At 44.1% G+C, this 134,295-nt stretch overlaps 3 protein-coding genes and 1 non-coding gene across 8 annotated transcripts; 1 reads left to right on the top strand and 3 right to left on the bottom strand.

Annotated features, from left to right (window-relative positions):
- Positions 1-50,427: 50,427 nt before the first annotated feature.
- Positions 50,428-78,440, bottom strand: CHAF1B (chromatin assembly factor 1 subunit B). 4 transcript variants are annotated; one of them, XM_019964018.2, is made up of 14 exons: positions 78,320-78,440; positions 77,481-77,695; positions 76,419-76,551; positions 75,594-75,711; positions 74,485-74,588; positions 70,182-70,278; positions 68,290-68,374; positions 66,894-66,987; positions 59,145-59,214; positions 58,919-59,043; positions 55,369-55,516; positions 54,183-54,614; positions 53,502-53,596; positions 50,428-52,624 (listed from the first exon to the last, which is right to left on the bottom strand). In XM_019964018.2, the coding sequence occupies exons 2-14, from the start codon at positions 77,604-77,606 to the stop codon at positions 52,524-52,526; spliced, it is 1,728 nt and encodes a 575-aa protein (XP_019819577.1). In that variant the 5' UTR covers positions 77,607-77,695; positions 78,320-78,440; the 3' UTR covers positions 50,428-52,523. The 4 variants fall into 4 exon arrangements, with proteins under 4 accessions (XP_019819577.1, XP_019819584.1, XP_070652835.1 ...); XM_019964025.2 differs by having other exon boundaries at positions 58,952-59,043; XM_070796734.1 differs by lacking the exon at positions 78,320-78,440 and adding an exon at positions 77,780-78,255.
- Positions 78,441-86,889: 8,449 nt separating this feature from the next.
- MORC3 (MORC family CW-type zinc finger 3) lies at positions 86,890-131,158 on the bottom strand. 2 transcript variants are annotated; one of them, XR_011568660.1, is made up of 18 exons: positions 131,034-131,158; positions 118,080-118,152; positions 115,405-115,537; positions 114,250-114,462; positions 113,567-113,716; positions 111,968-112,115; positions 109,783-109,911; positions 109,438-109,560; positions 106,243-106,340; positions 104,783-104,887; positions 103,061-103,183; positions 102,879-102,953; positions 101,966-102,011; positions 100,630-100,796; positions 96,338-97,226; positions 92,951-93,108; positions 92,170-92,234; positions 89,925-90,062 (listed from the first exon to the last, which is right to left on the bottom strand). XR_011568660.1 is itself a non-coding variant. In XM_070796712.1 (17 exons), the coding sequence occupies exons 1-17, from the start codon at positions 131,070-131,072 to the stop codon at positions 89,909-89,911; spliced, it is 2,823 nt and encodes a 940-aa protein (XP_070652813.1). In that variant the 5' UTR covers positions 131,073-131,158; the 3' UTR covers positions 86,890-89,908. The 2 variants fall into 2 exon arrangements, 1 of the variants encoding a protein (XP_070652813.1); XM_070796712.1 differs by lacking the exon at positions 92,170-92,234 and having other exon boundaries at positions 86,890-90,062.
- Positions 121,427-121,497, bottom strand: TRNAC-GCA (transfer RNA cysteine (anticodon GCA)). Its single transcript has one exon. It is a non-coding gene; the product is annotated as a tRNA-Cys (tRNA).
- Positions 130,302-133,030, top strand: LOC109564735 (basic salivary proline-rich protein 3-like). The gene is made up of 3 exons (XM_070796754.1): positions 130,302-131,227; positions 131,407-131,585; positions 132,599-133,030. Exon 1 carries the CDS (start codon positions 130,508-130,510, stop codon positions 131,039-131,041), a length of 534 nt encoding a protein of 177 aa, XP_070652855.1. The 5' UTR covers positions 130,302-130,507; the 3' UTR covers positions 131,042-131,227; positions 131,407-131,585; positions 132,599-133,030.
- The last annotated feature ends 1,265 nt before the right edge of the window (positions 133,031-134,295 follow it).

Here is a 134,295-nt window from a genome sequence, read left to right as displayed (position 1 = left end):
GCTCAAGCTCTTCCAGCTGGAAAGAACCGCTGGAAGGGCCAGGTGAAGGCTGACTGCCTTAAGGACCCTGACGCTGCTTTCTGGCTGTGATCTAAACCACACACACACACACACACACGCGCGCGCGCGCGCACACACACACACACCTGCTGTTACCCCATTAGCCAGGGAGCTTGTGTCTGTTGACACGCCCCGAAGGCACCCTGCTCCAGCCTCTATTTCAGCCTCAAGCTGTGATTCGGAAGAAAGCACCTTGTCCCGGGGAAGGGCTATTGTTGTTGAGTCACTCAGTTGTGTCCAGCTCTTCACGACCCCGTGGAGCAGCTGAGTCTGAGGGTTGTCCCATGAAGCCCCTCTGTTCTCAAGGGGTCTTGGAAGAGGGTCACCAGGGCTCCAGCTGTCACTGTCTGCAGGGAAGAGAGCCACAGAGGGTCAGCATGAGCACGGAGCCCGGTGGCCAGGCTTGCTGGCCTGGCCTGGTGAGTTCCTGGCCTGGGGACCAGGAGGGTGGAAGGGGAGGCCCAGCCCTGCCGCTCTGGATCCAGCAAGGCTGGAGGTTGCCCGGTGCTCCCCTAACTGCACACTTCCTCCTGACCAGGTTGTCGGGGTCACCGAGAGGATCACAAGAAGCTTAGCTGCCATGTGCTTCCCTGAAGGCAGAGGCTCCCACCAGGAAAGTGTGTGCACCCAGCTACGCTCTGCTGATTCCTTTAAGCCTCACCAGCTACACCTAATAAGCTGCACCATTGATGAGATCTAACAACAGGAAAACCTTCAAGCAACATGAAAAATCGGGGTATAAAGGACAGTCCAACACAGACACATTTCTTTTCTATTTTGTGCTGACCTCTAGACCCCAGGCAACAGGAGCCTCTTCTGTTAGGAAGGAGAGGGTACCATACATTTTAGCCTCCATCTAATCCTGGAGATGCAGGAGACACAGGAGACTTGGGCTCGATTCCATGTGGGGAAGTTCCTCTGGAGGAGGAAATGATGACCCACTCCAGTATTCTAGCCTGGAGAATCTCATGGATGGAGGAACCTGGTGGGCTACAGTCCATGGGATCGCGAAGAGTCAGATGTGACTGAGCATGCATGCCAGCAATCCTAGAGAAGCTAAAAGGGTCTGGGATATGCTATCCTATTTAGGTCAGGGATTTAGATCAGAAAGATCATCACTTATTTATGATAAAACAAGCAATTTCTACTCTTCAAATTGTATCTGAATCAATAAAGAAGAGAAACAAAATCTCCTTAAAATAAAGTGATATTCTACAGTCCTTACTTGGTGATCGCAATCTAGAATGTGTTTAGTGAAGTTGTTCTAGTTAATAGATCGATTACAAATTTAAAGATAAAAATAGCTTTTTAAAATTTGAAGTATAGTTTATTTATAATATTGTGTTAACTTCAGGTGTACAGCAAAGTGATTATTATATATTTTTTCAGAATATTTTCCATTAAAAGTTATTATAAGATATTGAGTATACTTCCCTGTGCTATACAGTAAATTTCTCTATTTTATATATAATAATTTGTATCTGTTAATCCCGTACTCTTAATCTGTCCCTTTCCAGCCTTTGGTAACCATAAATTTGTTTTCTATGTCTGTGAGTGTGTTTCTGTTTTGTATATAGATTTGGTTGTATCATTTTTTAGATTCCACGTGTAAGTGAGAGCATATCTGTCTTTGTCTGACTTTCTTTGTCTGACTTACTTTGTCTGAAGTAAGTATGGAAATCTCTAGGTCCATCCCCTGTTGCCCCAAATGGCAATATTCCGTTCTAAAATAGCTTTTACCAAACTCTTTCTCTGATTTCTGTCATTCCTCAAGTAAAATATGTTTCTCTCTTCTTATCAGGTGAAAGACTAATAATAATCAGGATTACAATTTATTAAGCACTTACTATGTTCCAGGCAGACCTTTTATTTACTAATTTGATCTAAAGAGATACATGAGAACCCAATGAATAAAGACTATTTTAACCGCATTTTACAAAAGAGCACATCAGAGTTCATAGAGATTAAATTATTTGCCCAGGGTCACAGAGCTAGTGAGCAAAAGACCCAGGATTCGAACCCAGACAGGTAAGCAGGAAGCACACACACTAATTCAAGTAGAAACGTGTGTGTGTGTGTGTGTGTGTGTGTGTGTGTGTGCTCAGTCATGTCCAGCTCTTTACAACCCCATGGACTGTAGCCTGCCAGGCTATGGAAGCCTCCCTGGAGCTCCTCTGTCCATGGAATTTTCCAGGCAAGAATACTAGAGTGGGTTACCATTTCTTACTCCAGGAATCTTCCTGACCCAGGTTTCAAACCCAGTTCTCTTGCCTCTCCTGCACTGGCGGGCAGTTTCTTTACCACCGCGCCACCTGGGAAGCTCACAGGCATGACCCGTAGCCTAATTACTTTCATTCAGACTATTTCCAAACAGGTGAATCGTTTCATGACCATATCTAGTTCTTTCCAGAACCATCACTCCACAAAGCTTCTGTTAACTGGGTTCTGCTGGATTAGATGAAATGTTGTAGAGGACCCATGGGTCCAAGCCTGAATCCTCATAGAAGGCAGGAAGTGACACACACCTGACTCTGGCCTTCAGCGGGCCCACCAGCGAAGACCTCATTCCCTCCTTCACATAAGTGGGTAAGAACGCTGCTCCCGGTTTCCTCTTGCTCTCTTGCTCTCGTTCACACCCAAGACACGACCTCAGATCCTGCGATTCCCCTTTCTTGTCACGTGACAACCACCGGGGCCATCCTGCAAATGCCTGTTTCTGCCCATAACCAAGGCTGTGTTGACTGAGGTATGGTCTCCTTTCGAGGTACAACGCATAGTCCCAAATTTCAGAATGAAAAGGAAACATGAGCCAGACTCTGATGTGTTCCAGGAAACCGTTGTTATGAATGTAAATTACCCTATGACCCTCCTGGGACAGGGAATGCTATATGTCTTTGCTTCCCTAAATCAAATCAAATTTGGCTCCAATCCAGAGAGGTCTAAACCCTGCCATGTCTCACTCTTCCCTCCCCTGCCTTTGGGAGGCTCAGGGCCCCAGCTCTCCTGGAGGCCCTGGACTTGGAGGAGGGGTGAGGCTCAGCCTTTAGTCCTTGGGGTTGCCCTGGTTACCTGCTGACTGCCAGGTGCTGAAACCTTCACAACCCAGGGCCGCCAATGCTGCTCCTAGGTCATAGCCCATCCGTCCTCAGCCACTACCCAGCCCCTCCCTGGCCCTTCTGTGTGAAGGGGCGCTGGAATCTTCTCCCCCAGGGAACACTAGACCCAGGCCCAGTCTCCAGGAATCCACTTCCTGAAATAGATCCATGCCCCTCCTATACTCAAAGCACCAAGATGTCCTCCTTCTTGGATAAGACACCCTAATTGTTTAAGCCTTCTGAAATCAGCAGTGTTATGCCTTCCTCCAGGGATCTCACTGACCCAGGGATTGAACCCACATCTCATGTCTCCTGCATTGGCGGGTAGGTTCTCTACCACTTTGGCCACCTGGGAAGCTCAAGCCTTCTGAAATAAAAAAAATTAAAAAAAAAAAAACCACAAAAACCTCTGAAATCCCCAGAGAATCCTACATTCATATCAGCCACTGTTGTCCTGAATAGAAATAATTTGTGAATATGGTACGTTCACGATGTGTATAACTGTCCATTACTTGACAGTAATACAATAACTCCCCTACATACGAACCTTCAAGTTTCAAACTTTTAAAGATGCAAATATGCATTCACATGTCGTCACCTAAGGTAGCTCACGTGTCTGTTGTACGTGACCACATGTGTGTGCTCCCATTACGAGTGCTTGTCTTTCGTGTGATTCCCTGCACAGGACTGTATAGAGTACAGCGGTACAGTGTCTTTAGTTCGAGTCCAGGCTGCATAAAAGCAGCACCGCTGTGACCGGCACTGCCAGGAGGTCTCAGCTGGTGTGCTGCACTGCTGTGCTTTCAAAGTACTGTACTGGAAGGTTAAAATGTTTGCTTTAGTCTTTGTGTTTGTTCTTTACGTATTATTGGTATGAAAAGTATATAGACCTATTACAGTACAGTCCCAGATGGCCATTTGTGTTTTGGGTACCTAGGCTAATTTTGTTGGAGTTGTGAACAAATTGGACTTATGATCTAGTTCTCAGGATAGAACTCATTTGTATGCAGAGGACTTACTGTGTACCAAAGATGAAACCGGGGTCTGCACCCTAAATGGCCACAAAGCCCCGTGACATCCTGCTTCTCCTGCCTTGGACCCTCTGTGCTTCCTCACTCCCGGGTGGCAGGAACGTCACCTGTGATGACTCTGTTCAGTGCGGTTCAGTTCAGTCGCTTAGTCGTGTCCAACTCTCTGCGACCCCATGGACTGCAGAATCCCAGGCCTCCCTGTCCATTGCAACTCCCAGAGGTTACTCAGACTCACGCCCTTTGAGTCAGTGATGCCATCCAGCCATCTCATCCTCTGTCATCCCCTTCTCCCCCGCCTTCAGACCCAGCATCAGGGTCTTTTCCAGTGGATGGTGACAATCCGGGCATGAGATGGAGGCCTGGACTAGGCAGCAGCCATGGAGAGGGGAAGAGATTGGGATGTGCCTGAAGGTGCACAGAGGTGATCACATTTGCTGATGGCTTGGTTGTGGGGTGTGAAAAAAAAGAGGCTTAAAAAAAAAAAGGCTTAAAGGGTGGTGCCAAGATTTGGGACTGAATTAAGTGGAAGAATAGGATCCCCATTTTCTGAAAGGAGACTCTGGAAAGAAAGAGAGAAAGGAAGGAGGGGAGGGGAGGGGAGGGGAGGGAGGGAGAGAAAGAGGGAAGAAAGAAAGGAAGAGAAAGAAAGGGTTCTGGTGAGGTAGATTTGTTTGGCGTGTGTTTGATCTGAGCTGCCTCGAGTGGAGAAAGCAACTGGGGCCTCACACGTGTGAACTTGGAGCTGAGGGACAGCCCCACGTGGGGCCTCAGCCTGGGATGCAATTAGCTGCACAGCTAGAAAGGGTCCCGTGGGACGCGAACACAGATGAGCCACCAGAGAGGCTGAGGGTTGCACTTTTGGGTCTGGGAGGGCGAGGGGGGTCTGGCAAGGTGACCAGATGAGAAACACCCCGTGAGCTAGGAGCGCCAAAGAGGGGAGGCTCTGGAAGCCAGGAGAAGGGAGCCATCCGCAGTGTTCAGCCACAAGGAACCTAGCCACCGTGATCGCTGCATTTCCCAGATGAGGAAATGGGGCTTTGGAAAGAAAGGCACTGGCAGACTTTCCTGGTGGCCCAGAGGTTGGAAGTCTGCCTGCCAGTGCAGGGGACGTGGGTTCTGTCCCTGGTCCGGGAGGAGTCCACGTACCATGGGGCAACGGAGCCCATATGTGCCACAACCACTGAGCCCTCGTGCCCCAGAGCCGGGCTCCGCAACAAGGGAAGTCACTGCAGTGAGAAGCTCTTGCGCCACAGCTAGAGAGCTCAGCAGTGAAGATCCAGCGCAGCCAAAAGGAAAGCTAAACAAATGCATAACGTCATTAACATATAAGTCCACAAGGACCATGTTTCCAGGACCTCTTAGTCATGGATTTCATGTAATATATATATATATATATATATATATATATATATATATATTTGAAAGAAAGGGATTTGCTGAGGACTGCTCCATGGAAAGAGTAAGCTGCCTGGGAGAGAAACATACACACAAGATTAGAAAATTCTCATTTACAGTTGCAATAACCCTTAAGGAAAAGATGCGTGTTCCTGCTCTTTCTGCAGAAACATTAAGACAGGCCTAGTTACAGACTCTTTTCCAGGTAATAGAACTGAGTCCTCTCACCGAGGTTTATACTGTGCACCCTAGAAAGGTTTGGTGATTATGGACTCACCTCAGATTAATATTTTCAACATAAAGGGAAAAACAAGGTAAATATGTAAGATTTCAAGAGGAAACCATTATACTGAAATATGTTATCAGGATATTTTTAAAATATGGCAATAGTAATATTTGGACTCCTTTATTCATGCACGAAATGACATTATCCAGAAAGTAAAGTCTAATAAACACTGCAATTTCAAAGCAATAATGAGTATAAAGGATATTTTAAGAAATTTGCAACAATTGCAATCTGATATGAAAATATTTGCAATTTTCAAAGTCTCAAGGGTTGGAATACCAAAAAAAAAGTGTAAAGCAACTTGCTCAGGGGACTTGAAGACACTTAAAGCTCCTTAAGCGTGAGAAGACATTCATGCAACAGGAAATCCAAATTTCCTTCTGCACATAAGTGATTGTTCATTAAATGCTGCCTGGGGGCCCTGGGGTGGGGGCAGCAGGACCGCAGGGGAAAGCTGAGCACCGTTCCTGAAGACGGCAGAAGGCTGGATCCTCCATTAATGATACCAGGCGGGGGCTGGGGGGCACAGGGGCACAGAGCCTTCCTGTGTCCCTCATCTCCTTGATTACAGGAAACAGCCGACTCATTGGAAAAGACCCTACTGCTGGGAAAGAGCGAAGGCGAGAGGAGAAGGGGACGACAGAGGGTGAGATTGTTGGAGGGCATCACCGACTCTATGGACATGAGTTTGAGTAAACTCTGGGAGTTGGTGATGGACAGGAGGCCTGGTGTGCTGGGGTCGCAAAGAGTCGGACACGACTGAGCGACTGAACTGAACAAGAGATGGTGCAGGACAGGGAAGCCTGGCATGCTGCAGTCCGTGGGGTTGCAAAGAGTCAGACACAACTGAGCAACAGTAACACACAGGAGGAATGGAGAGACGCTTGCTAAACCAAATCGGGCTTCCGGGCAAGCAAGCCCATCGCACATCTTTTCTGCAGAAAACATCCATTTTAGACAAATGAAATCAGAATTGGCAGAGCTCTGAAACTGAACAGCCACTGAAGGCAGAGAGAGGAACAAGCAGAGAAAACCCAGGCCGGGGGGTGTGGGGTGGGAAGGGATGACAAGTGAGTGAAACAGATTTAACTAAGACTTGGAAGATTAAAAAAAAAAAAAAAAGCCTCTGCACTTCTCCTCTACAGTATCCTCACTCTTTCCTACCCAAGAGACACAGGAGTGTATGTGTGTGTGTCTGTGTGTCTGTGTCTGTCTGTGTGTGAAAGAGAGAGAGAAGGAAAGAGAGAGTGAAATCTGAGGTCCTGTAATACTTGAAGCCATTTCTTGAATCACAAGCACAGAGCCATTTGCTGGGCAAATATCCAAAGGAAAACACAGAAATTTCATTCTAGTAAATTATTTTAAAACACCAACTGGCTTTTGCAGGTGCCTGTGGGCAGGGGCAAGGCATTAGCAAACAGCCCATTTCCTGCCAGAGAAAGGCCGGTGGAGGTCACCCCGTAAATGCAAGAGGGCCCAGCCCCCCCGGGGCGTGTAACCTGCACCCTATCCTCCCCTCCCACTCGGCCGGTTCTGCCCCAGGAAAGCTCAGCACCAGGCACACCTTAATTCTTCTCTCCTGAAGCATTTCTATTTACGAAGCTCAATAAATGTCAATAAATGATTGACAGCCTGGAGCTTTCCAGCACACTGGAGCCCCTGCAGGGAGCATCACTGGCCTCCAGCTCTAGGGAGGTCTGGTTTTTTTTTTTTAGTCATCCCAGGCATTCTTCCAAAATAAAGCATTTGCATAGGATTCCTATCCAGCATAATAAATAGCAAGAAGGCAGGACTTAACAGCCAGGAAAACACTGGAGCTTTTTGGTTGAGTGGCTTCAACAGGTGTCTGGGGAAGCTGATACCTGCCATGGGTAGGAGCTCACTGTGACCTTGCTGATCAGAGGATGGAGTCAAGGGGCTCCCAGGACAGAGAAGAGGTTGTGGGAAGGGGGAGACCCAGTGTGCCCTTGGGAGTCCTTGACCCCAGCGCTCCGCTCAGACAACCCTCTCAGCAGGAGGGGTAGTCTCCTTTCCATCCGTAGCTCCATAGATATTTCTGCTATGACGTTCGTCATTCACCGTTGTAGGGTTTATGAATTGCTCCATAATACCCGAGCATAAGAGGAGAGCATGGCAACCCACTCCAGTGTTCTAGCCTTGAGAATCCCATGGACAGAGGAGCCTGGCAGGCTACAATCCAAAGGACACAACTGAAGCAACTTAGCACGCACGCAACCGCCAAGCGTAAGAATATCACCTGCGTTTGTTTTCTTTTTTAATTAAAACTTGTTGTTCTGTTTAAAACCATAATGAGATACCACTACATGCCCATCAGTTCAGTTCAGTTCAGTCGCTCAGTCGTGTCTGACTCTTTGCGACCCCATGAATCGCAGCACGCCAGGCCTCCCTGTCCATCACCAACTCCCGGAGTTCACTCAGACTCACGTCCATCAAGTCGGTGATGCCATCCAGCCATCTCATCCTCTGTCGTACCCTTCTCCTCCTGCCCCCAATCCCTCCCAGCATTAGAGTCTTTTCCAATGAATCAACTCATCACATGAGGTGGCCAAAGTACTGGAGTTTCAGCTTCAGCATCATTCCCTCCAAAGAAATTCCAGGACTGATCTCCATTAGAATAGACTGGTTGGATCTCCTTGCAGTCCAAGGGACTCTCAAGAGTCTTCTCCAACACCACAGTTCAAAAGCATCAATTCTTTGGCGCTCAGCTTTCTTCACAGTCCAACTCTTACATCCATACATGACCACAGGAAAAACCATAGCCTTGACTAGATGGACCTTTGTTGGCAAAGTAATGTCTCTGCTTTTCAATATGCTATCTAGGTTGGTCATAACCTTGCTTCCAAGGAGTAAGCGTCTTTTAATTTCATGGCTGCAGTCACCATCTGCAGTGATTTTGGAGCCCCCAAAAATAAAGTCTGACACTGTTCCCACTGCCTCCCCATCTATTTCCCATGAAGTGATGGGACTAGATGCCATGATCTTCATTTTCTGAATGTTGAGCTTTAAGCCAACTTTTTCACTCTCCTCTTTCACTTTCATCAAGAGGCTTTTGAGTTCCTCTTCACTTTCTGCCATAAGGGTGGTGTCATCTGCATATCTGAGGTTATTGATATTTCTCCTGGCAATCTTGATTCCAGCTTGTGCTTCTTCCAGCCCAGCGTTTCTCATGATGTACTCTGCATAGAAGTTAAATAAGCAGGGTGACAATATAAAGCCTTGACGTACTCCTTTTCCTATTTGGAACCAGTCTGTTGTTCCATGTCCAGTTCTAACTATTGCTTCCTGACCTGCATACAAATTTCTCAAGAAGGCAGGTCAAGTGGTCTGGTATTTCCATCTCTTTCAGAATTTTCCACAGTTTATTGTGATCTACACAGTCAAAGGCTTTGGCATAGTCAATAAAGCAGAAATAGATGTTTTTCTGGAACTCTCTTGCTTTTTCGATGATCCAGCGGATGTTGGCAATTTGATCTCTGGTTCCTCTGCCTTTTCTAAAAGCTTACCAGCTTGAACATCTGGAAGTTCATGGTTCATGTATTGTTGAAGCCTGGCTTGGAGAATTTTGAGCGTTACTTTACTAGCGTGTGAGATGAGTGCAACTGTGCGGTAGTTTGAGCATTCTTTGGCATTGTCTTTCTTTGGGATTGGAATGAAAACTGATCTTTTCCAGTCCTGTGGCCACTGCTGAAAATTTAAAGGATTAACAACATCAAATGTTGACAAGGAAGTGAAGCAACTGCAACTTACATTCTTGGGAAGTAGACTGTAAATTTGAACCACTGCTTTGATAATTCCGAGGGGGCACTTGGGGGTGCTTCTGGGTGTTGGTAATGTCCTCTCGACCTGGGAGGTAGCTACACAGCTGTACTCATTCTGGAATCATGTATCCAGATGGACACTAACAATTGAGGGACTCTGTTTCAATGTTTGTTCTCTTTACAACTCATGCTATGTTTGTCTCCTTTCCCCACTAGATTGTTCTAGTCATTTTTTTACTCCTGTACCCTTGTACGGGAGTGAGGAATCATAGTTCCTCAACAAGTGACTTGTGGTTGAAGGCATGGCTTTGGGCTTTACAAAAGAATGCCACTATTGAATCCCTTTAGATATGCCACTCATATATTTTACCTATGACATTATTTTATTTGAGGCTTCCCTGATGGCTCAGTCAATAAAGAATCTGCCTGCAATGCAGAAGATCCAGGTTCAATTCCTGGGTCAGGAAGACCCCCCCTAGAGAAGGAAATGGTTACCCACTCCAGTATTCTTGACTGGGAAATAAATCCCATGGACAGAGGAGCCTGGCAGGCTAAGGTCCATGGGGTCACAAAGGGTCAGACACAACTTAGCGACTAAACCACACCACACAGCATTTTATTTAAAAAATCCATTTGCACAGAACTTCTCGGGACCACACTGTGTGGAACACAAGGCCTCCTAGAACCATGGGCCACTCTGCTAATGGAAACTCCACCACAGGGCAAAGGACTTCACTCACACTGAAAGGGAGGAGCAAGTGCCGGCTGACGGACTTTATACGGTGCCCGAGAACCCATCCCTTTTCCCAAGTGGTGGTTGACCCTCATTTCACCAGGAGAGCCAGCGGTAGACTGCAGAAATAGACACATGCTCCTTCCATGCCCAAATGCGGCCAGGGTTATGGTTAAACCGGTGTCTTTGAAGAGAAGCTCTGAAGTATGATTCTGGTGCTCGAAAATACCTGCACACAGATGCCTTTACACAAAATTCTTTTCATGAAAGCAAAGGCTTTCCATTCATACGTAAAGAAAAGGCTTTAAGCTTCCCCCATTTGATCACCTCCAAATCTTCGACCTTATTTACGGCTACTCCCATCTCCTGCTTCCTTTGTGTTCCTCTCTCCTCCTCTCAAAAACCGTCTTCACACGAACTGGGGTCCCCAGCCCTCCAGGTTTCTCTAGATCTGCCTCCTTGACTATCTCTCTCTGTCCTGTGGTATTCAATTCTTCCATATCTTTCCTGGTTTTCTATTTGTTCTATCAGTTATTGAGATGCGGCTTCCTGGGTGGCTCAGATGGTAGAGTCCACCTGCCAATGCAGGGCACTCAGGTTCGATCCCTGGGTCAGGAAGATCCCCTCGAGAAGGGCATGGCAACCCACTCCACTATTCTTGCCTGGAGAATTCCATGGACAGAGGAGCCTGGTGAGCTACAGTCCAGGGGTCATGTAAAGTTGAGGTAGGAATATTGAAATCTCTGACTGTAAATTGAGGATCTGTCTATTTCTCCTTACAGTTCTTAAGTTTTTACTTCATGTATTTTGAAGCTCTGTTATCAGCTGCATAAACTAAGAATTATGTCCTATTGATCTAAACTTAACCATATCAATAGTCACCTTAAATGTAAATGGTCCAAATATTTCAATTAAAAAACAGAGGTTGTCAAAGTGGATAAAAAAGCAAGACCCAACTATAAGATGCCTAATGTAGAAATCCACTTTAAAAATAAAGACAAGTCCATTCCTATGTCTGTGTCTCTAGAAGAGGGTAGAATAAATTGAGAGAGAAAGTAGCATTGAAATATACGCCTTACAACGTGTAAAACAGATAGCTAGTGGGAAGTTGCTATATAACACAGGGAGCTCTGTGATGACCTAGAGAGGTGGGACGAGGGGACGGGAGGGAGGTTCAAGAGGGAGTGCATGTGTGTATACTGATGGCTTGTTCATGCTGCTTTACAGCAGAAACCAATGTAACATTGTAAAGCAATTGTCCTCCAATTAAAAATAAAATTTTTTCAAAAGACAAAGTAAGTTAAAGGCAAAATAAAGGGAAGATACACATTGTTAACACTAATTTTTAAAAGAAAGATAGAGTGGCTATATTAATATCAGACAAAATAGGTTTTAGACCAGAGAAAATTAACATGGATGTTAAAAGGTTAAAATAATGGTGAAGAAGTCATAACAATTCTGAACTCTTTTGGATATGAATTATTCACTCTTCCAGCTCCTTCTCATAAGACAGCGAAAGTAATATTTTTAAATTGGGAGCTGCCAGTAGATGGTGATTGCAGCCATGAAAGTAAAAGGCACTTACTCCTTGGAAGGAAAGGTCATACTCCTTATGACCAACCTAGACAGCGTATTAAAAAGCAGAAACTTTACTTTGTCAATGAAGGTCCATCTAGTCAAGGCTATGGTTTTCCCAGTAGTCATGTATGGATGTGAGAATTGGACTATAAAGAAAGCTTAGCACTGAAGAATTGATGCTTTTGAACTGTGGTGTTGGAGAAGACTCTTGAGAGTCCCTTGGACTTCAAGGAGATCCAACCAGTCCATCCTAAAGGAGATCAGTCCTGAATACTCATTGGTTGGACTGATGCTGAAGCTGAAACTCCAATACTTTGGCCACCTGATGCAAAGAGCTGACTCATTTGAAAAGACCCTGATGCTGGGAAAGACTGAGGGTAGGAGGAGAAGGGGACGACAGAGGATGAGATGGTTGGATGGCATCACCGACTCAATGGACATGAGTTTGGGTAAACTCCAGGAGTTGGTGATGGATGGGGGGCCTGGCGTGCTGCAGTTCATGGGGTCGCAAAGAGTCGAACATGACTGAGTGATTGAACTGAACTGAGTTCAGGACAGCAGACTAAATTCATGTGTTTAAGTGCCTAGCCCTCCCAAGACCCCATTAAAATAGGAATTAAAAAAAAGGACAAAATATAACAACAAAGAGAATGGGAGAAGGGACATCAGGGTTTTTTTAATTCATGAAGATAGAAAGCTAATATGAAAAATATAATTATTGAATCAGGATGGTGAGAGACACAGCTGAGAGTACCAGTGAAAAGTCTGCAGTTAAGAAGAGGGACTCAATCTATGGCAGGCCCTAGGGATATTCAAAATGAAGGCTTGCAGAAGAGGAGAGAGGAGGTGAGAATGCAAAATGTCAGGGGATTCCTTGTTTATTGCCTCCCCCCAGCCCCACCACACACACAGAACATGAAAGCAAGTGGACAAACTGGGGAGAGAATCATTACCTGGGAGAGGGAGGTAGTGTAGGTGCTTCTACTTTGGGCATTTGAGAAGTCATTGGGGGTAAAACCAGCTTCCTGCTCCCTCTGGCGTAAGGGAAGACTTCCTTTTGCCAAGCCCTGCTTCTGTAAATAACACTGCTTGCCAGCTTCTGAATTGCTTTACATTTCAAAGAAGCATCAGACATTTGAGGAAAGCCTGCAACATGAAAGAGAAAGAAAAGAGAAAAAACTGACACCAGAGGAAACAGATAGTTCAGAGAAGAGAAGGTTTTAAAATCTCTATTCTATATTGTCAGAGAAATTCAAGATCTTATTCCATCCGTAACAACAGAATGCCATGAAAAAGGTAAGAAAACGGAAAAGGCTCTTAAGCAAAAGCTTTTCTAATAGAATACATTTTTAACAGTTAAATAGAGGGAATGGAACATAAAGTAGAGAAAATGTTCCAGAGCATAACAAAGATTAAAGTACAAATAAAATGGAACCAGAAACTAGAAAACATCATATAAAACATACGAAAGACACAAAGCATCATTTTAAGAGATGAAAAATCTGACAACTTAGGAGTTCCTGAAAGCAATAAAGGAAAAGGACCAGTGGAAAAAACGGTGAAAAAAATTTTCCAAAACAGAAGGGAGACCTGAATTTTCCAAATTGGAAAGGGTTTAGCATGTGTGAAATGGAATGAATGATCAAAAATTTACACTAATAAGATACATCCCCATGAAATTTCAGAACATCAGAGTAAAAGAAGAAAAGACTTTAAAAAAAACCCCAGAGAGAAAAAAAAATCTCCAGATCATATAGAAAGAATAACTGGCTTTTTCTCATTCAAAACAGTCCTACATTCTAGCTAGTCTCTATCTTAGCATACTGTCCACTCCCCTATAGGCCTTCTTAGACTGTGTGACTGTTTTTATTAATTCACACATATGGTTTTTTTTCTGTCTCCTCCATTAGATTCCAGGTCCTTCAAGGCAGAAATTTTGTCCATCTTATTCAGTATTGTAGGTGTGAGGCCTGGCAAAGGCCTAGGCTGAAAATAAGTCCGTGTTTGAACTGGAGGGAAGCAGAGAAGGCAGGAGGCATGAGCCTCTCCCTGGAAAGTTAGCAGACCAGCACTGACTCATACTATGGTGTAAATGACTGCTACTTCAGCAAGTTCAAGTGCCTGAGGGTGGAGGGAAAGGGGCACCAAGATTTACTTGGGTCCTTACACCACGTGGCAGCCTATCCAACGAAAGAACATTTTTGGAAGAGGTCTCAGCCCAAAAGCTGCCTTTGGAGCTTGAGTTAAATTCAGTCCCTTGCCTGCCTTTTCCACACTGGCCAGGCCACGTTGGCATAGAAATCCTCCCTTTTGAAGCACTCCTTCCATTTCAGCCACCTGCTTTTTTCCACTCCTGAAACACCAAACTGCAAAGCCCAAGCAGTGTATGAGGGCCTAGGTCTTACAGGATTAAGAAACTCTACCAGCACACACCATGGGTTCCACGGGAACATTTCAAGTAGGTGAGACTGGAGGATTGAGAAATTGAGAAAGTGTTAAATGATGGATGGTAATACTATAGGAAGCCATAGAAAATTGCAAGCAACACATTTTGAAAAGAGAATCCTTTTAATTAAAATGTAATAATGACCCAGTAATTTCACCCCTAGGCAAATACCCAAACTAATTGTAAAAAGCTTAAAAGAAAAGAAAAGAAAACAGATATTTAAACAAACCCTTGTACATGAATGTTCATAGCAGCATCACTCACATTTTCCAAAATGTGGAAAAAATCAAAACGTCCATTAACAGGTGGATAATTAACAAAATATGGTATTGGGTTGGCCAAAAGTTTGTTCAGGTTTAAAACCCTAGCCAACTTTTTCTCCCACCCAGTATATCCACACAGTGGAGTATTACCCAGCCACAAAAAGGAAGAAGGTACAAATGCATGCCTTAATGTGCACGCGTGTGTGCATGCTCGGTTGTTGTAGTCGTGTCTGACTCTTGGCGACCCTACAGACTAGCCCGCCAGGCTCCTCTGTCCATGGGATTTTCCGGGCAAGAATACTGGAGTGGGTTGCCATTTCCTCCTCCAGAGGATCTTCCCGACCCAGGGATAGAACCCGCGTCTCTGCGTTTCCAGCATTGCAGGCAGATTCTTGAACACTAGCGCCACCTGGGGAGCTTTAATGTTAATGAACCTCAAAGAAAACATGCTAAGTAAAAGGGACCAAACACCAGGGTCACCTACTGTATGATTGCAATTATATGAACTTGAATGATGTCCCCAGGATTTATCCACATGGGCATGTACCATAACTTCATTCTTTTTTAAGGCTGAATAATATTCCACTGTATATCTAGACTAGACATGCTGGGTATGTTCCCTGCTGGACCAGCCCAACCAGATCAGAGGTTCCCAGGGTTTGTGGGGGAGAAGAACAAGGAGGGAACTGCTGGGAGCAGTTCCTCCACTGCAGCTGCATCAGGGCTTAGGGAAAAGACTCTCAGCTAACTCAGCATCAAGCTTTCTCACAGCTCAGGAACTCTTTATCTGTTGTTTCTTCTACCTGGAATGCTCTCTCCCCTAAATCGTCAAATGGCTTATTACTTTCCTTCACTCACGCTCCTTCTCAAATGTCAACTCCTCAAAGATGCCCTCCTTTCCTCTCTAGGAAGATCTGGAAGCTGCTGACCAGTGGCAACTGATGGCTAAAATAAGTGCTAATAGAAGAAAAATCTTGCAAACCAGGCTGCTCCAGCTCAACCTCTCCAACTCAACCGATGCAGAGGAATAAACTGAAATCCAAGGGTAACCCCCTCATGCACAGAACAACCTAAGACATCAACCCAGTTTCCAGTGGAGTCAACAAGTTCAGAATGAAAACACAGGGTGAGAGTTTCCAGAACACTGCTGTCCATAGCCTTGCTCCCCCTTCCAAACCCCCAAACAATTGAAGATCTAAACAGAGAATAGGAACTATCAGCATGCCACATGCCAGAATAAATACTAAAGGGATGGCACAAATAGTGCTCAGGAACACAAAAAGACAAATTCCTTGAATATTACTTTCGAACAACCCAGATAACAAACATGTCCAAAAGTATCATCATGCCTCTTTGCAGTCTATCCATCTCTCCACCTTCACCCACAGGTTACTATATGGTGCTCTTTATAGAAAACTCCAGACAGATCTTAGTGTTCTCATCACACCCAGAAAGATAATTAAGTGATATGATGAAGGTATGAGCTAAAGCTAGACAGTAAGCATATTGCAACATATAAATGTATCAAATCAACATGCTGCACACCTTAAATGTATACAATGTTATACATGAATTATATCTCAACTTTGAAAAAGAAACTCTAAAAGACAGGAACAGGGATAATTACACTTTGTCATTTCTTATCATTATGACTTTTATGTCCTTTTTTTTTTTTTTTTGCCTTACTGCAATATTTGTAACCTCCAGAACAATGTTGAATAGAAGTGTTGAAAGTGAGAATCCTTGCCTTACTCCCAATCTCAGAGAAAACAACTGTCTTTCACCATTGGATACAATATGAGTTTGGGCTTCCCTGGTGGCTCAGATAGTAAAGAATCTGTCTACAATGCAGAAGACCCATGCACGATCCCTGGGTCGGGAAGATCCCCTGGAGAAGTAAATGGCTACCCACTCCAGTATTCTTGCCTGGAGAATTCTATGGACAGAGGAGCCTGGTGGGCTACAGTCCAAGGGGTCACAAAGAGTTGGACATGATGGAGCAACTAACACACTAGCTTCGATCAAGTATATTTTAGAGAAGACTATATGAATGTGTAAGGCCTCCCCAGACAGCCATTTTGCTCTTTTACATTTCTTTTCCATGGGGATGGTCTTGATCCCTGTCTCCTGTACAATCTCACGAACCTCCATCCATAGTTCATCAGGCACTCTATCTATCAGATCTAGGCCCTTAAACCTATTTATCACTTCCACTGTATAATCATAAGGGATTTGGTTTAGGTCATACCTGAATGGTCTAGTGGTTTTCCCTACTTTCTTCAAGTTCAGTCTGAATTTGGCAATCAGGAGTTCATGATCTGAGCCACAGTCAGCTCCTGGTCTTGTTTTTGCTGACTGTATAGAGCGTCTCCATCTTCGGCTGCAAAGAATATAATCAATCTGATTTTGGTGATGTCCATGTGTAGAGTCTTGTGTTGTTGGAAGAGGGTGTTTGTTATGACCAGTGCATTTTCTTGGCAAAACTCTATTAGTCTTTGCCCTGCTTCATTCCATATTCCAAGGCCAAATTTGCCTGTTAACTCCAGGTGTTTCTTGACTTCCTACTTTTGCATTCCAGTCCCCTATAATGAAAAGGACATCTTTTTTGGGTGTTCATTCTAAAAGGTCTTGTAGGTCTTCATAGAACCGTTCAACTTCAGCTTCTTCAGTGTTACTGGTTGGGACATAGGCTTGGATTACTGTGATATTGAATGGTTTGCCTTGGAAATGAACAGAGATCATTCTTTCATTTTTGAGATTGCATCCAAGTACTGCATTTCGGACTCTTTTGTTGACCATGTTGGCTACTCCATTTCTTCTAAGGGATTCCTGCCTGCAGTAGTAGATACGATGGTCATCTGAGTTAAATTCACCCATTCCAGTCCATTTGAGTTCGCTGATTCCTAGAATGTTGACATTCACTCTTGCCATCTCCTGTTTGACCACTTCGAATTTGCCTTGATTTATGGACCTGACATTCCAGGTTCCTATGCAATATTGCTCTTTACAGCATCGGACCTTGCTTCTATCACCAGTCACATCCACAAATGGGTGCTGTTTTTGCCTTGGCTCCATCCCTTCCTTCTTTCTGGAGTTATTTCTCCTCTGATCTCCAGTAGCATATTGGGCACCTACTGACCTGGGGAGTTCCTCTTTCAGTATCCTATCATTTTGCCTTTTCATACTGTTCATAGGGTTCTCAAGGCCTGATATGAATGAATCAGTTCAGTTCAGTTCAGTTCAGTCGCTCAGTCGTGTCCGACTCTTTGTGACCCCATGGACTGCAGCACGCCAGGCCTCTGTTGTCCATCACCAGCTCCTGGAGCTTACTCAAACTCATGTCCATTGAGTCGGTGATGCCATCCAAGCATCTCATCCTCTGTCGTCCCTTCTCCTCCCACCTTAGAGTTCATGAATTCATGACTGTTTGATAACATATTTCTGTCGCCTTGTCATAGGAATGATTACTTGAGTGGGTATGGAAAATTGGGTCATACAGAACTCCTCAAACAAAACCCTCATTAGACACTGTTCCATTTTCTTTCTTTCTTTTAAAACTGCTAAGGATAAATCTGAAATCAGATCATTTTCTTTTAGTATATAACTATTTTTGCTATATGCCCTTTAACCTCACCCTTTCAGTAATTTCACTCAGACTTTATAGTTCTTTATTATTTTTGTCCTAAATAATGAAGGACTCAATGTACAAATGTGTGTGTGTTTTCCTCCATTTCAGGAAATTCTGCTTTTTATTATACCTTTTAGTTTTTTTTTTCTACTCAGCTTGTTCTATTATATTTTTTAGGTCTACAAAATTAACTGTACGTTGGATATTTGGGTTGTCAGTCCTCCACATTGAGCCCTGCTTTTTTCAGATGGAAAGGGCTGTTATCATGATCACAGTGACAGCTTCACAGAAGTGTGTGTTTGTGTACATAGATGGATCAAATGGCATGCTTTGTACACGTGCAGTTTGGTATACTTTAATTATACCTCAATAAAATTGAAAAAAGATTACTTAAAATGTAAGCTGTTTGAGAGTTAAAATAAATATAAGTAACTAGAAATGAGGAAGTCATAGGATGAAATATCAGCTTTGAGTCTTTAATCTGTTAAATATAAATTACCTCTAAATAAGGCAGACATTCTAATTGCAAGAATATAATTGTTTTAATTCCTGGAAAAGAAGAAACTGTTTTTAATTGACAATAGTATAAAGTAGGGCAAAAACTTCAGAACAAGCAAATAAAATTGGGGAAGAGGAGGACAGATGCTCTGTTTTTCATCTTTCATAAGAGAAAATAAAAAAGAGATAACTGTGTTATTGAAACTGATATATTGTGAGAAAATAGGCTTAAGTATATTGTTTAAATTATAAAGGTTAATTTGGAATCCAAACAGACTATGTGCCTTATAAATTCAAAGGAGAAAAAAAGTTAACATAGCAACTGATTAGAAATAGAAAAAACAGAAAGGCAATATTAAGTACACACACACAAATATGTTTTCAGTTAGATGTGATCATTTAAAAAATAATCAGGTAAACTTACTAAAAGGTAAGAATTTTCATACTGGATTTTTAAAAATCTAAGTATATGCCCATATATTAATATTAAAACAAAATAACTTAGACAAGCTGAAAGCAAAATTACAAGCAAAATGATAGACAAATGGTGAGTATAATCATGGCAAATAAAAATAAAGCAAGGGAAGACATATAATATTAAAACTAAAGAAACTTGAATTTTTTGAAGGAAAACTAGGTTATACATAAGGGTCACTTCATCATGGTCAATTTTATAATCCATAATGAAAAAGTCTCTCTCATGAACTGGAAAAAACTGGCAGAAACACATTCGTAGCAAAACATTTTAAGTCACTATTATCAAGTAAGGCCAAATAAAACAAAGTGGAAAAAAAACAAAACCCTCAGATAAAAATGACCTGAATAATAGGATGAAGAAGTTTGATCTTATGCATATATGTCTAATTCTGCATCCTGAAAAGAAAGAGAAAATACAGTACTCTGTCTTTTCAAAAACAATGGCAGTCTTATAAAATTTTACAATATATTAGATCACAAAGAAAACCTCAATAATTTCCAAGAAGTGAAATAGAAACCACATTCTAAAGCTATAATAAAACTAAAAATAATAAAGTTGAAGCAAAAAAAATATTAATACCCAAGCTATCGGAAATGTTGAAAAAAAAGTCTGTTTTTCCTTGTTTCAAAAAGGAAATCAAACTATAACTGCAGCCTATCTAGGAAATTACAATAATGAGGGTATTAAATACCAAACCCCAGGGGATAGGGTCAAAGTTGAAGGCAAAGTAATAATCATATCCTTAAACACTTCTTGCAAAAATGAACCACGAACTTGGGTGGGTGGGGGGGACTAGAAAAATTAATACAAAACTTAATGAAAACATAGAGAAAAAAAAACACAGAAGAATTGATAATGAATTCAAGATTTAGGGTTTTGCAAAACAAAGTACAAAGACCACAAACCAGCTTGATCACTTTTGGAAAAAAAAAAAAGATAAAGATGAGAGAACACAAATACATAAAATTGAAATTAAGCAGGGGAAGCAATTATTAAACAATACTTTTGGCAACTCTTGCCAGTTAATGGTCTTCTGAGAAAGTGCATTTTACATAAACCTGGACTGAAGAAAAGATGGGAAAGCTAAATCAGTAATTTGGGTAAAAATAGTAAAGGCTGGCAGTGAACTGTTCCCCCACAAAAGCCTCATGCTCAGATAGGCTGATGGCAAGTCTTTCAAACTTTGAAAAAACAAGCACTTTCCAGGCTGTTTAAACTTTTCAATGGATGGTGGTTCCTTCCACTCAAGACGGTTGTAAGTGTGGAGGATAAAGGGAGGCAGAGTTCCCGCTGAAACTTATCAGCACGTTTGAATTTGGAACGGCCTTCCCCATCACAGGTTCCGATCGCAGAAGAACCGTATAATCAGCCAGTGACACAGCCTGGGGAATGTGAGCTCACAAGTGGTAGCTGATGCCTTAGGTAGGTGATCTACTAGCTCACCCCTGAGAAACTCACAGGAGGAAAAGGCAAGAGGGGGTTCTTCTCTGGCGGCACAGTGGATAAGAATCTACCTACCGATGCAGGAGACATGGGTTCCATCCCTGATCTGGGATGATTCCCACTTGCCTCTGAGCCACAAAGCCAGGAGCCACAGCTGTTGAGCCTGGGCTCGAGAGCCCAAATTAGCTGCAATTCCCGAGCCCATGTGCCGCAACTTTCGAAGCCCTCCCTCCCAGAGCATGTGCTTGGCAATAAGAGAAGCTGCCGTGATGAGAGGTCCGAGCACTGCAACTGGAGAGTGAGCCCATCACCACCACCACCACCAGAGAACAGCCCGCAAAGCAACAAAGACCCAGCATAGCTCAAAATAAAATAAATAAAATCATTTTTCAAAAAAAGGAAGAGAAACATCAACACAGAAGGATGGATGGAAGAAAAACAGCCCAAGAAAGAAATCTAGGAGGACTAAGCAGAAATTTAGATCCAGTGTGGCTTGACGCTCAAGTCACTGAAACACAGACCCAGGAGAAGTGACCAAGGGCATGAACCTGATGCGGGCCATTCAGTAGGGAGGTTGGGGTGATGGTAAGAACACAGTCAACAAGTCCCACATGGAAAGCGTGCCTTTCACAGTTACCGAGCACCTGAGGGAGACCAGGCATAGAAAAAAAAAGGTGTAAATTTTATGTCCCTTAACATGAGTAAAGAAAAACAGTTTATTCATCAATTAAAAAAAAAATTATTGAAGGGCCGGGGAAAGAGGGAAAGCCCCTGGATTCTTTGTTCTGGGCTCAGTGTCCAACTCTTGGTGACCCCGTGGACTGTAGGCCTCCAGGCTCCTCTGTCCATGGAATTCTCCAGGCCAAGAACACTGGAGTGGGTTGCCATGCCCTCCTCCAGGGGATCTTCCCAACCCAAGGATCAAATCGAACCCAGGTCTCCCCCATTGCAGGTGGATTCTTTACCGTCTGAGCCACCAGGGGAGCCCATTTCTCAAGTCTAAAGCACCCTTCTGTGCTCAGCTAGACCCAAGGGCTGGGACCCCTTTGCCATTCAGACTCCAGCAGGAGGTGCCAGAGGGAGCCAGGCCAGTAACCGCCCCTGGTTCTGACTCTGGGACCCTTGGCTTGCCTTGGACAAGCTTCGCTGCACCTCTTCAGAGTGACATGGCAGCCAAGTAGATTCTCCTCAGACCTAAGCTGTGACTCAGAGCAGGCCCAACCTGTGCCCTCTCATTTCTCCTGCTCCAAGGGCCAAAGCTGGGGCTTCCCTGGTGGCTCAGGGGTAAAGAATCTGCCTGCAGTGCAGGAGATTCGGGTTCGATCCCTGGCTTGGGAAGATCCCCTGGAGAAGGAAATGTCAACCCGCTCCAGTATTCTTGCCTGGAGAATCCCATGGACAGAGGAGCCTGGCGGGCTACAGTTCATGGGGTCACAAAGAATCAGACAGGACTGAGTGACTGACCACACCTGCAGGATAGCAAAGACAGCAAAATATATAATATACACACACACTAGGCCAAGTATCTCAGTTATAAACACTGATACAGTTCTTTTGTAAAATATTAGCAAACAGATTACATAAATTTACACTGTAAATGAAATGATTTATTCTAAATAGATCTCAGAGGTCTCAGTAGGTCAAAAAAGAAAAAAAGTAAGACCACCACAAGGATCATTAAGACAGATAGACTTTCAGTTCAGTTGAGTTCAGTCGCTCAGTCGTGTCCAACTCTTTGCAACCCCATGGACTGCAGCACTCCAGGCCTCACTGTCCATCACCAACTCCCAGAGTTTACTCAAACTCATGTCCATTGAGTCAGTGATGCCATCCAGCCATCTCATCCTCTGTCGTCCCCTTCTCCTCCTGCCCTCAATCTTTCCCAGTCAGGGTCTTTTCAAATGAGTCAGCTCTTTGCATCAGGTGGCCAAAGTATTGGAGTTTCAGCTTCAACATCAGTCATTCCAGTGAACACCCAGGGCTGATCTCCTTTAGGATGGACTGGTTGGATCACCTTGAAGTCCAAGGGACTCTCAAGAGTCTTCTCCAACACCACAGTTCAAAAGCATCAATTCTTTAGTGCTCAGCTTTCTTTATAGTCCAACTCTCCCATCCATACATGACTACTGAAAAACCATAGCTTTGACTAGATGGACCTTTGTTGGCAAAGTAATGTCTCTGCTTTTTAATATGCTATCTAGGTTGGTCATAACTTTCCTTCCAAGGAGTAAGCGTCTTTTAATTTCATGGCTGCAGTCACCATCTGCAGTGATTTTGGAGCCCAGAAAAATAAAGTCAGCCACTGTTTCCACTGTTTCCCCATCTATTTGCCATGAAGTGATGGGACCGGATGCCATGATCTTAGTTTTCTGAATGTTGAGCTTTAAGCCAGCTTTTTCACTCTCCTCTTTCACTTTCATGAAGAGGCTCTTCAGTTCCTCTTTGCTTTCTGCCATAACTGTGGTGTCATCTGCATATCTGAGGTTATTGAGGTCTTGATTCCAGCTTGTGCTTCATCCAGCCCCAAATGATTCATATATATATGTATATATATATCCTCTTTTTCAGATTCTTTTCCATTAAATATAATATTGAATATAGTTTCCTGTGTTGTACAATAGGACATTGCTATTTATTTTATATGTAGTAGTATCTGTTAATCCCAAATCCCTAATTTATCCCTCCCTCTCCCTTTCCACTGCCTTTTCTAGTTACAGAAAGAAGCAGAAAACAAAGTCAGGAAAAAAAGCACTTCTTTAGATATGAAAAGAGGGGACTTGCTTCATGGTTGAACATTATTATGAAAGTGTTGAACTAGACCATTGAACAATAGAATCAAGAAGAGAAATAAATCACTGAAAATCAGAGGGAAAGTTATACTTATTTCCTGATAATATGGTTGAAAGCCTAGAAAATCTAGTTCAATAAGATGGTTGGTTAAAAACAAACAGACTTCCCAGGTGATCCAGGGTTAAGACTCTGCACTCCCAGTGCAGGGGGCCTGGGTTTGATTCCGAGGACACTAGAACCCACACGCCGCAACAAAGATCCCACATACTGCAACTGAGACCTGGTGAAGTCACATAAATATATAAAAAACAAATAAATAGATAGATGATAGGGAGATAGAGAGAGATGTAAAACTTTTATATAACAAGCAATAGGCATTGCATTCAGATCAAGGCAGGATCTGTTTAAGGATACAGAAACTGCAGCAGTTGTTGTAAGAGAGAGTAGTTAACATGAGGAATTAGTTAAACAGGTATTGGAGGATGGAGAAAAGGAGAAGGTGATTGTAGTAGGCAGAATAATGTCCCCCCAAAGATGTCCACATCGTAACACCCAGAACCTGTAAACATGGAGGGTGACAAGGCAAGAGCAACTGAGGTTACAGGTGGAGTTAAGGTGTTAATCAGGGGACTCTAAAAGACCCTGATGCTGGGAGGGATTGGGGGCAGGAGGAGAAGGGATGACAGAGGATGAGATGGCTGGATGGCATCACTGACTCGATGGACATGAGTTTGGGTGGACTCCGGGAGTTGGTGATAGACAGGGAGGCCTGGTGTGCTGCGATTCATGGGGTCGCAAAGAGTCGGACACAACTCAGCAACTGAACTGAACTGAACTGAATAGGGAGAGTGGCCTGGATTCTTCAGGTGGGCCCAGTTTACTCTCAAGGGTCTTTATAGGGGGACGGGGTGGGGAGGGGATGTAGGGAGGAGGCACCAGCGGAGAGCTGGCAGCCTGAGAAGGACTTAGCCCAGCGTTGCTGCTGGCTTTGAAGGTGGACAAGGGGAATGAGCCCAGAAATGAGGCATCTGGAAAAGGCAAGGATTCTCCTCAAGAGCCTCGGGAGGGACCAGCTCTACCAACACCTTGATTTCAGCCCAGGGAGAGCAGCACTGGACGCCTAACCCCCACAACCGTAAAATGATAACTTGGCATTTTGTTTTATGTTTTGGCCGTGCCCTGCAGCACGTGGGATCTTAGGTCCCTGTTGATGTCATTCAATCACCGAGTCACGTCCGACTCTTTGTGACCCCACGGACTGTAACATTCCAGGCTCCTCTGTCCTCCATTGTCTTTCAGAGCTTGCTCAAACTCATGTCCACTGAGTCAGTGATGCCATCTGTCGTCCCCTTCTCCTCCTGCCCTCAATCTTTCCCAGCATCAGTGTTTTTTCCAATGAGTCGGCTCTTTGCATTAGGTGGTCAAAGTATTGGAGCGTCAGCATCAGTCTTTCCAATGAGTATTCAGGATTGATTTCTTTTAGGATTGACTGGTTTGATCTCTTTGCTGTCCATGGGAGTCTCAGGAGTCTTCTCCAGCACCATGGTTTGAAAGCATCAGTTCTTTGGTGCTCAACCTTCATTATGGTCCAACTCTCAGATCCATACGTGACTACTGAAAGAACCATAGCTTTGACTAGACAGACCTTTGTCAGCAAAATGATGACTCTGCTCTTTATATGCTGTCTAGGTGTGTCACAGCTTTCCTTTCAATTTCATGGCTGCAGTCACCATCTGCAGTGATTTTAGAGCCCAAGAAAATAAAATCCGGTCACCATTTCTGTTTTTCCCCCATCTATTTGCCATGAAGTGATGGGACCGAATGCCATGATCTTAGTTTTCTGAATGTTGAGCTTTAAGCCAACTTTTTCACTCTCCCCTTTCACCCTCATCAAGAGGCTCTGTAATTCCTCTTCACTTTCTGCCATTAAAGTGGTATCATCTGCGTATCTGAGGTTGTTGATATTTCTCCCTGCAATCTTGATTCCAGTTTGTGATTCATTCAGCCCAGCATTTCTCATAATGTACTCTGTATATAAGTTAATTAAGCTGGGTGACAATGTACTGCCTTGATGTCCTCCTTTCTCTGACCAAGGATCAAACCTGTACCCCCTGCACTGAAAGCATGGAACCTTAACCACTGGACTCCCTGGGAAGGCCCTATTTTGCATTGTTTTAAGCCACTAAGTGTGTGACCATTTGTTGCCGGAGTCACAGGAAACCAGCGTGGGGACAGTGAATTAATACAAAGAAAGAAACATCAGGAAGCAGCTGAGCTCTGCAGTGTTGGAAGCAGGGGAAGAGCTGAGAGGTCTGGAAGCTCAAAGCACAGGTCTGCAGAGCTAGGACCACAGAAGGTTGTGGGGGGCTGGCTCAGGGGGTGCAGACTGGCACCAACACCAGGGCCCTTGAGGGTCCTGCAAGGTGATACCAACAAGATGGCAAGCAAAGGAAGATGTGAGCTCACCTTCTCTAGCCTTGTGGTCTCCCTCTGAGCCGCTGCTAACAGAAATGAAAGCACAGTCAGCTTCCAAGGGAGAAATGTCATGGGAATCCCCTGGCGGTCCAGTGGTTAGGACTTGGCACACTCCCTGTGGGGGGGTGGGAAGAGGAAGCCCAAGTTTGATCCCTGGTGGAGGAACTAAGATCCCACAAGCCTTGTGGTGCGGCCAAAACAAACACAAAAAAGGTGAAATGCAGGTACGAGCATCCCTGTCTCGTTCCTAATCGTAGAGGTAAAGCTTTCCGTTTTTCTCCACTGAGTATAATGTTCCTTGTGGATTTGTTGTATGTAGCCTTTATTATGATAACGTTACGTTGCTTCTGTAGCCAGTCTATTGAAGGTTTATATATGAAGAGAGGTATTTTGTCAAATGCTTTTTCTGCATCTGCTGAGATAGTTGTGTGATTTTTATCTTTCATTTTCTTAGTGTGAGGTGTTATGCTTATTGATTTGCATCCATGGCACCCCAGGGATGAAACCCCTTGGGTCATGGTATATAATCTTTTCTATGTGTTCCTGAATTTGGTTTGCTAATATTTTGTTGAGAATTTTTGTATCTACATCCATCATGAATATTGGTCTATAGTTTTTCTCTTGGGATGTCCTTATCTGGTTTATCAGGGCAGTGCTGGCCTTGTGGAAAAAGTTTGGAGGTACTCCCTCCTCGATTTTTTGGAAGTGTTTAAGAAGGACCTGCGTTAATTCTTCTTTGATGTTTGATAGAATTCGTCTGTGAAACCATCTGGGCCTGAGGTTCTCTGTGTTGGGAGATTTTTGGTTTCTGGTTTAATCTCTGCTCATTTGGTCTCAACACTCTCACTTGACACAGTGTTGGAAGGCCTACCCAGAGCAGTGAGACAAGGCCAAAAAAATCAGGAAGAAATAAAATTGTGGTTTGCAGATGATCAGATTCTGTATACAGAAAATCCCAAGAGTCAGCCAAAAAAAAAAAAAAACCCATTGAAAGTAATCAATGATTTTAGTAAAGTTGCAGGATACAAAATCAATGTGCAAAAATCAGTTTGAGATGGATCTTTCCATCACTGGCAACAGAAACACACCCTAACTGATACATAAAGCTGCAGTTATTTAAAACAGTATCAGTAGACATATCCCTAGGTAGATTTATGGGACAAAAAAGAATAGAGAAAGAGATTTATGGACATAAGGAAATGTATGAAATAAAAAAAAGGTGACTTCAAACTAATTGGGCAAAGATAAATTACTCGAGGAAAGGTGTTGAAGTGCCTGGCCAACTTTGGAAAATAAAGCTTAACTTTCAACTTCACTTCTGACACTGCCATAAAATCAATCTCATAGAGATCAAAGATTCACTCTTAAAAATAAATGATAAACCAGAAGAGAAAGAGTGAACATTTTTATAGTCTTGGGGTGACAAAGGCCTTTCTAAGCAGAAAGAGAAAAAACAAACTTAACTATATACAATGTAGAATTTAAAGCTAGCAAAAATTACACATAAAAAATCAAGACAAACTAGGGAAAAAATAATAATACATATATAAAGGCACTCTGATAAACTGATAAGAAAAAAAGCTAAAAAAGAAAAATGGAGGAAAGATGGGCATAAAAACGGCAAATTAAAAAAAAATTAATGGGTGACTTCCCTCGTGGTCTAGTGGTCAAGACTTTGCCTTCCAAGCAGAGGGTGCCGGTTTGATCCCTGGTCAGGGAGCTAAAATCCCACATGCCTCATGGCTAAAAAACCAAAACATAAAACAGAAACAATATTGTAACAAATTTAATAAAGTCTTTAAAAATGGTCATCATCAAAAAAAAACAAAAACTTTTAAAAACTTAATGGAAATTCCAAATGAAAGCAAAAGCGACTGATCTGATCTGATCTGATACCAAAGATTTCGGGATGCGGGGTAGCTCCTCTCAGCCGCACTTAGTGTGCCGGTCGTCGCAGCTGCAACCCCACCTCCAAGGAGCCGTGGCTGCGCGGGCGCAAGGGGACCTAGAGGAGCTATCCCACGTGGAAGGTCAGGAAGGGCGGCGGTGAGGAGATACCCCTCGTCCAAGGTAAGGAGCAGCGGCTGCGCTTTGCTGGAATAGCCATGAAGAGATACCCCACGCCCAAGGTAAGAGAAACCCAAGTAAGACGATAGGTGTTGCAAGAGGGCATCAGAGGGCAGACACACTGAAACTATACTCACAGAAAACTAGTCAATCTAATCACACTAGGACCACAGCCTTGTCTAACTCAATGAAACTAAGCCATGCCCGTGGGGCAACCCAAGACGGGCGGGTCATGGTGGAGAGATCTGACAGAATGTGGTCCACTGGAGAAGGGAATGGCAAACCACTTCAGTATTCTTGCCTTGAGAACCCCATGAACAGTATGAAAAGGCAAAATGATAGGATACTGAAAGAGGAACTCCCCAGGTCAGTAGGTGCCCAATATGCTACTGGAGATCAGTGGAGAAATAACTCCAGAAAGAAGGAAGGGATGGAGCCAAAGCAAAAAGAATACCCAGCTGTGGATGTGACTGGTTATAGAAGCAAGGTCTGATGCTGTAAAGAGCAATATTGCATAGGAACCTGGAATGTCAGGTCCATGAATCAAGGAAAATTGGAAGTGGTCAAACAAGAGATGGCAAGAGTGAATGTCGACATTCTAGGAATCAGCGAACTGAAATGGACTGGAATGGGTGAGTTTAACTCAGATGACCATTGTATCTACTACTGCAGGCAGGAATCCCTCGGAAGAAATGGAGTAGCCATCATGGTCAACAAAAGAGTCTGAAATGCAGTACTTGGATGCAATCTTAAAAACGACAGAATGATCTCTGTTTGTTTCCAAGGCAAGCCATTCAATATCACAGTGATCCAAGTCTATGCCCCAACCAGTAACGCTGAAGAAGCTGAAGTTGAACGGTTCTAGACCTACAAGACCTACAAGACCTTTTAGAATGAACACCCAAAAAAGATGTCCTTTTCATTATAGGGGACTGGAATGCAAAAGTAGAAAGTCAAGAAACACCTGGAGTAACAGGCAAATTTGGCCTTGGAATACGGAATGAAGCAAGGCAAAGACTAATAGAGTTTTGCCAAGAAAATGCACTGGTCATAACAAACACCCTTTTCCAACAACACAAGAGAAGACTCTACACATGGACATCACCAGATGGTCAACACCAAAATCAGATTGATTATATTCTTTGCAGCCAAAGATGGAGAAGCTCTATACAGTCAGCAAAAACAAGACCAGGATCTGACTGGGGCTCAGACCATGAACTCCTTATTGCCAAATTCAGACTTAAATTGAAGAAAGTAGGGAAAACCACTAGACCATACAGGTATGACCTAAATAAAATCCCTTATGATTATACAGTGGAAGTGAGAAATAGATTTAAGGGCCTAGATCTGATAGATAGAGTGCCTGATGAACTATGGAATGAGGTTCATGAGACTGTACAGGAGACAGGGATCAAAACCATCCCCATGGAAAAGAAATGCAAAAAAGCAAAATGGCTATCTGGGAGGCCTTACAAATAGCTGTGAAAAGAAGAGAAGCGAAAAGCAAAGGAGAAAAGGAAAGATATAAGCATCTGAATGCAGAGTTCCAAAGAATAGCAAGAAGAGATACGAAAGCCTTCCTCAGTGATCAATGCAAAGAAATAGAGGAAAACAACAGAGTGGGAAAGACTAGAGATCTCTTCAAGAAAATTAGAGATACCAAGGGAACATTTCATGCAAAGATGGGCTCAATAAAGGACAGAAATGGTATGGACCTAACAGAAGCAGAAGATATTAAGAAGAGGTGGCAAGAATATACAGAAGAACTGTACAAAAAAGATCTTCACGACTCAGATAATCACGATGGTGTGATCACTCACCTAGACATCCTGGAATGTGAAGTCAAATGGGCCTTAGAAAGCATCACTACGAACAAAGCTAGTGGAGGTGATGGAATTCCAGTTGAGCTATTTCAAATCCTGAAAGATGATGCTGTGAAAGTGCTGTGCTCAATATGCCAGCAAATTTGGAAAACTCAGCAGTGGCCACAGGACTGGAAAAGGTCAGTTTTCATTCCAATCCCAAAGAAAGGCAATGCCAAAGAATGCTCAAACTACCACACAATTGCACTCATCTCACACACTAGTAAAGTAATGCTCAAAATTCTCCAAGCCAGGCTTCAGCAATATGTGAACCATGAACTTCCTGATGTTCAAGCTGGTTTTAGAAAAGGCAGAGGAACCAGAGATCAAATTGCCAACATCCGCTGGATCATCGAAAAAGCAAGAGAGTTCCAGAAAAACATCTATTTCTGCTTTATTGACTATGCCAAAGCCTTTGACTGTGTGGATCACAATAAACTGTGGAAAATTCTGAAAGAGATGGGAATACCAGACCACCTGATCTGCCTCTTGAGAAATTTGTATGCAGGTCAGGAAGCAACAGTTAGAACTGGACATGAAACAACAGACTGGTTCCAAATAGGAAAAGGAGTATGTCAAGGCTTTATATTGTCACCCTGCTTATTTAACTTCTATGCAGAGTACATCATGAGAAATGCTGGACTGGAAGAAACACAAGCTAGAATCAAGATTTCCGGGAGAAATATCAATAACCTCAGATATGCAGATGACACCACCCTTATGGCAGAAAGTGAAGAGGAACTAAAGAGCCTCTTGATGAAAGTGAAACAGGAGAGTGAAAAAGTGGGCTTAAAGCTCAACGTTCAGAAAACGAAGATCATGGCATCTGGTCCCATCACTTCATGGCAAATAGATGGGGAAACAGTGGGAACAGTGTCAGACTTTATTTTAGGGGGCTCCAAAATCATTGCAGATGGTGACTGCAGCCATGAAATTAAAAGATGCTTACTCCTTGGAAGGAAAGTAATAACCAACCTAGACAGCATATTCAAAAGCAGAGACATTACTTTGCCAACAAAGGTCCGTCTAGTCAAGGCTATGGTTTTTCCTGTGGTCATGTATGGATGTGAGAGTTGGACTGTGAAGAAGGCTGAGTGCCGAAGAATTGATGCTTTGGAACTGTGGTGTTGGAGAAGACTCTTGAGAGTCCCTTGGACTGCAAGGAGATCCAACCAGTCCATTCTGAAGGAGATCAGCCCTGGGATTTCTTTGGAAGGACTGATGCTAAAGCTGAAACTCCAGTACTTTGGCCACCTCATGCGATGAGTTGACTCATTGGAAAAGACTCCAATGCTGGGAAAGATTGGGGGCAGGAGGAGAAGGGGACGACAGAGGATGAGATGGCTGGATGGCATCACTGACTCGATGGATGTGAGTTTGAGTGAACTCCGGGAGTTGGTGCTGGACAGGGAGGCCTGGCGTGCTGTGATTTATGGGGTCGCAAAGAGTCAGACACGACTGAGCGACTGAACTGAACTACCAAAGATTTCACTGTGTGTTAAACTGACACACACATGGTTGGTGGGAATGTGGACCACTTTGACCGCTTCGTAGGCATTTGAAAATACAGATCACCCTTTGGCAGATGCGTTATCTTTTGACTTGGTGGTTTCTAGGCCTTATCCAGAAGGAATCCTTTCACATGGAAGCAAAAGTAGCTGCCCAAGATATCCCTTGTGGCATGTGTCTTCACTCGTGTGTGTTTGTTTGCTCAGTCGTGTCTGACTCTGTGACCCAATGGACTGTACCCAGCAGGCTCCAATGTCTGTGGAATTTTGCAGGCAAGAATGGCTGGAGTGGGTTGCCATTTCCTACTCCAGAGGATTGACCCAGGGATCGAACGCATGTCTCTTGCATTGGCAGGCAAATTCTTTTACCTCTGAGCCATCTGGGAAGCTCTTGTCGTCTTCACTACCAAAAAAGAAAAGGAAAAAAGTGAAAAGATGACTCAGGGGCACCTAATGGGGGAAATGATTAAGGAAACCATGCTAAGACCACTAAGCACCTATTAAAAACTCTTCCCAGGCTTCCCTGGTGGCTCAGTGGTCAAGAATCCACCTGCCAACGCAGGGGACATGGGTTCAATCCCACATGTTGCAGAGCAGCTAAGCCTGTGCACCACAAGTGTTGAGCCTGTGCTCTATGGGCCAGGCGTTGCAACGACTGAGTCCACATGTTGCAGATACTGAAGGCCACGCACCCTAGAGCTGGTTCTCCATAATAAGAGACGCCTGAGCACCCCAACTCAAGAGTAGCCCCTGCTCGCCATAGCTGGGGAGAGCCCGTGCCCAGCAATGAGGACCCCATAGACTGTAGCCCGCGAGGCTCCTCCGTCCATGGGATTCTCCAGGCAAGAATACTGGAGTGGGTTGCCATTTCCTTCTCCAGGGGATCTTCCCGACGCAGGGATTGAATCCAGGTCTCCCGCATTGCTGACAGACTCCTTAACCTCTGAGCCACAAAGAAGACCCAGCATAGCCAAAAATAAATAAAAAACCAAACTGTCCCCAAGGTCACAAATGGCCTTTACTTTCCAAAAACCACTGGCCAGTGTTCCTGTCCTTAACCTTGCTCATTATGGTCGCATGGGAACCACCCCATCCTTTCCGTAAGTCTCTTCCTTAGACCCGAGGACACGTGGTCGCCAGGCCCTCCTCCCGCTTGCCGCCTGCTCTACTGCAGTCTCTTTGCTCTTCTTCCCCTCCAGACCCAGATCTCCGTCCTTGGCATTTTTCTGTTCCTTGACTGGTGAGTTTGTTCAGCCCCTGATTTTAAAATTTCATTCACATGCTGCTCTTCCAGAGTGCCAGGTCTGACCACTCCACAGCCTCCTCCATTTCCGTACTCACAAGTCTCCTAGCATCTCCAGCAACGCGGCTGAAAGAAACCAGGCTTTCTTCTCAGACCGAAAGGTTCCCCCATCTCGATCCATGGTGTCATTGGGCTCTTAGTCCTGAACCCAGCATCGTCTGTGCTTTCATCTTGCAACAATTGGGCAGTGAGACGCTGGAGAGATGCTGCTAGTTGAGCGCCTGTCACCCTTTCTTCCATTTCTTCGTACCAACAGGATTCCAGTTTTGTTTGGAGGTAGCCCTGGGCTTCCCTGGTGGCCCAGAAGGTAAAGAATCCACCTGCAATGCTGGAAACCCAGGTTCAGTCCCTGGGTTGGGGAGATCCCCTGGAGAAGGAAATGGCAACCCACTCCAGTATTCTTGCCTGGAGAATCGCATGGACAGAGGAGCCTGGCGGCCTATGGTCCATGGGGTCACAAAGAGTTGGACACGACTGAGTGACTAATGCGACAACGAGCAATGTACCCAGAAAAACACATTTATATTTCCAAACCTCTTATATCTAGACCTGGGCCAATTAAATATAAGTGGAAGTTGCTAAGGCTTCTGGAAAGCCATCTTTAGCATCTTTTTTATCAACCCCTGGAACACAGATGTGACACTGGTGGCATGCAGCCACTTTACGGCCACAAAGCAACACACACGACGTAGTTGTTTTTTGTGTTTAAATCTTTCGACCATCCGATACCAAGTATATACAGTAAGGTGCCTTTTTAAAAGTGACAATTTAAGTTTAATTGATTAGCTACCGTTTGTCCAGAAAATTGATATTAGCCATCCTTGTGTTTTTGCATTCCAGGTCCAGCTTCTCTGTCCTCCTACATTGGAAATTGGGGAATTTCCTGGCAGTTCAGTGGTTAGCACTCAGCACTTGTACTGCAGGGGGCCCAGGTTTGATCCTTGGTCAGGGAACTAAGGTCCCACAGGCTGTCTGGTGCAGCCAAAAAAAAAGGAAATTAGCTACAAACAGACTAATCAATGTCCTCAAGACTCAGTAAACCATAGGATCCCCTCCTGTTCCCTTCATCTTGAATGCTGGTCTGCTGCAGTGTGATTTTTAAAGGAAAAAAGGAAAACTAATAAATCTGAGAGCTCTCTGAGTATCCAGAAGTTGACACCTTCTCTGATCCTCAGCCTGGAAAATGGGGAGCCAGTAACCAACGTACACAGAAGAAATCCCAACTGTAACTGGTTATGAAGCTCATAAATATGCACCTCCAGGCACCCCGGGAGGTTGCCACAGTGTTTCGTGTTTCAGAATGTCATTGCAAATGGGGCCCACTTGTAAAAACACTTTTTCCACTGAGCATTAGCACCACCGAGAGGGGGATCAATCCGCTGGACTCCTTACAAGGGAACAAAAAAAGAAGAACCTTTCAGCCAGGCGTTTTATTGACTTTTTAACACACGCTGGTCACCGCCTTTTGGTTTTTGCATTTCCACAGTAATTTCCTCTCTTTACTCCACTTTTTATCTCCAAAGGTACATTTTCTTTTTTCTAAATGGACTAAATAAATAAGTCTGTGAAAGGTTGACTTCGTAGCAGGATATGGGAGACATGTTGAGCTCTCCGAGCAGGAAATGTACTTGCCAGGGAGTCGATAAAGCATCTCTCTTTGGAGGTGTGTTTTGGAATCCGGGAAACAGCCTGAGTCTGTCTGGCAAGAGGAATAGCATTCAGCAGCCCCGGGCTCGGCAGGACGCTCAGACGCGGACGCAGGTCTCAGCAGAACAGCCTAGAAGGTGTTAGTGATACGCTGAGAGCCCGCGGGGAGGGGAGTGCCCGGTTATATATGACTCCTGATGATGGGGGCTTGTGGGGCCTCCCACCACCTGCCTAATTCTTGGAAACCTCTCTCTCCTGAACCAAGGCTTTGGCTTCTGTTTGATCTGGATGCTTCCAGAAGGGACTATCTTAGGGATAAGGTATGGCCGTGCAAGTTAAAACCCCAGCTGGCATCCATGTGATTTATTTAACAGATGCTGTCCTCCTGGTGTTAAAGCTACAGAAAAATAATAATAATATTAAGTCTGTTTGCTCCCAGCTTCAGGACACATTGGCAAGTGCTGTCTCTGGCTTGGATGTCGCATCAAGCAAAGGGAAGCCCCCACAGAGCTTGTGCTTTTGCCTGGCAGGGCCCCCGCCCCAAGTTTCAGGCTGGATGCTGGTAACAGCAGCTCCCTGCTCAGGAGACCTTGAGATGCTCAGGCCCAAGTTTCCTCCTCTGTAACCGAGGGCACCAACAGAGCAGCCCTGAAGTCCCAGCCCACTCTGTGTTCTCTGGCTGCCAACATTTTCTGCATTCTCAGGAGGAAGGGGGAAAAGGGAGAGCGGTGGGTGTGCAGGGAGCCCCTCCAAGGGCCCCTAAGACTCGTGGCATCTCTCCCTCTAGTGGGAGAAGGGCAAGCATGAAATCACTGGGTCCAGACAGACTCGCAGGCTGACCTTCAGAATACCCAAACCGGTTGCTATCTGTATCCCCAACTGGTGCGGTCTGGGGGGAAACCCCAGGAGTCAACTCATGGGTTTGTTCTTTTTTCTAACTGGAGGATAATTGCTTTACTGACTCATTAGAAAAGACCCTGATTCTAGGAAAGATGGAAGCGGGGAGGAGAAGGGGACAACAAAGGATGAGATGGTTGGATGGCATCACCGACTCAATGGACATGAATTTGAGCAAACTCTGGGAGTTGGTGATGGACAGGGAGGCCCGGCATGCTGCAGCCCACGGGGTCTCAAAGAGTTGGACACGACTGAGCAACTGAATGGAACTAATGGAATTCCTTTACAACGCTGTGTTGGTTTCTACTGTGCAACAGGGCGAATCTCTCATAATCATATATGCCTTCCCTCTTGAGCCTCCACCCCTGTCCCCCCAGCCCAAGTCATCACAGAGACACAGGCTGGGCTCCGCATGTGATACAGCAGCTCCCCACTAGCTGTCTATTTCACACGTGCTCATCTATATGTGTCAACATAACTTTCTCAGTCCCTCCGACCCTCTCCTTCCCCTTCTCTGTCCACAAGTCCCTTCTCTACGTCTGCATCTCCATTGCTTCCCTGTAAATAGGTTCATCAGTATTATTTTTCTAGATTCCACGCACATGCGTTAATATACGATTTTTTTATTTTTGGCCGTGTTGAGTCTTAGCTATTGCATGTGGCATCTTCCCTTGTAAAGTGTGGGCTCTTCACTGTGGTGCACAGTTTCCTCCAGTTGTAGCTCAAGAGCTTCTCTCTAGTTGTGGTATGTGGGCTTAGCTGCTCCGTGGCTTGCAGGATCTTGTTCCCTGACCGGGGATCGAACCCATGTCCCCTGCATTGGAAGGCGGATTCTAAACCACTGAACCTCCAGGGAAGTCCCTCTCTTCATTGTTTTGAATGCAGGTAATCTTCATCTTCAGATGACTCGAATGGGCACCAGGCTAAGCAAACTACTGTTCGTGCTGGAGTGATTTCAGAGCCAACAGGACTACATGTCCAAGCCCAAGTAACAGGGACAGGGACCTGGGTAGGTTGGTAGGAAGGGAACAGGTGATGGAAGGTGAGAGGGAGATGAAAGGGACGGGGGGGTATGGTTGTATGGCAGGGAAATGGTTCACGGATGGATGGATGGATGTTGATTGGAATGAGGCTGGGTCATGGCAGGTGGATAGGTGGATGGGTGAGTGTGTGTCTACAGAAAAGAGACCGTTTTCATACTAGCTTTTTTTGGCCACGTTGGGAGCAGCATGCAGAATCTTAAGCTCCCTGACCAGGGATAGAACTCCTCCCCCTGCAGTGGAAATGCAGAGCCTTAACCACTGGACCGCCAGGGAAGTCGCTTCGTAATAGCTGTTAGAGAGAAATGATCAGTGTTCACAATGATTCCAGAAAATCCTCTGGCTAAACAGCAGGTTAAGAGACAAATGTTCCTCACTGGTTTAATGTTTTCCACCTTGTGAGTTCGCTCTTCACAGAACTTGTCTCTTTCAGCAAAGTTTTTATTATTTCCCAGCTGTCCTTTGTAGAGTCACACGACAGAGCCTTTCGTACCTTAATGGCTCATTCATTCAACAGCGGGAGGAGGCAATGGCACCCCACTCCAATACTCATGCCTGGAAAATCCCATGGACGGAGGAGCCTGGTAGGCTACAATCCATGGGTTCTCAAAGAGTCCAACAGCACTGAGCAACTTCACTTTCACTTTTCACTTTCATGCATTGGAGAAGGCAATGGCAACCCACTCCAGTGTTCTTGCCTGGAGAATCCCAGGGACGGGGGAGCCTGGTGGGCTGCCATCTATGGGGTCGCACAGAGTCGGACATGACTGAAGCGACTTAGCAGCAGCAGCAGCAGCCTTCAACAGCTATTTATTCATTGTCTCGCTTTTGACAGGCACCATGCAATATGTTTGTTCTATTTTTTTCCTCTCCAAATAAAAGGGAAATCCTGACAGTCTAGGCAGACAAAAAGCATACAAGTAAATTAATTTATAATCATACACTGTGATCAGTGCCATGAAGTCATGAGAGAATGACAGGTGGGTCTCATCCGGGAAGAGGTTAGTGAGGACCACTTGAAAAGAAGAGGTTGAAGCCAAGACCTGAGGGTCAGCAAAGAGCCAGGTGGGAGTACAGCAGCGAAGGGGCCTCCAGGCAGAAGGTGTGGCATACGCAAGGCCCTGTGCAGGCAGAGCGCTCGGTGTTCAGGTCAGACGGACGGCCAGGACGGCCCCAGTGTGCTGTCCGGGCTGACCTCATATACGGCGTGTTGGTACCATCCCAGCTTCATCAGGTATCTTAATGTATCTACCCAAAGTGCCCTGGGGCAATCTATTTCAGGGTCACCCTGAGGATAAGAGGCAAGTGATAAATACATCAGAGGGGAGTTTGGGAGCCAAGCGCGCTGGCTGCATGAGGAATTCTGTCTCGGCATACTGAGAAACCACTGGATAGGGCTCCTGTAACTTCCTCAGGTACCTCGTACACGTAAAGGCAGCTGGGAGATTCAAGACCAGGAATTTCACCATGATCCGTCCATAAGTTAAAATCTCTTTCCTGAGCGTGTCAGACACTGTGCTATGCACTGGGGATTTTAAAAATGAAAAAGAGAAAAAAAAATTTTTTTTAAATGAAAAAGAGAAGATAAACAAATGGCTAATAAGCACACAAAAAGATGCTCAGCATCCTGTCATCAGTGAAATGTGAATCAAGACCACAATGGTAATTACCATATGTACTGGTTTAAGATTTTTTTTTTGATGTGGACCATTTTTGAAGTCTTTTCTGAAAAAAAAAAAAATAAAGTCTTTTCTGAATTTGTTACAATATTGCTCCTGTTTTATGTCTTGGTGGGGGGTTTTGTTTGTTTTTTGGCCACGAGGCACGTGGGATCTAAGCTCCCCGACCAGGAATCGAACTCACTGATTGACCCGGTGCACTGGAAGGGGGAGTCTTAACCACCGGACCACAGGGGAAGTTCCTATATTCATTTCAGGCTGCTGTAACAAAGAACCACGAGCTGGGCAGCTTAGACGACAGAAAGGTCTGGTCTCCCAGTTCTGAGGCTGGAAGTCAAAGACCATGGGTGTGGGCAGGGTTGGTTCCCTCTGCGGCTGTGCGGGCCCCTGAGGCCTTTCTCGCGGGCTTCTCCGTGGTCCTCTTCTCCCTGGGTCTTCATGTTGTCTGCCCTTTGTGCATCTCCACCCCTGTGTCCAGATTTCCCTTTCTCATAAGAACACAGGCGTGTTGGATAAAGGCCCACACTGACCTCGTTTTAACTCGATTGTCTCTGTAAAGATCCTATTTCTAAATAAAGATCCTATCTCTAAATAAAATTACATTCTGAGCTGCTGGGCTTAGGATTCCAATGTATCTTTTTGGGGGACACAATTCAACCTGTTGTGCTATTCTTGTTGTTCAGTCGCTCAGTCGTGTTCAGCTGTTTGCAACCCCATGGACTGCAGCACGCCAGGCTTCCTTGTCCTTCACTGTCTCCCGGAGTTTGCTCAAATTCATGTCCGTTGAGTCAGTGATGCCATCCAACCATCTCATCCTCTGTCGTCCCATTCTCCTCTGGCCTTCAATCTTTTCCAGTATCAGGGTCTTTTCCAATGAGTCGACTCTTCACATCAGGCAGCCAAAGTATTAGAGTTTCAGCGTCAGTCCTTCCAGTGAATATTCAAGGTTGATTTCCTTTAGGATTGACTGATTTGATATCCTTGCTGCCCAAGTGACTCTCAAGAGTCTTTTCTAGCACAATTCAAAAGCATCAATTCTTCAGCGCTCAGCCTTCTTATGGTCCAACTCTCACCTCTGTACATAACTACTGGAAAAACCATAGTTGACTATAAGGACATTTGTCCTCAAAGTGATGTCTCTGCTTTTTAATATGCTGTCTAGGTTTCTCGTAGCTTTTCTTTCATGGAGCAACCATCTTTTAATTTTGTGTCTGCAGTCACCATCCACAGTGATTTTGGAGCCCAAGAAAAGAGAACTGATGACAGACTCAGATGGATACTTGTATACTAGGGTTCATAGCAACATCATTCATACTAGCCCCAAAGTGGAGACAATCCAAGTGTTCATAAGCAAATGAATGAATAAACACAATGTGTTATACCTATACACTGGAATATTATTTGGTCATAAGAAGAAGTTAAGTTCTAGTACATACTGCAACATGGATGAACCTCAAAAATATTATGCTAAGTGAGGTAAGCCAGTCACAGAAGGACAGATAGTGATGATTCCAGTTATACAAAACACACAGAATAGGCAAATTCATACAGACAAAGTAGAACAGAGGTTGCCAGAGGCTGTGGGGTGAGAGGAATGGGGAGTTGCTGTTGAATGAGTACAGAGCTTCTGTTTGGGGTGATGGAAAAGATCTGGAGATGGTGGTGGTGGTAACAATATAATGAATGTAATTAATGCCACTGAGTTGTATACTTTAACACATTGTTGATCAGGGGGATTTTTGCAGAAATTAATGTCTGTGGTGATTCGTTACGTAAGTGACTATTGAAGCATCTCTGGTGAATAAAGTTCTGGTAACAAAAAACATTGATACATCTTTGACAATAATAAATTAAAATGGCTAAAATGACAAATCTTATGTTTTATATATGTTATGATAACTTCAGGCTTCCCTGATAGCTCAGTTGGTAAAGAATCTGCCTGAAATGCAGGAAACCCCGCTTCGACTCCTGGGTTGGGAAGATCCCCTGGAGAAGGGAAAGGCTACCCACTCCAGTATTCCAGCCTGGAGAATTCCATGGACTACATAGGCCATGGGGTTGCAGAGTCAGACACAACTGAGCAACTTTCACTTTCACTTTCTTTCATAACTTTAAAAGAGAAGATCCAGTCCCTGCTTTCTATGGGCTCTCAGATGGGTGGTGGGGTGGGAGTGGCATAGAGATGGAGCTGGAGAGAGAGCTGGTTCTGCTCCAGAAATCCCCCTTGGGAGCGGACTTGGGGCAGCATCACCCTGGACAAGGGCCGGAAGGAGTGGCTCCCAGGCACTCTGGAGGTTCAGGTGGTGATGGGTGGGAACCCCAGGCCGTGCAAGGGCTTGTCCAAGAGAGATCAAGGTGACTTCTTGTCAATGGTTTTCAAATCTAAAAGCAAAACACTGTTAAAGGAAAAACATCAATCAATTTAAGAAAGAAATGGGCTTCCCTGGTAGCTCAGAAGATAAAGAATCTGCCTGTAATGCAGGAGAGCTGGGTTCAACCCCTGGGTCAGGAAGACCCCCTGGAGAAGGGAATGGCAACCCACTCCAATATCCTTGCCTGGAAATCCCATGGATAGAAGAGCCTGGCTGGCTACCATCCATGGGGGTCACAAAGAGTCAGACACGACTGAGCTACTAAGTAGTCAGACACTACTGGCCCTAGTGGTAAAGAACCTGCCTGTCGACACAGGAGACTTAAAAGACTCTAATTCGATCTCTGGGTTAGGAAGATCCCCTGGAGGAGGGCATGGCAACCCACTCCAGTATTCTTACCAGAATCCCATGGACAGAGGACCCTGGTGGGCTACAGTCGATGGGGTCGCAAAGAGTCAGACAGAATTGAAGCAACTTAGCAAGATAGGCACCCACTCCAGTGTTCTTGCCTGGAGAATCCCAGGGACGGGGGAGCCTGGCTGGCTGCCGTCTATGGGTTCGCACAGAGTCGGACATGACTGAAGCAACTTAGCAGCAGCAAGATAGGCATGGAAAATTTTATTTGCACCAACCTGAGGGTTACAACCTGGGAGACAATCTTCCAGAAAGCTCTGAGGATCGTTCTGCCTGTTACAGCACAGTTATATACATTTTTAAGACAAAGCATTATACATCATTATACACATTGACAGTTCATACAATCTAGAGCTACATGTACAAAGCAAGTAGTGGGTTATGGCTCACTGTGGTCCCTTAACAATTAAAAAGGAAGGTTATCTCCTAAGGAGTTGTGACCCTTTATGAAATTAAGCAGGAAGTTAAGGAAGTCTGGTTAATGCAGCATAAGACACACGGAAGGGGAGGGAGGAGGCCCAAAGGAGCCAAGAAAACGTTACGTCTAAACTTTCTTGTCTTGCCAAAAATATGAATTTTATTTCACCATTCCTGATGCTCAGTGAGCGTCTACTATGCAGAAGGCCCTTCACCATCTCATTTCCTTCTCAGAGAACCAAGGAGATGAGAGCGGTCGGCACCCTGGCCTTCCCCAGGGAACCCGAGGTGCAGCGAGGCCACGTGACTTGCCCACGGCCACAAGCATTAATCGGTGGGGACGGGCCTCCAGGCCAGTTCTCTGGGCCCAGGGCTGCCCCCTTTCTGCCAAGGAGAGCCCAGCAGATCCATCCTAGCTGCCAGGAAGGGGTCCCGGGCCAGGCCAGGCAGGCGGCCACAAGCTCAGTCTCCCCTTTGGGGTCCCCCTGAGTGTGTTGGCAGCCCCAGGCCCTCCACTGCATATTCTGCCAGCACTCAGGGCTCAAGCGGGCACATCTAGGAACAGAAAAAAAGACCGCAGGACAACGGACCAGCCCTGATTCCTCCAGCATCTCAGCTGAGCCTTGAATGGCTCGTGCCCAGAGAAACCAACTTCCCTCCCCAAGGTGGCTGGTAGGTGTGCGTCCCCACCGAGGCCCTCTTTCTTGCTTTCTTTTTAAATATTAGTATTTGTTTACTTGGCTGCCCTGGGTCGTAGCTGCCGCATGCAGGATCTTCATTGTGTTTGTGGCACGTGCCATCTAGTTCCCTGACCAGGAATCGAACCTGGACCCCCCGCTCCACCGCATTGGGAGTGCAGAGTCTTTGCCACTGGATCACCCCACGAAGTCCCAAGGCCCTTCTTTCAACTCTCTCGTTTAGTGAAGCACAGCATGGCACCCCCATGTCACACAGAAGAGAGCTCTGGTTGCACAATTCGCTGCGCTGCTGAGCAGATAAGCGCAAGAAGCCAACCCAAAGCTGCAGGTGAAGGCCAGGCCGTCAGGGTAACAGACCTGGTGTCCGCCCACCTCGCCGGCCGCGACCCCCCAAACACCCTGCGGGTCTCACACCTTTTGCGGAGGCCTCTGGAGAAGGCAATGGCACCCCACTCCAGCACTCTTGCCTGGAAAATCCCATGGACGAATGAGCCTGGTAGGATGAAGTCCATGGGGTCGCTAAGAGTCAGACACAACTGAGCGACTTCACTTTCACTTTTCACTTTCATGCATTGGAGAAGGAAATGGCAACCCACTCCAGTGTTCTTGCCGGGAGAATCCCAGGGACAGGGGAGCCTGGTGGACTGCCATATATGGGGTCACACACAGTTGGACACGACTGAAGCGACTTAGCAGCAGTAGCAGCTGGATGGCCAGATGGTGTCTCCTCCGTCTTCTGCATCAGCCAGGAGACAGGAGACCCCTGATGAAGCTGAAGGTCTGGCCTTAGAAGTAAAAATGGCCAGTGACTCACAGCCGAGCGGGGACCGGACAGACCCGGGTTTGTTTTCAGGCCAGGCTGCCCCTCGACGCTGTCATTTCTGCTGCTGCTGCCGCCGGCGTGGTTTCCACCACCGGGGCGGGCCAGCAGTTTGGCAGCTGTATGTTCGGAGACCCTGCTCTTCCTGGAGCATGTTTAGCCTGGAAAAGAGAGCACCCTGAATGAGGCGGTGGAATTCCCTGACACATTGGAACAAGGGTGTGCGCTGCTCTGTGTGGACATAAGCAGACCTGGGTTTGATTCCATAGGTGGGAGATGCGTCCACCTAGGCTGAGCAGGGATGGAGCACAGGGTGGTGAGCTCCCCATCACTGGGAGGGTCCAGGTTGAGGCTGGGTGAGATGAAGCCTCAACACACAGCAACCACACTTGGGAGCAGGGGGAATTACCTGAGCAGGACTGCTGGTGGTGGTCAAGGGCCTGGCCCTGGGGCTCTGTTTTCCTGGAAGACAGTTCGGCCTCTGCCCCTCATACAGCCCAGCGTGGGCATCTACCCCTCCTGGGCCTCGGACCCTCCTCTTCCTGTAAGAAGGGCAATTGGCCAAACATGCGCGAATCCCACCACGCTGATGGCTTCCAGCTCTGTAACTCCAATCTCTAAGGCCCTCCTGGTGTGCAGTCTTGGAATTTCATGTCACGAGTGAATAATCACAGTCATCAGAGTCAGAGTAGCTACAGGGACTGTCACCTTGATTTCCAGAATGCTCCTCAATTGTGGGCACCCCCCATTCCCACACCAGGCCAACATTCTGGCCCAGGCCCATCACCACTGCTCGGACCATTGCAGTCGCCTCCTGAGGGGTTCTTTGCACCATTCTCAGTGTGCATGCAGAGGGCTCTTTCTAAAACACAGCGGGGAGTGGGTGCCTATGAGGGGTTCCCCTTTGTACTTTGAATATATTCAGGCTCCTCTCCATGCTTAACTGCCCCCATCTCTGAACTCATCACACACCATTTACTGGCTGGTTCACAAAGCTCCATCCACATGAATATCAGTCTATCTGTCTATTCCTGAAAGGTCAGGCCTTCCCACCTTGGGATCTTTCTGGCTGTTTCTTCTACCCATACCTCCTCATATTTCAAGCCTTGGCTTAAATATCTTCAAGTCAGTCCTTGCCCTGCTGCTAAGTCTGCTAAGTCGCTTCAGTCATGTCTGACTCTGTGTGACCCCATAGACGGCAGCCCACCAGGCTCCCCCGTCCCTGGGATTCTCCCGGCAAGAACACTGGAGTGGGTTGCCATTGCCTTCTCCAATGCATGAAAGTGAAAAGTGAAAGTGAAGTCGCTCAGTCGTGTCCAACTCTTAGTGACTCCATGGACTGCAGCCCACCAGGCTCCTCCGTCCATGAGATTTTCCAGGCAAGAGTATTGGAGTGGGGTGCCATTGCCTTATCCAAGTCCTTGCCCTACCCCATCCTAAAGCCCTGTAGCATGCACCCATGAGGAGGCGTCACGCTCAGTGGTGGAGGCGATGGAGGTGTTACTGGAGCAGGAATGGCTGATGTGTTTGAGGCTCGGCGGGTGGGGGGCACCTACTCCATGCTTCTCACTGAATCGGCATTGCAAGTCCGTGAGGAAGGGGCACTCTGTCATCTCATGTTACAGGTGAGCAAGACAGGCAAGGCTCAGCAAGGCTGAGCAACAAACCCTTGGCCACACAGCAAGTGGCAGAGTTAGGGTTCAAGCCCAGACAGGCTGGCTGGCCCCAGAGCCCATGACCTTCAAACCCTGCGATTGCTGAGAACCTGGGTTCTGCTGGGTCCAGCTGCCACAGGTTAACTCACAGGTGCTTCCGCTTATACCTCTCATAGTAAACCAGCTCCATGCTATTTTAATAGCTCCTGAATTGCTCTTCGAGGAGCTGTCAGAATATCGTGTAGTCTCATAGATTAGTTATTTGGGTGGAGAGAAGGCATTCTACCTAAATATCTAAGATATATTGAACTAACCATGAATTAGGGACCCAGATCTCCTCCTCTCCAGAGTCCAGTCTGCTGGTCTGCTCGCCAGACCATGAGCATTCTCAATTTCCAAGGTTAGCCAAAACTGGTGGTTGTGGTGGTGAATATTTTTTATGCGAATTTTTTAGGGAAGTGGAGTTGACTTGTAATGTTGTGTTGGCTTCAGATCTACAGAGAGTTGATTCAGTTGTCATTTTTTTTTCAGATTCTTTTCATTATATGGAGCTTCCCCTGTGGCTCAGATAAGAATCTGCCTGCAGTGCAGGAGACCCAGGTTTGATCCCTAATATATAGATATCAAATATAGTTCCCTGAGCTATACAGTAGGCCCTTGTCATTTACGTGATGGCTAATTTTAAGTGTGCGTTTAGAGAGTGTTTTGGGGTGAGAGTAACATTTAAATTTGTGAACTCTGAGTAAGTGGATTGTTCTCCCTAACTTGGGGGTGGGGCTCGTCCAATCAGTTGAAGAGTTGAGTAGAACAAAAAGTCCAGCCTCACTAAGCAAGAGGGAGCTCTCCCGGGTTTCCACTTTGCCAGCCTTTGGACTGGAACTTCAGCATCAGCTTTCCTGGGTCTCTAGGCGGCTGGCCCACACTGCAGATTCGGTACTTGCCAGCCTCCATAATCATGTGAGCCAATTCTTACAGTGAATCTCTCTCCCTCTCACTTGTGTATTTATACGTATGTATAAATTCACATATTTGTATATTTATATACACATACGTGTGTATAGTTATATACATACATGTGTGTATACTTGTGTACATATATATGTGTGCATATTTACGTGAATGCATGCTCAGTCAACTAAGTCATTTCCAACTCTTTGCGACCCCATGGACTGTATCGCACCAGGATCCTCTGTCCATAGCATTTTTCAGGCAAGAATACTAGAGTGGGTTGCCATTTCCTTCTCCAGGAGATCTTCCCGACCCGGGAATTGAACCTGCATCTACTGAGTCTCCTGCATTGGTAGGTGGATTCTTTAGCACCAGTGCCACCCGGGAAGCGTGTGTATATTTATATGTACATATATAGAGATATGTGCATATTTATGTATACACACATATCCTATCGTGTACTTGTCCGGAGAACCCTAGTATAGTGATTAAATATGTCCCCAGGGATCACAAAATTTCTCCCCTGAGAAAATGCAAGTCTCAGTTTAAGAGGAAAGTACATGTCCCACTCAATCCTTTCAACCACCATATGAGGCAAAGGCTGGATTCCTGTTTTACAGATGGGAAAACTGAGGCCTAGGGAGATGACGTAAAACACGCCAAGTCATACAGCAGTTTAGCAGTTGAGCCTGAACGGAAACCCTACCCTTTCTAGACCCAAAGTCCATGCCTGGTCATGCTCCCCTGGACCCTCTTCACACCGCCTCATACACTTGGCAGCCCCATTTGTGGTGAGAACCCCACAGTCACTTGGCGTGCTGGCCTAAGCTCCCCCGCCACCATCTAGGACCACGCCCTTGCCAGCAAGTGGAACGAGGGCTAAAATTGTTAGGTGCTGGCTTGAAGTCTAAAGCCGGAAGGGTTCATGTTGATGTACGGCAGAAACCAACACGGTAATGTAAAGCAATTATCCCCCAATTAAAAATAAATAAATTTAAATTAAAAAGGGGCTTCCCTGGTGACTCAGAAGGTAAAGAACGTGCCTGCAATGCAGGAGACCCGGGTTTGATCCCTGGATTGGGAAGATCTCCTGGAGCAGAAAATGGTAACCCACTCCAGTATTCTTGCCTGGAGAATCCCGTGGACAGAGGAGCCTGGAAAAATTTAAAAAATAAAACTGGAAGGGTCTCGAGTGTCCTAAGCAGAAGCTACCCTCTCACTCGGCTCCCGAGGAAAAGGTTCAGAGCCAAACGCTCCTCCGATCCCAGCACGGTGCCTGCTTACCCCTGAGCCTTTCGGGTCAGTCCCGTCAGCTTGCAGGGAATGTGATAAATAGAATCTCATCTTTGTTTCTGCACTTGTCATATTATTGAACAGGGGATTTTTGCAGAAACTAAAGACTGTGGCCAATGATTTATTATGTAGGTGAATACCGAAGCATCTCTGGTCAGTAACGTTTGGGTAACAAAAAGCACATTACTATGGTCAGTATTAACATTTTTCCACAGCAGCAACAAGGTCCAGCTAACAGCTGCATCACATATAGCTACACTGTGCCTTAATCTCCTTTTGGCAGACACTTTGTTTCCATTTCCAAACATTGTGACGAATCTTTGTGCATGTCTTTGTACAGTTGGGAGGTGTAGTGGATATTACCTTTGCTGCTAATGTAGAGAAATGTCATTATTAAGGCTGTATTTTTTGGTTTAAAAATTTTAAAACCCTTCTGAAGTTAGTGTCTTCAAGCTCATTATACTTTTGGTACGCTGACTCTAAGTGCCTTTTCAACCTAACTTACATGTATGTGAAGTTCTCCTGGTGTGCTCTGAGTCAGCATGTGACTTGGATTTATAGAGCTCTTTGAGAAGACAAAATAGCATTTAATTATCTAGAAAGTAATAAACGTGAAAACTAATAGATAATATACTACTTCCATAACAACGGGATTAGAAACCCTTTCAGTGAATATTTGAAATGAGTTAATAAATTTGACAGTGGAGCTAAGACCTGGCAATATCGCCCCCTAGTGGCTTGTTGGAGCGCTCGTCCCACCCGTAACCGAGAGTTGGTTCTCTCTTTGGGGGCGGCTCCAACAGCACAGCATTAACTCATTCCTGTAACTTCTGGGTTAGAAGCAGAGTGACACTGGGGCGCGGGGGAAGAGCAAAGTTTTCTTCAGGATTCGGCTTCTTCTTGAGTAGTTGAATATGGAGGTTATGAAATCAGTGAGTCCAAAGAATTTTAATGCCAATCATTGGCATATCATCCGGATTTCACAACGCCTACCCATTCCCTTGGACCACAGGGATATCCAACCAGTCCATCCTAAAGGAGATCAGTCCTGAGTGTTCATTGAAAGGACTGATGTTGAAGCTGAAACTCCAATACTTTGGCCACCTGATGCGAAGGGCTGACTCATTTGAAGACCCTGATGCTGGGAAAGACTGAAGGTGGGAGAAGGGGACAACAGAGGATGAGATGGCTGGATGGCATCACTGACTCAATGGACATGCGTCTGAGTAAACTCCGGGAGTTGGTGATGGACAGAGAGGCCTGGCGTGCTGCAGTCCATGGGGTCGCAAAGAGTCAGACACGACTGAGCGACTGAACTGAACCGAACTGATCCCATTCTCAATGCCAAGTGAGCTTGAGGCGCCAAGGGAGGCCGAGTTGGTGGTGGGCTCCTCACTGGCAGGGGACTGCATCTGTCCTCACCCCCATCACTCAGAAGCAGCCTGAGCCCAGGGGATGCCCACTGGATGCATCAGAGATGAGCTGAGAAGGGTGTCTTGCTCTTGGGAATGCCTAGAAAGCCTGATCTGCCTCCTTCCTTCCTCGCCCCCTCCTTTATTGTTTTTCCCGCCTTCCCGAGAGGCCTTCCCCACTGAAAGCTGCAACCCACCCTCCACTCAGCTCCCATAACACCCCTCACCTTTCTCTTTTTTCCCTAAGTCATCTTTTTGTATGCACTAGCTTTATGGTTGGTCTCCCGCAGGCAGAACGTAAGCTGCGGGAGGGAGGGCAGAGCTTTGTCTGTTTTGTGCTCGTGTATCCACTGGTGTCTGCATGCTGTGCTGTGCTTAGTTGCTCAGTCGTGTCCAACTCTTTGTGACCCCATAGACTGTAGCCTACCAGGCTCCTCTGTCCACAGGGATTCTCCAGGCAAGAATACTGGAGTGGGTTGCCATGCCCTTCTCCAGGGGATCTTCCCAACCCGGGGCTCGAACCCACATCTCCCACATGGCAGGCGGATTCTTCACCAGCTGAGCTATCAGGGTATCTAGGTATCCAATGAATAGATGAACCAAGTGAGCAGATGAGGACACATGGATTACTTCCATAATCCTCTCCCTTCTCCATCTGTTGCTCTGTCTGGCCAGCAGGGGCTGAAGTTGGCATCCAAGGACACTCATGTCAAGCCTGACAGGAACGTGGACCCCTCCGGGAGAGATGGAACTAAGTAGGCAGCAGAGACTCCGAGCCAGGCAGTACCAGACTCCAGTACCAGCCCAGACTCTAGTACCAGGCCGGGTCAGGGCAGAGAGCACCCTCTAGTGCGCATGAGAGTTCATACTTAGGTGACACCAGGTGTCTATTATTGAAAGTCACTCAGTCATGCAGACTCTTTGCAACCCCATGGACTGTCCATGGGATTCTCCAGGCCAGAATACTGGAGTGGGCAGCCTTTCCCTTCTCCAGGGGATCTTCCCAATCCAGGGACTGAACCCAGGTCTCCCACATTGCAGGCGGATTCTTTACCAGCTGAGCCACCAGGGAAGCCCTTGTGCCTATGCTACTGCTACTGCTAAGTCACTTCAGTCGTGTCCGATTCTGTGCGACCCCACAGACGGCAGCCCACCAGGCTCCCCCGTCCCTGGGATTCTCCAGGCAAGAACACTGGAGTAGGTTGCCATTTCCTTCTCCAATGCATGAAAGTGAAAAGTGAAATTGAAGTCGCTCATTCCTGTCTGACTCTTAGCGACCCCATGGACTGCAGTACCAGGCCCCTCTGTCCATGGGATTTTCCAGGCAAGAGTACTGGAGTGGGGTGCCATTGCCTTCTGCACTTGTGCCTATGACCCCCATAAAAAAGGAGGAGACTGGATCTGGTTTACCCTCAGCCCTTTAATTCTGTTTCTCCTTTCTGCCCTCCTGCCTTTTCTCTGACCCTTCTCCCCTACCAAAGGACGCATAGTCTTTAGAACTGTGAAGAAACTCCCTCAGATGAAGCGGCTTATCCGAGGTCCTGCCTCTCCCACACAGACTGACAGACACACACACATCAGGGGAGAGGGAGCTGAGACTGCAATACAGCAAAAATAACCCAAAAGGGGAGATGCAGGAGTGCTGGGAGAGTCTAGCTGGGACGGGGGGCCAGACCCGTTCATCCTGCACCCCTCACTCACCCCCAGGACTCAAGACCTTCGTTACTTAAATGGACACTGACAAATCATTTTGGTAAGAAAGGCCCATAGCATCATGATCATGCAGACAGGGGTGCTTTCAGCAAGGACGACAGTGGCTGGCAGGGGGCAGAAATGAGTCAGAGGACTAGACATTGACTCACCCTCCTGCTCCCTTCCTGCCTCTTCCCCACGGGGGGCCCTGGCCCTGGTGGGCGCCCTGACAGGCCTGGTCACCCAGGCCTGGTGTGATGAAGCCATCACCTCTGCTGCCGGCTTCCCCGAAGGCCTACAGGCCACTCCTCCCCAGACTCCAGGAAACTTGTTATCAAGTTCTCCCAGGCCTCTCTCCACCCAGCAGGCAGCCGGGATTCAGACACAAAACCCACCTGCCTACAGATCAGAATGGCGAGCAGGTTGCTGCACTCAGCAGGGATACAGCAGCAGCTCCCCCACCACCACCTGGGTGGAAGCAGGAGGCTTTGGATCAGGATGTGGGGGTGCTGCTGCTGGGGCTCTTATTGCCGAGTGTGTAATTTATAGTCAGGGTGGCAAACGGGTAATAACTGTGCCTATAAACAAGCACCCTGCCTCCTCCCCATTCCTGCTGTCGCCCCTCTGCTGCGGGTGGTCAGAGAAGCAGACCTGCTCACCGAGGCACGCAGGACCCACAGTGACTCCTGTTTGCATGGGACCAATCCCTACAAAAGATACGTCGCTCCAGCTGCAGGATATTTTTATTTTTTGGCTGAGCTGCCTATCACATGTGATCTTAGTTCCCCAAATAGAGGTTGAACCCGTGCCCTGCCCCTGCATTGGAAGCACGCCGGAGTCTTAGCCATCAGACCACCAAGGAAGTCCCTAGCTGCAGGAAATTTAAGGTCATTTTTCCTCTGAAGAGCTGATGGCATCTCCCACACATTGTTATCCTTTCGGTTTGGATAGAAGCGCTGCTGTCCCTCAGTGATGGACCAGAGAAACAAGAGAAAGCTTTCCGTGCAGATGCATTTAACCAGCAGAGACTGCCTCCAGGGGAAGCTTCCCTCTCTTGACTTCTCAATCCTGGCTGCGCCTCAGATCGCCAGAGGGGCCTTCAAGAATCCTGAGGTTCAGCTGGCACCCCAGACCAAGAAGGCCAGACTTGGGCCGCAGGACCCGGCCATCGACGTCTGACAGCTCTTTGGGGGACCTCAAGGTGGAACCCTGGTCAAAACAGCTGCTCTTCGACCTCTCAAAACATCTTCGTATTGGATGTGACCCACACTCGTATTACTATAACTCTTCGTCGATTCACCTGCAAGCTCTCCACGTTGTAAATCACCCCCTTTGCCTCTTTCCCGTGGAGAGGGAGGCGGGCTCTTTTTCCTGATAACTGGGTTGTGGACGGAGGTTCCCAGGTGACTCAGCGGTGAAGAATCTGCCTGACGATGCAGGAGAGGCGGGTTCGGGAAGATCCCCTGGAGCAGGACACACAACCCACTCCAGTATTCTTGCCTGGAGCATCCCATGGCCTGAGGAGGCTGTCGGGGCTACAGTCCATGGGGTCGCAGAGAGTCGGACACAACTGAGCGCACACACGTGCACAGGCTGTGGATGAGGCAACAAAGAACCAAATTCTTTCCAACTCTCTTGCTTGCTGCTGGCCTGAGCTGAGGAGGGTCGTTCTCCCACCCTCAGGGGCTCCCCGCCAGAGGTGGGATGTGCGGGTCCTGAACTCGCCCTCTGGTCTGGCTCAGACAGGGCAGGGGGCGCTGGTGCAGCCCCACCCGGGGGCTTCATGCAGGGTACCGGCCTCAGGCGTCGTGGAAGCAGCTGTTAGCTCCGCTCAGCGTGAGGCAGCCGCACCGGCGCCTGGGGCTGTGCCCGTCGCCACCTCTCAGTCACGTAGCCAGCGTCTCTTGTGCTAAGAGGAGCCTCCAAATGTGTGACGCCCGCTGCAGGGACGGCACATCACACATCTCAGCCCGCAAGGCCCATTTACCCACAGGAGGAAAAGGACCACACCAGCAGCCCAGGTGCTGAGTGAGCAGAAGCACAGGCCACCAAGGATAGGTACTTCTTTTGCTTTGAAAAATCAAGAAGGTAACCTATGTGTTAACCAAACTGCATATACAGTAAAATTGCAACCCTTCCTCTTCCCAAAAATAACAGAAAAAAAAAGATTTTAAAAAGGAAATATGCTGAAACAGTAGCAAGGGTTTCCTTCAGGTGGTGAGATGGATGATTTCCACCTCCAACCCCGTTTTTTTCCCCTAATTCACTCTAGTTTACTATCTTTCTAAAAAGAGCATTATTACCTTTAAAATCTGAAAGCAAACATAACAAACTTCCAAAAGTTAATCAACTATTTAGAAGCTAAGTTGATCAAATAATCCAACACACTAAAACCCAATGGAATAAACCTCAAAGTACTGTCTCCTCTAATTCCGGCTGGAGGAGAGTCCACCGTCAACTGTCTGCGTTTTCATACAAATATTCCAAGGCAGGAGTCACTCATTTTCACATCAGGTAACACTGAAAGTGAAAGGCGCTCAGTCGTATCCAAGTCTTTGCGACCCCACAGATGATACAGGGCTCCCATCTCAGAAACTCAAGAAAAAGAGAATATAATCTATTAAGATGTTCACATCTCCGAGGGAAAAATGTATCCTAAATACAAGAGGCGACATATCTCTGGAGAAGACCAGTCCACGTGTATCTTCCGTTACAGAAATCCATTTCCGACGGACGGTGCTGCTCTCAGCTGCCTTCAGGCCCGCCCCTCCCTGGCACCCGGGTGCCCCAGAGCTAGCCGCCTTCAGGCACAGGACAGGTATCATTGAGGGTCCATGACTCGGGGTCCTTCTCCATGCTCACCGAGTCGGGGCCGCTTCAGCTCCAGGGGGCTGACCTGAGGGTCTGCAGGCGTCTCTGAGGCTTAAACACACACAAGGTTGGCAGGTGAGTGAAGACGTCTCTAAGTTAAGAGCTGAAGTTTACGAGATAAATTTCGTGTCCAGACAAAGGAACTGGACTGCCTGGCCTGGTCCTTCGTGGATCTGAGGGGGAGATCTGACCCAGCGGTTTGCAGCCAGGGGTGGCTGTGCCCCTCGAGGGACAGTGGGCAGAGTCTGGTGACACTGCAGAATGTCACCAGCAGGGGGAAGGGATGAGAGTGCCCAGGGGTGCTGCTACGCCACCTGCATCCACAGGACAGCCCCACAGCGAGGACTGACACCCACAGCGCCAACAGGGCTGAACTGAGAACCAGCTCTACACCATCTCCCCACCTCAGGTTTAAACGACAAGCCTGGTAAGATGCATCCTTTTTTAAAGCCAGGTTTTATTTATTTTTATTTATATGGCTGTGTGGGGTCTCAGTGGAGACACACAGGATCTAGTTCCCCAACCAGGGACTGAACCCAGACCCCATGCACTGGGAGAGTGGAGTCTTAGCCACTGGACCACCAGGAAGTCCCAAGATGCATCCTTCTTTCTCAGAAGTGACTTAAAGTCACGCAGTGTTCATTTCCAAAAGAGACAATATTCTCGTTAATTATATTAGACCAGTAACAGTGTCACTTGAAAGTGAAAGTGTTAAGTCACTCAGTCGTGTCTGACTCTTTGTGACCCCATGGACTGCAGCCCACCAGGCTCCTCTGTCCACGGGATTTTCCAGGCAACAATACTGGAGTAGGTGGCCATTCCCTTCTCCAGGGGATCTTCCCGACCCAGGGATTGAACCCAGGTCTCCCGCATTGCAGGCAGATTCTTTACCAGCTGAGCCACCAGGGAAGCCCACAGTGTCACTTACCTGATTGAATTTCCTCTGTGGAAGGGCTGGAAGTTATAGGGGTTGATATGGAGTTCAGTGGAGAATCTGTCTTTAAGGGTATTAAGTTTATTCTCCTGGATTAAAAAGAGAAGTAAAAGGTCGTGAGCATCACAGAGGTTGACCGTATATGGTACCAAGTTTCCGAGGAAACAAGGAAACCAAGGCCTCCTTACTCAGTAAATAAGGATCATGTACTCAGTTAAATCGTCACATAAATAATAGTCAACCAGTCATCTAAAAGCTTCAAAATCCATGCTTTGTTAACTTCCAATGACACACTAACCACCCTGCTAGGTGCTTCATATAAAGCCTATCGGATGTGGCTTCCAGTATGAAAGCTCTAAGACACGGATGGTTCTTTTTAAAAAAATCCACAGTCTCAATTCTCAACAGTTACTTTTTAAAAATTCTAACTGCAAGAAGCTCACAGGAAATTAAGGGGGGACTTTAATATCAAAAAGACTTCAAACACCGTCCCACTCCCCTCCACCACCAGAAGTGAGGTGGACGGAGGTCTGAGCAAGGACAGGGCCCCTCGGACGTCAGGAAACGTTTCTCTGGCCGCCGTGTGGGAGCTCACACAGTACAAGGCGGGGGGCTTTCAGCTCTTGCTGTTTTTCCAACCGCAAGGACGCGTTCTTTCTGCGTCTGCGTGCTTACCGGGGTGTGGGCTTGCTCCAGGCCTGCAGGGTGTTCAGGGTGACCCTCCGGGACGGCTGGGCCTTGGCGTTCTGACCGCTGGGCTGCAGGGGCTTCTCCTTGGGAGGCCCTGCTGGGGAGCCTCTGGCACCAAGAGCGGCCATGGGGGTGTCCTTGGCCGCCGGGGGGGCCTGAGACTGTTTCGCCTGTGGAGGGGTGGTGGAAGGGCTGCTGGGGTCCTGGACTCTGCCGGTGGGGGTCCCTTCCCCAAGCCTGGGTCCTGGCGAAGATCCAGAGGGGGTCTGACCCTTGGTTTTCTTCGCTGTATCGGGAGTTCGCAGGCTCAGAACCGGCTTCTCTTTCAGGGGGATTCCAAGCTCATCTTTCTCGAACGTCACGAAGGAGCAATAACCGTCTGTGGAAGAGATGGCCAGGAAGGCCCCATCGCTGGACCTTCGTTCCCAAAAAGAAGCAGAAGGGAGGAAGTTTACCGAACGCTGTTGGCCACTCTGGGCGCGCTCATCACCAGGCAGGAAAATGGAAGTGCGAGCACCGTCCCCAGCTTTGTTTGAAGACAAGAGTCGTTGTGGGGAGGGGGCCCGGCTGAGAAAGGGCTAGTGTGACCCCTTCCCCACCCCCCGCTCCACCCGCCTCGAGCTTCTCAGGGCCCCAGCATCTCTGCCTCGTCATGAACTTCACCAGGGAATCTAGGTGAGACGGCCTCCTCTCGCCCACCAAGATCAGAAGAGGACTAAAAGAAGATCAAGAGTTACAAAGAGCAAGAACCGGGTGTGGGGCGGCCAGGCCCAGGCTGGGCCCCAGCGGGCGGGGAGACGGAGGAAGGCGCCCGGGGTGCTGAGAACCCCAAGCAGGAAGGCCAGGGCGGCGACCCCCCAGGACAGGCCCACTTCTAGGGCCCTCTCTGTGTCTGGGGTTCCTTCCTCCCGGGGGCCTGGCAAGTCCCTGGACGACCAGGGAGCCCAGGCGTCTTCCCTTCGGTTTATGAGAATGAGAAGAATCCACAGGGCGATCCGTGTGGCATCAACACCCACTGAGATGACCACCAGAAGCAGTATTGTAGCAAGTGAGACACAGCTTTCCTTGTTAATACTTTTTTTCAAAAAAAAAAAAGCTGGTAAATAAGAGCCAACCAAGCCAACTGCAGGGCTACCCCAGGGGAGGGTACGTGTCCTCACTGTCCACTCACCAGGAAATATCACTCAGGGTGTGGTAATGGATGTTGGACACGTAACCGAACGGGAACAGCTGCTGGGTGTCGTACAGAAGCACCGAGTCCTCGGAAGCGACGGCGAACACCAGGCGGTACGGCAGGCTGACCAGCTCCATGCCTGGTTCTGGTGACGGGCGAACACAGGGGCAGAGAAGGTCAAACAAGCCAAGCTCTCAGATCAAACACATCTCCACCCCTCCCCCACAAAGCCCCGCCCCTGGGGACATAAGTGACATAATTTCATAAAAGACTAGTTTGCTGTATGCCTTACAGAATTCACTTTTGTCTTATTTTATATATGAATATCAGAATCCAGGGCTTCCCAGGTGGCTCAGATAGTAAAGAATCTGCCTGCAGTGTGGGAGACCAGGCTTTGATCTCTGGGTTGGGAAGATCCCCTGGAGAAGGAAATGGCAACCTACTCCAGTATTCTTGCCTGGAGAATCCCAGGGACAGGGGAGCCTGGTGGGCTGCCATCTATGGGGTCACAGAGTCGGACACGACTGAAGCGACTTAGCAGCAGCAGCAGACTAAGATAACAACATCTGGAGAGGACAATGGCACCCCACTCCAGCACTCTTGCCTGGAGAATCCCATGGACAGTGGAGCCCGGTGGGCTACAGTCCATGGGGTCACAAAGAGTTGGGTGTGACTGAGTGACTAACACACATGTAAGAATCAAGGAGAACCATGCATGAACCAATGAGGACACCATGTTCTGATCTGAGATTCATGGGCACCTGAGACCTGAAAAGAAGGGAAGGAAGGTGTGTGGATGAGGCAAGTCACCCTGTGGTCAGCACCTGACGAGGAAAAATCAGGGTCACATAGAAACGCCTTATCAAGGGATGTTTTCATGCTGTCTGCGCTATGCTAAGTTGCTCAGTCATGGGCGACTTTTTGCGACCCCATGGACTGTAGCCCACCAGACTGCTCTGTCCGTGGGGATTCTCCAGGCAAGAATACTGGAGTGAGTTCCCATTTCCTATTCCAGGGGATCTTCCCAACCCAGGGATTGAACTCAGGTCTCCCGCATTGCAGGCGGATTCTTTACCAGCTGAGCCACCAGGGAAGCCCAGGAGTACTGGAGTGGGTGGCCTATCCCTTCTCCAGAAGATCTTTCCGACCCAGGAATCAAACCGAGATATCCTGCATTGCAAGCGGATTCTTTTACCAGCTGAGCTAGCAGGAAAGTCATTCATGTAAAGGTTTAGAAAGTTGAAAATAGCTTCTGCATCTAGCCTTGGAGTAACAGGGACCAACTGACCCTTCCCCTGAAAGAATTAAAACACCTGGCAGAACACTGAAACCAGGGTCCGGGGGACACTGTCCACGAGCCCATGAAGGACAGCAATCTCACAGAGATGGGAAGCAAGAGACCCGAGCCCCGCCACTGCCCCCGCTTTCTGCCTGTAGGTTCCAGGCCCCGCAAAGGTGGAGGAGACCCAGGCGGCGCCCAGCAGACGCCCCGAGCTGGGAGCCAAGAGGCCTGGTGGAGCATGCGGTGGCGGGGTAGAGAGAGAACTGCGGGGGCCTCCAGAGTCTTCAGCCGACGCTGGCAGTAAACACACGTGAGAAAACTATGGGAAAGAAAGAGCCATCCCTAAGGAGGCCAGCAATCAGACAGACAATCAGGAAGTATCTGCAACTGATGCTACGGACAAGGGCTTGATTTCCCAAATACACAAACAGCTCATGCAACTCAACAACAACAACAAAACAACCCTATCAGAAACGGCCAGGAGACCTGAATAGGCATTTCTGCAAAGAAGACATCCAGATGGCCCAGATGAAAAGCTGCTCAACGTCGCTAATTAATAGAGAAATGCAAATCTAAACTACCACCTCACACTGGTCAGAGCGGCAACTGTTAAAAGGCTACAGACAACAAATGCTGAAGCCAGGGAGCACAGCCAAAATTTAGAAAGAAAAAAAAAAGAATGAAAATACACCTGTATCCACTAAGGTAAAATCCCCACAATGTCTAATAAAAAATTATCAGGCACGCCAAGAAGCAGAAAAATATCCATAATGAGGAGAAAAAAAGTCAATCGAAACCAACCCTTTGTACACAAAGCCATTAAAAGAGTTGTTTTAAAAACTGTAGTCCAAAAAAAAAACAAAAAACACTGTAGTCCACGTGTTCTAGAAGCAAAAGGAAAGCAGATATGCATAAGGAAGAACCAACTTGAACTCTGGAGATGAAAACCACACTGTCACAGGAATACACTGGATGGCACCAAGGGCAGGTGACAGAGAAGAAAAGGTGCGTGAACTCAAAACACGGCTGTAGAAACTATCCAAAATAAAACGCTGGCAGGCAGGGGGCGGAGGTGGGGGAGTCCAGTAACAGAGCATCAGTGAGCCGTGGGTGGCTTCAAGCAGCGGGATACATGTGTGGCTGGAGTCCCTGAAGAAGAGGGGAGAGAGGATGATAGCAGAAAGTCTCTGAAGAAGTAACTGGCGAAGTTCCCCACATCCGGGACTTTCCTGGAGGTCTAGTGCCTAAGATTCTGTGTTCCCAACACCGGGGGCCTGGGATTCAATCCCTGGTCAGGGAACTAGTTCCCTCGTGCCGCAACTAAAGATCCCGTGCCCACAGCTAAGACTGGGTGAAGTTGCTCAGTCGTGTCTGACTCTTTGCAACCCCATGGACAGTAGCCTACCAGGCTCCTCCGTCCATGGGATTCTCCAGGCAAGAACACTGGAGTGGGTTGCCATTTCCTTCCCCAGGGGATCTTCCCGACCCAGGGATCAAACCCAGGTCTCCTGCACTGCAGTCACCAGGGAAGCCGCTGATCAGGTACAACCAAATAAATAAATATATTCTTTTTAGAAGCTCCTCTAATTTGATGGAAACTATAAACTTGTAGATCTAAGCCAGTCAATGAACCCCAAGCACAGGAAACACAAAGAAAACTGCGGCAGGCACACTGGGATAGGACTACTTACAGCCACCAACAAACAGAAAAATCTTAAAAGCAGCCAGTGGAGGGAAAACAGTTACACAGAAATCCAGTTCATGTATCAGTTTTCCTGCACAGGGAACTGATGATGAATGACAGTCAGCCAAGCAGCAGAGAGACAAAGCTCCTACTTTCATTCCTTTACAGATGCTAGTAGCAAAAGAAAAAGAGTGTATTCTAGACAATGCGTAGGCTGACACGTATTTTGATAACGTCAATCTTTGCTCCTGCTGCTGCTGCTGCTGCTGCTGCTAAGTCGCTTCAGTTGTGTCCGACTCTGTGCGACCCCATAGATGGCAGCCCACCAGGCCCCCCTGTCCCTGGGATTCTCCAGGCAAGAACACTGGAGTGGGTTGCCATTTCCTTCTCCAATGCATGAAAGTGAAAAGTCAAAGTGAAGTCGCTCACTTGTGTCCGACTCTTAGCGACCTCACGGACTGCAGCCTATGAGGCTCCTCCGTCCATGGGATTTTCCAGGCAAGAGTACTGGAGTGGGGTGCCACTGCCTTCTCCATCTTTGCTCCTAAGATTGGTCAAATGGAACTAACCCCCATACTCACCTCTTCCCTCCCTGCCCTGGTCACTTAACACACCTGCTTCTGCCACCGGCCTGAGCTCAAAGTAGACGGGGCAGCAGCGGACAGCGAGCGTCGCCTTCGCAGGACACGGAAGGTGGGCGATGGGCCTGGAAGATGAATTGCGGTTTTGCAAAAAGGCACTGTCACTTAACAAAAGCAAAAAAAAAAAGAATGGGTAAACGTTTCATATATTTCTTTAACTGCCTACCTTTTAAGATTTTTCCTGGAGAAAACGTAAGTCGTGTTTGTCACATTTTCACCGGATTCCACGCACCCAGCTGAAGAAGCAGGAGAGGAAGGTGAGGCCTGTGTTATTATCAGACTGTTCACCAGCAGAGACGCAAGAGCATCAGTTCTGGTTTATATAAGATTCCCCAGAAAGATTATTTCCTGTACAATGTTTGATGTCTGAGGATAAATGCAAACATCTTGTCCCTGTCTGGGCTCAGCCCTTACTGCGGTTCTAGCCACCTGTCACCCCCCTGAGTGTCACCTCCCAAGGGGCTCAGCCACCTGGGAGCCCCTACCAGGCCTGGGCAGGAAGAACAGAAAGCAGGGACCCTGGCCTCAGCGGACCTCTGCCTGGGAATCCAGCTAATCCCTGTGGTGAAGCGCTGTGATCAGACGCTCGGCTTGCTGTCCCCCTCGATTCTGACCCCAGCTGCCACGCAAAGCCTGAGATGCTGGGAGCCGGCATATCGCATATTGAGTGCATATTGCATATTGCATATTGAGTGCAGCACTTTCCACAGCATCATCTTTCAGGATCTGGAATAGCTCAACTGGAATTCTATCATTGCCGGGAGCCAGTGTGAGGAACTCCGCCCATGACAAAGGTCATGAGGAAGGAGGCTCGGCATACGCAAAGGCGGGATCGAGCTTCAGGAGTCCCCCTGGAAATTCTCGAGCATATATCCTCAAAACCAGAATCTGCCTACTTTCTGCTTTGTGCCTTCACCTACACCTCTGACTTTACGAGGGGCTGTGCCCCACTACCTCTCTGAAAAAAAGACTTAGCTTACAGCTCCAGTTAATAATTCCTGGGTGTGACAGTGTTTAACCTACAAACTCCTTTGGAAATCCTCTAGCCTGCCTGAATAGGTTTTTCCGGCCACATGTGATTGTTCAGAGCCTCCCAACTGTGAGAGGCATGAGATGTTCTAAACTGTCTAAATACAGATTCCTTTGAGTAGTTAAAAGATTGATTAGAAATTGTATTGGTGAAGGGATTTTCACTTGTTGGGCCAATGTTTGCTGCTAAGTTTCCATATCCCTTACCTGCTGTGTCCCTGGCAGTGTAGTGATTAATATAATTGGTGTAAGTAGTAGCTTTAATGTTTTAACCTAGGACCCTTGAGTTAATTCTTTTTCATGTTATAGCCCACCACACCTTTGCTCTGTAGGAATGCAACTTTATCTAATGCTTTTGGAGGGTGGCTCCTGACCAATCACCTTTAGAGAAAAATAAGTTTTCTGAAGAAAGGGTCTTAAAATGTTAACAGGCCTCCGGGCCAGAAGATGATGCAAATCACCTAAGCTTTTGCATATGATAAATCTGCAGGAAGAAAGCCTGGCTTGCTGCATGACTCTACCCCTTCCCCCATTATCCTCTATGCATAACTTAAGGTATAAAAACTACTTTGGAAAATAAAGTGCGGGCCTTGTTCACCGAAACTTGGTCTCACCATGTCGTTCTTTCTCTTACCTTCTGGCTGAATTATTCAGCCTCTTTTCTCCACTGAATTTCCTCACTGAGCTATCCTTATTTCAGCCTCTTTTCTCCACTGAATTTCCTCACTGAGCTATCCTCATTTTATTACTCTTTATATCCTTAATTAACGTTTAATTAAGCAATTGTTTCCTGATCTTCGCCTATGCCGTCTCTCCTTTGAATACCCTGGATCAGCCGGGGCTGGTCCCCGGCACTGAGACTTGGGTTTCTTCAATCTGCCTGATGGCGCCCTGAGGCTGCCAGGAGACCAGCCCTCTGCTGACATCTCCAGCCCCCGCAGAAGCTGCATTTGCCCTGGGGAGCAGTCCACATCTGAGAGCTCACCTCAAGCTATACTCAAAACCAGGTCAGACCTTGTTGGAGAATGCCAGTCACACACAGCTACTCTTGGGAACATCTCCCTGTTTTATACTAACATTTCCACACACCTATACAACCACACAGTCTTCCACATGACCATTCCATACCCCCAGGGGAGGGCAGCAGACAGACCCAGTGTCTCCCTACCCTCTCCCGCTCACCCATCCTTCCATCCCTAAATAATCCATCTTAACAAACCATTGGGTCACTGCTAATTTCCTCCATGCTCACATAATCATCACAACCAGTTATAACTCAACTGCAGGTATATTATACAGTGGCTTTTTAAAATCTGTTTTACAAAATGAGATGTTATTCACACTTGTGCTCATTACCTGCATGGCACCAATGGATCCTTTCGTTAGTAGCTGCCTGCTGTGCACTGGTATGAAAATACCGTAATTCATCCTCTCTAAGTGAGTACTGCTTTTTGTTTTTTTTTTTAACTACAAACCATGTTTGCAATAAACACACTTGGACATATACCCTATGAACTGTTTTCATTTCTTAACGAAGTGAATCTCAGACGACTCAGCAAAGCAGATGCACTGAACGGTTATTAGACTGCTTTCCAGAAAGGCTCTGATAATCCACACTCCCTCCAGCAATAGCCACACCCACACCCTTCAGCCATAGGTATTTTCACTGTTTTTCAGTGTGACATGAATAGAGCCATACCTAACTTATATCAAGGTAACCGGCACTGCCTTGACTGTTGCTGGGTTTCTGAACATTCTCCTGTGTGTGCTGATATCACATGAAGATCTGCTTTTCTACAAACTGCCTTTTGTATCTGGCTCTCATTTCTCTCTTCCAGATTTTTTCCCTTTGTTTTTCTGTTCTTCTTGCCAATTGGAAGAGCGCTCACATACGGTATCATTTAGCACTTTCTTTCCTGTTCCATGAACATTATTTTCCAGCTCCATCATGACTACTGATATTGTCTACTGCATCTCTTGCCTATAGGCAAGATCTACATTCTACAGCCAAGTAGGTCTGTCATTTAAGAGCTTCTGGGTCTCCAGTCTTTTGCTTGGTCCTTCCCAGTCCTAGAAAGGCCTTCTAGATTTTCTTCTAAGAGTTTTACATTTTCACTTTTTATATTTAAGTACGGAGTTCACCTGAGATTTATTTTTATACATAAGCTAGGAATCCAATTTCATTTTCTTCCATACATCTAGACATTCCAGCATTCTTCACTCACTAACCCATTCTTCCCACTGAAATACCCTCAGGTTACCTACTAAATTTCCTTTTGTCCCAAGATCTATTTCTGGATTCTGCTCTGGTCCACTAATCTATACGCTTATTCCTATACCAATACGGGTACAGAGGAGCCTGGTGAGCTAGTCCATAGGGTGGCAGAGTCGGACATGACTGAAGTGACTGAGCACCCATACCAATACCATACTGATTTGATAACAGTTATTGTTGTTCAGTCACTCAGTTCTGTCCAACTCTTTGTGACCCCACGGACAGCAGCACACCAGAATTCGCTGTTGTTCTTCAATATCTCCCTGAGTTTGCTCAAACTCATGTCCATTGAGTTGGTGATGCCACCCAACCATCTCATTCTCTATCATCCCCTTCTCCTCCTGCCTTCAATCTTTCCCAAGATCAGGGTCTCTTCCAATGAGTCGACTCTGCATCAGGTGGCCAAAGTATTGGAACTTCAGCATCAGTCCTTCCAATGAATATCCAGGATTGATTTCCTTTAGGATTGACTGGTTTGATCTCCTTGCAGTCCAAGGGACTCTCAAGAGTCTTCTCCAACACCACAGTTCAAAAGCATCAATTCTTAAGCATTCAGCTTTCTTTATGGTCCAACTCTCACATCCATGTGACTACTGGAAAAAACCATAGCTTTGACTAGACAGATCTTTGCCAGCAAAATAATCTCTCTGCTTTTTAACGTGCTGTCTAGGTTGGTCATAGCTTTTCATCCAAGGAGTAAGTGTCTTTTAATTTCCTAGCTGCAGTGATCATTCACAGTGATTTTGGAGCCCAGAAAAATGAAGTCTGTCACTGTTTCCATTATTTCCCCAACTATTTGCCATGAAGTGATGGAATCGGATGCCATGATCTTCATTTTTTAAATGTTGAGTTTTAAGCCAGCTTTCTCATTCTTGTCTTTCACCTTCATCAAGAGGCTCTTTAGTTTCTCTTGGCTTTCTGCCATAAGGGTGGTGTGATCTGCGTATCTGAGGTTATTGATATTTCTCCTCGCAATCTTGATTCCAGCTTGAACTTCATCCAGCCCGGCATTTCACATGATGTACTCTGCATATAAGTGAAATAAGCAAGGTGACAATATACAGCCTTGACGTACTCCTTTCCCAATTTGGAAACCAGTCCATTGTTCTCTGTCTGGTTCTAACTGTTGCTTCTTGACCTGCATAACAGGTTTCGTAGGAGGCAGGTAAGGTGGTCTGGTATTCCCATCTCTTTAAGAATATTCCAGTTTGTTGTGATCCATACAGTCAAAGGCTTTGGCGTAGTCAGTGAAGCAGATGTTTTTCTGGAATCCTTTTGCCTTTTCTATGATCCAATGGATGTTGGCAATTTGATCTCTGGTTCCTCTGCCTTTTCTAAATCCAACTTGAACATCTGGAATTTCTTGTTTCACGTATTGTTGAAGCCTAGCTTGGATAATTTTGAGCATTACTTTACTAGCGTGTGAGATGAGTGCAACTGTATGGCAGTCTGAATATTCTTTGGCATTATCTTCCTTTGGGATTGGAATGAAAACTGACCTTTTCCAGTCCTGTGGCCACTGCTGAGTTTTCCAAATTTGCTGGCATATTGAATGCAGCACTTTCACAGCATCATCTTTTAGGATTTGAAACAGCTCAACTGGAATTCCATCACCTCCACTAGCTTTGTTTGTAGGGATGCTTCCTAAGGCCCACTTGACTTCACATTCCAGGATGTCTGGCTCTAGGTGAGTGATCACATCATTGTGGTTATCTGGGTCGTGAAGATCTTTTTTGTATGGTTCTTCTGTGTATTCTTGCCACTTCTTCTTAATATCTTCTGCTTCTGTTACGTCCATATCATTTCTGTCTATTGTACCCTTGTTTGTGTGAAATGCTTCCTTGGTATCTCTAATTTTCTTGAAAAGATCTCTAGTTTTCCCCATTCTATTGTTTTCTCTAATTCTTTGCATTGTTCACTGAGGAAGGCTTTCTTATCTCTCCTTGCTATTCTTTGGAACTCTTCAGATGCGTATATCTTTCAGCATTCAAATAGATATATCTTTCCTTTTCTCCTTTGCCTTTCGCTTCTCTTCTTTTCTCAACTACTTGTAAGTCCTCCTCAGACAACCATTTTGCCTTTTTGCATTTCTTTTTCTTGGGGATGGTTTTGATCACCACCTCTTGTACAATGTTACGAACCTCCATCCATAGTTCTTCAGGCACTCTATCATATCTAATCCCTTGAATCTATTTCTTACTTCCACTGTATAATTGTAAGGGCTGGGATTTAGGTCATACCTGAATGGCCCAGTGGTTTTCCCTACTTTTTTCATTTTAAGTCTGACTTTGGCAATAAGGAGTTCGTGATCTGAGCGACAGTCAGCTCCTGGTCTTGTTTTTGCTGACTGTATAGAGCGTCTCCATCTTCAGCTGCAAAGAATATAATCAATCTGATTTCAGTATTAACCATCTGGTGATGCACGTTTATAGTCTTTTCTTGTGTTGCTGGAAAGAGAGTGTTTGCTATGACCAGTGTGTTCTCTTGGCAAAAGTCCGTTAGCCTTTGTCCTGCTTCATTTGGTATCCCAAGATCAAACTTGCCTGTCCCCAGGTGTCTCTTGACTTCCTACTTCTGCATTCTAGTCCCCTATGATGAAAAGCACATCTTTTTTTGCACTATAAAATCTCCGACATTCAGACAAGGAGATGCTGCTCAAGTGTTATTCTTCTTTCATATGTGCTACATTCTCAGTCGCTCAGTCATGTTTGACTCTTTGTGACCCCATAGACTGTAACCTGCCAGGCTCCTCTGTGCATGGAATTTTCCAGGCAAGAATACTGGAGTGGGTTACCATTTCCTTCTCCAGGGGATCTTCCGGACTCCCTGGATGAGGACTCCCAGGATTGAACCTGCATCTCCTGCATTGCAGGTGGATTCTTTACCACTGAGCCACATGGGAAGCTGGTTGCATTATTCTTTGCATTTACTCAACTAAACAAATCTGAGATGTCATCCAATTAAAACAGAAAACCAAAAGAAACAACCAAAAAAACCTTAAATGGGATCCTAAATGGAAAACAATGAGTATGTTAATTTTTAGAACACGAAATATCTATTTGTTCAGAACTTGTTTTATAACCATCAATAAGACTTTCTAGTCTTCTTCATCAAGGCTCTGTGCCTTATTAAATTTTTTCCTATGTAGTCCCATGTCTTCTGGACTTTGCACTATTATGAATGGAACAACTATCCTTTTCACATTTCTAAGTACTTATTCTAGTGTAGCAGATACAGAATTTATGTATTTTTACAATATTTAGCCACTTTATCAAATTCTTTTTTTTATCCCAATAGTATTTTTTTAATCTCTTGGATTTTCTAGAAACATAATCCTATCACAACATTTTCTCTCTTCTTTTCCAATCTCTGTCATTGCATTTCCTGCATTTATTAACACCACTGAGAATCGTTAACAGTGACAGTAGAAACCCATCTGGTATCCGATTTGAACTGAAAATGTCTTTAGAGCTGCCCTTTAGAAAAAGGATTTGATACTGAGTTTAGTAAGTAACTTTTAATATACTTAAGCAACTATTTACTCTTGGTCCTGGGACCACCCCCAAGCCAATGTCATTCCCACATGTTCTCTGTTGTCCTTTTACAGTCTGATCCACACGTCTGTGTGATTCACACACTCCTGGGGCCCCCACCCAGCCTGGCTGGAACACGTAATGGCAAATCTGACCCACGCCTTCCCGTTTGGCTGAGCCCGGGGTTCACATCACTGAATCACACACAGGATGGTACCTGAGCAGTGGAGCACAGGGGTTGGTCTCTGAGACCACGCTGGCCATAGCACTGTCCTGGCTGATTCTGCTAGGCTTACCCTCTTGCCCTCCTGCAGGCAACGAGCCTGACATGTCCTCACTGATTCTGCTGACCTGTCAGACTTGACCACTACACTGCCACAAGTTATTCCGACCTGACATGTCTGTGTCTAGACCCTGTCACAATAGGATGCTTCATTACTCAGAATAAACACGATAAGGGCACTTTCTCATTAGTTTTAGAACTATGACCTCGGTATACATGTCTAGGGAAAAGGAATTTGTTAAAAAAATTTTTTTAATTGAATTTATCTAAGAGAATGCATTTATCACTCTAGTCTAGTGGCTCCCAAATTGTCTGTGTGTTAATACCACTGGGGATCTTTTTGAAATTCCAAAACCCAGATCACACCCTCCAAACCAGTTAAAATACAATCTCTAGCGGGGTGGGACCCAAGTACCAGGACTTTTGGAAGCTCCCTGGAGGTTTTGGAAGGGCTTCCCAGGTGGCGCTAGTGGTAAAGAACCCATCTGCCAATGGAGGAGACCTAAGAGACGTGGGTTCAATCCCTGGGTCGGGAAGACCCCTTGGAGGGCATGGCAACCCACTCCAGTATTCTTTTCTGGAGAATCCTGTGGACAGAGGGGTCTGGCGGGCTACATGGGGTTGCAAAGAGTCAGATACAACTGAAGCGACTTAACAGAGTTCAGTGTGTGGACAAGTTGGGATCAGTGCTTTCATCAGAATTCCCTGAGCTGCAAAAAGCAGCCCAGAATGAGGAGCACAGACCCCAGCACTGCTGCCCTCCTGCCCTCAAATCCAAAGCTTCGTGAAACACACCTGGCGTGAGGAGCAAAGATCCATCAGGAGTGAAACTCAGTCTTCGGAAGAACGACTTCATGCTGTCGTCGTGGAACATCCGGTAACTTCTCGCCTGCAGCACATGAAGTTTACATGTTATCCCGAATCTTCACATTCACAATAAAGGCTTACCAATTCCTATCTCTTCACTACATATTGTCATCTATTACTGACATAATAATAAGTATGAAATTGAAACACATTACAACTCAAATAATCACACAGGACTGCAAAGGCCATCAGTCTTGAACTCATCTCCCACTGTTGGTAAGGAAAGCCGTGTGCGTGTGTGTGTGTATCTACGTGTTTGAAAGTGAAAGTGTAAATTTGTTCAGTTGTGTCTGACTCTGCGACCTGCCGGGCTCTTCTGTCCCTGGGATTCCCCAGGCAAGAATACCGAAGTGGGTCTACGTGTTTGTGTGGTTTAACAATTATTAAATGATATACCTCTGTAAGAACACACCACGCTGTGAACAGTGCTTTGCCTGGGAAATGAGACTGGGAAAAGGCAGGAAGGTAACTAGGAGCCCTTTTGTTTGTTATCTGTGTGTATATATTTAGAATCTCCCACTGAATGAACCCTTTTTAAAAAGAAAACAGGAACCCCATCATCTTCCCAGACAACACTGCTTGAACACCTATGTGGAACAGTTTTTGCTGCCATGCACCTAACACTTTACAAACACTAAGCTTTTAACCCTCCAGACCCAGCCCAGCCCGCAGCTCACTCTGCCTTATTAACCTGCTGCCCAGGACTGCTTTGCAGTTATCCCTCCTCTGCTCCAGTAACCAGCTCGCTCCCTTTCAGCTCCTTGTCTGCCTTAGTACTCCGTCATCTGACATCTCAAGGACCAGGGTGCTACCTTTATTTGCCGCTTCTTCCCAAAGATCAGAACACTTCCCATTCCTGGGTACCAGCCCAGTGGCCCGCGTTGCCCCTCTACCTGCCTGGAAGGTGCTGGACCCACCTGCCTTCCTGTTGCCTAGGGCTGGGATGCTCCTGGTCAGTGGTTCCTGGCCCTCACTGCACCTCAGACCTGGGGCCCTGGCTGCCTCCAGCCACGTGAAACGCATCTCTGGGGGTGAGGCCCAGGCACCTGTACTTTTACATGCTGCCCAGGTGACTCCATAGCTCATGCAGGACTGGAAACCACTGAGCTTCACCACCTACTCTTCCCCTGGCCCCCAGAGGTCCCCACTCCCACTCAGGTCAGCCCAGCACCCCCACACTGAGACTCGGCAGTCTGAGAGGAAGTCACACTGCAGTTCAGGTGTGGGGGCCTGGCCGCCAGGGGCTTAGCCGCAGGATACAGAGGTGCTCACGGCTTCCTGGGTCCCAACTTAAGCACAGGTGGGATGAATGTCAATCCTGTACCTCTCCTTCGGCCCCCACTCCAGACAGCATCTTTGAGACGTTAAAAGCCACACGTTTCTTCTGCGTGCTGTACACCCTCAGGATCCTAAACAAAGAAGACAAGTCTGACCTATCTCTTCTAGTAAGTGAATTACGTTTCCCATAGAAACAATCTAGTACCAGAACTAAAGACTGCTTCAACAACTTGCGGCCTGCAAAACCACTGACCAAAGACTTTCACACTTAACTGAATGACTCGGGCAAATATTAACAATTGAAAGGCTACTGCTAATGAAGGGGGGAAATACGCTGTAATTTCACTTTTTTATGGAATGTTTCAACTTGTCAAGGGAGATGAACTTCAGGTCTTGGACGTGTGGCCCAATGGCCATCTGCACGACTGTTGTGAAGTTGATTTTGTGTGGAAGGGTCTTGGCCTCAGGGATTTGCAAGAGTAAGGAAAACACTAGCAGGTAAACTGGTTGTTGGTAATATATTATTCCCCAAGCCAATCAGACTGTTTCACTCCTGAGTGTTGAATAAAACACATACACCAGGGGATTACCCTGGCAGTCCAGTGGTTGTAACTCAGCCCTTCCACTGCAGAGGGCATGGGTTCAATCCCCGGTTGGGGAACTAAGATCCCACACGTCACTGGGGCAAAGCCAAAGAATTCCCCCACATATACCAGAAAATAAATGACATCTGAAATGTTACAGGAGATTCTTCAAAAGATAAACACTAATTCTTCCTTAGTGTTTTCATTCCAGGGTTATCTGAAATCCAGTTTGTTATACTTAAAATTAGCTGTATGTGCTTAGTCACTCAGTTGTGTCTGATTCTGAGACCCCATGGACTGTAGCCCACCAGGCTCCTTTGTCCATGGAATTCTGCAGGCAAGAACATTGGAGTGGGTTGCCATTTCCTACCCCAGGGGATCTTCCCAACCCAGAGATTGAACCTGGGTTTCCTGTACTGCAGGCAGATTCTTAACCATTGGAGTCACCAGGGGAGGCACTTCTCAATTATGGCAGTAATAAACCTAACAAAAGACTTTAGTATAATTTGGCTCTATATGCTCTATATTAAAAATGTCATTATGTACTTTTTTTCTGGTGATAATTTTCAATCTAAAACAAATCTGCAAATGGCTAGAGCAGGACCATTATAAATCTGAGAAGCAAAGCTGAAGAGACGTGAAAAAGGACTGTTATGACTGGTGAGCAATGACTGGTGCCTCTGTTGTTGTTGTTGTTTTTAATTTGGCCACACCAGGCCTTGTTGCAGCTGTAGGATCTAGTTCCCTGACCAGGAATTGAACCCAGGTCCCCTGCAGTGGGAGCACAGAGTCTTAACTACTGGACCACCAGGGAAATCCTCCTGGCTTTTTAAAAATTCTTTGTTCCAAGAACACAATTAAATTACTGTATTTAATTACACCAGTAAATACAGCAACAGGACCTCTTTGAAACAAGGAGGAAAACAAGACAAAATATCTTCTTTTCAAATTAATTTAAACGGAGTTGTTAAAATCACTGTAGCAGTAAACACTAATCAAAAAAATGAAATAAATATCCAACCTTACCACTAGGTATCTCTTCTTTCCTAAGTCATATTTATAAAAGACTTTTTCTTTAAAAAAGTTCAGATTTAACTCAGAGCCATTTCTGCATTCACTCACCCATTCAATAAAGACTTAAGTACTAACTTTGTGTAAGGCTTTTGTCCTAATCAGTTTCCAATTTCTTACTCTGTTTTAAGAATAACAGTAAAATAAAACGCTTTCTATGAAATCAGGAACAAAAGAATCAAAGCTAGATTGTGGTTTATATTGGTTAAGCTGTAATAAAAATACCTCTGAAGAAAATTTAAAGCTAACAGAGATGAGGACAACTCATCAAATACTAACTTACCTGTCACAGCTCAGGGTAGCAACATATTGACCCAAAGGATCCCAGGTTACTCCTTGTACGTAACTTTTATGTTCATTAAAAATTGAGATCTTCTGGCCTATGGATAAAGCATACAACACATTACTAAAACCCGCTAATGCACAAATGGTATAAACCACAATTTAAGTATTATTCCTTTGCTGTTCCATCATTCAGCACCGGGCGATTGAGCCTCTGTACCAAATCCCACGTCAGGCTCTGGGGTCAAAGATAACTTCACATGGTGCCCGCTCCCAGGGAGCTCAGAGCTCCCGGTGGCAGCTATGCACACACAATCCCCTTGGAGAGCAAGCTGGAGAGAAAGAATACGAGTGGCAGGGTCAGTGGGAGGGGGGAACAGACCACCACAGGGCACACACAGACACCATGGGGAGGACGAGGGGCAGCCGCAAGAAAGCAGGGGGCAAGGGTGAAGGCGTGAGCTCAGAGTTCAGGTCTCCAGGTAAGGCAGGACATGCGGGGCCAGCGGGGAGAGAAGGCAGCATTCTGAGCAAACCCACGGGGTGAAAGCCAGCTTGGCATTCGGGGAAATGACAGGCAGCTGAGACCGCTGGTGTGTGCAACACCCTCATGTGCGAGAGAAAGGTTCTGGGGGCTCACAGTGCGGCTCGGCGCAACGCTGAGCTGGGAAGTGACCTGCATGTCAAGGATGAAGCTGAGGGTTGAAGAGAGCACACACAGGAAGTGTCACTAGTAGGAAGGGGACAGGAGACTGGGTGAGAGCCAAGGGTCTGCCCCAAAGCAAGGCGGGCCAGGATGGGAAAGGGCTTTGGGGGAGAAACGTGGAGGATAAAACCAGTCGCACACAAAGACAACCTGGAAGAACCGAGGAGGGGGTTAGGAAGCCTTGGCCAGTCTTTGAGAAACAAAACCCTCTTTTGGGGGGAGCACTCTACACCTGGCCACTCACTCTGGCGATTTCCTCGCCTCTCACTTACTCAATCTTCTGCCAGGGGCACCCGCTCCCCACACCCACCACTGCCCCCTAAAACCACAGGCCTCGAGGTCGCCAGGGACCTTCGTGTGCACACCACAGATGTCAGAGTAACTGTCCGTCCCCCTCCCCTTCATGAGGCTCTTCTCTGGGAGTCTGCTGAGATTAAGGTGGCTGGGGGTGAAGAAGTAGTTTCAGGAGATCTTCGGAGGTTTGTGGGGGAGGCTATTGAGGAAACAGGGGTGGGACTGGACCTCACAAGCAAAAGGGGCAGGGACCTTGGGACCACCCACCCGCCCCCGGAGGCTGCTGGGGACGCATTTGCAGGGGCTCGGGGTGCAGCGTGTGGGGCTGTGACCAGCTGTGCTCAGCCCGGGACCAGGACCACAGCCGATCCTGGGCTGGGGTTTGTCTTGGTGGGGCAGGTGGACGAAGACGGTCTGTGTTCGTACATGATCCCCTTGGGAAACAAGCTGGACAGGGAGAATACAAGAGGCCGGAGGGGCCGACAGACCAGGAAGCAGAGGGCTCAGTGGACTGCGGGGCTCCTGGAAGGAGACGAGCAAGAAGTGGAGGTGCTGAGGGACCAGCCGCAGATGTGCTGATGTGGGGGGCAGGCCGCCTGGCCTGAGGTGTCCCTATCAGAGCTGTCAGAGGACAGGCCTTCAGAGACAGATGCCCAGCTCTGGGACAGCGGACAGCAGACAAGACAAGTGCGGACCAAGTGGGCATTTTTCAGCTCTGGAGTCAAAATCACTGCAGATGGTGACTGCAGCCATGAAATTAAAAGACACTTGCTCCTTGGAAGAAAAGTTATGACAAACCTAGACAGCATATTAAAAAGCAGAGACATTACTTTGCCAACAAAGGTCCATCTAGTCAAAGCTATGGTTTTTCCAGTGGTCATGTATGGATGTGAGAGTTGGACTGTAAATAAAGCTAAGAGCCAAAGAATTGATGCTTTTGAGCTGTGGTGTTGGAGAAGACTCTTGAGAGTCCCTTGGACTGTAAGGAGATCCAACCAGTCCATCCTAAAGGAGATCAGTCCTGAATATTCATTGGAAGGACTGATGCAGAAGCTGAAACGCCAATACTTTGGCACCTGATGCAAAGAACTGACTCATTTGAAAAGACCCTGATGCTGGTAAGGGTTGAAGGCGGGAGAAGGGGATGACAGAGGATGAGATGGTTGGATGGCCTCACTGGCTCAATGGACATGAGTTTGAGTAAACTGGGAGTTGGTGATGGACAGGGAGGCCCGGCCTGCTGCAGTCTGTGGGGTCACAAAGAGTAGGACAGGACTGAGCGACCGAACTGAACTGAAGGTGATGGGCAGTAGATAGAATCACAGCACGTGCAAATCCACAAATACAAAAACTTACTGACTTTGAATAACCTTGCCCATGTTACACGTTTAAAACAAAGGCTTACAATAAAGTCTCTATTTCCACACTCCTTAAAAACTGTTCCTCCCCCTGCCCCCTTCTCTGTTGTCCCAGGATCAGCATGCCACGTGCTAGTAAGTAAAATCAGGTTGCTCTATTGCTCAAAGCCCTTTGGCAGCTCACGATCACACCTAGGATAACCTGAGACCTGACCCGGGTGGCCGGGCCCACCACCACCCTCCAGCCTCAGGTCCTCCTTCCCCCTCCTGCTCCTGCACACCCTCAATTTCCTGTTGCCTGGACACAACAAGCCGTTCCAGCCACAGGGCCTCCGCACTTGCTGTTCCCACACGCGGGAACACCGTTCCCCGAACAATGCACACAGCTCACTCCCCAACTTCATTCCAGTTTCTTTTCAAACTCCACGTGTTCAGAGAAGCCTTCTTGATCACCCGACCACTCTCTGACCCCCTCAGGGCGCTATCACTTCCTAACATTGGATGGACGTTTGCGTACTTATTCGCAACCTGCTAGAACTTGACCATCATATTTGGGTATTTTCCAGCACCTGCAAGAGTGCCCAGAGTGCTGGCAGTGTTCAAGGTCATTACAGCTGGTTTCAGAGGTGCTGGATGGAGTGTCCGCAGACACCAAAATATCAAGGTTTGGGAAAAAGAAGATGAGGATGCTGGTCACGCTGGTCCTCCCCTCGGCAGAAATGTCGCGGACTGATTAGAAAGAGTGTGTGTGACACAGAGGAGGCAAGAGAAGCTGCTTCAGTGGACAGCACGGAACTATTAACACAAGAGAGGCTTTTACAGCGTGGACGGAAACTGGGCGGATGCAGCACTGAGACTGCAGAGGATGCCAACAGCCACAGCCTGACCCCTGACCTGGGTATCTGGGCTGGTGGAGAATGACCAGATAAAGGAGAGGAGAGGAAGAGGTTTGGGAGAAAACACCAAGCTTGACTGCAGGACTGCGGCGGGGAAAAGTGGTTAGGCACTGGCCACCACTGCTACTTTCAAATTGTAGTTAACTTCTCACATGTTTACCTCCCACCTCCTCCCACACCCCTCCAAAACAGGTTCTTTCAAAGCAGCGAGGTATCCTTTGCTTTATTTGATGTCCTGAAATGTAAACCTGCCCATGAAGTGAAGTGAAAGTCACTCAGTCGTGTCCGAGTCTTTGTGACCCCAAAGACTATACAGTCCATGGTATTCTCGAGGCCTGAATACTGGGGTGGGTAGCCTTTCCCTTCTCCAGGGGGTCTTCCCAACCCAGGGATCAAACCCAGGTCTCCCACATTGCAGGTGAATTCTTTACCAGCTGAGCTACAAGGGAAACCTGATCACAGCTACCACTACATCGAGCAGGCAATGCCCCACTGATGATGATGACCTGATAACCTTCCAAGATCCTCAGGTCCGTGAAGGCCGGGATCAGCCCTGTCCCTCCCCACCTGCTCCCTCGTCATGTCTGCACCCCCAGGCGTTCGGTGTCTACCTTGCTTTGGCATCAGCAACTCATGACTCATAACACCACTGCTAAACCTCATACATTCCGACTGCATCCCTGGCATACGGGGATAATCCCTAAGCTGTCCAGCTAAACTTCTGTTTCAGTTCGCTAAAGAAACTCTTCTGAAGCGTTTCATGGTTCAGCTTTTCAGCCACTTGGAATATTGCTCCCCTAATAATGGGCTTTCCTGGTGGCTCAGACAGCAAAGACCCTGCCTGCAATGCAGAAGACCTGGTTCCAACCCTAGGTCAGGAAGATCCCCTGGAGGAGGAAATGGCAACCCACTTCAGTACTCTTGCCTGGGAAATTCCATGGGTAGAGGAGTCTGGCAGGCTGTAGTACACGGGGTTGCAGAGAATCGGACATGACTGAACGACTAACACTTGCACTTTTCCCCCAACAATAGCAAAAACACATCAGCTACCTTTACTAACGTCCCACATGATGGCCGTGTTGTCCACAGAGGCAGAAGCCATTAAATTCCCGTCAGTTGCCCAGCAAATATCATACACGTCTTCTAAGTGGCCCCTAGAATCCAAAGAGGAAAAAGAAAAGAAAAAGCAATTCTTGTCTTGAGGAGAGGAAAAAAAACAAATGTCAAAAATTTAAAGGCAAACTCAAGGCCCATGCAATGGGATTGTAGAATTCCCACTAGAGCTACATAGCTATATTAGCTGTAGCTATAAACTACTACCTTCAAGGATACTTGTATCTTTAAAATTGATTCAAGTTTACTAAAGAAAATTTTATAAGAGAAACTAGGAAAACCTATTTTAATGGCTTTTAATGGAAAATCCATTTTAATCCATATTTTTATCTTTTTAAGCCAGGGGTCCCCAACCCCTGGACTGGTACCAGCCCATGGCCTGTTAGGAACTGAGCTGGCCGGCAGGAGGCTAGGAGGAGGCCTGAGGAGGCAGGAGGAGCCGAGTGAAGCTTCCTGCGTATTTCCAGCCACTCCCTGGCGATCGTATTACTGCCTGAGCCCCGCCTCCTCTCAGGTCAGAGGTGGCTCTGGATTCTCACAGGGCCTCGAGCCCTGATGGTGCTTGAGAGGTACCCAGGTGGTAGGCTCCTTGTGAGAATTTAATGCCTGATGATCCGAGGTGGAGCTCAGGCCATGATGTGAGCTCTGGGGAGTGGCTTGGGGAGGAGGACTGCGGGAGACCATGAAGAATCAACTGCCTGCAGACTCATATGCAAACTCTATCACTGAGCAGCAAGTGACAACTGTATAATTATTTCATTATATATTATAATGTCATAATAATAACAGAAATAAAGTGCACAAAAAATGTAATGCACTTGAATCAGCCTGAAATCACCCCTCACCCCTAGTCTGTGGAAAAACTGTCTTCCACAAAACCTGTCCCTGGTGCCAAAAATATTGGGGGGCTGCTGTTTTAAACTATGCCTGCATTACTGTCTTGCACAAGTAAAAGCTTTAAGTGAGATATGAAAGTCTAAATGCCTATCAGCTGAATGCATTCAGGTCCTAAAGCTAACCCCTCCGCAGGTCCCTCCCAAGGTTACCTCAGGGTTTTTACGACAGTCCAGTTCTCCTTGTTCAGCTGAGCCTCATCCTCGTCCTGAAAAGCAACCTGTTCCGGCTCCTTGTTATCATTCACCTTCCAGAGCAGAATGACAGCATCTGCAGAGTGAGTCGATTAAACGCAAGTCATGCTTTCCTGTGTGGCCTCTTCACTTCTGGATTTTTAGGACATTAAACAATATCTACAATATCTACAGACACTATGGCCATGAGGATTTACCTCTAAGAATTCGGGCAGGAACAGCAAGTTTCCCTTCTGAACAAAACTTTCTACTAATTTACTGTGTTCTTAAATTGTTTTTTTCAGTATCAGATATTTTAAGCTCTATAATGGAAATTTTGGGGTTTTTTTGGGGGGGTGCATACTGGGTGGCTTATGGGATCTTAGTTTCCTGACCAGCAATGGAACCAGGGCCCCCAGCAGTGGAAGCACAGGGTCCTAACCACTGGACCACCAGGGAATTCCCTCTATAATGGGAATTTTCAAATGTATACAAAAGTACAGAAACTGTTCACTGCAGCCCTGTTTACAATAGCGAGGACATGGAAACAACCTAAATGTCCATCAACAGAAGAATGGATAAAGAAGATGTGGTACATAAATCCAATGGAATATTACTGAGCTATAAAAAAAGAATGAAATACTCCCCATAACATATCCCCGTAACTCCCCTAAATTATCTAAATGACAGATTCAGAGGGTCAAGCAACCTCTGAAATGAGAAAGTATATCTAGCTCAAATCTCAGTATTGACTATGAGACGTGTGTGTATCTGGTTTCTAAAGATTCAAAGTAAAATACTCACCATCCCCTCCCGATGCTAAAATTTCCCCATTTGGAGAAAAACGTACGACATTGACCGCTTTGGTATGGCGAGCAAGATTGGACAAAAATTCAACGATGGCCTTTCCATCTGGTCCTTTTTCTACCTTCCAGACCTGTTGATACAAAAACACTCATTCAGAGAAACATGTAGTGAGCAGGCTTCATACTGCACCTACTAAAACAACCCTGTACTGATTTTCAGAAAGAAAATTTAGTTTCTGTTTCGAAACGTAAGAGGAAGTAACTCCTATCTGAAACATAAACCTCCTGTGCCACTGCCTCCCACCTCCTCCTTGTGCAAACTCTTCCCCTAGAGGAAACTGGCCTCAGGGTTCTGAAATAATAACATCACCACATCCAGTGACATCAGTCTATGTAACAGGACCCTAGGAAGAAAGTTGCTCTCTATTGCCTCACTGTTGACTCAAGGTCCTGACAAATTATCCATCTGGGCTGGACACACATATACATACACTTTGTTGCTCAGTTGTGTCCGACTCTTTGAGACCCCCATGGACTGTAGTCCACCAGGTTCCTCTGTCCATGGGATTCTCCAGGCCAAAATACTGGAGTGGATTTGCCATTTCCTCTTCCAGGAGATCTTCCCCACCCAGGGATCCAACTGGCACCTCCTGCCTTTAGCAAGCGAATTCTTTACCGCTAGTGCCACCTGGGAAGCCCCTGGGCTAGGTAACTTAGTACAATAATTTGTGATGATTGCCTGGGCTAGGTAACTTAGTACAATAATTTGTGACCTGAGTGTGCATGCTCAGTCCTGTCCGACTCTTTGCAACCCCAGACTCCTGTGTCCATGGGATTTCCCAGGGGAAAAAAATACTACAGTGGGCTGCCATTCCCTCCTCCAGAGGGATCTTCCAGACTCAGAGATCGAACCTGCGTCTCCTGCATTGGCAGATTCTTTACCGCCGAGCCGGCCACCTGGGAAGCCCTGCGTTTAACAGTCATTATAAAAACACAAGAATGGAGAACGCCACTTCAACGTTGCTTCCTGGGCCCTTCCCATTCCCCGTGCCCCACTTACCCTGACAGCCGTGTCCACCCCAGCGGAGGCCAGCCGGTGGATCCTCCCGGCGGCTCCATACTGGAAATCCAGGCTGTACACCGGCTCCTTGTTGTGCCAGGCGATCTCGCAAGTGATGACTTTCATCCTCCGGGGTCTTCAAGGAGCGAAACACAGTTCCTCAGGGGGTGGTGGGGAGTGCCCCCGTTGGTTCTCCAAAGACGGAGGAGAGAGAGCTGCAAATGGTTAGTGATGAGATGAATCTTCGAGCCGAGGACTAGGCACTGAACGCTCAAGCCTGAGCCAGGAGCCCTGCCTACCATTAAAGACACTGCCCTGGGAGAGGATGTCAGTGCGGCCCTCTGACGCAACCCTCGCAGCTCCTCCTTAAGTGGTTCGCGGAGTCCTCGGTTGTTTTCAGTTTATTCTCCGGGAACGTCCGGAAAAGCAACGAGGGACGGACACCCAGGGAGGGGAAAGCAAGGCCCGGGCCGGGCCAGGCCAAGCTGAGAGGGGGGCGAACCCAGGGATCAGGGGGTGGGCGCCCCGGGGCGACGGGTACCGGGGGTGAGGGAGGGCCGGGGCCGCGGGGGAAGGGCTGCTCGGCGAGCCGACCGAGGCCGGGGACGAGGGGGCAGCCGGAACCGGACCTGAGACCTGGCTGAGAGGAGGCCGCCGGGGGCACTGAGGCCGGGCCGGGGGCCAGCCGCGCACACGCGCGCTTCTCCGAAGCTCTCCCGGGTCCTTGCGGCTGGCCCTCGGCGAGGGCCGCTCGCCACCCTCACCTGGCCCCTCACCCCTCACCCAGGCCCGGCCTGGAAAGCGTGGGGACGCGAGAGTCCGCGCGGGAGAACCAGTACCTGAAGAGAAACGCTCAGGCCGCTGGGCCACCAGCTCCCGCCGCCGCGCGCGCACCGCTTCCCGCGCGCCGCAGGCCCGGCCTTCTTGTGGGCGGGGCCTCGGGACTCCCCGCCTCCGCGTGGGCGGGGCTCTAAAGACTGAGTGTTCACCTCCTCGTGGGCGGGGCTCCACAGAGGCCCTGCCCCGCCGCGGAGGCGTGACCAGCGCCCTCAGACACTGGGCTGGCTCCCGCCGGTTTATTTCCCTGCGGACCGACGCATCGGTGGAAGAATGAGGGAGTCCAATCACTTCTTCCCTTGTTAATTTAGCAAACATTCTTAGCAAACATTTACTGAGCATCTGCTATATGCTGGACCCTATGCTGGACCTGGATACACAGTGGAGAGCGAAGCTGACACAGACTTCAGTTCAGTTCAGTAGCTCAGTCGTGTCCGACTCTTTGCGACCCTTTGGACGGCCGCACCTCCAGGCCTCGCTGTCCATCACCAACTCCCGGAGCTTACTCAAACTTATGTCCATTGAGTCGGTGATACCATCCAAACATCTCATGCTCTGTCGTCCCCTCTCCTCCGGCCTTCAATCTTTCCCAGCATCAGGGTCTTTTCCAATGAGTCAGTTCTTCGCATCAGGTAGCCAAAGTACTGGAGTTTCAGCTTCAGCACCAGTCCTTCCAATGAATATTCAGGACTGATTTCCTTTAGGATGGACTGGTTGGAACTCCTTGCAGTCCAAGGGACTCTCAAGAGTCTTCTCCAACACCACAGTTCAAAAGCAGACTTACCCTCAGGAGAATTTGCAGTCTGGTAAAACAAAAAGGAGGGCCCTCCTCTAGGACAGGTGGCGACACTGTAACTCTGAGGCTCACCCAAGACTACCACGACTTTCACTAGTGCAGTGACTATCTGACAGCTATAACCTGTTTTGGTCACTAGTGTTTCAAAATAAATAAACCACAGAAATGGTCTTCAGGCCTCCTGTCATGTATCCAAATAATTATAATTAAAAAATAAAGTGAAAAGGAGTATGTCAAGGTTGTGTATTGCCACTCTGCTTATTTAACTTATATGCAGAGTACATCATGCGAAATACTGGGCTGGAGGAATCACAAGCTGGAATCAAGATTGCTGGGAGAAATATCAGCAACCTCAGATGTGCAGATGATACCACTCAAATGGCATAAAGAGAAGAGGAACTAACGAGTCTCTTGATGAGCGTGAAAGAGGAGAGTGGAAAAGCTGGCTTAAAATTCAACGTTCAAAAAACAAAGATTATGGCATCTGGTCCCATAACTTCATGGCAAATAGATGGGGAAAAAGTGGAATCAGTGACAGATTTTATTTTCTTGGTCTCCAAGATCACTGTGGACAGTGACTGCAGGCATGATTAAAAGATGCTTGCTCCTTGGAAGAAAAGCTGTGACCAACCTAGACAGCATATTTAAAAGCAGAGACATCACTTTGCCAACAAATGTCCATATAGTCAAAGATATGCTTTTTCCAGTAGTCGTGTATGGATGTGAGAGTTGGACCATAAAGAAGGCTGAGCGCCGAAGAACTGATTTTTTGAATTGTGGTTGGAGATGACTCTTGAGAGTCCCTTAGACTGCAAGGAGATCCAATCAGTCCATCCTAAAGGAAATCAGTCCTGAATAGTCATTGGAAGAACTGATGCTGAAACTGAAGTTTCAATACTTTGACAACTTGATGCACAGAGCCAACTTATTGGAAAAGACCCTGATGCTGGAATAGATTGATGGCAAAAGAAGGGGGTGACAGAGGATGAAATGGTTGGATGGCATCAACAACTCAATGGACATGAGTCTGAGCAAACTGGGAGATAGTGAAGGACAGGGAAGCCTGGCAGGCAGCAGTCCATGGGGTTGCAGAGTCAGACATGACTTAGCAACTGAACAAAAGCAGCAACAAAATACAGTGAAAAGGAACATGAAAGGAAGAATGTGCTTTTACAGTCCTGAATGTGAGCTTACTTTAGATTTGAAGGATCAAAGTAAGTTTGAAAAGGAGACACTTAAAGTGGGTTTCAAGTGATAACAGTTTTGGAATGAGCAGCTCTGGGAAATGAGAATTGAAGGTAAAGAAACTCACTGTCAACAATAGAGATACAAAGAAGCAGTGGGACCTGGCCGTGGGAAAGGACGGGTGGATCAATGACCCAGAAGTCTCTGGACATAAACAAGCAGGTCGTGTGGACATGTGTGTTTCATGTGCGAGCATGTGTGCTCAGTTGCTTCAGTTGTGTCTGACTCTTTGTGACCCTATGGACTGTAGCCCACCAGGCTCTTCTGTCCATGGGATTCTCCAGGCAAGAATACTGGAGTGGGTTGCCATGCCCTCTTCAAGGGGTTTCATTTCTCCTTCTAAATTAATTGGAATCCTGATTCCATACATTAGTCTGGGAGCTTGGTTGAAATGACATTGATCTAGATAAACAGACAATCTCCTTGTGCTGACTGACAGGTTTCTGGGCCTTCAAATCCAAGGGGTTTTGTAAAGCAAGTCCTATCCTGTGCAACCTTGCAGAAGACGGCTTGTCAGCCTCCCCCCGTGACTCTCCCACTCCCCACCTTTCCCTTCTTCTCTCTCTGGATGTCTTGGCCCTGAATTCAATCAGGTCTCTTGCTCCTTTGGCAAACAAAAATTGGGATTTTGCTTTTTTCTAGATAATTTTGGAGAATTCAAAACTATGTGATTGTTCAGTACCTGGATTGCTTACAGTATACCTCAATTAACAGATGTGCTTATGAACACTTCCTAAAAATAGAATTTAACATTTTAAAGTGAGGTTGTTAATCAGAAGGCAGAAATGGATGTAGCAAGGCCTTTTGAAATGGGTTAATTTTCCGAATGTGACATTTTACCTGTGAGTTTCCTGGAAGGCAAGGAAACAAATACCCTGTGATGCAAAGCCTTGATGAAAAGAAATACAAGTTTATCTGAGCAGCCAACTTGTGATGACTTTTAAAAAAATTTTTCTTTTCTGGCATTTTTAGTCAAGAGTTGTCATGGATTCTTATATAAATGCTAGTCAAACGCTTTTAGCCAGTTTTACAAAAGGTATACAATTTGTCTACAAACGATGTCTCATGTTGATGAATACGACTGGATGGTCCTTAAGTCTACAGGAAGCTAGGACAATGTAGTTTTTAGATGTTCTCTTGAGTTATGGCTAGAATTTAGAGGACTTGGGAGTGGGAATGACTAATATGTGCTGTAGATAATCTAGTTGTTTGAAAAGCACAGATAAGAGGAGGGAAAAAAAGGAAGATTCCACTCCTAGGTATGTACCCAAAAGAATTAAAAGCAAAGACAACAATAGATATTTATACAATAGTGTCCATAGCAGCATTCTTAATAGCAAAAAGTGGAACCAACTTAAATGTCCATGGATGCATGAATGGATAAAATATGGTACATCCATACAATGGAGTATCATTCAGCCTTAAAAAGGAATCAAACTGATATTTGCAACAATATAGATGAACCTTAAAAATGTTATGCAAAGTGAAATAAGCCAGACACAAAAGAACAAATACGTTATGATTCCACTTAGATATCTAGAATAAGCAAATTTGTAGAGCTAGAAAGCAGAAGCCACCAGGGGACAGGTGGGAATGGGGAGTTATTGTTTACAGGATACACAGTTTATTCGAAATGATGAAAAAGTTCTGGAAATGGATGGTGTAGGTAGTTGCCCAATGATATGAATGTACTGCATGCCTCTGAATCATACACTTAAAAATGGTATATACTTCCACAATAAAAAATTAGTCAATATTTACAATCACACACACAAATTATTACCAGAGGGATGTTAATGGGAATACAGGTAAAACAAGATTGACCATGAGTTGGAAACTGTTGAAGTGATGGGTGCACATGAGTTCATTGTAACAGTTTTTCTACTTTCCTTTTTATTGGAGTATAGTTGATTTACAATGTTTTTAGTTTCAGGTGTACAGCAAAGTGAATGTTACACATACACCCACTTTTTTAGATTCTTTTCCCCATAGGCCATTACAGAGTACTGAAGAGTTCCCCATGCTATACAGTAAGTCCTTGGTTATCTATTTTATATATAGTGGTGTGTATATATCAATCCCAATCTCCCAATTTATCCCTCCCTCTTCCTTTTACCCCGTTAACCATAAATTTGTTTTCTACATCTATAAATCTATTTGTTCTGCAGATAAGTTCATTTGTATCTTTTTTAGGTTCCACATATAACCAATATCATATATTTGTCTTTCTCTTAGTTCGCAATGACTCTCTCTAGGTCCCATCCACATTGCTCTACATGGCATTATTTCATTCTTTTTTTATAGCTCAGTAATATTCCATTGGATTTATGTACCACATCTTCTTTATCCATTCTTCTGTTGATGGACATTTAGGTTGTTTCCATGTCCTCACTATTGTAAACAGGGCTGCAGTGAACAGTTTCTGTACTTTTGTATACATTTGAAAATTCCCATTATAGAGGGAATTCCCTGGTGGTCCAGTGGTTAGGACCCTGTGCTTCCACTGCTGGGGGCCCTGGTTCCATTGCTGGTCAGGAAACTAAGATCCCATAAGCCACCCAGTATGCACCTCCCAAAAAAAACCCCCAAAATTTCCATTATAGAGCTTAAAATATCTGATACTGAAAAAAAAAAATTTAAGAACACAGTAAACTAGTAGAAAATGAGAAACTACCGGTTAAGTGATTACAGTGAATATTATCATATAGTTTACATAATGTAATTATAGATAATATGTAATGATATATAGTATTTATTATTGCCCTGCTGCTACTAAGTCGCTTCAGTTGTGTCTGACTCTGTGTGACCCCATAGACGGCAGCCCACCAGGCTCCCCTGTCCCTGGGATTCTCCAGGCAAGAATACTGGAGTGGGCTGCCATTTCCTTCTCCAATGCATGAAAGAGAAAAGTGAAAGGGAAGTCGCTCAGTCGTGTCTCTTAGCGACTCCATGGACCCTCAGTTCAGTCACTTCAGTTCAGTAGCTCAGTCATGTCCGACTCTTTGCGACCCCATGAATCGCAGCACGCCAGGCCTCCCTGTCCATCACCAACTCCCGGAGTTCACTCAAACTCACGTCCATCGAGTCAGTGATGCCATCCAGCCATCTCATCCTCCATCATCCCCTTCTCCTCCTGCCCCCAATCCCTCCCAGCATCGGAGTCTTTTCCAATGAGTCAACTCCTCAGGAGGTGGCCAAAGCATTGGAGTTTCAGCTTTAACATCAGTCCTTACAATGAACACCCAGGATTGATCTCCTTTAGAATGGACTGGTTGGATCTCCTTGCAGTCCAAGGGACTCTCAAGAGTCTTCTCCAACACCACAGTTCAAAAGCATCAATTCTTCGGCACTCAGCTTTCTTCACAGTCCAACTCTCACATCCATACATGACCACTGGACAAACCATAGCCTTGACTAGACAGACCTTTGTTGGCAAAGTAATGTCTCTGCTTTTCAATATGCTATCTAGGTTGGTCATAACTTTCCTTCCAAGGAGTAAGCATCTTTTAATTTCATGGCTGCAGTCACCATCTGCAGTGATTTTGGAGCGTAAAAAAATAAAGTCTGATACTGTTTCCACTGGGACCAGATGCCATGATCTTCGTTTTCTGAATGTCGAGCTTTAAGCCGAACTTTTCATTCTCTTTCACTTTCATCAAGAGGCTTTTCAGTTCCTCTTCACTTTCTGCCATAAGGGTGGTGTCATTTGCATATCTGAGGTTATTGATATTTCTCCTGGCAATCTTGATTCCAGCTTGTGCTTCTTCCAGCCCAGCGTTTCTCATGATGTACTCTGCATAGAAGTTAAATAAGCAGGGTGACAATATGCAGCCTTGACGTACTCCTTTTCCTATTTGGAACCAGTCTGTTGTTCCATGTCCGGTTCTAACTGTTGCCTCCTGACCTGCATATAGGTTTCTCAAGAGGCAGGTCAGGTGGTCTGGTATTCCCATCTCTTTCAGAATTTTCCACAGTTTATTGTGATCCACACAAAGGCTTTGGCATAGTCAATAAAGCAGAAATAGATCTTTTTCTGGAACTCTCTTGCTTTTTCGATGATCCAGTGGATACTGGCAATTTGATCTCTGGTTCCTCTGCCTTTTCTAAAACCAGCTTGGACATCTGCAAGTTCATGGTTCACGTATTGCTGAAGCCTGGCTTGGAGAATTTTGAGCATTACTTTACTAGCGTGTGAGATGAGTGCAATTGTACGGTAGTTTGAGCATTCTTTGGTATTGCCTTTCTTTGGGATTGGAATGAAAACTGACCTTTTCCAGTCCTGTGGCCACTGCTGAGTTGGACCCTAGACCCCTCTAATTCTATGCCCAGGAAAAGGTCAGACTGTGAGCTACTCAGACAACTCACAAGTTACACAGCAAGTTGGGAAGAGCCCCCTCTAGTGTCTCAGCTGTCTGCACAGAGAGACACTCCACCAAGGGACTCGAAAAAACATGGGACAACTGTCTATTCAAAAAAAGAAAACAAAAAGCTCAAACTTCCTTCCAGTCAGCCCTGGTTCAGATCACAGCAAACACTTTGAAAACCGGCCACATAGTTGAAAACACAGGCCAAAATTTTCAACACTATTTAACAAGAAACCCATAGGTAAGACTGTTGACTCATGTACTCAATACTTTGTGAATATAAAGCACCATTACACTGTTATGAGGATACGAGTTCTGGATAACACCTACCTATTGAAGACACTCAACCTAAGGATTAGCCAGGTTGTGGTACAAAGTTCTTTTGAGTCTATGTATTGTTACCATAATACTGAGTCCTGACAGCTTTGCAAGAAATTAACACTGAACTTTCAACTTGTTTTATCTGTTTGAAATAGCTAATTAAATTTACTCAGCCCATTCTTAGTAGAATGCTTGTGCAGGAAATTTAACTTGTGGTTCACACATTATAATAGCTAATTCATTCTCTATGACTCCACTCACCTGAAAACTTCACCTGCATTTGAATGGCTTGAATTTACCAGGACTGTCTTCTCTGGTCTTGAATTTCTCTCTAGAGGCCAGTATATGTAAATTAACTTTGTGATCACAAAATTAATCCTGGAAAACAGTATATATTTTCCTCTATGCCAAATGGAAGGATATTAACGGCATTCTTTGTGAGCTGTGACCAATGTCCGAAAGACAAATACTGTTGACCTTTGAACACAGGCTTGAACTGCCTGGGTTCACTTACATGCGGATTTTTTTCAATATACTGAAAATTTGGGGGCGAGATTACAATTTAAAAATACAGTTGAGCTGCACGACCCAGAAATATCTAAAAATTTGAGAAAAAGTTGGAGGAGAGGGCTGAATTAGTTGGCTGCCATCAATATATACTTATTACTAACCAAAAGAGACCTACTGTATAGCACAGGGAACTATACTCAGTATTTTGTAATAACCTATAAGAGAAAAGAATCTAAAAATATACATATATAACTGAATCACTGTGCTGTACTCCTGAAATTAACATGTTGTAAATCATTTATACTTCAGAATTCATATATAACAGTGCATGATTTATTTAATAAGGAAAATTTAGGTATGTCATAAAAGTATAAAATATACATAGATACTATAGGGTGAGTGAAACTTAATATAAAATTAATGTGTTGTTTCCTATTTTATAACTTTGCTCTCAAAGAATTATATTACCATACAGTATGGTAGAACTGCGTAACATCACAGGTAAGTTTCAAAAAAAAAAAAAAAAAATTGCAACATTTCCAATGCTGTATTAAGAATATGACTATAATACTGTATGCCATAAAAATTTGATAATTATTAGTGTACAGAATAGGCTACCAGGAAGCAATTATATCAGTTACACTAGGCTGCCATAAAGCAATCATGTTATTGCTTCTTCATTATCGGTGCATGAATCATTATACCTGTAAATAAATATGAATTCTTCACATTACCTTCCCATTTTCAGTATCTATCACACAAGACAATACTGACGTACACACTGAGATGGTCCATCTTTTTGTAAACAAATGACAAGTTCTGGTAGTACAGTACTTTAAACATTTTCCTTATGACTCTTTCTCTAGCTTACTTTAAGAATACAGTAAATGATCCACATAACATACGCTACTTGACTATTCATCAGTAAGTCTTCTGATCAAGTTATTAGTAACTTTGGGGGGTCAAAAGTATGTGGATTTTTTTACTAAATGGGGGTCAGCACCCATAAGGCCACATGCTATTCAAGGGCCAGAAAAACACGACTCCAGTGAGTCTCTCATTCCATCCCAATGAATCTGTGTAACACCGTGCAAAGTAAGATTTAACCAACAGTAGGTTTTCTGAAAGCTTGGAGCCATTTGTGGCCACATTAACAGACACTCAGCTTCTTTAAAAAAAATAAACTGAAGAATCCAAAAGAGGTGGCAGAGAGTTATGATGGAGAACACAGAAAAAGGAATTAAAGTGGCCAATAAAACATGAAAACATGTTCAACCTGGGACAAAGAAATGCAAGCTGCCATTTTCCAACATACTATTAGTAAGTTTGATGGAGATAGGAAGAAACACACTCGTACATTTATTTTTCATAGGAGTTTAAGTACAACGATTTCTGGATGGCAACATTTATTAAAATTAACATACCATATACTCTTTGACCAATCAGTATTCATGACAAGGAATTTACATTCTGGATACGCCTGAAAAAGTATGTGTGGTGGGTATTTATTTTCACAGTAGTGTTTTTTCCAGAAAGAAAGAAAAGGAACACTGGGAGCGTATTCATGTCATTTTAAAATGCTACTAAAGCTGTTCAAAGAGTAATATGGAAATGTTACCAATTACATGGTATAATACCTGTGTAGATTTGATACAAATATATAATCAAATATAAAGATATAAAATTTAATAGAAACTGAATGCATATATATGAATGTGTATATGTATGCAGCTAATATTTTCTGGAAGGACATACAAAAAAATACTGGTCACCTGCAGGGAGGCAGTGGGGAAGTCTTTTCACAGTATACCATTCTGTTGTTATTTATATTTCTAACTTGGGCACCAGCTCTGCTTCCCTTTCCCTGACCTCGTACCGCAGTGAGAAAGTGGCCATGCAGATTCTGGGTTGGTTTCAGGAACCACCTGACTTCAACACTCACACTCATCACTAGAGGGTGTAGCTCAATGGCTCTTGGCTCTGATAGTGCACTGGGAGGCCTTAAAAAAAGTCTTGACAATTGGTTCAACCCTCAAAACTCTTATAGTACGGGGAGCATCCTCACACTGGGATTCCTAAGAACCCCACAAGTGATTCTAAAATGCAGCCAGTGGAGAACCACCAGTACGTATCACCTTTGATTATTCCTCCATGTCAAATAATGACCTAATGGGTCGTGCAATAGCACAAGTCAAGTGTCGGAGACTGTGGGCAGTCACCAGCGCCTCCTGCTCACAGTAGGAATTGAGGCCAATAAAGGCAACAGCGATGTGCCACACTGGCCTTGCTGTGAGAACATTTAGCGTTCGCTGAGTCTGTAGTCTCTGTTGAGGTCTTGTCTGTAGGGACTGTGGGCAATTCTAGTTTACGTCCTCATACTGTTTTTGTTTTAAAGCTTTAAACAAGTGGTTTAAGCGGCACACTCCTCCCACACTAGCCTTTTAAAAAATTTAACAACAACAAAAAAGAAGTAGAGGTACCTCAATATACGCGATGTGGGTCCATGTTGTTCTCTTAAATCTGCTAGCCACATTTTCAGTCTTATCTTGGCAATATTTTCTTAAAGAGTGAATATTAGGTTAAATATAGTCAAAGAATCAACTTAGCAAGCAAGTTTCTCTTACTAATTCTATGATTAATTTTCCCATTAAGCCAGTTAACAGCCATATAATATGGATTTCTGCAAGAATATAGCTGACCAAAAGGAAAGGGAAAATTGCAAATTCCAGAAATAAGTGCTACATAAATATTCACAAACTTAGACATGCTATACACAGCTGCTCTCATTTAGGCAAGGTTTTTTAAAATGATTTATACAAAGAAAGTTTCTTTTTCAGTGTAAAATGCACACACACACTCTCAAGGTGAGCCCAGTCTGAGAATCTTAATGGAAACAAACAGTATTAGTCTTCTAAATGTAACTTCTAATGAATATAATGAGCTCAACTTGAGGGTCTTAACAGACACAATCTTAGTTTTCAAAATATAACTTGAATATAGAATTCCTTAAAAGTAATATCTGAAATGTTAGCCATCATATATATTTTTATTTTATTACAAGATTTTTAAATTCTGAGGAGATACAATTGTGACAGAAAACCAGCTTCATACCAAAAATACACTTTCAATTACCTTATCAAGCAAATAAAATTTCACTTATTTGCTTTTTCTAGAAGTTAATGTACAATAAAAATTTAACATTGTACCTGACAGACATGTAATTAAGCATATAAAAGGAACATGTATTCAATGTTCAGAAACAAAAGTAAAAATAAATAGCAATGATAAAACTTTGAAAAAAATAATGCACATTTTAGTTGTGGAAAATACGATTCTTAATTATATACACAGTTATACTTAATAGAAAGCCATCTCTTTATAATTGCACAAAACATGGGACCAATAAAGCATAATTTTTAGGGCATGTAATACTATAATCCTAGGTTGTTTGCTGCTTAACTCCAGGATACAAAACACTTAGGTTTGCAATATAATAAAAAGTATGCAGTACTGCTGGAGAAAGATTGTCTTCCTCAACTCATATTAACCTGTAGTAATTCTACAAAAGGCTGTACAGGAAATTTCACAAAAAGAAATATTAAACAATTATTGTGCCCACTCCATGCGAACTAAGCAGCCAAAAATGGGCTTCAAGGTAAATGTGGTGGGACGTTTAATATTTTTGATACTTTTATACTAAAAATCGTTGCTTTTTTCTGTAAAAAACACTTTGCGTTTGATCATGATTGGCAATCTCAACACACAAAACATCCCGGCAAAAATGGAGTTTCTGCTTTACTTTCTTTTCATGAATAAAATACTTCAGGAAATAAGAATTTATAAAAAAAGAAACATTAATGCTCAATTCACTTCAAACTTATCAGGAATGTTATTCCATTTTAAAAAACCCTGTTTTAAACTTTTCTGTAAGAAAATCAAAGGTAACATTTCCATTTGTATTATGGCACAGCCCCCAAGTCAGAGAAAAATACACTTTAGGGAACCAGAAAAGATTGCACAAAGGTTAGGGGCAACCTGAAAACCTCTTGGTGAAAAACACTTGAGTCCATTAGGGTGATTAAAAAAATATGTGCAGACTTAATTATAAGTATTTACATTTCAAAGCAGAATCATGAGTTAGCTGTGTAGCTGCTCAATATCAATGATTCACAGGCATTTCAAAAGGTGTGATAATGTGTACACAGTATTTGTGTCCACACTTGAATGCATAGAATACAGCAAAGAATATGGTTCTTCAGTCTGTTACCTATCATACTTATAACAAAATTGTTTACATTTTGAAAGCTGTACAACCCGAAGACTGAGCAAATATTTTTCATTATCTCAAATACACTTTAAGTACTACTGATTTCACTCATTTGTTCCACAACTTGTCCTAAGATCTCATCAACTACATCAACATCGTAATTCACTTGCTGAAGATCGAGATCAGGTACAATCATGGCCAGGAGCTGTCCTACGTTAACTCGAAGAGATCGAAGTTTGAGGCTGAAAATACAAATATTACACCTATTAGATGAACATTATAATAATACAGCTTAATATTCACGTAGGGCTTAAAATTTAAGAGAAATATTAAAATGGAATCTCTAGAATGGCACACAAACTAAATGAAAAGCAAAACTTCCTCAAGAGAACTGGATTTAATAATTCACTTAATAATTTATTATTTAACAACTAAATATTTATCTGTTGGTAAATAGAATGTTTCATAAAACTAGTGGCTCTGTTTGGTTCCAACTAATATAATTTTAATTCGAGACTAGAAAAAATGTGGACTGGTAAATACATAAATAACAAGATGCTATTTACAACTGAAAATCTTGTTATTACCTGGAAAAGAGTATTGATATACTAGTGAGAACACTGGTCTAAGAATAAGACGTAGCTCTTTGAGTTTCAGCTTCCTTCTGAGGAAAGTAAACTCAACAGTTCCCTAAACCATGTTCTGGTTACGGTATGAGATATCTGGTTATGAGATATCCATAGTTGTATAAATGGATTTGTGCTTAACTAAGCTTAATAAACTTTGGGTTAAATAATGTTAAACAAGATCTTTTTTAAATGCAGGATTTCTCTGAACCTATCACATACTAAAGTTCACTATTAATTGTACTATGAATTCATTATAAACACTGGGAAACTCTAGATTAAATGATCATTATCATTCCTTCCTGATTTCCATACATGTAGCTATCTGAATATCAACATTCTGGATTTTAGATACATACCTACAACTATTCAGCAAGTGGTCTTTCCTTGAAGATTGAGTGAAACACACGGATTAAGAGAATGTTACAGTTGTTTCTATTCTGTCTCCTCCAAAGTATAAGAAGCAAAGACTCTGATGCTGGGAGGGATTGGGGGCAGGAGGAGAAGGGGACGACAGAGGATGAGATGGCTGGATGGCATCACTGACTCGATGGACGTGAGTCTCAGTGAACTCCGGGAGTTGGTGATAGACAGGGAGGCCTGGCGTGCTGCGATTCATGGGGTCGCAAAGAGTCAGACACGACTGAGCGACTGATCTGATCTCATCTTTAGTTTAGACACTGATCTTTCTAGGGTAGAAATCTCTGAAGGAACAAGATGCTCATCTTTAGGTTGACAACACACAAAAATGAGATTTTACATTTGGTTTGTGAGCTTATCTTAGGATTCCATTGGATCTTGGATAAAATTTTATACCATTCCCATAACAGTTGCTTTCTGTCCAAGCTTACCCACTCATCTTCAATCAGATGCCTAATTTCTATATAAAAAACAGACAAAGTCCCAGGATGACCCTACGGCCATCTCTGACCTTCCTATCCTTTAAGTCTTTGGACTCTCCTGGCTAACTCCCCTTCTCTACAGGACACATCACAAGACCCTATTTCAGTGTATGTAACGGCACTGAGAGAAAGCACTGTGAGCTCCACATGCAATTTTAAAGAATGTAGCCACATTAAAAACTAAAATGAAGCAATAAATTTAAGTTACATATGAAATATCATTTCATCATATAATCAAAATATTGAGGCGTTTTCTTCTCCTTTTTTTGAATATGAGGGCATCAAAATCCAGCATGTATTTCATACTTAAAGCACATCTCAACTCAGACTAGCTACATGTCAAGTGCCAGTGGCCAAATGTGGCTATACTGTCTTGGAAAGCACAAATCTAAGTGATCATCAATGACTCAAAGTTCAGTGTGCAAGTGGATCATCTGGAAAACTGTTTAAAAGTTTCCAATTCAATAACCCATACTTTGGCCCAAGGATCTGTATTTTACAAGTACTACAGATGTTTGTGGTTAACGTTTTCCGAAACACCAGTTGGGAGTTTATTTTCCGAACTTTTGGCCCCATAGTTATATGTACTATTCTATTCATTCTATTTCCATAAACAGGTTTAGTGAAATCCTTCAAAAACTTAAATGTCAGGTAAGGATGGTAAACTATTTCCCAACAACAGTATGTTTTAGGTACCAAGTCTTATTACATTAGTAGGAAGGGTTATACAACTTTATCCCTTACTGACTTTTCTTTTTTCTTAATGAATATTTTTGAATAATAACCACCAATACTGTCAGAACCCCAAGTCCATTTAATACCTTACTGAGAGTAATCATTCATTTATTGTTTTCTTATTTTCACAGAACTTCTTCCTTATTATCACCTGTAATGGCAATTTTCAGTAATTATGGATTTCCTAAGTTAAAATTGCAGAAGGCATGTAGTTAAATGAGACAGCAAACCATAAATAAGTATTGCCAAGTAAATACAGAAAGAAATCAAGGTAAAAAACTAAGTTTCATGAAATGGACCCTTATCCTCTAGTCACTGCCTAATTCTTTAACATCTGGGACAATTTTCAGTTTCTCACCCCAAAATACTCCTAACCACTCTGACCAATCAAAGCTTTATTCCTTTCAATTCCTATTTTACTTAGGTTCACTAAACTGTTAGTTCCCTGAAGGAAAGGATGATGACATGTACTTCTTTTCGTATCTATCGTAATGCTGGGATAACAGCAGTGAGCAACTTCTTTTGATAGAACAAGCTTTGAGGAGTACTAGGGAGAAGACAATGGCACCCCACTCCAGTACTCTTGCCTGGAAAATCCCATGGATGGAGGAGCCTGGTAGGCTGCAGTCCCTGGGGTCGCGAAGAGTCAGACATGACCGAGTGACTTCACTTTCACTTTCATGCATTGGAGAAGGAAATGGCAACCCACTCCAGTGTTCTTGCCTGGAGAATCCCAGGGACGGGGGAGCCTGGTGGGCTGCCGCCTGTGGGGTTGTGCAGTCGGACACGACTGAAGCGACTTAGCAGCAGCAAGTATCATGCTAACCAGAACTGCAGCCCCAGCCAAACTGCCTCATCTCATATTACCTTTCCCCATCAGTGTAATTTACAGACTCCTCGATGTTACTTGAAGTTGATACATCAGCTCCTACTTGTCCACTTGCAGATTTTAATTGTTCAATTTCAGCTTTCAGTTCTTCACACTGCGAACGGATTTGTGATTTTTCCACTTCCAATAATTCAATCTGACAAAAAATTAATTTTATAACTGTAAAATTTTAAAATACTACTATCAAAGTGCAAATTTAAGCTAAGAAATGTACAAAACCCTGCTTGATGAAAATCTCCATCAAAAAATTAAGACACTACCCTAGTGGCTCAGACAGTAAAGAAAGACCAGGAGACCTGGTCTGGAAAGAACCCCTGGAGACAGGAATGGCAACCCACTCCAGTATTCTTGCCCGGAGAATTCTATGGACACAAGAGCCTGGCAAGCTACAGTCTACGGGATCGCAAAGAGTCGGATATGACTGAGCGATTAACACTTTCACTTTACACTCAAAAAGAAAACCAAGAAAACGTAGACAAAAAACAGCATGCTATAAAGTTTCACTTGTTTAGTTTCACTTAAAGGAAGACCTACAAGACCTTTTAGAACCAACACCATAAAAGATGTCCTTTTCATCATAGGGCACTGGAATGCAAAAGTAGGAAGTCAAGAGCCTGGAGTAACAGGCAAATTTGGCCTTGGAGTATAAAATGAAGCAGGGAAAAGGCTAATAGAATTTTGCCAAGAGAATGCACTGGTCATAGCAAACACCCTCTTCCAACAACACAAGAGACGACTCTACACATGGACGTCACCAGATGGTCAACACTGAAATCAGATTGATTATATTCTTTGCAGCCGAAGATGGAGAAGCTCTACACATTCAACAAAAACAAGACCGAAAGCTAATTGTGGCTCAAATCACGAACTCCTTATTGCAAAATTCAGACCTGAATTGAAGAAAGTAGGAGAAACCCACTAGACCATTCAGGTACGACCTAAATCAAATCCCTTATGCATATACAATGGAAGTGACGAATAGATTCAAGGGATTAGATCGGATAGACAGAGTGCCTGAAGAACTATGGATGGAGGTTTGTGACATTCTACAGGAGGTGGTGATGAAAACCATCCCCAAGAAAAAGAAATGCAAGAAAGCAAAATGGCTGTCTGAGGAGGCCTTACAAATAGTTGGGAAAAGAGAAGCTAAAGGCAAAGGAGAAAAGGAAAGATATACCCATATGAATGCAGAGTTCCAAAGAATAGCAAGGAGAGATAAGAAAGCCTTCCTCGGTGAACAATGCAAAGAAACAGAGGAAAACAATAGAATGGGAAAGACTAGAGATCTTTTCAAGAAAATAAGAGATATCAAGGGAATATTTCAAGCAAAGATGGGCACAATAAAAGACAGAAACAGTATGGACCTAACAGAAGCAGAAGATATCATGAAGAGGTGGCAAGAAAACAGAACTGTACAAAAAAAGATCCTCACGACCCAGATAATCACAATGTGTGATCACTGACCTAGAGCCAGACATCCTGGAATGTGAAGTCAAGTGGGCCTCAGGAAGTATCACTACGAACAAAGCTAGTAGTGGTGACAGAATTTCAATTGAGGCATTTCAAATCCTAAAAGATGATGCTGTCAAAGTGCTGTACTCAATATGCCAGCAAATTTGGAAAACTCAGCAGTGGCCACAGGACTGGAAAAGGTTAATTTTCATTCCAATCCCAAAGAAGGGCAATGCCAAAGAATGTTCAAACTACTGTACAATTGCACTAATTTCACATGCTAGCAAAGTAATGCTCGAAATCCTTCAAGCTAGGCTTCAAAAGTTTGTGAGCCAAGAACTTTCAGATGTACAAGCTGGATTTAGAAAAGGGAGAGGAACCAGACATCAAATTGCCAACATCCAATGGACCAGAGAAAAAGCAAGAGAATTCCAGAAAAATATTTACTTCTGCTTCACTGACTATGCTAAAGCCTTTGACTGTGTGGATCACAACAAACTGTGGAAAATTCTTAAAGAGGTGGGAATACCAGACAGACTACCTTACCTACCTCCTGAGAAACCTGTATGCAGGTCAAGAAGCAAAGAGTTAAAAACAGACATGAAACAATGGACTGGTTCAAAACTGGAAAAGAAGTACGTCAAGGGTATATATTGTCACCCTGCTTATTTAACTTACATGCAGAGTAATGCAAAATGCCAGGCTGGATGAAACTCAAGACTGCGGGGAGAAATATCACTAACCTCAGATATGCAGATGAAACCACCCTAATGGCGGAAAGCTAAACAGCCTCTTGATGACGGTGAAAAAGGAGAGAGAAAAAGCTGGTTTAAAACTCATCATTCAAAAAACAGAAGATTATAGCATCTGGTCCTGTTACTTCTTGGCAAATAGATGGGGAAAAAGTGGAAACAGTGACAGATTTTATTTTCCTGGGCTCCAAAATCACCAGGGATGGTGACTGCAGCCATGAAATTAAAACACACTTTCTTCTTGGAAGAAAGTTATGACAAACCTAGACAGCCTATTAAAAAGCAGAGACATCACTTTGCCAACAAAGGTCCAAAGAGTCAGAGCTATGGTTTTTCTAGTCGTCACGTACGGATGTGAGAGTTGGCCCATAATGAAGGCTGAGTGCTAAAGAACTGATGCTTTTAAATTGTGGTGCTGGAGAAATCTCTAGAGAGTCCCTTGGACTGCAAGGAGATCCAATCAGTCCACCCTAAAGGAAATCAGTCCTGAATATTCATTGGAAGGACTGATGCTGAAGCTGAAACTCCAATCCTTTGGCCACCTCATGTGAAGAACCGACTCATTTGAAAACACTCTGATGCTGAGAAAGATTGAGGACAGGAGAAGGGGATGATAGAGGATGAGATGGTTGGATAACATCATCAACTTGATGGACATGAGTTTCAGCAAGGTCAGGAGTTGGTGACGGACAGGGAAGCCTGGTGTGCTGCAGTCCATGGGGTCACAAAGAGTCGGACACGACTTAGTGGCTGAACAACAATAACAAACATCGTCATCTACCTCATATGGTTATTTTCAAGCTTACAAATAACATGGAACTCCCAGTGTATTAGTAACTGACTGTCTCAGGGCCAATCAGCAGGATGATCCCTTGTGGTACAGCAGGGTCCTGTATATACAGGACATTTACCAGACGTGGTCCCCACCCTTTCAATTCCATCACTGCCCATGCCTTCAAGATGCTGAAAGAACCACAATGACCTTATGCATTTCCAGATGCCCACATCAGGACCACTCCCAGTCGAGAACCAGTGGATTAGCAGGTAGTCGAGAAATGGAAATATTATGAAGCGATTTATTGCAATCTAGCAACTGGGGAGTTAAGGCTGGGATGCCCCTGGACACCTACACCTCTCCTTACACTGAGGGATAGAACTCACCTCGCTTTTATACTGGTCCCTCTCAACACTGCATTTGTCCAGCTGTCTAAATACGTCATCAAGCTGCACAACCATTTCGTCCACCTCACTTTTACTCTCACTACTGGAACACTGACTGCATTCAGCCTTTACATGTTGCAAAGCACTACACTGCTTTTTCAGCCTTTCGATTTCTTCCAAGGCTTGACGATACTGAGACACCACATGGTCTGGACTTTCAGGTTTACCGTTAATACTTTCCAGTAAAAATACAGCATCAGTTTCAGTAGACTGATGGCAAGTTTCCTTCTTCACGTATTTGTTATTCATTTCCAGTATCCTCTGCTGTAACACGTTGATTTGTTCAGTGAACATGTGGCACTGTCTTTTATAATTTTCTTTTTCTTGGGTAACGAGAAGCAGCTCATTTCTTAGTTCATTTAACTTGCAACTAGCGTCACTAGCAGATTTATCAAAGGTTCCCTGGGTTTCATGTGTCTTTCCTTCAGTTTCCACACAGGCTGGCAGTGCGGCTGTGTCATTTCTTACATCTATCGCATCTTCAACAGTCTCTTCCTTTTTAACGACTAAACTTGGCACTTCAGTCTGGGTGGCTGTGGTAGTTCCCTGATCACACTGGGATGTCGAAGTACCTGTGGAGCCAGTCTGGCCACAAGGTTCACTGTCACCCACAGGCTCCACTTCCACACCACTCTGCTCCATGGGGCTCTGCTGCAATTTCACTTCAGTATCATCATCTCCTGCAGGCTTGGGAGTGCTGTTTTCTTCTAAGATGATGACATCTTCATCATCATCATCATCTTGATGAGAATTTTCAAATACTTGATTACTCAATCTCCGATTCTTTGCATTCAAAATTGAGGAGCGAGTAGGGAGTCTTCGTTTCAGGCTGGAAAAAATTTCATATATGAAATATAGGATTATAAAATGTAGATATGGAAAAAAATAAGATGACCTTGAAGTAATCTATCTTGAATTCTAAGAAATGCCCACGTTCATTTTTTTAAACAATCTATTTGCAGAATATTTTGAATATCAAAATATCAAAAGAAAAATATCAATGATTTAATAAAGCAGAGATTATTGTCTCCTTTTACAGATGAGGAAACAAGACTATTAAGACCTCTTCAAAGTACCACATCCTTATACTGCCAATTTATCTCATTTGATGTCTTCTGGCATTTCAATTTAACATCTTGAAACAGAATACCACCACTCACCCCAGGAGTGCTGTCTGTAACCTAGAGGTCACTGAATGGCACTGCCATTCCCATCTGTCCATCGTAATTCCATCAACATTCAGGGATCAAAGGTGGGTCACAAGGTAAACCAGCATGCCCTACCCTTTCATGGAAAACAATTTCCCCTGCATTAAAAACTGCCTTGTTTTCTTCATCTGATTAGTTTTCTGTGAGTTTATCACCAATTGATCACTTTTTGTCCCACCTAAGAGGGATATTTGTACTGATTTGCCACTTGGGTCTTAGGTGTTAAGACCTCATTTCTCGAGAAAGATCTCCCCTTTCCTTAGGCTTACTCTCTCGTATGGGGGTGGGGCATAATCTTCAATAAGAACTTGAGAAAGGGTACACATGACATAAAAAATGTAAAATATTGCACAGTGAAAATATTCTTTTCACCTCTCAAGTTCACTAATGGTTTGGTTTTTATACAGACTTCCAGGTTGGGAATTACTTTCTCGAAACTCTAAAAGCATCATCCCATCATTATCTTCCAGTCACTGTTCCTGCCACTCTGATTCCTGATCTTTTGAATATAGCCTGCATTCTCTCTTAAACAAAAAATTCTTTTCCCCAAGTGCTTTAAAACTTCATGATGATATTTCTTATCTTTCCCCAGACATTACACTGTGGAAATTAAGCCTTTCTTCCATTATTTCCTCCCTTCTCTGATGTCCCATTTTGGAATACCCTTATTCAGAGGTTGGTCCCTCCAGTACCCTGTCTTCTGTTTCCTGTCTTCCATTTATCTCCTCCTTCTGGGAGAGTTACCTGTTAAACATCTGCCCAGCTCTAAGTTAGTTCCGCATGGTCTCTTCTGCTCCCTTTGTTTGAGCTATGTGCCTCTGGGGACCCTCGGCTATATCTCTATTTCGGACTGGAAGCAGTGAGGGCTGGGTGTGGGAGCCCAAGGAAGCCATCATCATCACCTAGGGCCTTCCTCTTGGGAGCCAGGGAGGGGAGGAGGGGAGACAGGCTCCTCACCATTCAGTATTCAAACACTCCCCGACTCCTTCTGCTTCCGAAACAGTGGCAGTGAAAGCTGCTCCAGAGAGTAAGCTCCCTACCTTCTGACAGAGGAAGAGCAGCAGCACTTCTGGCCTTTGCAGGCTGTGAAAAGGCCCAGGGAACTACCCTCCCCTGAACTCTCATAGTAGCCTCCTGGTCTTACCCCCAGTTTCCCACCTTCAGAAATGTCCAGTGCTTCCAAGTTCTGAGACAGTCTAGTGATCCAAGCAGTTGAGCATTTAATTAGAAGTTGCCCTGTTCTTTTTCTTACCAGGCTAATTCCTGTTTGTCAAGACTTAGTTTAGGGACCATCTCCCCATAGACTTTGGCTCTATGAATTTAGGAACAGAGGTTTACAAATGAAAAATCTCGCTCTGTTCTCTTCTACCATTTTGGTGGCTATGTGTGTGCACTCAAGTCGCTTCAGTCCTGTCTGACTCTTTGCGACCCCATGGACTGCAGCCTGCCAGGCTCCTCTGTCCACCGGATTCTCCAGGCAAGAATACTGGAGTGGGTTGTCATACCCTCCTCTAGTGATGGTAGTCACTTTTAAAGATAAATTCTATTACCTTGTCTGTAAACATTACAAAAAATTTACTTTTTTCTTACTTTGTCTGGAACCAGCTTTATGAAGAAAAGCCAAGAATATCATGGAGACTAGTTTAAAAAAATTCACACATGTTCTCAGTTAAGCAGCAATCCAGCCACAAAACAAGATCTCAAAATGCAGGCTATATATAAACAGCAAACTATTTCAAAACATGCCCTCCATGATGTATATATGCATAAAGGCAGTTATTTTGAATCTTTTCTCAACTTTCAAAAATTCTTTTGAAGGCCTTCCCTGGCGGCTCAGTGGTAAAGAATCCACCTGCGAGTACAGGAGACGTGGGTTCAATTCCTAACCCAGGAGGATCCCACATGCCTTGGGGCAGCGGGGCCCACACACCACAACTGCTGGGTCCACATGCTATGACTACCGAAGCCCGCCAGCCCTGGAGCCTGCTCCACAAGTAGAGGGGCCACTGCACGACGAGAGGCTCGTGCACCGCAACTAGAGAAAAAGCCCTCGCGGTGGCGAAGACCCAGCACAGACAAAAAGAAATTAACAAATTAAAGAAAAACCTCTCAGAACGTCTGGTATCACTATTTCAGAGAATCTCGTTTCAGTGTTTCTCTTCAAACAACAAATCCATACAGAGTCTGATGTATTAGTTAACTGGCATCACAGTCTTCATTCTTCACCTGTGTTCCTTCTATTCACTTTGTAAAGGCAACCTGTGCAGAGTACTGCTTTTAGAATTTCAGGAACCAACCTAGCACCGCCTCATCATAAAGCATTCCCTGACCATTCCGGTCAAGAGCGCTAACTGTTCACTTCAGGTTATCATACATCTTTCTCTCCTTCTTCATTCCACTCATCCAAGTACATAACATGTCACGGGCTATGCTGAGAACGTATGGGTCACAGCTGACATTATACTGTTGCACTGTGAGCTGCCATTGCTTCGTGTTCTTCTTTACTCAGATACCGATAATCTTAAAAGCAGGAATTTCCTCACTATACAGAACTGCAAAGAAGTGACAATACGATCAATTTCCACAATGAAAAAAAATATTCTTTTAATTGATTTAAACAGTAACATAAGTAGGGTAGAGGTAAGTTTAGACAATAAAAGCAAAATACCTCATCCTTATGGCTTCCCTTGTGGCGCAGCAGTAAAGAATCCGCCTGCCCACCCAGGAGACATGGGTTTGATTCCTGGATTGGGAAGATCCCCTGGTTTAGGAAATGGCAACCCACTCCAGTATCCTTGCCTGAGAAATCCCATGGACAGAAGGAGCCTGGCGCGCTACGTCCATGGGGTTGCAAAAGAGTCGGACATGACTTAGCAACTGAACAAAAACCAACTCATCCGTAAGAATTGTTTAATATGCGTATAAACTACACTTTCTTAGCAGTGCATTATTGCCATAAAAGTGTCAAGTAAAGGCTGTCTCATACTTGTTTCCCAAGTCGAAAAACACATTTTAGCCACTGACCTGTTATTCTCAGGTTCAGACTGGGGTGAACCCCGATGATGATTTATAAGCCTTGTTGAGTAAGTATTTGCTACTTCTGAAAGATGTCCTCGTGGAACACCTTCCTTAACGGGAGTAAAGGTTTGACTTGACACAGGGGTTTTTGGAAACAGGAGTTCGGCATGAATCTGTTGAAGGAAAAAAAAAACTGATCTTAAGAAGAGATTTTAAAATGTGTCCTGTCCCAAACACAAAGTACTTTTTCCCCGTTCCCTAAACCAGAGGCACTGAGAACTATCCTAACCACGTGAGCTTGTGCTGTGTACACTGCACCAGGGAGCGACAAAGAGCCAAGTCCAGCCTGCAAGTGAGTCAAGACTGGTTTCGCATTTTTAAACGCATGAACAAAACAAAGAATGAATACGCCACGGAGACTGTATGTGGGGTCCACAGAGCCTAAAATACCACCTGGACTTTTACAGAAAGATCTGTTGACCTTGGATTATATAGAGAGCTTACACAGATACGTAATAAAAATATTTTTCCAAGAGAAAGAAACATAAATATAAAGGAAGATAAAGTCACAAAGACACTGCCTTTAAAAAACCTAAGCCCACTATTCTTTTTCTCCCAGTTCTGTTCTCACTCTCAAACCCTCAGCCTTTATATAAGAAAACATTTCAATGTATTGATAAGCATACATATACCAATGCAGCAGCCCACAACTTCCTATATAAGAAGTACAACTACCTACTTAACACACCAAAAAAAAGCTCACCACCATTAAGCAAGATAGGGCTATGGGATTAAGAGAGGCAAATTACTATATATAAAAGAGACAAGCAATAAGGATATATTATTGAACAGCACAGGAAACTATAGCCATTGTTTTGTAGTCACTTTTATTGGAGTATTATCTGTAAAAATTCTGAATCACATGCTGCACACCAGAAACTAATATTACAAAATAAACTATACTTTCAATTAAAAAAAGAGAGAGAACAGGAGGGAGGGTCAATGATGTAGCTTTGGTCTAAGTCAGTACTAGAATGCAGCCCCCTGGGTGTTCCTATTAATTTTTCCTTGACTGTCTACCTAACGAGAAGATTCTTAAAAGAACATCTGTCTTTCCCCAGATGCCCAACTTAAGAATAAATTGAACCATCTGAGTGAAGTTGTTGGGTTAGGAAGTCAGGGTTGGGAAAGAGGGTAAGAAGTGGGTACAAGAAGAGAGAGAATGTGAACTCAATGAACAAGATTGCTTCAATCTGCTATATAACTCCTAAGTTTAAAGTTGAGTACTAAGTTAATCACCACCCAATCCAGGACACAGCTGTAACATGGAAGGCCTCATTACCCGAGGGGCTGTTTCCAGTTGTCTGATCCTGAACTTTTCCCTGTCTCTTAAAAAAAAAAAGAGAGAGAGAAAAAAGAAAAAGAAAAATGAACAAATTTAAATTTACTTCATTTTCCAATTGTTTTCCAATGACATACTTGCCACTTCTACTAAGTCACTAAGACAGGTAGGTACACTGAACTCTGCTTCAGTGTCCTTATAATCAGGGCTGAGCCCTAGGCAGGTAGGTGCTTTCTACCTCTTATCTCAGTAACACCCTAATGTCTTCCAATCTTGCTTCAAACTTTATCTTCAAGAATAGTGCACTATAAATCTTCATGAACTCGACCTTCCACGAGCAGTACATAAGCCTAATGTTCCCCGTGGCTCACTGCTGTTCCCAGCTTCTCTCTACACCTCTATTCTCCATTAGGTCCATTCACATTATTTACTCTGGTTAAGCTGAACAAACCATTGCTCTCCACCCAACAAATCCCATTGCTCTCCACCCAACAAATTCCACCCATCAGGAATTTTCCTGATCCATGTCCCCAGCCAAAGGAATTTATCCTTATGGGCTTCTTCACAGGACAGAGTCAGGCCTTTTACAGGAGTCGTCAACTTCACACTGGTAACGACACACGTTTCACCTTCTCTGTTAAAAGGGCTGTATTCACTTCTGATTCATTGGTGTTTAGCCCAAAAAGACAAAACTATACCACATATGCAAAGTATCTTGTAGACAGGACAGCAATAACCAGCAGGTATCCACAGCATAAACTTAAAAAGCACTTGATGGTATACACTCCACATCTTGGAGTCATCTTTTGTGGCTATACTGCTGTCTCTCAGAGACGCACTGACTGATGCTGCAGACAAAGCACTGCGGATGATCTGGGTTTTATCCTCCCACATACATTAATATAACACTCACTTCTTTTTGTAGGTTTTCTCGTAAGTGGGATGCACCACATCTTCATCTTCAGGTTCTTCTGGAACGTCACAATTTCTAGTCAGAAAAATCACATGGGAATAACACGTCACCAGTGCCTATTCATACATCTTGAACAGTAGTTTCTGCCTTTCCAAAAAAGGGTACTACCAACTATATGGTACCTGAACTGTGGGTCAGGGTTATTGGAGCAATACCATTTTTCTGGAAGTTGATCTATCCCATCTGGTAATTTTCGCCACTTTAGACAGGAATCACATTGAACCCATGTCTGATCAGGACGTTTCCTGTAACAAAATAACAGCTCAATGTTAACATGGAAATACCGACCTAAGTATTAGGGCCTCCTTAGTGGCTCAGAAGGTAAAGTGTCTGTCTGCAGTGCAGGAGACCTGGGTTTGACCCCTGGGTTGGGAAGATCCACTGGAGAAGGAAATGGCAGCCCACTTCAGTATTCTTGCCTGGAAAATCCCATGGACCAGGAGCCTGGTAGGTTATCGTCCATGGGGTCACAAAGAGTAGGACATGACTGAACGACTTCACTTTCACCGACCTAAGTACTTCACTGGACTTTCCACTGGACTTTCTCCCGCAAAATTCTATTAATTCTGTCCCTGAAAATTCCGTAACATAACTACTTTGGTGGACAATTAGTTTTTAAAAACAATTCTGGCTACTATTGAAGTGACAGACTAATTTAAACAAAGTGATTTAAATGTCTTGTTTAATAGCACATTATTAATTTTTTTCTATAGTAAGAACTCAAAAACCTAAGAAAATACTACAAATGACTTACTCTGAAATTCATATTAAGTTAGCATCTGTAGTGTCAAATCCAATATACTTCTTAGCACAATAACAACTCAAGTACAGAAAATAGGCAAGTTGTGTTATTGCAGTTTAAGCAATTTTCATAACTGTATTACATTTTACCCTCTACTATAGCATATCTCTGAACAACTTAAATTTGCGTATTTCTTTAGTTCATAAAATAAGGCTTTCACATTTTTATCATTCAAAAATTACTATGATCCTGCAAAGAATTTACGTAGACTCATTTAACATACAAATAATTCACCTTAACGCTAGTAACTTTTAAAATCTAGTTTTAAAAAATACATTTAAATGGTTTTATAGAAACTTCAAACAATCCAAAATTTTATAGAGTAAATATAAACCCCTTGTTTCAGGAGGTTATTATTGCTTACTTCTTTAATCCTGGTAGAAATTTTCTATGCTTATAAAAGTATGCATATGTATGTGGACAATAAAAAACCTACACAATGGAAAAATTAAGACACTGAGTTGCATCCTTTTTGTTTTCCGTTATCTATCTTGGACATCCTTCCATCAGTACACAGAGTTATTATTCATTCAGAGGGCTTATGTGTTTCACTGTGGAGCACTATTATCTTTTCATTCTTACAACTCTACGAGGTAAAGACTATTACTGTTCCCATTTTACAAATGATAAAATGGAAGCTTGTAAGAGGTCAAATAACATGTTCAATGTCACACAGCTACTTAAGCAAGAACTACAATGTAATCTGAAATCTGGCTTTAGGCTCTCGATCCTATTACACAAGACCAGAGATTTTCAAACTATGAGATACAACCCATTAGTGGATCATGAAGTCACTTTAGTGGGTCAAGATGAGCATTTTTAAATAAAATAAGTGTTATCAACACTAATAATACAGGTAAATACTGTTTCAAGAATCTTTTGTATATAAATGCATATGTTCATCTTACAGTATGCTGATTTGAGCTGTGGGACTTATTTCTTACCATGAATTAGATTCCAAAGTTTATGAACACTGTACAACCGCCAGCCCTCCAATACCATATCCTGATATTAAAGTCAATAATTTTTTAAATGTACTTACTGAATATCTTCAACTGGCAAGTTTAGAGGATATTCTGCATGTTTTTTCACTTTCATTTCATTCCAGTAATCATTCAGCTTATCTCCTAGTGCTGTTATTGTTAACCTCAAAAAGAAGTAAATTATAAAATCAATTCAAGAAAAAAAAATGATAAAGATTAAATCTCTGTCAAACACAAAGAAAGCATAAGCAACCTAGTATTTATTGATCATGTGAACACTAGGGAGTGGGGAGGGCAGAGTGGAAGGTTCTCCAAAATGTTCAGTTAAGTAACACTCAGAGTCATGGCAATCTTCTAAGTATCTTTAAAAGTTCATAGAACGGAGCCAGGGTCACCAGGAATAAGACAGAAAATACTAGTACTTCAGGTCCTCTGCTGAGAAAGTATGCTGCCAACCAACCCACCAACTACTTTTTGAATCTCAACCCGGTGGCCCTTCCGGAGGAGCTCCAGCTGTGCTCTCAGGCCACCCTCTTCGCTCCAGCAGCAGAGACTGTTCCAGCCTACACACACCCCTGGGCAGAGACAGGTTTCCTCTAAGGACAACTCAGCCCCACATCTCCTGCCAACAGCAGGCCATGTCTACAGACAGAGACTGATCGGGCCTTCTGGCAAGCTCCCTGCCACGGCAGGTACTGTGTTCCTGTGTCAGTCACAACCTCTACCGGGATCTGAACCTCTGACTGCTGGGACTGGGAACCCTCTCCTAGTTCCTTTACTGTCTACTCTTTTTCAACCCAGAGGTAACAGTTGTATTTTTGCTCCTGACAGTTCTGGACAAGCTACTGTCCTTTTTAACCCTTTGAGCAATCACCTTCTACTACTGTGGTTAACAGCTCCTTATATTTTCTTTGTTTAAACAACAGAGGTAGCTGTAGTCTCAGGACTATACTCTGAATGATATAGTTATTGATTTTCTCTATCATGTGTTTCCTAATTTGCTGATTCTGCTATTATTCCTTTCCTTCCACTTTATTTGTTCTTTATTTATAAGAAGTTTGCATTCTATTCTGTAATATATGCTCATTAGGACAGCTGTTGGTGCTTCCTAAATTTACAAGTAAAATTGATGATCATATTTACTTTATGGCTTCTAATCCTTCTTAGAAGATAGGAGTATTTCTGTCTAAAGTACAGAGGACTAAACATTCTTGATGTTCCCATCCAAGATGGAAATTTCTAGATTTTATACTACACAAAAAAATGTTACCAAGAAAGCATGAACTTCTTCTATTTAGTACAAATCTCAGAAATATTTCATTAGTAAAGACAGAGGAGAATATATTTCTATTTGCGATGGAGTAGAATATAATTCCTAGGGTGGAAAACAATGATTACATGTGTTTTCTAGGTAAGCCTCCCACAAAAGAAAAACAAATTTAGCTTAGAAAAAGTTAAGGAAGTATTTCCAAAATAAATTGTAAAAGTCAGTCATCAATCATTTTAATAGGTAACATACCTGTATTCATTAGTATAATCGAAATCTTGTTTATTATGAGTTGGTTTTAGGAAATAGCAGTCTATAATCCCCACTACTCCAACACCCATGTTGTTTGCCTGAAAAAGAAAATGAAATTGGCATTTTAAACATTAGATATGATACTCCTGCACTGCAGGTGGATTCTTTACCACCTGAGCCACAAGGGAAGCGCTTCATGATGCTCAAAACAATTATTCCTTCACCAAAATTTAAGAACTTTATGAAACATTTTCCTATATAATCTCATGATTCTTATGACATTTAGATTGAATAACAGTATCTGGAGTGTAACTTACTTCTGGGGGAGATAATTCCTAAAAATGTAATAGCTTTCCTCCAAAACCACTTCCACTGTCAAGCATTCACTTAAGACAAGTATTATCATTCCCAGTTTTATACAAGGGGAAAAAACCCCTCTCTACTGGGATGCAATATCTTAGCAGGCAGAAACCACAACTAACTCCTTCCTATATCAGGGCCTAGCAAAGGCTCTGGCACATTAATATTCCATACGTTTGCTAGATAGAAATTAAAGTCATTTATCCAAAGTTACATATTCAGTTGCTAATTGTGATGAAATAAAAACTTTAAATTCAACTGACATAATTTATTTTTTAAACCTGCTAGCTAAAATATTGAACTCAACATATCTGAATCATATTCTGATTATCTATATGTGATCAACATGTGTATTTTATTCGTAAGTGTAGCTGAGTCTAAGTACAATGATAAAAAGTAAAATACTGACACATAAAAAGAAAATTTTCATAGATACAGCTATAGTCAAAACCATAAAAACCTAATCACAATGTGACTCTACTAAAAGCCATCTGTGGTTCCTCATTTCATACAAGTTGTAAATCACAGCACCCTTCACTTATAGTTCTTTTTTTTTTTTTTTTCCACTTATAGTTCTTTTCATGTTGTTTCTGGCCTTACGTTCCTCTCCCCCCATTACTGCATTCCCAATTACCATCTGGTCCAAAGTGAAGTGAAAGTCAGTCGTGTCTGACTCTTCGAGACCCCATGGATTATACAGTCTATGGAAGTCTCCAGGCCAGAATACTGGAGTGGGTAGCCGTTCCCTTCTCCAGGGGATCTTTCTAACCCAGGGATCGAACCCAGGTCTCTCACACTGCAGGGGATTCTTTAACATTGCTGGGTAGATTCTTTAACAGCTGAACCACCAGGGAAGCCCATCTGGTCCAAATAATCCCTTTAAGGTTGCCATTCTCTCAGAAGCCTCTTTCTTTTCCTTTGCAGACCTTCTTTTCTGGACCTAGAAAACTCTTGTTAGACTTTCCAAAACAGTAAATTAACTCAGTCTCCTCTCAATCACCACTTTCTCCAAGAAGCCCATTCTGATGCTCCAAGTGAAAGTGAAAGTTGGTCAGTCATGTCCAACTCTTTGTGACCCCATGGACTATACAGTCCCTGGAATTCTCCAGGCCAGAATACTGGAGTGGATAGCCTATCCCTTCTCCAATGGATCTTCCAGACCCAGGAATCAAACCGGGGTCTCCTGCACTGCAGGCGGATTCTTTACCAACTGAGCTATCAGGGAAGCCTGATGCTCCAAGGAGATACCATATTCCCCTCAGCAAAAAGAGCTCTGGGGGCATGTGTATCTTTTCCTCTTTTTCTGCTGACATCTAGCATGGCAAATCATACCAAATACTTAATAAATTGTTTACTGAATCCAAATACTGGACCAGTTCATCTTCTGGCACAGAAAAACATTAAAAGTTGGCTGTAAAAGCTTATTTCTTTATGAGGTCAAACTTAACCAAAAATAACACAAATTTAGCTGGGCTAGAAAAATGAGCTACACATCTTACTTATGTCAAATTCATTAAAAGAAAAAAAAATGTGGATTTTGTAGCAGACCCTATTGGTTTTTTTGAATCCCAATTTGAAAAACTGAAGTATAGCTGATTAACAATACTATGCTAGTTTCAGGTATATGACACATCCAATATTTTTAATTATACTCCATTTAAAGTTACTATTAAATATTGGCTACATTTCCTCTGCTGTACAATACATCCTTATAGCTTATTTTGTACATAGTAGTCTGCCTCTTAATCCCCTGCCTCATCTCTCCCCACCACCCTGTGCCCACTGGTAATCACTAGTTTCTTCTCCATATTTGAGTCTATTTCTGTTTCATCACATTTATTGAGTTGTTTATTTTTTTGATTCCACACGTAAATGATAATACAGTCTTTTGTCTTCACTAAGCATAATACTCTTCAGGTCCATCTACACTGTCGCAAAGAATTCAGAGTAAAATAAAATGAGCAGAAAATGAAAATCATGGAACTGGAAAACAAAATATGCCTGGACTTAAAATCTTTTTAACACAGCTGAATTTTAGAATTTAACACTAAATTCGTAGCACACACACATCAAAAAAACCTTTCTGTGGAAACATGTAAAAGATAAACAGACTGACACAGTAGGCAATGTTCATCATCCTAAACTGAACTCTACAAAAATGAAAGTGGTTTAGGAGGAAAATTCTAACATATTTAGGAACTAACTCCAGAAAAGTAAATCACCTATCAGATACTATTTTTTAGGCTACTGCAGCAACAATGAATTAAAATCGATCAATTTTATTCTCATACAAAATAATCCAGGATCCTTATCCAAGTGTAGCGACAAGATATGCATCTGTGCCTGAGAGCCACACTCATCTTTAGATCTAAGGCAAGCTACATATGAGCCCCAATTTCCTCATCTGTAAAACAGAGAAAATGCTCTGTCCTCCTTGTAAGATTATTCAAGACCAAATTAGAAAATAATACACAAGTGCTCTACGGTCAAGCCCCACACCAATGCTGTTAAAAACACTGATATTAGAAGTTGAGGCAAAGGCAGGGGGCTTCCATGGTGGTCCAGTGGCTAAGACTCCGCACTTTCAATGCATGGGGCCTGGGTTCGATCCCTGTTCAGGGACCTGGATCCCATGTGCCGCAACTAAAGATCCTATATGCCACAACGAAGAAATCCCACATCCCACAACTAAGAAACGGAGCAGCCAAATAAATACATATTTTAAGACAAATAAATAAAAATCATTAGGCAAAAAGCACATTATTTCATGTTTGACCCGAAACATGTTATCCTAACTTTTACAAAAGATTCAGACATTTTCAGATATAAGCTTACCCTTAACTGACATCCAACTTTTTCATAAGCTTTGATGAGTCTATTTCTGTGATACATCATTATTCCGTAATGATCTTTATTTCTGCAATTGAATCCAAAAGTAATTCTCACAGTTTTATTAGTCTTAAATGTTAAGGATTTCTGAACACACCATCTCACTTCCTTTAATTCATCCTCTCTATTTCATAGAGTTCAACGGTGCATAGAAAAGGGCAAAGTTGGACAGGATTAGAATCTGTTGTAAGGATAAAAAGAGAAGTGGGGAAGGGAAATACACTTGATCTCTCTCTCTCTCTCTCTCTCTATATATATATACACACAGCATCGTAACAAAGTAAAGGATACTAAAAACTTGGGTCGATAAATATCACGTTCAATGTAGGCAAGACTCTTCGAAACTAGCTGGGTCTTTACTTTCTGTCCACGCAAGATGATCTGCATTCGTGGCTTTAGATATAATATACTGCAGTAAGCCTGCAAAGACACACAACAACTGACTGTCGTTTCTGAATAATTACCAATGCATTTGTTCAACATTACTTAATATGTTTTTAAAAAGAAAGCTACCACAGTGCTTTGACAATAAAATACTAACTCTTCAATAAAATACTACAGACTATAAAGGTGCTGTAGTTAGTATTGGATTACTGTATTAAAAACAAGCTCAATATACTGGAGCCAGTAAAAAGGGTTTACAGAAAACAATCAACTGACCCACATAGATGCTGATAAGTTATGTGGAAAAAAGTTTAAAAAGAGCATGTATGGTATAATCTCATTTTACCAGATGACCAGTGCAAGTCCAATGCATGAAGCAGGGCACTCCAAGTCGGTGCTCTGGGACAAACCAGAGAGGGGGGTGGAGGGGGGGGAATACATGTGCACCCGTGGCTGATTCATGTTGATATATGGCGAAAACCAATTAAAATAAATAAATAAATTTGTAAAAAATGTCTATATATACAAAAAAGGACCTATATTTTCTGACTCTGCTGTCAAAACATATATTGTTATTGTAATTTTAAAGCATCAATAAATTTTACTTGTGCAGAAATAAGCAAAAATCTAATATAAACAAAGGGGACTATTGTTAAGTTTGAAAAGAAAAAGAAATGCAGCAGTATTTAACGGGAGTGGACAGACAACACTTTTTCCATATGGAACTGTAACAATCAGCAGTCATCCAAATGTGCTTTCAATTCTTTTATTTTTTAGTACCCTGACTGGGACCGAACCTGAACAATCAGTTTGAAAGCGCCGAGTCCTAACCACTGTGCTGTGAGGGTACATGTGTTTTTAATTCTTAATGCATCAGAGCTTAGATACTTGAGAATAGTAACCAAACTTAGCATCTTAAAACATGTTAGAATATGATCTCTTGTGCCTGCCTGCAAGCTATCAGAAGTCTCTAAAGGAAATGAAGTGAACAACTCAATAAGGATATATTAATATGAAAAATTCAATACGAAACTAAAATTTGAGCATTTCTCTCACTTTTTTCCTCCTGACTCCTGATGTCAAAAGTAGTGTTTTGTCACTTATAAAATTTATTACCGATATTTTAAGACATTTTACTTATAAAATTTATTACCGATATTTTAAGACATTTTACTTTGTGGTATACTAAAACTATTCCATCTGCTCTGGCTGTTTCTGGATATTCTTGAGAAAGGCTTTCTTAACCACTAAGATACTTCCCTATCACACTGGGGTAAGGCAAGAAATAGGAACATCTGCCATTGTAATTGCTGAAATCTCAGAACAAGTTACATAGTAAAGCTGTCAATGTTAAATGTTAGCCTTAGCTTGGGTTGTGAGATAATTTTAATACAAAAAAAGGGAATGGGGCAAGTCTCTGGAGGTCTAGTAGTTAGGACTCTGCACTTCCACTGCAGGGGGCACGGAAGGCCTGTAGTTCCTGGCTTGGGAACGAAGATCTGACACGCCATGATGTGGTTGACCAAAAGGGAAAAAGGAGTGGGGCGGGGAGAGTCAGTATTGCATGTCTCACAGTGACTAAGAAACAGTAGTATTATCATATCAACATTATTATATTGAGATATTAATTCTTTCAATCTTAAAAGCATATTTCACTTTAAGGTCAAATCTGACATATATTTACCACAAAATTATATTAATGCACATTTTCTGTAGGCTATATGTAAAATTGCTTTAGAGTACCGATTAATGCATGTATTCTAGAATATTTTAATTTTTAAAAAGGACAATTTGGTATTTTGATTGAATTAACCAATATGGTCACCAGGGCATCTTGATTCAATATTCCCAATTCAAATAATTAATCACACAGTAAAAGAACTTTTACAACCACTGTAGACCTGATGACTTTGCAATTTAAAAACTTTTCTAAGAAAATAAAACAGCCAATGAGCATGACAAATTTAATACACTGTTTCATGTCTGAGACACTTTCATTTAGAGATTTCTGGCAGCATTTATAACACAAGTGGGTAATGTAATTTCCATCATTTGATGGTTTTCTCACTCCCACAGAGAGCAGAATACGCACCCTCAGGGAATAGTCACTCTCAGGGGCAATTTGGTCCATCCTTTCTTGCTTCTTGTACCCTTTCTTCCCTGCTGTCTCATCTAAATCTTCTGGGATTCTGATGTCATATTTATCCTTATCAAAATCAAACTCTGTTGCACTTTTGTAGCTGTAAAAAAAGTTTTTAAAGAGCTAAATATTAACTCCACCATAAGAGAAGCAAGCAAGTAACCTTTAGTTAACAAAACAAAGCACAAACAAATACATGGTAAGAGTCAAGATCTGAGGAGTTGGAGGGAGGAAGGAAGACAAGGAGTCCAGGAAGGTGCAGAAACTGTATTTACTCTCATGTTACCAGTGGGAATGTCAAATGAGAGAGCCACATTCTGATAGCATCCTAAAAAACTAAACAAGCAACTGCCATATGATCCAGCAATTACACTCCTGGGCATTTATCCAATAAAATGATGACCATATTCCCACAAAAACCTCTCTGCACTTATTTCACAGCTTTATTTGTAGTAACTGAAAATCGTAAACAACTAGATTGGTAAACACACTGTGGTCCAAGCATACAATGCAATACTACTGCTCAGCTAGAAAAAGGGAGCAAGCAGACACACGCAAGAACCTGAATCTTCAGAAAATTAAGCTGAATGAAAAAAGCCAATCCTAAAAGGTTTCACACTACATGATTCCAGTTATATAATAATATTCTTTAAAATGACAAAGACATAGAAATGGAAAAACATGTTAGCAGTTGGCAGGGATTAAGGAAGGAGTGGGTGTGGATATAAAAGGGTTCTTGAGTTGATGAAAATGTCCTTACTGTATCAATGTCAGTATCAACAGTACTATCTTAGTACAGTGTTCCAAGATGTTACCACTGGGGGGAACCTGGGGAAGGAGTACCTGAGATTTCTTACAACTACACAGGAGTCTGCAAGTACCTCAAAATTAAGTTTAAAAAAAAAAATGGGGGTGAAGATGGGAGGGGTAGGGAAGAAAGGAAGAGAAAAGAAAAAGGGAATGCAAGAGGTCAGAAAAGCATAAGAATTAAAGGATTTTAAGATTATCACTTTTTCGGCTTAACTCCTATTGTTCAACAGATCAATTAGATCTCTCAATATTATACACTCACCCTAAAGTTCATAGCTTCATTTGGAAAGGATTTTATCCTCAGAAAGATTTAGCAACACAGAAGTCTCATCTATATTACTTTTCTCAACAGATGCTGAATCATGCTTAGCTTTATGTAATAAACCAAAAGGATTTTTCTAACTTTACCAAGTTGGGACCTGTTGGCTGGGCTTTATCTTGTCATGTCTTTTTTTTTTGAGGAGAGGGATGGTATAACCAAGAGCAAAAAAAAACAGTGCTATGTAGATAGAGTGGCAGGGCCAGGAAATTTATTTATAATAATATAAAATTATCTCAAATTGAAGCCAAAGAAGCCTCAATGAAACACTCTTGGGAAAAGGTAAATCATTAAATATGCCACAAAATGAGGACCTTCCAACACATTTCTACTCGGTGTAACAATGGATGAACATAATGAAATTACTCCATGCACTTTACTTCCCAAATGGTTAACCAGCTGAGGGTTACCGTTTCATTTACCTTCTGAGATTCCAAATGATGATCCTGGTTCCCTTCTTGCCTATGATAGCATCAAGTTCTGCCAGTAACTGCTGTTCCTTAGAAAATAGAGAATGTTCCAGAATTGCAGCAAGGCTTGCTTTTGATTCTGTTGAATCTAATACCTGTCGTATATCGTAAGTTAAAGACTTAGACCAATAACATTTTTCAATTACAATATGGAAATCAACTCAAACTGAAAAACTACTAAATTATCCTCTAAATTTTAAAATCACAGCGTGATTTCAAATGAACAAGCAGTATGAACAAGTATATTATGACTCCTAACAAATTTAATGATTTCAAATATTTGAATGTTTATACAGAAGACATTTTCCTAAAGATATCTTGTTTTCCATGGTTGTTGGTGAAAATTTCAAGCCAGACCATAAGTCTTACTGACCACAAAAAGACTGAAATAAAAAGGTGAGCTCTGGGAAGCTTAATAAAAATGCAATCACCTTATATTGAGTATTTCCATGGCACAATTCCAACAGAGACCAGAGAGGGACAAACATTTAGCCCAGATGCAGAGTAGAAGCAGTGGATAGGAACAAGAGCTAGAATGGAAGGTATGATTTAAAAACAAGAACCAGAGGAGGCCAAAAGGATGGGATGGTCCAGACCACTTCCTCAGTTTCCATTTCAAAATCAAAAGGATATGTTGTTTGTTGAATGACACAATTGGGACAACAACATGTTCTGCTTTTATGACTTCCAAGTACGTCTGAGACAAGAAACCCACGCTCATGCTTTCTTCATTTTTGGTAAAAACCATTGCATCTTTACCCAAACGCATAGATCCTGACTTGAAGCCATTTCCATACAATCCAACTGGGACATGATCATTCATGGTGACTTTCTCACTGAAGCCAAAGCTAAAAAGAAAAAAGTATAAATTTCATTTATTTTAATTCAAACATTGTTAACATCAAGTAAAATGCCTAAGTTTGAATGTTGGCCCTGTCCTTGCTTGCTGGAAGATCTGTACTGATGTGTTTCCCCATCTTTTAAGTGAAGGAAGCCAAATCCACACTATAGGGATGTAAGGATTGTTGCTGTTTTTAGTCCCTCAGTCATGTCCCACTCTTTGTGACCCCATCGACTAGCCCACCAGGCTCCTCTGTCCATGGGATTTCCCAGGCAAGGATACTGGAGTGGTTGCCACACACACACTAAAACAGGAGTTCATTGCCTGGCACATCCTAACTAGATGGATGAACTAATTTAGGCTTCTGGGACCTTGAGATTTCACCTCTTCCTCCTGATGGGGAGAACCTGCCTTTTCTGGCGGCATACGGAGTGCTGGAGGACAGCAGAAGGGCCTCTGCTCCAAACCCTCCCTCTATCTCAATTCTGTACTATGTATTTTAGCTTCCATGTCAGGTACACCTGGCTTCATCCTGACATCCTATTCTTTGACCCTAGAGCCCAGGGCCTTACGGCTATGCTACTTCCTCATCCTTTGAATCACTTTAAATTTACCAGTTCTCATTCCCCAAAGTGTTAGGTTTTATTGGATATGGTAGCTAAAACTATCTTTCTACTAAAGCACAAACAACAGAGGACAATGTGCCACAACTCTAAAGGGACGGTAGAATTTTAGGTAAGTTAAGGCATGGGAGGGATGAGGAGAATGGCCGGGATTGCCCAATAACGTGACAGCAGTAGAAAATGATGGAAGACTTAGAGAAGAGAGCACACTATGGGTACAACATTTCATGTTTAAAAAGCAGGAACTACAGGCAGTAAGTATGGCGCAGGAAACACTTCAACTAGGCAGCAACAATGATTTTAAGGAGTGTGACGCTTTTACGTACCTTAGCATTTTATGTAATTTGTCTGAAGTCATACCGTTCCCATTATCAGTGAATGTCAGGCATATACAGTCATTTATTACTGTTTTGTCAATCCATATCTGTTTAGCATTCACATCAGGATCATAAGCATTATCTGGGAAACAAAAGTTTGAAAAATTTTGATTTTGGATTTTAAAGAAGAGCAATCCATTTTGAACAACCCTTTATAACCAGCAACAGAATAATATATTTTAAGGAAAATTTAAAAGCTGAAATGTTTCCAAACTCCTAAGATTTGATGACATGAAACTAACCTGTACCATGCTGTATACTGCTCACTGACTCTTAAAGAATTAACTCTATCTAAAGCCCTCCATTTGTTACATGAAGAATGGAGATGGGAACCCACTACACTAAAGAAGTGTAAAGCCAGAAGAATCACTGCAATGAAGAGATGATCAAGACAGGAAGGTCTCTGCCCAAAGAACTAGCCTAGCTATCATAAAGGAAACTGAGAGCTGAGTGTCAACAGCACTTCAAGTTGACACGGAAGGTCCACACAGGATTACTGAATGAATGAGAAAGCAGTATGCTAACGTACACACAGATGTTTACCTACAACACATTTCTTCAAATTTTAGCCCTTTTTAATCTAACATAAGCTTCTGACGACAGGTACATTTTTATCATCTTCGTGAAAGTCACAGTCGCATAGTGGTATCTACTCTGCAACACCATGAACTGTAGCCCACCAGGCTCCTTTGTACATGGAGTTCTCCAGGCAAGAATACTGGAGTTGGTAGCCATTCCTTTCTCCAGGGAATTTTCCCAACCCAGAGCTCAAAGCCGGGTCTCCAGAATTCCAGGCGGGTTCTTTACCATCTGAGCCACCAGGGAAGCCATCTCTGTACACCTCATCATTTAACATCCTTGTCTAGCATACCTGTTTCTCTCAGAACAGTTATTAAGTATTAAGGAATACAGCAAAGAAAAAGGAAAAAAATTTCAACAGTAGCAGTAATAAAATCAACTTATAAACTATCTAAAATTTATCTGAATATTTCTAACTAACTAAAAATACTTTTGAGGTATATTTTGAAGACTTTACTATAATATAAAAAGTGGCTCTCAAACTCTTGTAAGCCTTCAATTAAAACAAAATAAATCTTTTTCATCAACCACTTCAGCATCATTAAAAAAAAAACACACACTTAAAATGTGATACACCACAAAGAGCATAACGGCTTTCAGTTGTCCTATCCCAAAACTAGATAAGTACTATGTACGAATGAACAATCCTAGCTGAGTAGTTCCTCTGGGTTGCCATAAAAAAGGAAAAAGAGTGACCATGAATAGCTGCAATGTTATCTCATTTACACTTCAGAGTTTACATCTCAACAGAACATGTTAGGGACTTTGGAAAATCTAACTACACCAAAGAAAAGAAGGAAGTGAAAGCCACTCAGTCATGTCCGACTCTTTGTGACCCAGGGCCTATTATAATCCATGGAATTCTCCAGGCCAGAATACTGGAGTGGGTAGCCTTTCCCTCCTCCAGGGGATTTTCCCAACCCAGGGATCAAACCCAGGTCTCCCACATTGCGGGCAGATTGTTTACCAGCTGAGCCACCAGGGAAGCCCAAGAATACTGGAATGGGTAGCCTATCCCTTCTCCAGAGGATCTTCCCAACCCAGGAATCAAACCTGGGTCTCCTGCATTGCAGGCAGATTCTTTACCAACTGAACTATCAGGAATAAAGAAAAGAAGGGTTCTCAAATTTTCTTTCTTTCCTTATTCTTGGTGCATCCACTTTAGAACCCTTCCTTGACAAATAATCTAAAGTGTATCTAAGAATTCCCAAAAATATAGTTTTCCTTTATTATCTGTTTCTTAAACACATTTAAATCAAACAGTTCATGTGTATGAATTTTACCAAAGAAAAACCATAATGCAAATCCAATCAGGACCTTGCCTCTTTTCTCATGTTCACTAGAACACTTTTAGAACTTCCCTGGAGGTCCAGTGGTTAAGAATCCGCCTTGCAACGCAAGGCACACTGGTTCGATCCCTGGTCGAGGAAGACCCCACATGCCTCAGAGCAGCTAAGCCAGTAGACCACAACTACCGAGCCGATGGAACCTGAGAGCTGCAACTGCTGAGGCCCATGCACCGAGAGCCTGTGCTCTGCAACGAGAGAAGCCCACACACCGCAAGGAAGAGTAGCCCCTGCTCACCACCTCTAGAGAAAGCCTACGTGCAGCAACAAAGACCCACCACAGCCAAATACATATGTATGTATAAATAAAACCTCCTAATTACTAATAGCAGAAAAGTACTATAAATAATTTCCAACTTTAAACATAATTATCATTTTTTGGCAACAGACCTATTTCTTTTATGATGAGACAAAAAAATATTTTCAACATAAATGCTTCAGGAACTCTGCAAATTAAAATACTTTGCTCTGACAGTAGTATAGGGAAATACTTAAAACAATAGTATACAGGGAAACCTGGGCAACGACCGATCGGAGACTAGTCTGAATGGTTGTGATGCTAGGTAACCTTTATTAATGTTATCACTGACACACTTGGTTTTTTTCAAAAAGCACATCTTCATGTTACTTTTCAATAAAAAGCTTTCTAGAACTTCAATTGCCAGCAGGAGATTATATATGAAACATCAATTTACTTACCTATTAATTCAGCGACTGCACTAAATGGCCAAGTGTGACTTGTAGAATTTGTATGTAAAAACTTCGGGCAAAGCTGAAACAAATCAATGATTCATGTAAATTAATTAAGGTCTCACTTTTGCAAACAGAAGCCAAAATAATCTTCCATCACAGTATTAACACCAAGATCAAGCAAAAATGACTTAACTGCTTGTGCCAGGAGATACCTGGAAGATAAAACCCAGATTCGATTCCTGGAAAATGAGGCTGAAAATCAGCCAGTTTCTCATTAAGATGGGCGACAAACTCCTTGCCTCCTTGGGCCCACCAATCCAGAGTCATATCAGAAAGGGCCCAATTCCAAAGTGCCCCACCCTGCTGGACCTGCCTCAAAATTGAGAGCATTAGTTGCTCAGGTGTGTCCCACTCTCTGAGACCCCATGGGCCCTCCAGGCTCGTCTGTCTATGGGATTCTCCAGGCAAGAATACTGGAGTAGATGGCCATGTCCTCCTCCAGGGGATCTTCCAGATCCAGGGATCGAACCTACATCTCTAATGTCTCCTGCATTGACAGGTGGGTTCTTTACCACTAGAGCCACCTCAAATTTACCATGAGATAAAACTAAGACTTTGTCAAAGGGATATTTTCACCTTTTGTGCATTAAGCTTAATAAACATATCTATAAAGTCCTCAAACAATGTCAAGTAACAGCTCAAATGCAACAAACATCCTTGACTTCCAGAGATTTTGTCTGATTCATCGTAATAAAGTATGGAAGAGTATGTTAATCATACAGGGCACTCTCTTAATCCTGACTAATGTAGATATCAAATGTGTAAAAATGCACAAATGGTTTAAAAAGGCTGAGGCTTGGATATTTCAATATGCAGAGAATTTTCATGAAATGAGGACTTTTCTGTGTTCATTTTGAACAGATTATCTCATATTTAAGGAAGAAAAAAGAGGCAATTTAAGTGTTTCATGTGAAGAGCCTAGAGATATGACTATAACCAAACATTTGTAGTGTTCAGCTGCTGCCACAAGGTGTCAGAAAAAGCGCTGCTTTTCCTCTGTCCACCCTCGATTTTAGACAATCCTCAAGCATGTTTACCATCAGGTTGAAGTACACATGTGAGAAAAGGTATTCTGTACAAGAGTGGTTTGCAAACTGGAGTACATGGAATTCTGACTTTCTACAGCATTTATCTATGTAATAACGGTGTACAAGGAATTTCAGAACTTCCTAAAACAAAGAGTTTTTACAAAGAAAATCAATTTCCAGACCTTCATCTTCTACAAGAAACCTCCTGTCAATTAGTCCACCCAAGTCCTATCCCAGGCCCTCCTCTTGTGCAACCATCACTTCTCCATTTATAAAAGAACACTCCTCAGCCATTCTAAATCCTACTATGGGGTATGGTCTTGGGGTGTCGGCTACCAAAGGAAAGAATGACTAATCGACACCAGAACCCTTAGAAGAGTTTGTCTTTGTTCTCTATTTTATGAATTTGTTAGGTGTGAAGTCTGGAGTTAGAAATTGGGTATTCTGCAGCAGATGCAGGTTTGATCCCTAGGTTGGGAGGATCCCTTGGAGTAGGAAACGGCAAAAATTCCAGTACTATTGCCTAGAAAATTCCATGGACAGAGAAACCCAGCATGCTACAGTCCACAGGGTTCAGATAGCCGGACACAACTGGGCACAAATGACACTGGGGTGAAGTCTGGAGTTAGAAACTGGGTATTTAGGTCCCTGTTGTAATACTTGGATTTTAGATATCTGGCAGACTGTGTGCAAACTGTCAACTTTCATTTAATGACTTCATTCTACACACCACCTCCAAAAGTTGGTACACATTGTTTCCTGGGTAAGAGTCCCAGTGGAACAAAGCAAAGAAGGCGTCAGTGAAAAATGATGAATGCTAAACAGTGGCTTTTGGTGTATTTAAACACAAGCATTATGTATAGCTATTATTAATTCTCATCTCTAAAACAATTAGCTGGAAAGAAAAACTCCCTAGAACAGCCAACACACACACACACACACACACACCCCCACCCACCCCAGACAGACTATGGAGTATCTGATCACACACACACACACACACACACACAGATCATACACACCGATCACACACACACAGAGCCCAATGGAATATCTTTAATTAGACTCATGATCCTGATCTCACACACACAGCCTCTGGAGTATCTTTTAACTAGATGTGTGATCCTGATCCCAGGTAAGCAACTGAACCTTCTGTGCCTCAGGTTTTATCGTCTGTGAAAACGAGGATGATAGTAACAGCAGCTTACCAAGATGTTAGGAGAATTAAATAACTTAATATTTGTAAATACTCAGAAGAACACCTGGGACATAATAAGCATTATAAGTGTGTGTTCTTTTTTTTTTTTTTTTAAGGTAAGCATACCGTTAAAGTCCCAGGTGGAGCAGTGGTAAAGAATCCCAGTGCCAAAGCAGGAGATGCAAGAGACATGGGTTCAATCCCTGGGTCAGGAAGATTCTCCTGGAGTAGGAAATGGCAACCCATTCCAGTACTCTTGCCTGGAAAATTCTATGGACTGAGGAGCCTGGCAGGCTACAGTCCATGGGGTCGCAGAGAGTTGGACACGACTGAGCGACTATGAATGAACTATGAACATACCTTTAAAGGCACAACTGAGCTCACATATAAATAAAGATAATACTCAAGGGCCTCAAGTCAAGAAGAAATTAAAAACAAAAATAAGATTTGAAAATAGGGATACCCTAGGGACTAGAGTGGGGTGCTTAACTGGAATATGAAGGTTTCCATTTTAATGGTGACTGTGGATTGGAAATATGGCAGAGAAGCATGTACTTGAAGGTAGCTGCCCCCTCCTACCTCAATACAAAGGAGGGCAGGGGAAATATGCCCAACGAGAAGCTTGTCTGTTTCGGTCTGCAGTCAAGGTTAAAAAAAAAAAGTGTACCAGTGTACCATAAAGTTCTGTAAAGAGGCACGCCTTCACTTGGGTTAAGTGTTTCCATTTAACCTGCAGAACCACTGTGGAGACACAGCCTCAACCAGACTGCACACGATTCTCTGGGTCATTACTTGGGGAATATTTGAGTACACAATCTAAGATAACGTTTAAGGGAACAATCCACCAGGAGAAAATATCTGCAGACAAGACACAGTAGTCTTAGTGCACCCCCAACTTCAACACTGGGAAAAAGAAATATCAGCCTATAAAACTGCTGCTGCTGCTCGCTTCAGTTGTGTCCGACTCTGTGAGACCCCATGGGCTGTAGCCTGCCAGGCTCCTCCGTCCATGGGATTTTCTAGGCAGGAGTACTGGAGTGGGTTGCCATGCTCTCCTCCAGGGGATCTTTCCAACCCAGGGATCGAACCTGGGTCTCCTGCATTGCAGGCAGATTCTTTACCACTGAGCCACCTGGGAAGCCGTATAAAATAAGAATCCCTTGAAATAGCTAGACCTTTAAAAAGTAAGACTCCCCTCCAAAAAACACACAAAAAGGGAGATGCAATGAAGACCATATATTTTAAAGAATGAACAGAATTTTTAGAATCAACAAACGGTCCCAAATTTTAAAAATCCTTTAAATATAAGACTTTAAATGTGGACGCCTGAACACACAGACAGTGTTTACCTTGGCTCCCTCTTGGAGCTGCTACCTAACGAAGGAAAGGGAGTGGGGGTGCATAAACACAGGAGAACAAAAAGAACCAAAGCAGTGATTGACAACAGTAGACAAAATAGCAGCTTGGAAACTGGAGAGTACAGAGCAGTGACAACTACTTCAATATCCTGGAAAGAGCTAAACCCAAAGCCTGCAGGAGACGGGAAAACCAACAAGTAGGTCAGAAACCTTGGCAATCCCAGGAAGATTTAGGAAATAAGACTTTTGCTCCTTTGAAGTCAAAGATACTAGATGTCATATGAAAAATGGGAAAGGCTGAAAGTATTTAAAGAAGAAAGATTCCCAGATCCTTTTACCCTGAGCAAGTCCTTCAACTACACTCAGCAAACCATGAAAAGACAAGAGGTCTGTTCTCTGGAGAAACTGATGGCCATGGACTCAGAGAAAACCAAAAACAGGTGGATTAAAAGCAAGCCAGTCAACAGTTCAGAAATAAATAGTCAAATTACTTTCCACAAGTGTGTAAAGACCATTTAATGAGGAAAAGACAGTTTTGCAATAAATAGTGCTGGGAAAACTTGATATCCATAAAAAGAATCAAGTTGTACCCTTGTTGCTGCTCAGTCACTAAGTTGTCTCTGACTCTTTGTGACCCAATGGACTGTAGCACGCCAGGATTCCGATTCCCTATCCTCCACTATTTCCCAGAGTTTGCTCAAGTTCATGTCCATTGTACCGATGATGCCATCCAACTATCTCATCCTTTGCCACCCTCTTCTCCTTTTGCCTTCAACCCCCTTCATGGATCATACCCCTCTGGTGGCGAAGGGGCTTACATAACTCAGTGAAGGTACGAGTCATGCTGTGGAGGGTCACCCAAAACAGACGGATCACAGAGGAGAGTTCTGACAAAACACAGTCCACTGGAGGAGGGAATGGCAAACCACTCCAGTATTCTTGCCACAAGAATCCCCTGGACAGTACAAAAAGTCATACCCTTCCCCTACACCATAAACAAAAATCAACTCAAAATGAATCAAAGACCTTACCTTCAGGGCTGAAACTCTAGAATCTTTAGAAGAAAACACAGAGGAAACATTTTATGACACTGGGTTTGGCAATGATTTTGACATGACACCAAAAGCACAAGAAACAAAAGAAAAAATAAATTGAATTGTACTAAAATTTAAAACTCCTCTACATCAAGTGACACATTCTACAGAGTGAAAAGGCAACCTACAGAACAGGGGAAAAAACCCAGCAAATCAAGTAGTATGCAAAATATATAAAGAATTCTCACAACTCAATAACAAGAAGACAATCAACAGATTTAAAAATGGGCAAAGGCCTCACCAAGATATTTCTCCAAAGATGCTCAATATCTCTAATCATTAAGGAAATGAAAATCAAAACTACAATGAGATACCACCTCACACTCAAAGGCATGATCATTATTAAAAACAACAACAAAAAACCCCACAACAACAAAAACAGAAAATAACAAGTATTGGAGAGGCTGTAAGGCAACTGGAATTCCTGTGCACCCGACCACAGGACTAGAAAAGGTCAGTTTTCATTCCAGTCCCAAAGAAAGGCAATGCCAAAGAATGTTCAAACTACTGCACAATTGCACTCATCTCACAAGCTAGCAAAGTAATACCCAAAATTTTCCAATCCAGGTTTCAATAGTATATGAACCGTGAACTTCTAGATACTCAAGCTGGATTTAGAAAAGGCAGAAGAACCAGAGATCAAATTGCCAACATCCACTGGATCACAGAAAAACAAAGGAATTCCAGAAAAACATCTGCTTCATTGACTATGTGAAAGCCTTTGTGTGGGTCACAACAAACTGTGGAAAATTCTTAAAGAGATGGGAATATCAGACAGACCCATCTTACCTGCCTCCTGAGAAAGCTGTATGCAGGTTAAGAAGCAACAGTTAGAACTGGACATAGAACAACAGACTGGTTATTGGGAAAAGAGTATGTCAAGACTGAAAATTGTCACCTTGGTTATTTAACTTATCACAAGCTGGAATCACGATTGCCAGGAGATACATCAACAACCTCCAACATGCAGATGATACCATTCTAACACAGAAAGCGAGGACAACTAAAGAGCCTCTTGCTGAGGGTGAAAGAGGAGAGCAAAAAAGCTGGCTTAGAACTGAACATTCAAAAAACTAAAATCATGGCATGTAGTCACATCACTTCATGGCAGATAGGCAAACAATGGAAACAGAGACAAACTTTAATTTCTTGGGCTCCAAAATCACTGCAGGCAGTGACTGCAGCCATGAAATTAAAAGATGCTTGCTCCTTGGAAGAAAAGCTATGACAAACCTAGATAGCGTATTAAAAAGCAAAGACATCACTCTGCTGACAAAAGTCCATACAGTCAAAGCTATAGTTTTTCTAGTAGTCGTGTACAGATGTGAGAATTGGACCAAAAAGAAGGCTGAGTGCCAAAGAATTGATGTTTTTGAAATGTGGTGTTGAGAAGACTCTTGAGAGTCCCTTGGAGAGCAAGGAGATCAAACCAGTCAATCCTAAAGAAAATCAACCCTGAATATTCACTGGAACGACTGAAGCTGAAACTCCAATACTCTGGCCACCTGATGCACAAAGCCGACTCACTGGAAAAGACCCTGATGCCAGGAAAGACTGAGGGCAGGAGAAGGGGACGACAGAAAGTTTAGATGGTTGGATGGCATTACCAACTCAGTGGACATGAGTGTGAACCAACTCCGGGAGATAGTGAAGGACAGGGAAACCTGGTATGCTTCAGTCTATGGAGTCAAAAGGAGTCGGACACGACTTAGCGACTGAACAACAAAAATGGTGAAGCCAGTGTGGAAAACAATATGGAAGGTCCTCAAAAAACTAAATGTAGATTTACCATATGATCTAGGAATTTGACTTCTAGGTATAAACTGAAAAGAACTGAAAGCAGGGTCTTTTTCCCCTTAACTGAAATACAGTTGATTTACAATGCTGTGATAGTCTCAGGTGTACAGCAAGGTGATTCTGTCTTATATGTATTTCAAAGTGATTTTATATGTATACATATATATACACACACACATATACACTTTTTCAGATTCTTCTCCAGTATACGTTATTATAAGATATTAAATATAGCTCCCTGTGCTGCTGTACAGTAGGTAGGTCCTTACTGTTTGTTTATTTTGTGTAAAGTAGTGAGAGGAGGGTCCTGAAGAGATATTTGCACACCTGTGATCAGAGCAGCATTATCCTAACAGCCAAAGTGAAAGCAACACAAATACCGACTGATGAACAAATGAACAAATGTGGCACACTTGAATATACAGCGGAATGTTGTTCAGCCTTAAAAGGGAAGGAAACTTTAGCACACGCTACAACATGCATGAACCTCGAGGACGTTATGCCGAGTGGAATAAGTTAACCATAAAGAGACAAATGATGTATGATTCCACTTATATGATGTACCCATAGATGTCAAATTCACAGAAGGTAAAATGGTGGCTGCCAGGAGCTGGTGCAAAGTGGAACGAAGAGTTATTTTTTCATGGGTTCAGAGTTTTAGTTTTGCAAGATGAAGGGTTCTGGAGACTGGCTGTACAACAATGTGGATGTATAAAACACTACTGAGCTACAGGCTTAAAATGGTTAGGACGGTAAATTTTATGTTATGTGTAGTTTACCACAATAATAAACAAAAACCAGGTGAGCAAACTGAACAACGTGACACTCCCATCTCCTGTCCCCTGCTGAGCTACCAGCAGAGCTAGCAGCCAGGATTATCTATGCCATGGCTGGAGACCAGATGCAGAATTCCCCTCTGGGAAAAAGGAATGATTTCTAAAAATTTTTATTTGGCTCTTTTACAATTGTACCATGCTACTCTGAACAGCATTTTCCCCCCTCACTTAAAAAAAAATTATTTTAAAAGTTATTTTATTGTTGTTTAGTCGCTAAGTCGTTTCCGACATTTTTGCAACCCTGCAGACTGTAGCCTGCCAGGGTCCTGGGTCCATGGAATTTTCCACGCAAGACTACTGAAGTAGGTTGCCATTTCCTTCTCCATGGGATCTTCCTGACCCAGGGATCAAACCCAGGTCTCCTGCACTGGTGCACAATTGCTCAGTCATATCCGAATCTCTGCAATACCATGGACCGTAGCCCACCAGGCTCCTGTGTCCATGGAATTTTCCAGGCAAGAATACTGGAGTGGGTTGCCATTTCCTTCTGCTGGGATCTTCCTGACCCAGGGATAGAACCTGAATCTCCTAAGCCACATGGGAAGACAGATTTGGGGAATGATAATTCCTTGCTTTTTGACTGCTTTTTTCCCCACCCCCGTTGTCCTATTGAACTCCTGCATTGGTAGGTGGATTCATTATCACTGAGCCACCAGGGAAGCCCCAAAGTTATTCTGCTGCTGCTGCTGCTGCTAAGTCGCTTCAGTCGTGTCCGACTCTGTGCAACCCCACAGACCAGACGGCAGCCCACCAGGCTCCACCATCCCTGGGATTCTCCAGGCAAGTATGCTGGAGTGGGTTGCCATTTCCTTCTCCAATGCATGAATGTGAAAAGTTAAAGTGAACTCGCTCAGTCATGTCTGACTCTTAGTGACCCCATGGACTGCAGCCTACCAGGCTCCTCTGTCCATGAGATTTTCCAGGCAAGAGTATTGGAGTGGGGTGCCACTGCCTTCTCCAAAAGTTATTCGAAACATCCTTATTTTCTGGTCTAACATTTTTATTATCTAGGATCAACAGACTCTGACACAGAGTACTCCAACGACAAGCTGGCTCTTCCTACCTGATCACCCAATACTGAAACCCACCAAACGACAAGCTCTATTCAGGTATGAACATCCAGCTTTTAGTGTCTCATCTGGAAACATAAGCACACTTGAGAATGTTAAAATTAGAATAAAAAACAACACACAGTAAAAAGAACATAAAGAAGACAGAGGCAATGCAGTGAACAAAAGAAAACTTCAAAAATACTATGAATAATACAGCCAGTGACAAGAATAATTATTTTGTTGAGTTTTTTAAAGATATTCGGAGAATAAGACAATGTTTCTAATAATTAAATTCATGGTAAAAGGTAGGAGATCAAATGGAGAAAATGTTTTTAAAGATATTCGGAGAACAAGACAATGTTTCTAATAATTAAATTCATGGTAAAAGGTAGATCAAATGGAGAAAGTGTTTTTAAAGATATTTGGAGAATAAGACAATGTTTCTAATATACATGGTATAAGGTAGGAAATCAAATGGAGAAAATCTCCCCAAAAGAAAAGAAAAAGCAGTGAGAAAACAAAATGAACAAAAACAGAAAAACAGACAGGAAATTGCTGTCAAAAATCTGAGAAAATTTCCCTGATATTATTACAGGTTTATAGCCTAAGTACTAGAACAATGTATTGCAGGCGTGCTTAGTCACGAAGTTGTGTCTGACTCCTTGAGACCCCATGGACTGTAGCCCAGCCAGCTCCTCTGTCCATGGGGATTCTCCAGGCAAGAATCTGGAGTGGGTAGCCATGCCCTTTTCCAGGGGATCTCCCCAGCCCAGGGATGGAACCCAGGTCTCCCTCATTGCAGGTGGATTCTTTACCATCTCAGTCACCAGGGGAAGCCCAGTATAATGCATAGGACTCTATTAAACAATAAAGCATGCCTTGAAAATTCTGACAAGAAATCACTTCTAATCTAGAATTTCAAGCCCAGCCAGATTATATGTAAAGAAAGAGCAAGGGTAGCATAAACGTATTTCCAAGAAAAGACACATAAATGTTCTTCCCATGTACTCTGTTCTCAAGAAGCTACATCTGTTTTTGGAAAAACGGATAGGCTTCACTGTTAACAGTAACAAAGACAGCAAATATTTACTGAGTATTTATGGCAATCAGAGGACTGTTATAAGACTTTTATGTGTATTGGCTCAGTTTTTAAAGCAGCCCTTTTAGGTGGTAAGATGATTATTCTCTCTTCAGGTCACACATCCAGTTATCTGTCAGACTTTGAACCCAGGCACGTGGGCTCCAGAACCCATGCTCTCAGTCACTAAGCTATTGGTGGCGGCCAAGAGTAAACCCCAGAAGAGGAATATGTGATAGGAAGGAAAAACAAAGAAAAGGGGAAGGAGATGTCCATAAAAATGATAAAGGGAAGTCCCCAACTCACAACTGAGCCAGCAAAAATGACAAAATTTGGGTGTGCTTGAACACATCTGGAAAACATTTTCCAGTTGTCTGAAAGTTTGGATGAAAGAGTAATCAGTACAGAGAAAAACTAAGCAAACAAATACAAATCAATTACTAACTTCAAGGAAAACACAAAGCTATACAGCAAAGAAAAAGCAATCACAGTTTTGGCTGGCTCATTTCTGAATAATGCTAAGAGTGATAATAAATCATATGGTAATTCAACCAAAAGAAAAAGTGAACTGAAGAGTGTGCGTATGTGTCACTTAAATCTATAGCAGGATTTCTGGAAAACAACAAAATGGTATCAGCATTTACTTAGAATCATGGAGGCAAAAAGCAAAACTTTTAAGTTTCTGTCACTCTGCATTCCATTTCAGAATTTACAGACCTAATGGTTTTTTTAAATCTGCACACATTATGGGTGTCACTTTATGTTCTGTGATTTTTGACAAATCCATAAACAACATCTGAGAGCTATACCAAAGGGATGATCAAACCTTCAAAAATGAAACTATTTATGGGAACGGAAATATCTATTTCACATAATTTTCATGTTACGAAACATTATTCTTTGATCTTTTTTTCCCCCAACCATTTAAGGATCTTGTAGCCATACAGAAACAGGTGGCAGGCTGGATTTGGCCCATAAACTGCAGTTTGCCAACCCCTGTCCTAAAGCAACAGACCACTTGGAATACAGTCCAGAAGCTGCAGATAGATTTCCAACAGTGAGCTTCAAAACAGTCCGTATTTGCCACAAAACAAAGATGCAGCACATGGGCAGCTGCTGCACCCAGAGAACCAGCTAACCGCAGTGCCAGTCTCTCAAGATGGTACTGACCCTTATCTTTGCTCTCTTTGTCTTCTCAATCCTGAAGAGACAGAGACAGCAACTTGGGAGGGGCTGGGGAGTGGGGAAGAGAATCAAAGTACAGAAACAGCAAGGGAAAGAAAACAAAAACAAAAACAACCCAGTTCACTTTTCCTCACCAGTTTTCTGGACCAAAATTTGGCCCAATCTGAGGGAAGGAGCGGGCTTCAAACTGAAGAAGAGCTTCTCAAGTAATTTAACAATGCTAAAGTGCTTAGTCGCTCAGTCGTGTCCGGCTCTTTGCGATCCTATAGACCATAGCCCTCAGGCTACCTTATCCATGGGGATTCTCCAGGCAAGAATAACTGGAGTGGGTTGCCAAGCCCTCCTCCAGGGGCTCTTCCCAGCCCAGGGATCGAACCCAGGTCTCCAGCATTGCAGGTGGATTCTTTACCATCTGAGCCACGGGGGAAGCCCGGTGATTAAACAGTGAAAGTGCAGGTAAAGTCTCTCAGTCGTGTCGGACTCTTTGTCACCCCATGGACTGTAGTCTGCCAGGCTCCTCCGTCCATGCGATTTTCCAGGCAAGAATACTGGCTGCTGCTAAGTCACTTCAGAATACTGGAGTGGGTTGCCATTTCCTTCTCCAGGGGATCCTCCAGACCCAGGGATAGAACCCGGGTCTCCCACACTGCAGACAGACTCTTTACTGTCTGAGCCACCAGGGAAGCCCAGATTAAACAGTACCTGAGGCTAACTGGAAAGCAACAGGATATGCCCAGATTCACTCCGGTGAATTAGCAACAATGTCTAAGGCCAGCGGTAAGAAAGAATAAAATTGCTCTCTGTATTCCATCTACTAAATACAAGCTCATTCAATAAACCACTTAGGAACCAAGGAGCCTTTATTAAAGATATGTAAAGAATACTCATAAACCAATTTAAAAGTTCCCCTCAAAAGAAACAGAAAATAGAAAAATGGGCAAGGAATATGCAGGGCTGTTTTTTTTTTCTTTATACGAAGGTTTCTTTTAACCCAAAATCAAAAGGGTGAATGAAGTGTGACAAACTTTCAGCTTCTCAGTCAAATGTAAAGCAAAATTTCACACTCATCAGGAAAAAATGTTAAAAGTCAGAAGATAGCAGGGGTCTGTTAGGAATCTCGCCAAATGAAAGTCAAAAGGCAAAAATACCATTTTAAAGCAATGGTATTACCATTCGAATAATGAGACTGGCACAGCCAATCTCTGGCCTGAGCAAACACCCTGATGAGAAGAGGTATATTTTTGCATAACAAGGCCAACTTTTTCAGGAGAATCGGGTAGGGGTTCTCTGCCACACTCTTGAGGCAGAGAAATTCTCATTTATTGTGTGGCTGCCCCCTCCGGAAAAAAAAAAAAAAAAACAAAAACGCACAGGTATAAAACACGCTCAAGGATTTCCAAGAGGCCGAGAAGCTCCGGAACGAGACACCGCCAGGAGACAAGACGGGGCAAACCGGGAGAGCTCGGTGACCACCTAGGAGCGATCTGGATTCCCGATGGATGAAGTGGAGGGAAAAGTGAAGTCGCTCAGTCGTGTCCGACTCTTGGCGACCCCGTGGGCTGTACAGCCTACGAGGCTCCTCCGTCCATGGGATTTCCCAGGCGAGAGTACTGGACTGGGTTGCCATTCCCTTTCTCCAGGGGAATCTTCCCACCCAGGGATCGAACCCGGGCTTCCTGCATTGCGAGCGGACGCTCCGACCGTCTCAGCCACCCAGGGAAGCAGGAGGGAAGGCGGCAGGAATTGAAATGAATGAGGAAGACGAGTCCCAGCTCGCAGCACCCCGGGGCCAGCCGCCAGGACGTCAAGGCCGCTGGGCATTTCTGGCCGCCGACGGCCACTCCCCCCGCAGTCCGGGACGCTCCGGGGGCCCGCAGAGGCCGGGAACGGGTCAGGGGCCCCCGGGGGCCGAGGGGCGGGCTGGCCGCCGAGGCCTCGCCCTCGGACGACAGCTGCGGGGCAAACCGGGGGAGGGAGCCAAGGAGGAGGGGCCTCCCCGCCCCGAAGCCGCGGAGGCGAAACAGAAACCCAAACCCGAGGAAACGAAACGAGACGCGGCCCGGCCCTGCCCCGCCGCCGCCGCCGCCGCGCGTCTCAGCCGTCGGGTGCGAGATGGCCGCCGCCGCCTGCCCCGGCCCCGCCACGGCCCCAAGCCGCCGCGCCGGGCCGACGAGCCGCCCCCGCCCACCGCCGGCCTCTCCCCCCTCGCGCCTCGCTTGCCCGCCTGCCCGCCCTCCTGGGACATGGCCCGCTCCACCCCTCGCGGCTGCTCACCGCGCTGAGGCGGATCCCGCTGGGTGGCTGCGTCGCCATCTTGAGCGAGTTACAAAGCCAGGACCGGCCTCAGCCGCAATCAGACTGGGAGGTGGCTGCGGAGCGCCCGCCTACTTCCGGGGCGGGGCGCGTGTAGCTGACCCCGCCCCCCGACTTCCGCCTCCCGGCGCCTTGTAGTTGGGAGCGTGGGGCAGGTAAATTCCCCCGGGGGTTTAAGGAAGCCGGGACGGCTAGAGAGGTGGGTGGGCTTCAGGCTCCGGGCGGGGGCCCTGCAGAGTAAGGCGCATGCGTAAGGCTCAACCTGGTGACTGTAGTAACTGAACCTACAGGCTTTGCCAAACAGTAATCGGTATTTTGTTGTTCACTCGCTCAGTCGTATCCGACTCTTCACGACCCCATGGACTGCAGCACACCAGGCGTCCCTGTTCATCACCATCCCCTGGAGTTTGCTCAAACTCATGTCCATTGAGTCAGTGATGCCATCCAGCCATCTCATCCTCTGTCGTCCCCTTCTCCCGCCTTCAATCTTCCCCAACATCAGGATCTTTTCCAGTAAGTCGGCTCTTTGCATCAGGTGGCCAAAGGATTGGAGCTTCAGCTTCAGCATCAGTCCTTCCAATGAATAGTCAGGATTGATTTTCTTTGGGATTGACCGGTTTGATTTCCTTGCAGTCCAGGGGACTCAAACATCTTCAGCAGCACAGTTCTAAAGCATCAGTTCTTTGGTGCTCAGCCTCTCACATCCGTACCTGACTACTGGAAAAACCGTAGCTTTGACTAGACGGACCTTTGTAGGCGCAGTAACGCCTCTGTGTTTTAATATGTTGTCTAGGTTTGTCATAGCTTTTCTTCCAAGGAGCAAGCATCTTTTAATTTCTTGGCTGCAGTCACCATCCACAGTGATTTTAGAGCCCAAGAAAATAAAGTCTGTCACTGTTTCCCCATCTATTTGCCACGAAGTGATGGGATTGGATGCATGATCTTAGTTTTCTGAATGTTGAGTTTTAAGCCAGTTTTCTCACTTTCTTCTTTTCACCTTCATCAAGAGGCTCTTTAATTCCTCCTTGCTTTCTGCCATAAGGGTGGTGTCTTCTGCATATCTGAGGTTATATTTCTCCTGATTAATTGATATTAATCAGTATGGAGGCTGCAAATAATAAAGAGCTCTGTCTGGGGTCTTGGGGATTACAACTGGGGATACACAGGTTCTAGCAAAATAGAATGTTTGGGGAAGAGAAAGAGTCAGGGGGTTATAAAGGCAAAATCCACAAGTTTTGTTAAAGTTGTATTGCAGGAATTATGATTGACTTTGATAGTAAAAGAAAATATTCGTCCTTAAGGGATGGATTTGTCACCAGTTATTTAGGGTATGGGCCAGATAAGTGTCTTGAATTTCTGGAACCCTATGCAAATGTCCTGGATATCTTTGTTAGACGATAAGTGGTCAAAAGGTCAGATTCAGTCTGGGCAGAGACATAAGTCACTTCCTCAATGGCCTCTGGCTCCACTCTGGAGAGTTCTTTTAGCAGTACAAAACTGACTCTTTTTTGATTTTCCTTTTGCAGCTTGAGGTCCCCAAGTTTGAAGACAGGTGCCATGGGTGTTGGTGACCCAAAAAGGTGCACTTGAAGTGCTTGACTGGGCTGGACGTGAATTACACTGAAGAAAGCCGTCTCATGCCCGCCAGTGTCATCATGTTGTGAAACTTTAATGAGATGAGGTGACTCAGATGGTGAAGAATCTGCCTGCAAGACAGGAGACCTGGGTTCAAACCCTGGGTAGGGAAGATCCCCTGGAGAAGAGAATGGCAACACACTCCAGTATTCTCCCCTGGAGAATCCCATGGACGGAGAAGCCTGGTGGGCTACAGTCTATGGGGTCGCAAAGAATTGGATATGACTGAGTGACTAACACTTAATGAGATGAAGACTTGTACTTTGGGGATTTGCCTAAAAAATTATCACCCTTCATCCTGATAAACAGAATCCTTTCTCATATGCAGTTTAGTCCTTTTGCTCCTGTACATGTATCTCTATTGACCTTGAGCTGGGTCCTGGGCTAATTAGTAGGATGTCGGACACGACTGAGCGTCTTCACTCTCACTTTTCACTTTGATGCATTGGAGAAGGAAATAGCAACCCACTCCAGTGTTCTTGCCTGGAGAATCCCAGGGACGGGGGCGCCTGGTGGGCTTCCATCTATGGGGTCGCACAGAGTCGGACACGACTGAAGTGACTTAGCAGCAGAAATGAATAAGTTGGGACTTCCTTGGTGGCCCAGGGGTTACGCCTCTGAGATTCCTCTGTAGGGGGAGATTCCTCTGTAGGGGGAGATTCCGCTGTAGGGGGCGGGAGTTCCATCCTGGGTGGGAAACTAAGATCCTGCTTGTCAAGCAGCCAAAGAAAAATGAAAGAAATTAATAAGTCAAGGGCTGTCAGATACTGCCCTTAAATAAAGAGTTAAAAGGTTTTTCTTAAAATATTCACTGCGTTTTTTAAAAAATACTTATTTGGCTATGCCAGGGTCTGTCTTGTGGCATGTGGGATCTTTAGTCACAGCATGTGGGATCTAGTTCCCTGACCGGGGATGAAACCCAGGCCTCTGCATTGGGATCGCAGAGTCCTAGCCACAGGACCACCAGGGAAGTCCTCATTGCATCTTTATAATTGTAAAGGAAATACATTTGCCTTGTAAAATTCAGATAATATGGAAATATAAAACAACACTTACCCTAATCCCTTTACGGGAACATATGAATTTGGTGTACATTACTCCATATTTACTATACGCTAAATACTATTTACAGTATGGAACTAGACCTTACATACTCCTCTGCAGCTCATGTTTTTGTTTTATTTAATTATTTCAGTTTGAGATTTCTAAGTGCCCAAATAGTTTTGAATAAATGAACAAAGGAGGAAATGTTAAAAACAAACAGGACTTTCCCGGTGGTCCAGTGGTTAAGAATCTGCCTGCCAATGCAGGGGACGATCCCTGGTCCTGGAAGATCCCAAATGCCGCAAGACAGCTAGCCCACGTGGTGTCCTAATGCCCATGCTCTGAAATAAGAGAAGCCACTGCAATGAGAAGCCCAAGTACTGCAATTAGAGAGTAGCCCCTGCTCACCACAATGAGAGAAAACCTGCACACAGCAACCAAGATCCAACACGGCCAAAAATAAATAAATACAATCAAAAACAACAACAAGAAAACCTGTGCTCTGTTGTTACCCTTACTATTGACCACTGGGTTCTCAACTGAA

This window comes from Bos indicus, chromosome 1 (assembly GCF_029378745.1).
Source record: "Bos indicus isolate NIAB-ARS_2022 breed Sahiwal x Tharparkar chromosome 1, NIAB-ARS_B.indTharparkar_mat_pri_1.0, whole genome shotgun sequence".
Lineage (NCBI taxonomy): Eukaryota > Metazoa > Chordata > Mammalia > Artiodactyla > Bovidae > Bos > Bos indicus.
Note: the sequence above shows the minus strand (reverse complement) of the source record. Positions and strands in the feature narration are given on the sequence as shown.

Excerpts from the sequence above, each read along its gene's own strand:
- CHAF1B (XM_019964018.2), bottom strand. The coding sequence starts at position 77,606 with ATGAAAGTCATCACTTGCGAGATCGCCTGGCACAACAAGGAGCCGGTG. Across the intron at positions 66,988-68,289 it reads GAGTGGGGGCCGAAGGAGAG|GCGAGAAGTTACCGGATGTT; the intron begins GTACAGGATTGA and ends CATGTGCTGCAG. Across the intron at positions 55,517-58,918 it reads CCAGGGCAGGGAGGGAAGAG|AACCAGGCATGGAGCTGGTC; the intron begins GTGAGTATGGGG and ends GCCCGTCACCAG.
- LOC109564735 (XM_070796754.1), top strand. The coding sequence starts at position 130,508 with ATGAATGAGGAAGACGAGTCCCAGCTCGCAGCACCCCGGGGCCAGCCG.
- MORC3 (XM_070796712.1), bottom strand. The coding sequence starts at position 131,072 with ATGGCGACGCAGCCACCCAGCGGGATCCGCCTCAGCGCG. Across the intron at positions 118,153-131,033 it reads GCGGGATCCGCCTCAGCGCG|CTTTGCCCGAAGTTTTTACA; the intron begins GTGAGCAGCCGC and ends GATTTGTTTCAG. Across the intron at positions 90,063-92,950 it reads AATTACACTGATGGGGAAAG|CCTCAAACTTCGATCTCTTC; the intron begins GTAATATGAGAT and ends TTGTATTTTCAG.